Here is a 121,896-nt window from a genome sequence, read left to right as displayed (position 1 = left end):
ACAATAAACCAATGAATGTCTGAAATCTTGAAATGCCTCAAGGCAAAACTAGATGATTGGGGATGTTGTGTGACACACAATATACTACAGTGGTGTTGGCTAGTTTGCAAGTATATGCATATATGCAAATTCAGGCCCTGTGGTTAATTTGTCTTGGGCAAATCTGAGTAAATTTATGTACTCAATCATGATTTAGTTAAGCAATATTTGCATATTTTGGGAATGCAGTTCTTAGAAAGTTCATCTTCTCTATCAACCCTTTCAAACATCTCCTAAATTCTATTATGTTGTTGCTAAGCATAGCTTACGAAATACATGTAATTGAAAGAATACTAAATGCTTGTTTCCTGGCTCAAATTCCATTCTGAGGTCTCTTAAATTTATATTTAGATTATGGGTCTCTTGGGGCAAGGAACTCTGTCCCAATGCTCTCTGGATAAAATATTTGAGATGTCCATTTCTATTCGGGAACTGCTTTGCCTCTGAGGCAGACACAGCCTCACCCTAACCTGACTCATAAGAATTTTTGCTCATTTAGAATTGATGGGGAAAATAATCGTTTACAGTATCTTAAACCAGGGGTCTCCAACCTTGGTCCCTTTAAGACTTGTGGACTTCAATTCCCAGAGTTCCTCAGCCACATGGCTGAGGACTCTGGAGGATGGAGAGAGCACTAAACAACTTATTAACAGTTCTGAAAAATAGAAGTAGATGTGACTGGCGCACTGAAGCACTTAGCTGGCATCTCCACTGTTGCGCCTCCTGTTTATCTGGCCTCAAATGCAAATTTATTTTACACCAGTGTGCCTCCTGAATCTTCTTTCCACAAGGAATTGAAGAAATAAAAAGTTAAATCATGTGTGGGGCCATGTCAAACTTTACCCTGTGGGCAGGAATAAACCATTTTGGCAAGCTCACAAATTCAGATAAGTAATATTTAATGAAGAAACTTGAGAGCCATAAGCAAAGAATTTCACCAAGTGTTGTAATTTAAGAAGCTCTATATGTTGAAACAGTGTTCAAGCCCTCATGGGGTTCTTTCTTACTATGCTTGGTCCCTTCTTTTGAGTGAGTTGGCTTTTATTTTTGTAACTGTTAGCTTGGATACGAGGCTGTTCCTTGCTGGCTGTCAGAAATCTAATTTTCTCAGCCACTTGCCTGCCTTAAGTTAGTTTAGGTAGAAGAGAAGAACCAAATAGTTGGGCTGCTGGGCTAAAACATGCTATGGCAACACTGAACTGTAATAATAGATTGAAACAGTTCACTAGTAGCTAAAATAATGTTTACAACTAAATTGGAGAGCTCCCGGGCAGAAAAGTGAATAAGATGAAGAAACCATATTATCATGATATAAGGAAGATGTTTCTCTTTTATTTGGTTATAGCAGGCATTGCATTAGCAGTAGACTTTTTAGGTAATAGCTGGAGGCAGGGGTGGGTTCTACTTACCTTTACTACTGGTTCGCAATGGGAGTGCATGCACAGAAGTCCCTTGACGATGTCAGGGTGGGTGGGCGGAACCTCTCGCCAGTTTTACTACTGGTTCTGTAGAACCGGACAGAACTGGGAGCAACCCACCACTGGTTGGAGGCCAACCCTGTTGTTACAGGATCTGCTTTTTTTTTTGGAAAAAGTTTTTTATTTTTATTTTTCATCAACATATTTAAATGTACAGTCTCTTATCCATCATTAATCATTATTCATTCATCTTATCTTTTAACTTCCATTTGTTAGTTAGTTGTTCGGGCCTGCTCTTTTACCATTTCCTTCCTTTGTTTTAACACAACCTTTCATTTTCCTCTTCCCTTCTCTCCCTTCTTCTATCTCTTTCTACTTTCCTCATTCCTCCTCTCCTTCCCTTTTCTACTTCTTCTCCTCTTTCCCCTCTTCTCTCTTCTTCCTCCTTTCTTACCCTCTCGCCTACTCTTCTTTCCCCTTCCTTCTTCCTCTCCTTTTCCCTTCCTTCTTTCCTTCTTTCTCCTTGCTTCCCTACTGTGGATCTGTTTTCTTGTAGTACAATAAACCAATGAATGTCTGAAATCTTGAAATGCCTCAAGGCAAAACTAGATGATTGGGGATGTTGTGTGACACACAATATACTACAGTGGTGTTGGCTAGTTTGCAAGTATATGCATATATGCAAATTCAGGCCCTGTGGTTAATTTGTCTTGGGCAAATCTGAGTAAATTTATGTACTCAATCATGATTTAGTTAAGCAATATTTGCATATTTTGGGAATGCAGTTCTTAGAAAGTTCATCTTCTCTATCAACCCTTTCAAACATCTCCTAAATTCTATTATGTTGTTGCTAAGCATAGCTTACGAAATACATGTAATTGAAAGAATACTAAATGCTTGTTTCCTGGCTCAAATTCCATTCTGAGGTCTCTTAAATTTATATTTAGATTATGGGTCTCTTGGGGCAAGGAACTCTGTCCCAATGCTCTCTGGATAAAATATTTGAGATGTCCATTTCTATTCGGAACTGCTTTGCCTCTGAGGCAGACACAGCCTCACCCTAACCTGACTCATAAGAATTTTTGCTCATTTAGAATTGATGGGGAAAATAATCGTTTACAGTATCTTAAACCAGGGTCTCAACCTTGGTCCTTTAAGACTTGTGGACTTCAATTCCCAGAGTTCCTCAGCCACATGGCTGAGGGACTCTGGGAGTTGAATCCACAAGTCTTGAAGGACAAAGTTGAGACCCCTGTCTTAAACTACTTGGGGAAAGGAGAAATACAAACATAAAGCAAATCACATTAAAAAGGGAAGAAAAGTGCAAGTGGGAGGAATCAAATATATAATATCCTTTTTTCACGTTCACTTACAAACTGTGGCATATTATTGACAGCCTGAGATAAGCTCTAGGCATCAACTTACATAAAATAGTTCCAGTTAGAAGTCTGTTACCTATTATATCTTAACAAACATTCTTGCACAATTATATACGTCCTTGTAAGGATCAATTGATAATTATGTTAAGATTGAACAAGAGAAAATATTTAGATAGTAGTTTCAGTAAACAAAACAACATTGACTTAAGATTAAAGCTGTTGAATTCAGAAAAAGCCTAGAATATGTTATAGCTTCCAGTAACAACTGAACTTCCCTATGACTCATCTTCAGTGTTGATTTCTACTAAAAGGAGGAGTTCTTTTCAAAGGTAATGGGGGTGGGTGGGACTATTACACTATTTAAATGCCTTGTCAGAGTAAAACAGCTGTTTCTTTAGGACAGTCACCATAATAAAAACCAGAAAAGAAAGTAACTTTTTAAAAAAACTTAACAATCCCAAAGATGAAGTATATGTGGCAGATTTTTGCAATATTTTATGGAGCATATGGCTATCAGCTCATTCCCAGGATTAAAGAATGTGGAGTCACTTGTTCACAGGTATGTTACAATTTGATTTATATCTGCAGTCTCTAAACAGCATCATCCTTTCTCCATTATCTGATTCACTGAGGAACATGTGTATTTGCTACAGTCGTGTGGCCATAGAGAAATGGCTTTTCAATCTTTTATGGGCAATCTTTTTCTAAAGTACGGTATAAATCTGTGTAGTACTAGGATTCAGAAAAACCTCATGGTTACATTTGCAGAGAATTAATAGATTTGTTATGTTGCATATTAGGACTGGTAATTCTTGAAAATATATTGGCTATATTAGATGCTACATTATTATCATAAAATATCAGTGATATTTTTAGATTCTGCATATATATATATATGATACTATAAATCAGAAAAAATGCAGCACATTGTCATGTCATTACTTTGATTAGTATCAAATCATTAATACTTAGGTTTTAATTTCTAAATTGAATTAAAATATCTTGATTCAACTCAAAATATAAAGCTGTATATTAAAGTATGTTTACATACATGGTAATTTGAAAATGTAATACTTAGATTTGGTCTTTCTGGACGCCAATTGTGTGTGTTTTTTTTTAAAAAAATACATTATTTCTATTGCACTTTTAGCATGCAGTATCTCGAGAATGGTGGTTTTCTAAATTAACTCCACTTGAGGGCAGCCTTGCCAGATGGTCTGAGTTGTGAAATTGTGAAACGCTAATGGATGCTTGAAAAATTGAGTTATGAACCACAAAATGTTAGAATGTGTTTGCAAGCAGAATGTCTGAAGCATAACTGGAAGTCCAACATTGGTGAGGATTTTTTCCTGAGAGCAGAAATGCTTCAATTTACCCAGAAAGAAGGGAACAAGCCCACATAATTGTTTCCCAGGACAGGCAGAGTTAGTAGCTCTGTGGGCTAATTATTTGGTATTATTTTTAGAGAAGGAAGACTAACCTCCTTCGGTTATTTAAGTATTTGGCATAAATTAATTTCTGCCGAGTTGAAAAAAAACCCATGAGAATTATCATTGATGTATACTATAATACTTTTTGAAGAAATGATTTGTAAGGTACGATGCAGAGGTGCACCCACCCACTTTCTGACTTTGATATCTTGTTAACTGAGAAGTTTTCAGCTGAAGTTGACCAACACAATTCACTGATTTTGTGTTGAATGGGCCTTAGGGAAAGCAATGATGGATTGACCAGTTGGTGCTGATCCACATTTGCAATTTATGTACTGCTGTAGGTGATTCAGATTAATGTTGTGCCACCACCTTGGATTTAAAGAGTAAAAGGTGCTTTGGAGTGTTTCAAGGCACACACCCCGAAGTATCTATCACAGCTCCTTAAACTAAATGTATTTGGAATGTACAGCAGCTGTGAAAGGCAACTGTGTGATCGAAAGAATAGGCAGAGATGCTTTAAGGCAGGGGTCTCCAACCTTGGCAATTTGAAGACTTGTGGACTTCAACTCCCAGAATCCCTCAGCCAGCATAGCTGGCTGGAGAATTCTGGGAGTTGAAGCCCACAAGTATTAAAGCTGCCAAGTTTGAAGACCTCTGCTTTAAGGAGTAACAAGGAGGGTATGACTGCTCCAAAGGACCTTTTGCCTTTAAATCTAAAGTGCTGCCCAGTCCTCATGCAGGTGTTTGTTAATGAATTGTTTCACGTGGCTGAGCAAACCCAAATGCACTTGCCTGTACTCAGATCTTGGAACAGGACTTGGGGAAATATGTTTCTGAGTGTACCTCAGCCATGGAAGTTCCTTCTTTCCTGTGACCAACATATTTTTCAAATGTCATGGGCATGGAGGGCAAAAAGGGAAAAACTTCTGGAACTTAAGGAACTTCCCTCAAGTTCCAGGAAAAAATCTAGGATTATAAATCTAAACAAATCCAAGAAATCCCTGCCTGAAGAACATGCACCTGACAAATTGTCCTCTTGCCTTCAAGCATTCACAACAAAATAATGGTTTGATACCACAGGAATAGAATAGAATAACAGAGTTGGAAGGGATCTTTGGAGATCTTCTAGTCCAACCCCCTGCTTAGGCAGGAAACTTTACACCACTTCAGACAAATGGTTATCTAACATCTTCTTAAAAACTTCCAGCGTTGGAGCATTCACAACTTCTGGAGGCAAGTTGTTCCATTGATTAATCGTTCTAACTGTCAGGAAATTTCTCCTTAGTTCTAAGCCGCTTCTCTCCTTGATTAGTTTCCACCTATTGCTTCTTGTCCTGCCCTCAGGTGCTTTGGAGAATAGCTTGACTCCCTCTTCTTTGTGGCAGCCCCTGAGATATTGGAACACTGCTATATGTCACCCCTAGTCCTTCTTTTCATTAAACTAGACATACCCAGTTCCTGCAACCGGTCTTCATACGTTTTAGCCTCCAGTCCCCTAATCATCTTTGTTGCTCTTCTCTGCACTCTTTATAGAGTTGTGATCTTTCCTCAAACACTGCAGATATTTATTCAGATAGCCATAACAATGTTGGGATGTGAGAGAGAAAAGGGGGAGAATTGCAATGTCACCCCTGGTGAGTTCATGCTACTCTATTATGTCTGTTGAGCAATGAAAGGTACTATTGATTTAAATCTACCTGAAAGGGTCCTTATAAATCTTTTGCCAATCTGGTCTCCCTTAAATGTTTTGAGACTAACTCCCTAAATTGCCAATCACCTGGAAGATCCAAGTTGGGAAAGCTGCCTCTGCACAAGATTGCACTGTTAATGAGCTACATTACCTAATGTTCTTTTTAAAGCAGAACCTATAGGGAAATCCCCTGATTTGACTTGTATCCTGGTGCAGTTAATTTTGCAACTCGTGTCTGGCGGACTTCTATGTGTGAAGAATGGATATTTTGCTACATTCTGGTTCTTGAGAAGTGGGGACAGGTAGGTAGGTAACTGAAAATGATAAACGTCCACCATGTGGATTTCCTTTCCTTTATTTCCCTTGATTAAAATACATTTTCAAAGAAGGAAATAGCAATATTTTACATGGGATTTCCCTGCCGAAAGAAAGTTGATTAAAAAGCAGTTACTGAATCATGAGGGAGTTCTTTCCCAATCAGATGTGACTTCAGTTCTTCACCTTTGGTACAGTTCAGCTTAATGACCTGTGTGTTGTAACCTGCACAATTTGAGCAACTAGAAGAAAACAGTTTTAAAGTAAAACTAAAGCCAGACTCAAAGATTTGCCTATAAACCGGACTGCATTGATTCATGCTGCATCATCATTTTTGCTGATTTATTTTGAAAGAGGATTCAGATTAAGGCCTCTTGCCGATCAGAACAAAAGCAAGAACTCAGTTAGCACTGACTCATCAGAACTGAACAAATCGGCCAATTGTTTTCCCAAAGAGAGCTGGGCAGGGCAGAAAGGAAGCACTTGTAAATGTGTTTTACTCCATTATGCTTAATGGATACTCATATAATCCCTCCTGTAATACTACTACGTAATACCTCAGCAAAGTCTCCATGTTTCATTGTCAGTTCTTCAGAAAGTGCTGTGGTCTGTAGAGTTCAATTCAAGTATTAAAAAATCATACAAAAAGTCCCATTATGGCAACTAAGCCGCAATTGGGGCGGCACATGGGTTTATAGTGGATTGAAAGATTTTTTTTAACAAGTGCAATATAATGGGAATTTTGAAATCCTTCCAGGGTCTGAAATGATTTCTAAAAAGAAGAAAAATAAAGTAGTATCAATCATAAACCAAATGGTCCATTCATTTGAATAAAGCAGACTATTTCTTGATCCAATTGCAGGCCTCAATTTAAAAATACGAAGAATGCCATTGACTTCAATCAAATAAGTTCACACATTGCATTTTTCTATTAGGTGATTGATGTCTATATATATACTTATGCAGATAAGTTTGGGGAGTAGCCAGTGGTGAAATGTAAAATTTGTTACTACTGTTTCTGGGGTGTGGCTTGGTGGTGGTGGGGTAATGTGAGGCCACATTGGCTAAAGAGGTTGTAAAAAAATGCTTTTAAAAGGCTCTGATGATCCCAGCTGAGTTGCCTGATTGTCAGAGGCTTTTGCTTTTTTTTAAAGCATTTTTTTTGCCTTTAAAAGAAAAAAAAGCCTCTGATGATCAGGCAACTCAGTTGGAATTGACAGAGCTTTTTAAAAGCATTTTTTCTACAACTTTTTCAGCCGAAGAGGTTGTAAAAATGCTTTTAAAATGCTCTGACGATCCCAGCTGAGCCATGCGATCATCAGAGGCTTTTTTTTTTACTTTTAAAAGCATTTTTTCGGCTGAAAGTAAAAAATAAAACAAAAAACAAAAAACCCTCTAATGATCATGCGGCTGAGATGGGCATGGGGAGGGGGCGCAGGGATTTTTGCCACCGGTTCTCCGAACCACCCTTCTCCATCGCTACTGGATTGGGCAATCCAGTCCGAACCGGGAGCATTTCACCCCTGGGGTGTAGCTTGTCTCCATGATGGTGCAAGTATAAGCAGATTTCTAGTGTACAAGTTGCATTGTTTTTTTTCTGCCATGTTGTGTGCCCTTATAGACCTTCACAAGTACCCATTCTAAAGACTGCCAGTTCACCATCAAGGATACATATCTCTATATTCACCTTTTCTCATTTAAATAATAAACATAATTCAATGGAGAGCTATTCCAGTAATGTGCAAGGATATTACAAGGAAGGAATCATTGTACCCATTTCTTGGTTTGATGTGGGACCAAAGCTTTACTGAATTTGGCGAGTCCAGCCAGAGTGGGTGACTAGTCTAAATGAAAAAAAGATTATGCTATTGGTGTATAAACTCAGAAAACACGGGTAGAGTAGGGGCAATTCGTCCTGTGGCTCCAGCTTCTGCTACTTTGGATTACACATTCACTTCGTGCCCACAACCACGACTGTCATACAAATTACTTAGCAGAGTCACAGGAGCTTTGTGTAAGCCAGGCAAAGAATTTCTGAAAATATATACATTGGAAAAATGAACACATTTCAGATCCCATTTTTGCAGTTCTAAGATGGTCAAATTCTTTTCGGATAAAATATGAGATGAACCTCATTTTAGAAGATAATAGGAAAATAATAGACCTTTAAGGCATGGAATTAAACTGTTTAGTGTAGGCCTGGAATCTTCCCAGATCAGACAAGGGACAGCAAGTGGCCAAAATCCAATGGCAAGTTTTTGTTTTACAGAAAGGAGAAGCAAAATAGGAAAGGTTCCTGTATAAAAGAGAAGACATTTTAATATATATTATCCACTTCAAAGATTGAAAATGTCAGTCCTTGTCTTCTGGAGATGTCATTGTGTCCCTGTTGCAAATTCCATCCACATCTAGGTGAGATGGGAGTAAAAAACCCTTGGATAAGAATTGATTAAAATGTGTAAGAAAATTATCTTAGCGCAGGGGTGGGCTCCAAAATTTTTAGCAAGGGGTCCTCTGCCCGGTAACTGGGTAGGTATGGCCATGGTGGGCATGGCCTAGTTCGCCTTCTGCACCACGGTGGGGAGGGGTGCTTTTGCCCTCTCCGGGCTCCAGAAGTTTTTCTTGAGCCTCTGGGGCCCTGTGGAGGCCAGAAACGGGCTCATTTGTGGCCTTCCTGAACTTCCGGTAGGCCCGTTTTTCGCACTCCCCAAGCCTCCATGCACATCCTGCACTAACCTGCATCCAAAACGGGCTGCGTGGGGACTCCTGGAAGGGGAGGGGTGGGTGAGGCCAGCCAGGAGTGGGGTTTAGGGGTTCTCTGAACTGCACAGAATCTTAGCTAGAGGTTCTCCTGAACCCCTGTGAACTCCCAGCAGCCCACTCCTGCTTAGGGGCCTTTATCCCAGGGGTGAAATCTACTTACCTTCCTTACCTGTTCAGAAGTGCATGTGCCATGCGCGTCACATGCGTGCGCAGACCTGCACATGTGCAAAACCTGTGCATGCGCAGAAGGTAAAAAACACATTATTTCCTGGTTAAGACTAGGAAGTAATGACTCCCAGGTAGCTTTGCTCCGCCATTGCTACCGGATCGCCAAACCAGTGGCCGCGATCACTACCGGATTGCACGAGCAGTCCAAACTGGGAGCATTTCACCCCACTTTGTCCACTTCTCTTTTGAAAACGGGTTACAAGATAACTAGCAAAAACCTAGTTACGTATACTTTCTGACTTATCTAGAGATACAGAGAGAGAGAGGGAGGGAGAATTGCCTATTTGACTGGTACAGTCATACAGATATAAGAAAGGAAAGAAAACCTCCCTCCAGGCATTAATACATCTGCTTAGTGGGATAGAGTTGATGATGACTCTAACATGAAAGAGAAACTGTTTTGCTTTCTTGATCCTGTATATTGTTTCAGCTCCTACAAAAGATTAGTATTCTGTGCTGTCCTTACATGCCACATGCTCTTTGAATCATTATGTCAATTTGGATCAGGACAAGATGTCCTCATGTGTTCTTTGTTCTTTTCTTAGAACAAAGTTGAGGAAATAGGATTGAAATCCATTCCGGACTTGAGAATTTTGTTTCCTCCTTTTTGGTTTTACACACTGATGATTCCTTATTTTCTCACCAAGTTCCTTCTTGTTCCAGACTGCAGTTTAAGAGTTTATTCCATTTGTCTGGTCTCCCCACTTGTGAAACTAGTCTAGTGATTTTATTTTATTTTAATTTTTGTATATAATAAGGTATCCACTTCAACCATCAACACCCATAATGACTTATACCGATGTCAGCATTATTTTTAAGGTTCACTGAACAGTCAGCTAAGTGCTTAGACTGAATTTGGCATTTTTATAAATAATATTATTAGGTTTTTATCCTGGCTTTTTAAAAAAATAACATGTTGGAAGAAAACTTCCCAATCACCTAAAACACTGATCTTGGGTATCTGACAAATATAAAACAGTAAGAAAAAAATGAGTCTTTTTCTAAAGGCAAACTCTCTAATTTTTCCTAGAAAATTGTATGCTACAATGTTATTGCAGGTTTTATATTTATTTCTAATTATTTAATATAACTTGTTGCATTTTATATCATTTTTGGTTTGGTACAACCTTTTCATCCATCACAGTAGATTGGGATAATTATTTTTCTTACCTATTTCCTTGGTTATTTTTAGGAAATTCTCGATTCTTTCTGTACAATTAGAAAGGGGCTAAATCATTTTAATGATCAAAAGAAAGGGAAAGGATGAAAACTAGCTGCTAAAAGTTATGATTTATATAACACCAACTATGAAGAAATTGATAACTAAGAACATCATATACATCGATCTGCATAACATATTCCATATGTGGATGGTTTACACCAAGGGTGACAAACTCGCAGCCTGCGGGCTGGATACTTAATCTATGATTGGGTGGAATTTATGGGTATCTTCTATATTATTTGTCTTTTTAAAGAAAATTTGATTTTAGGTGGCACTGTTACATCTCCAGATTAAAAGCTGCTCAAGTACCTGATTGTGCTATCAGGAAAAGAAATGTTGCAGTTGAGATAACAATAAAATGTAACTCCCTGTCTGGTCTTGGGTCTTTGGTTTATAAAAACACTTGGATTTGACTTATTCTTGGTAGTTGTAGTTCTAACTTGCTTAGGCCTGAGGCTGATATATCCAAGTCTTTGTGTGCCAATGAATGCTCAAAATGCAGCATTGTTGATAGCACTTTCACATCTACAATGCCACATTGGACACAACATTGTGAAACAAAGATTGACGTATACAGATTGTGAAAGGATCCTAACTGACTATTGATTCTACTTGTTTTTATGAGTTGTACCTTGTAGCACATTCCTTTGCTTACTAGTTAAAGGCATGACATACTGTCTTTGGGGGAACTTATTCTCTTACGTAAATTATGGCATGCCAGCTTTCCATTCTCTTGGATAAAGGGAGAATGTCTTGGTCAGAAAGCTCTTACATGGCTAATCTATTTTGGGGGCCATACAATGAAATCATAGGCTGGAGATAGTACACCTTCAAATATGCTTCTGAGAACCATTGCTTTCTATTATACCATCTTTATAATATTGCATCTTCAAAGGTATTTGGTTGCTTTAAGTGAGTAAAGCACCTGGCAAAACAGGTGAGTTCCGTGGCTGCTCAGTCAACTAACCTAGTTGTCAAAGTGGAGATCTAGCATACTTGCTGAATTAGCTCATGAAGATAAACTACATTGAGTTAACATCTTTGAACTGCATGTCCTTCTAGAAATTGCATTGTTACCTCTTAACCTGTATTACTGTATGGCAGATGCTTTTCTTTGAAAAGGAAACTATTTTTCACATGCTATATTTTCAAGGCTTTACAGACACATTACTGTAAACATTTTTCTTCACAACTTCCTTATGTATTTTAGTTATCATTCATGAAGAAAGCTGTATTTCATCTTGTTTTCTTTTTAAGCTTCTTCCTGGTTTGCATGCTATATTTTTTTTCCCATTGCAGTTTCCCCAATACTGTTTAAATTTACTTCTGTTTGGCTTGACTTCATAATAAATTGAATTACGTGACTGTTCCAAGTACTAACTGAATCCGTTTTTCATTCTGCAAAGACTGCTGTGTAACCTACCTGGCCTGGTAATTTGTGGAAGAAATTTAGGATTAGCCCATGGCAGAGTTCCCACATCTCATGTTATAACCCTGATGAGAGTAAGCTACAATGGGTGGATTTACATCTCATGTTATCCATAAATCCCATCTGGGATTAAATCATGCTATGCTTAATCTTATACCTGAAGACAATCTGTAAAGCTCAGGTCAATTTAACTTTCTGAAGAACTGCCCAATATTTTTTTTTGAAAGTACAGGTGATGCTTAAAGCTCATACTTTAGCTTTCTAATGTTATATTTACAGAACTTACATCCTATTGGTTTGGTCTGCACATTGCATTAAATCAACAAGCAGTTGGTTTACCTTAGCTTTATTCAGTGTGTGAATCCAGTCAATTGTATCTTAGTCAACAATTTGTGGTTAAAATTGGGGCAGTGCATAATGAATAAGCCTAGTGAGTAAGTAAACTTATTATTTTTATGATCCTTAAGGGTGGGGTATGAGCATAGAATTGTTTGGTACTTCATCCTTTTAATATTTTTTTATTTATTTATTTATTAGTTTGTCAAACATAGACATGAACAAGGGAAATGAGTACAGATAAATGGGGACAGTAGGACAGGGATGGTAGGCACGCTGGTGCGCTTATGCCCGTCCCCTTTACAAATCTATTAGGAATGGGGTGAGATCCAGGATAGACAGTTTAAGGTTGAAGCTGTGTGGGTTTGAGGATGTAACAACAGAGTCAGGTAGAGCATTCCAGGCGTTGACCACTCTGTTGCTGAAGTCATATTTTCTGCAATTGAGTTTGGAGCGGTTTACCTTGAGTTTGTACCAATTGTTTGCCCGTGTATTATTGATGTTGAAGCTGAAGAAGTCGTTGACAGGTAAGACGTTGTAGCAGACAATTTTGTGTACTATGCTTAGATCAGACTGTAGGCAGCACAGTTCCAGATTGTCCAAGCCCAAAATTTCAAGTATGGTGGGATAAGGGATTCTATTGTGAGTAGAGGAGAATATATATTGGTGGTTTGTGTTTAGACACAAAAACTCAACTACCATGCCCAATTTGCCTGTGATAAACTTAAAAGAGACTATGAAATAGTCTTTTGTTAGTGACTATCTGAAGTTATGTGACTGCTGCAACTGACTTCCATATCACAATCTCTGGATACATTTATGTCACCAGCTCACATAAATCTGATTGAAGAATTTAAATAGTGGATCAAATATGAGCTAGCAATGTGCTGCAGCTGCCAAAAAAGCCAACACAGTCTTATGCTGCATTAACAGAAGGATAGAATCAAGATCATGTGAAGTGTTAAAACCACTATTGCATCTAGTTTTGGTTGCCACAATATAAAATGATGTTGGGACTCTAGAATGAGTGCAGAGAAGAGCAAAAAAGATGATTAGGGTATTGGAGGCTAAAACCTATGAAGAACAGCCACAGGAATTGGGTATGTCTAGTTTAATGAAAAGAAGGAATACGAGTGACATGATAGTAATTTTCCACTATCCAAGGGGCTGCCATAATGAAGAGGGGATCAATCTATTCTCTAAAGCACCTGAAGGCATGACAAGAAGCAATGGATGGAAACTAATCAAAGAGAGAACCAATTTAGAACTAAGAAGAAATTTTCTGACAATTAGAACAATTAATCAGTTGAATGATTTGCCTCCAGAAGTTGTGAGTGCTCCAACACTGGCCGTTTTTTAAGAAGAGATTGGAGAGCTATTTGTCTGAAATTGTGTAAGGCTTCCTACTTGAGCAGGGGATTGGATTAGAAGATTTCCAAGGTCCCTTTGAACTCTGTTATATACTTATATATAAAAGGCACATGAAATTGTTTGAAATTCACATTTAAAATACATCTATAATTTAAATGTCACTCAGTACACAAGCAAATAGTTATATTATTTAATTATATGTTAAACAATGATTAAGCAATCTTGCTTATTGTGGACAAGGTTAAAGATCTTAAATTTTCATATATATTCAGTGAAGCTCAGTTTCTTAATTGCTGATGTGAATTATTCATCGTGTATGTATATTGGTATGCAAATGCACCTAACAACTAGACACAAGAACAGTTTTTTCCAGAAGGCTATCACTCTGCTAAACAAATAATTCCCTCAACAATGTCAAACTATTTACTAAATCTACACTACTATTAATCTTCTCATCGTTTTCATCACCAATCTCTTTCCACTTATGACTGTATGACTATAACTTTTTGTTGCTAATCACTAAGGGTTAAATTGCAACCCATGACCATCATTTGTGTTGTAAATGTTGTACCTTTGATGAAGGTATTTTTTTTCTTTCTTTTTATTTTCTTTTATGTACACTGAGAGCGTATGCACCAAAACAAATTCCTTGTGTGTCCAATCACACTTGGTCAATTTATTTATTTATTATTTATTTATTTAATCATATTTGTATACCGCCCTATCTCCCGAGGGACTCAGGGCGGTTAACAGGCACTTAAAAACACATAAATACAGCATAAAAACAATATTAAAAAACTTATTCTAAAAGCCCAATAACTAAAAAATATATAAAAATAAAACCCAATTTAAAACCCGTAAATTTAAAATCTAACTCAGTCCTGCGCAAATAAATAAGTATGTTTTAAGCTCGCGGCGGAAGGTCCGAAGGTCTGGAAGTTGACGAAGTCCTGGGGGTAGCTCGTTCCAGAGGGTGGGAGCCCCCACAGAGAAGGCCCTTCCCCTGGGTGCCGCCAGACAACATTGCCTCGCTGACGGCACCCTGAGGAGTCCCTCTCTATGAGAGCGCACGGGTCAGTGAGAGGTATTCGGTAGCAGTAGGCGGTCCCGTAAGTAACCCGGCCCTATGCCATGGAGCGCTTTGAAGATGGTCACCAAAACCTTGAAGCGCACCCGGAAGGCCACAGGTAGCCAGTGCAGTCTGCGCAGGATAGGTGTCATGCGGGAGCCACGAGGGGCTCCCTCTATCACCCGCGCAGCCGCATTCTGGACTAACTGCAGCCTCCGGATGCCCTTCAAGGGGAGCCCCATGTAGAGAGCATTGCAGTAATCCAGGCGAGACGTCACGAGTGCATAGGGCATCCCGGTCCAGAAAGGGGCGCAACTGGCGCACCAGGCGAACCTGGTAGAATGCTCTCCTGGAGACGGCCGTCAAATGGTCTTCTAAAGACAGCCGTTCATCCAGGAGGACGCCTAAGTTGTGCACCCTCTCCATCGGGGCCAATGACTCGCCACCGACGGTCAGCCGCGGATTTAGCTGACTGTACCGGGATGCCGGCATCCACAGCCACTCTGTCTTGGAGGGATTGAGCTTGAGCCTGTTTCTCCCCATCCAGACCCGTACGGCCTCCAGACACCGGGACAGCACTTCGATAGCTTCGTTGGGGTAGTCCGGTGTGGAAAAGTACAGCTGGGTGTCATCCGCGTACAGCTGGTACCTCACACCGAAACCACTGATGATCTCACCCAGCGGCTTCATGTAGATGTTGAACAGAAGGGGCGAGAGGATCGACCCCTGCGGCACCCCACAAGTGAGGCGCCTCGGGGCCGACCTCTGCCCTCCCGTCAACACCGTCTGCGATCGGTCGGAGAGATAGGAGGAGAACCACCGATAAACGGTGCCTCACACTCCCAATCCCTCTAACCGGCGCAGCAGGATACCATGGTCGATGGTATCGAAAGCCGCTGAGAGGTCTAATAGGACCAGGGCAGAGGAGCAACCCCTATCCCTGGCCCTCCAGAGATCATCCACCAACGCGACCAAAGCCATCTCCGTGCTGTAGCCGGGCCGGAAACCGGACTGGAACGGGTCTAGATAGACAGTTTCATCCAGGTGTAAGGGAAACTGATATGCCACCATACTCTCTACAACCTTCGCCGCAAAGCGAAGGTTGGAGACCGGACGATAATTACCTAAAACAGCCGGGTCCAGGGAAGGCTTCTTGAGGAGGGGCCTCACCACCGCCTCTTTCAAGGCGGCCAGAAAGACACCCTCCACCAAAGAAGCAGTCGTAATCGCCTGGAGCCAGCCTCGTGTCACCTCCTGAGTGGCCAGCACCAGCCAGGAGGGGCACGGGTCCAGTAAACACGTGGTGGCATTCAACCTACCCAACAACCTGTCCATGTCCTCGGGAGCCACAGGGTCAAACTCATCCCAAACAACGTCACCAAGACCACCCTCGGACGTCTCACCTGAGTCACCGCAATTTTGGTCCAACCCGTCCCGAAGCTGAACGATTTTATCGTATAGATAACCGTTAAACTCCTCAGCACGTCCCTGCAGCGGGTCATCCCGCTCCCCCTGGTGAAGGAGGGAACGAGTCACCCGAAACAGGGCGGCTGGGCGGTTATCTGCCGACGCAATGAGGGAGGAGGCGTAGCAACGCCTCGCTTCCCTCAATGCCACTAGGTAAGCCCTAGTATAGGACTTCACTAGTGTCCGATCAGCCTCTGAACGGCTAGACCTCCAGGAGCTCTCTAGGCGTCTTCTCCGGCGTTTCATCCCCCTCAGCTCCTCGGAGAACCAGGGAGCCGGTTGGGACCTGCGCCGGGTCAGAGGCCGCAGAGGCACGACACGATCTAAGGCCCCCGCCGCGGCCCGTTCCCAGGCCGCAACAAGTTCCTCAGACGTGCCGTGAGCCAGACCCTCAGGAAGTGGCCCAAGCTCCGTCCGGAACCTCTCCGGGTCCATCAGGCGCCTGGGACGGAACCAACGCATCGGCTCCATCTCCCTGCAGTGTTGGATGGCAGTCAGAAAGTCCAGGCGAAGGAGAGAGTGATCTGACCATGACAGAGGTTCAATGACTATTTCCTTTAAGTCCAGATCTCTCAACCACTGACCAGAGACAAAAATCAGATCCAGTGTACCACCCCCAGTGTGAGTAGGGCCATCAACTACTTGAGTCAGGTCCAAGGCCGTCATGGAAGCCGTGAACTCCCGAGCTGCTGTCGATGACGAGCCGGAAGATGGCAAGTTAAAATCCCCCATGACTAAAAGTCTGGGGGTCTCAACTGCCACCCCAGCAAGCACCTCCAGGAGCTCGGGCAGGGCAGCTGTCACGCAGCAAGGAGCCAGGTACGCGACCAGCAAGCCCATCTGACATCTATGGCCCCACTTCACAAAGAGGGATTCACACCCGGCAATCTGAGGCACAGTGGTCTCCCTCGGCTCCAGACTCTCTCTAATCACAACCGCCACCCCCCCACCCCTACCCTGGGCTCTCGGCTGATGGAATGCACGGAAACCTGGCGGGCACATCTGTACCAGGGGCACGCCCCCTTCTGTGCCCAACCAGGTCTCCGTAATGCCTATGAAGTCCGCGGCACCCCCCTGAATAAGATCGTGAATTAGGGGGGCCTTATTGGCCACGGACCGTGCATTACACAACATCAGCCGAAGGCCCGGGCTCTGAGGGTCTTGACCATCCGGGGAATGGGAAAAGTCTGAGGGCTCGGGGCGCGCGATCGCCTGCAAGCATCGAGCGCGCACCCCCTTAACACGATCCGAGCCCCCACTTCCGCCAAATCTGCCCCTCCCCCATACCGTGCAAATGGCACCACCCTCCACCAGTGGAACACGAACTCCCCCCGTAACCCTCGGACCTATTAACTCACCGCCACGAGCATGCGCAGGAACTGATACCCCACCCGGCGGGTTTCCCCCAACACCCGCCCTACCCCTCCCACCCCTTAAAAATGCCCTATCTAAAAACCCCCAAAGGCTCTTCCTCTTCGCATGCCACCTCTGTGGATCCCAAGACCCGTCATTGAGGCCGGCCCTTGGTAATAAAACGGGCCATTCCTGCGAGGCGGGGGCACCTCGCAGGCGCAAGAGTTCCTGTACTGAATAGCGTAAACGAATCGTAAAAATAACACTTTGCTAGGGAATAGCAGTCGACGGGAGATGATAATTGTCCGGGATGGCAGGATATTAGTCAATAGTTCTTCACATGGATACCCATCGTCCGATGGTGGCTGACACATGATGACAGATAGGCTAAAGATGGAAAGGTGGAAAAAATAGCCCAGTCCTAAAATCCATGGGGAAACGAGGTGGGTGGGTCTTCTACCACCTTCAGCAATGACTACAATTCTATTCTATTCTATTCTGTTCTGTTCTGTTCTGTTCTGTTCTGTTCTGTTCTGTTCTATTCTATTCTATGACAAGGAGTCCATGTGCCTGGGTAGTATACCAATTACATTGCTAACTGTCTGTAGTTTAGCCTTAGTGATTCATAAGAACCTCATAATAATAACCTTGTTATCACAAATAGTGCTGCATACGTCTGTCTGTTAAGGTGAACAGTCTGGTTGTTAACTGAGATGATATAATATTAATCCTGAAACAACAGCATTGATTGCCTACACCTAAAGTAGTGTCACTAGTCAATTAGCCTTAATTGATTAGGGTCTAGGTACTGAAAAAGAATAAATATATAGTAATGCTACTTACTTTATGTTAAGACCAGCTGCTTATGCTCCACCAATGGGACTATGTCTCAGTGTGCTGGCCAGGTGTGGCAAATTCTTAGTTCAGTGCCACAATAAGTGCCCTCTTTCAAGAGATGCTTGGATGGCCTACATACTAACTTATTTCACAGAACAATTAAATATCCTTTTCTCTAGATACTGTATTTCTGGGCTAATGTTATGCCAGGACCAGCCAGTTAGTTTCCTTTTCTGTTTTTACAATTTATCATCATATGTCTATTATTTTTAAACATTGTTGGCTTTATCTGAACATTTACTATTCCTTTCAAATCATGCTGGGGTTCCTTGGGAAGAAAGCATAATATGAAATAACAACAAAGGCACTCTCATCTAAGAGTGAGATGGGCAGTATCTAAATCCAATAAATAATAATGCATTTTTATTTGACATTGTTTCTTCCAGTACAAAGAATTCCTCAGAATGATATACCGAAGATTTAAAATGGCGAAAGCATAAAAAAGAATAGTGCAACTGTGAAACGAACAGTAAAAAAGCAGAAAATTTTTCGAAATGACCATCAGATCATTAGTATTTCATGTATAGTATTATATTCACATGCTCTGATGCTAAGAAGTTAGATGTTCTACTCTCCCTCCTCACCTGAAAAGAACTCTGTTACAACTGCCAGTTGCCTCACATTCCGTTACCTCAGTTCAAACTTTCAGACGTTCCACTCCTTCACTCAGGAGTGGTCAATGTATCAAGCCTGATCACATAGTTTCATAGTGAAGCATGGGTATCCAGCTAGTAATAAAATAAACAACAACAAAAAAGTTTGTTGCAAAAGTGACTGCCTGCGAAGACTTCTGTATTGGGGCTGAAAAGCAAAAGTGGAAGCAGTATGCTCTGTCCCATATTTGGGTAGACCAAGTTGCCCTGATAAAAAACACTTTTAAGCTTTGAAGCAGGACTGTTTAAATCCACTCCACCTCTTAAGAGTCAACAACCAGTATGGGTTCTTTTAATTCTGGGTTCACTTGGGCTCCGCATACCCAACACCTCTAACCATTTTCATAGGACATGCTTTTCAGATGCCTCTCCATGAACAAATGCTTTCTATTCCAGATGTCTTCTGGCAGACAGAATAAAGGAAGACTACTAAAAATTATTTCCTCTTTATGCCTTTATTTATGATATTTTGATGAACCATACTATGAGGGACATGGTGACTCAGTGGCTAAGACATTGAGCTTGTTGATTGAAAGGTCGGGAGTTCAGCAGTTTGAATCCCTAGTGCCGCATAACAGGGTGAACTCCTGTTACTTGTCTCAGCTTCTGCCAACCTAGCAGTTTGAAAGCACGTAAAAAATGAAAGTAGAAAAATAGGGACTACCTTTGGTGGAAAGGTAACAGCGTTCCGTGCGCCTTTGGCATTTAGTCATGCTGGCCACATGACCAAGGAGACATCTTCGGACAGCGCTGGCTCTTCGGCTTTGAAATGGAGATGAGCACTGCCCCTTAGAGTTGGGAACGACTAGCACATATGTGTGAAGGGAACCTTTACCTTTACTATTCATTTCAGTTGTGGCATGTTTTATATAGATCTTTAGTTCTTTAGCTTTTTGCAACTACAATTTCCAAAATTTTGTTTATCCAGCATTCTTACTTATGACAAGTATTTTTGCTGGATGAGTTATCTCATACCAGAAGTAGTGATTCTGTTATAAGTGTGTGGGAAGTGCAGTTGTATGAATCTCACACCCTCTGCCTGATATATGATTTAAATCCAGTAAGAAAACAACTTTTCTTCTTAGATATTTAGGATTTGAATTAAGATTTAATTAATGGAATATCTAATTCCACAACTAACTCAAATAATGCTCATATTGTGGTGTTATTTAAACATTGCTAGCTCTATGTGAAAACACAATCCATACATCTGTTATAGGTGTATACAAAAATGGATTTATTCATCTGTCAAATCTGTATTCTTTCCATCTTGTAAATAAATGATAAATTGAGAGATAACAACCTGCTTTATCTTGTGTTACGATATTACGGATTTTCATTAAACAGAAAATAGGTAGAGACATGAAATATAAAAGGAACTATCTCTGCTGAGCCAATAAATTATCCCATTCTGTTGCCCTTCTTCCTCAACTTGATATCATCCAAGGGAGATTAACTTCAATATTTATCATTCAGCATGCTGAAGGAAACTGATAGAAACTGAAATTGGAAAGGGACTATGTTGGGGTTAAATGGTATGAAAAAATACAAAAGAAAGACCAAAAGTTACATGATAGTAGAAACTTTCCCCCAAAAGATATGACCTCTCCTTTGTTGAACTTTATTTTTTCCTTTGCCCTTTGATTCATGAAGAACTAAAACTTCTAACAATATAGTCATATGCTGGATAATACCTTGTTGAAGCCTGTTCCTAAGATTAGGTCTCAGTTATTCACCTATGGTTTAATATAGGTGATAATAATCCAATGTTTAAAGTTGCAGTTCTGTAACTGAGTTGCAATACTGTTACTGAGGTTCTTAATTGAGGTGGAATGTGGAGACTATTATTTCCAAACAAATTGTTGGCTTGAGGGGAAAAAAATGCCAACTTTGGAATGTTATGTCAATTCCATTGCAAATACTTTTATTTGCCAGAATTTTCAAAGTCATAGTACAGTTTGTTCTTCAATTAATAATTATTTTCTGATTTTTTTCCCCTCCCTCTGGTTATTTTGTTTGTACTTGAAATGTTTCTCTAATGTTTTTATTTGAGGGTGCATTTGCATATTATGCCATACTACTGTTGTGGGTTAAGAAATACACCTGCCACCATTTCCCTTTCATTTTTGCAGCTTATTTTCCAGAAGCAGAATTTTACTTGACGTGCATTGTATCATCTGAATCTATGGTGGCTGACATTTTTGTTTCTAGAAAACAAATGTTGAAATCAAAATTCCTTTTCTGCAGACCAACGATAACGGGAGTCAAATGCTTAAAAACTAGATGACATGAAAAACATATAAATCTCCAGGACATACTAGGTTAGAGGGCTAGTTTAATGAACAGTTTCTTTCTCAGACAAGCCTGTTTTTTTTGACATTCAGGTCACTGAGCTTTAGCCTAAAAAATTAATTTATTTTGAGAGAAGGCAAGAGTAAATTTAATCTGAAACAGATGTTCTTAATAGAAAAAAGGGAAATATTGTACAGGTCTACAAAATGTGGTAAAAAGTCAGAATGGGAATTATGCTGGCTTGATCAAAACTCCACCTGTTTTTTTTTTTTACAAATATTTTTTACCAGAACTTGATGGCACTCTGGGACCAAGGGTGGGCTGCTGGGGGTTTGCAGGGCTTCGGGAGAACCTCTAGCTAAGATTCTGTGCAGTTCGGAAAACCGTCAAATCCCACTCCAGGCTAGCCCTGCCCTGCCTGCCCTGCCCTGCTCTCCCCTCCCAGGAATCCACCCACGTTTTGGATGCAGGTAATTGCATGGCGCGCATGGAGGCTTGGGGCGGGTGAAAAATGGGCCTACTGGAAGTTCGGGAAGGCTGGAAATGGGCCCGTTTCTGGCCTCCAGAGGGCCTCCGGAGCCTGGGGAGGTCATTTTTGCCTCCTGGAGGCTCAAGGAAAGCCTCCGTAGCCTGAGGAGGGCAAAAATGGCCCCCCCCCGCTGTGGTGCAAGAGGCTGACTAGGCCACACCCACCATGGCCATGCCCACCCAGCAAGAGAACCCCTTGCTAAAATTTTTGAAGCCCACCCCTGCCTGGACTAACTGGATTAACTGTGTAATGTTATTTCATACGATATAGCCACAGTATGCCTTTCAAATATATTCATAATTTCGATTAGACTGGTACATGCTCTTTCTGTTGCATAAAAAGCAAATGTGATCCTGAAATAAAATGTTAAAATGCTGGCTAGAGTAAGTTAGGGTTGGGCCAATTCAAAGCTCACAACCTAAGTACGATCTTCTAAAATTGCTACATCTCTACCAAGAGCACGTTACAAAAAAAACAGATAGGAAGACTGATGATGCTCAAGTAATTAAATTAGTATGGGGAAAGGAAGGCGTGTCCTGTAGACATGCAAAATATTTTATTTATTTATTTATTTATTTATTTATTTATTTATTTATTTATTTATTTATTTATTTATTTATTTATTTATTTATTTATTTGATTTCTATACCGCCCTTCTCCTGAAGGACTCAGGGCGGTGTACAGGCAAAAATAAAACAAACAGTGCAATATATAATTTAAAATGCAATTAAAAAACTTATTTTAAAATTGGCCTGAAAATTAAAATATACAGTGAGCTAAAAACCCCATTTAAGATTAGTTAATAAGAATTTTAAAAATTTGATAAAATTCAATTTAAGCCAGCCCCGCGCGAATAAAAAGATGTGTCTTCAGTTCGCGACGGAATGTCTGAAGGTCAGGTATTTGGTGTAAACCCGGGGGAAGTTCGTTCCAGAGTGTGGGAGCCCCCACAGAGAAGGACCTTCCCCTGGGGGCCGCCAGCCGACATTGCTTGGCGGACGGCACCCTGAGAAGTCCCTCTCTGTGAGAGCGTACGGGTCGGTGGGAGGCATGTGGTAACAGCAGGCGGTCCCGTAAGTACCCAGGCCCTAAGCCATGGAGCGCTTTAAAGGTAGTAACCAGCAAATAGATATGTAGCTACAAATAGATATGTAGTTGGTGAAATTGGGTCTGTACAAAATAAAATACTTTCATTCTGCTGACAGTCATTAGAGCTATTTCCCATACTGATTTTTTGGAGTTTCTAAATCTTTCCTGTGTAAAATAACCACTGTGCAGAAAGGAACATGGTAGCATTTCATGGACTGTTTCAGGAAGACTATGTGTCCATGTGTATACAAGTAGTCTTCAACTACTATTAGGGCCAAAATTTCACTGCAAAGAAAGGTGATTAGAGAGGTGCGTCCGATTTTAGGGCCTTTTTTTGCCCACGGTTGTAAAGTGAGTCATTACAGTTGTTAACTGAATCACATAGTCATTAAGCAAGTCTGGCTTCCACAATTGGCATTGCTACTTGGAAGCCAGCTGGGAAGGTCACAAACGGTGATTACATGACTCCAGGTTACTGCAACTATCATAAATATACGGTGGTTGCCAAGCACCTGAATTTTGATCATGTGACCATGGGGATTCTTTTATGTTTGTAAGTGTGAGGACTGGTCATGAGTAACTTAGAGTCATAAATCACAATAATATAATATATTAATATAATATAAGCTATAACTAAGTTAGAAAATTGTGGGATAGACAGCATCACCACCAGATGAATTCATAACTGGCTGACAAACTCAGTATGTAGTCCTTAATGGAACTACTTCTACATAGAGGCAAGTAAGCAGCGAAGTACCTCAAGGTTCTGTCTTAGGCCCAGTATTCTTCAATATCTTCATAAACAATTTAGATGAGGGAATAGAAGGGGAACTCATTAAATTTGCAGACAACACCAAGCTGGTAGGAATGGTCAATACCCTAGAAGACAGGCTCAAGATCCAAAGATATCAGACTTGAACACAGGGTTCTATCTAACAAAATAAAATTCAATGGTGAGAAAAATGAGGTTTTACACTTAGGCAAGAAAAACCAAATGTACAGGTATAGAATAGGTGTCACCTCGCTCAACAGCAGTAATTCTGAGAGGGATCTTGGAGTCCTAGTAGACAATCACTTAAATATGAGCCAGCAGTATGCGGCAGCTACCAAAAAAGCCAATGCACTCCTAGGCTGCATTAACAGAGGAATAGAATTGACATCACGTGAAGTGTTAATAATGCTTTATAAGGCCTTAGTAAGATCACATTTGGTATAGTGCATCCAGTTTTTATTGCCACAATATAAAAACAGTATTTGAAACTCTGGAAAGAATGCAAAGAAAAGCCACAAAGATAATTAAGGGGCTGGAGGCCAAAATATATGAAGAACAGTTGCAGGAATTGGGTATGTCTAGTCTAGTGAAATTAAAGACTAGATGATAGCAGTGTTCCTCAATATTTGAGTAGCTGCTGCAAAAAAGAGGGGGTCAATCTATTTTCCAAAGTGCCTGAAGGCAAGACAAGACGGAATGGATGGAAACTAATCAAGGAAAAAGCAATCTAAAACTAGGGAGAAATTTCTTGATAATGAGGGCAATTACTCAGTGGAACAGCTTGCCTTCAGAAGCTGAGGGTGCTTCATCACTGAAAGTTTTTAAGAAGAGATTGGACAGCCATTTGTCTGAAATGGTATAGGGTCTCCTGCTTGAGCAGATAGTTGTAGTAGAAGACCTCCAAGGTTCTTTCCAACTTTGTTATTCTGAACTTCTTTTCACTACTGTTGTAATTTTGAAAGATCACTACATGAATGATTGTAAGTCAAGGACTACCTGTAAATAGATGTGGGAACAGGGTAAAAAAATATGGTGATGGATCACAGTCCATCACAAACAGTCTGCAGGTAGTGCCCGTATCAGATAAAATCATGGATTCAAGACAGTTCTTGAGCCATGCCAGAACAGAAGATCAATCTATGGGTGAAATCCACTTACCTTTGCTACCAGTTTGCAAATGGGAGCATGTGAACGTTCACTTCAATTGCGCATGACACCTCTGCACATGCGCAGGACCTTCTGTGCATGTACAGAGCATCATAAACAGGATGTTATGACATCCGAGTGGGTGGGTGGAGCCTCCCACCACCGGTGCTACCTGTTTGCCTGAGCCAGATAGAACCGGCTGCATTTTCACCACTGGATCAACCTGCAATAATCTGAGAGGATATCATTCTGCTTCCAGATCACCACAGAACGCACTGATGAAGGAGTTCAGCCTGCTCCATTCTTCATACATGTTGGCCTCCAGCCACTTGATCATCTTTGTTACTTTTCTCTGCACTCTTTCCAGAATCTCAACATCCTGTGTTGAGATAGGGTTTACTTTACTGAATGATGACTTAACATTTGCGTGCCTTATGACAGGTATTACAGATTTTAAACCCATGTTTATTCCTAGAATTGTAGTGTTGAAGAGAACTTGGAGATCATATACTCCAGGAGCTTCAGGGTAGAATTTGCAGTACAGGATCTGCTTTTACCACCCAAATAGTTTGTCTAGTCTTGGTATCAATACCACTTCAATGAAGAAGTGCCCATTATTTCCCAGGTGTACCCCTTCTACAGTTTTTTAGGAACCTTTCCCAAGATTTAACTGAAATAATTGCATTTTTCACTATTTCATTTAGGTCTTTCTGTCTGGAGTAAAATAGAGCAGATGTACTTCATTTCTGTGTGAAAATTCTTCACATATTTTAAGAAAGTGATTATAACTTCCTTTAATTTTCTTTTATCTAGACAATTTCTTTGGCATTTCTAACCAGGATTGAAATCTTATGTGCTACTATATTTTGGATTCCAGACACATAATTCAAGTGACCTCTAAGAATTAACTTGTATTTTTATATGAATATGAGTATTCCTTGTATTATTTTATTCCTTAGATATAATATTTAAATTAATATATCTTAATTTTCTCCTCCATAGGGATTTCATTGCAAAGATCAATTTTCTAGTAAGTATTATATTTTAATTCTTATTATATTTTATTCATTCTTAAGGTCAGGAAAGCAAAACTTTTGAATGACCAATCAGCCTGAAAGCTCATTACATTTTAAAAAACTTTCTTCCTACTTGAAGACCTTCCTGTTCGTCCTCAACTGTCTTGGATCATGTCAGGATGTAAGCTTTTCTGTGAATGACCTAAATATTATGTTTGCTTTTAACAAGAATTATTTAAAAAATGAGGCTTCGATTCTCAGAATACAAAATGTATTATCACTCCTTGTACACAAATATTTTGATCATATCACCCATTGTCCCTCAAAAAAAATATCAGTACCTACACAAGTACTGCAAATGAATAATCATGGGCATGCTCATTTGTCATACATCAATGGTGGTTTTTCTACACCAACTTTTCTGGATGTAAATTATTGTATAACTAGTTATCGAAATCTTTAAACAGTTTTTGAATGGGTGAAAATTGCACACTAACAATGTAGATTAGTTACTAAACTGTACATTCTGACATTGTATCAGCAGTCAAGCTATCAGATGTTATTGTATATTCCAAATCCATTTGCCTGTAACTTTTGTTAAAGGCCAAATATTCAGTTTGGATGCAATCTATAATTATTTGGCCCACCCTTCTCCCTGAAGAGTGTGATGTGATATGCTTTTGATTGTTTGCATGTGTGAGACTTCAATGGCTATCATCACTTAAAATCACGTAACATTTTTTATTTATTATTATTTCTTCATTTTATTTACCTTTATTATTTTTATAAATAATTCAATGTGACAAATATACATAATACTCCCTCCTGATATTTTCCCCACAACAACAACCCTGTGAAGTAGATTGGCTGCGAGAGAGGGACTGGTTCAAAATTACACAGCTGCCCAAGGCAGGAGTAGAACTCACAGTCTCCCAGTTTCTAGTCTGGTGCCTTAACCACTACTAGACCAAACTAAATTATCTACTGGTCTACCCCCAGTAGATTTGGTATATATATATGATATATACAAGAAAGTGAATATAATTTTCTTCATCCGTTGTGGCCTGTGGTGTACTAGGTATATTATTCAAGCATCTATCTATCTATCTAACTGTCTGTCTGTCTGTCTGTCTATCTGTCTATCTGTCTGTCCATCTCTGCTGGAGGTGACTCTATAATTAAGCTGGAGGCTTAAAAATAATTAAAAGCCACTAAAAGCTTTAAAAGATCAGAACAATAAAGGTATGGGGATTCAAGTAAATAAAGATACCTACATAAAAGGATTATAGAAATGATCAAATCTTGCAAAAGATTGTTTACAACCTGGGCTCCCTGTGTTTTTAGAAGAGTAAGTTGTTGTATTTCAGCTTTTATTGTACCCTTTGCTCTTATTTTCAAAAGTTTCTTTATTATCTCTCTGTTCGTGGCCACTTGAACGTGCATTCCCACACTCCTTGAGTCAGCAGAAAAGTACTCTGGCACAAGCTTCTTTATCTCAATTTCTAAGTCATTTTCTGCCTCAGTGATGAGGCCACCCAGTGGTACTGTCTACACATATTTGAATATTAAGGAAAGAGATTGGCGGACTCCCTGGTTTCATTTTCTCTTTAATGGGCATTGCCTGCTGATGAGAAAAAATATCCACCCATCACTCCTTCTACTATGAGTTGGGATTGGGGCTGGGATTGGGAATACAGAAAGATTTTATCAGAAGGTTAAACTTAGAGTACTGACCTATGAAATGGAAGGGGGTCCCACTAATTTATTGGGCAGCCCCCTTCTCTCACAAAATGATCCTCAGGGCGGCCGATGTTGCCTAATGCCTGTCACCTGAAAATTGGTTGAGAGGAAGTAGTGGGAAAGCAAGCAAGGTGGAATCGGGTGGGGGCTCTATTGATCACAAACCATCTCCTAGTGCAGTGATGGTGAACTTATGACACACATGTCAAAGGTGATATTTTGGGTGACACACCACTACCCACAACTCCTGATGAATATTCTTGAAAGCACGTTCCATTTTTTCAGAGACTTTGGAAGATGCAGAGGCTGCACGAGAATGGTGTATGCTTTTGTGTGGCCTCCGGGTCAAATGGGAGTCATGTGAGAAGTTTGTGTTCCTGTGTGGCCTCCTGAGTCTTTGAAAATTGTGCAAGGCTAGAGCCTGTTTTCGTGCAGTGTTCATAGTGTTCTCCGAAACTACTTCAAAAACAAAGACCTTGTGCAATCTGGAGCAGCCTTGGGTAGGCCACAGGTGCTTGTCAACAGAAAGAGAATGCTGCCTACTGATGCGCATCTTGCGAAATGATGCGAGGCAGCCATTTTGAGTGACTGTGGTGATTTCTACTTCAGATCCAACCTTAGTACTGCTGATGAGTGCCACTGTTCAGGGTGACCTAGATTGTGTGTGTGTGTGGGGGGGGGGGAAGAGAATTATTTCTGTTTTCTGAGAGAGAGGGAGAGAGGGAGGAGAGAGGGAGACAAAGAGAGATAGAGAGAGATAGAGACAGAGAGACAAACAGAGAAAGAATGAGAGAGGATAGCATTTCGTTAGGCATTTCCTGAATTTTTAACCCACCAAGTCTAAAACATTCACCATCGCTGTCCTTAGTTTTATTTTGGATGTATAACTAAGCAGGTGCAAGATCTGAACAGCGTCTCCATTGTTACAGAGATTGCGCAATGGCAATTTCAATGGAAAAAAAATATTGTTCATTTTATACATCACAGGGAATTGATATAAGATATTTTACAACTAATAGGGCTAAATGATGGCTAAAATGAGTCCTCCCCACCCCGCCCAATGCTGGAAATGAACAGATTAGATCTTTTTTCCAAATCCAATGTTAATGTAGCAAAACTCAACAGTATTGGAAATTATTTCTTTGCAGAATGGAATGAAGTTTCAACGTTGTAGTTTCATTTCAACTTGCCATATTTCTATTACATTTTACTAAAGCACATACTCCTTCAAATTATACTGACCTGGCATTGCTTAAGTTAATAGCTGCAAGAATTTTATCTGCTTTTATTGGAAAAGATTCTTCTTTTCCGCTATGGAAGAATGGTTAATTAAACTGTGGGAATATGTTTTGATGTCTAGAATAACTTCATTGTCTAAAAAAAAATCTTCTATACAATTCATATTTTATTTTAGTCATATTTTAAAATTATTTTTTGGACTAAAATTCTATGCATAGAATGGGAACATAACCCTAATTTTTTTTTTATTTGAATTTATATTCCGCCCTTCTCCGAAGACTCAGGGCGGCTTACACTGTGTTAAGCAATAGTCTTCATCCATTTGTATATTATATACAAAGTCAACTTTTATTGCCCCCAACAATCTGGGTCCTCATTTTACGTACCTTATAAAGGATGGAAGGCTGAGTCAACCTTGGGCCTGGTGGGACTTGAACTTGCAGTAATTGCAAGCAGCTGTGTTAATAACAGATAGACTTAGTCTGCTGAGCCACCAGAGGCCCTTTTTGGTTCTCTGGTTATTCATTTTGGGGGTGGTGATGAGGAAGTACTTAACCAAATAGGTCTTTTATTTCCAAGTCAATTGTACAATTTAAGAGTACATTAATTAAACAATTACGAGTTAGATTGGTGTAATGGTTAGAGGCACCAGACCAGAAACCAAGAGGCCATGTGCAGGGGTAAAATCTAGAAGGTTCTGACAAGTTCTGGAGAAATTTTGAGCAGTTTGGAGAACCGGTAGTGGAATTTTTTTTTTTTTATTGAAAGAGTTTTAAAAAACAAAAACATTTCCCCCCCTTTTTCACCCCTCCCTCCCAAAAAACCCCCTTCCCCCCTCCCTCCCCCCCCCCCGGCTTCCCGGGTCAATCACAAGGTATTGTTATACATAAACCAAACATAGAATAAAATTTTCCCTTCCAATCCAAATAACCACATCCACAGCTTTTCATCTCCCAACCCCCTCCCCATTACATAAAATAACTTTCTAATTATTCAAAGGCAATCTGATATTTCTTAATCTGATATCTGTTTTGTAGGTATTCAATCCATTTTTCCATTCAATTAAATATCTTTCCTGCGTATTGTCTTTTAAACAGCTGAGATTTTAGCCATCTCAGCCAAATTAATAACTTTCAGTATCCATTCTTCTATTGTAGGTATCTCTTCCTTCTTCCAGTATTGTCCAATCAACAGTCTTGCTGCTGTTATTAAATTCAGAATCAATTTAGTCTCAATCCCTGTACAATCCGTTATAATTCCCAAAAGGAAAAATTGTGGCAGGAACTTTATCTTCTTCTTCAGTACATTTTGAATAATCCACCAAATTCTTATCCAAAAGACCTTAATTTTCTTGCAAGTCCACCAAATATGAAAATATGTAGCATCATCACAATCACACCTCCAACATTTCGCTTGGATATTAGGATACATACATGATAATTTTTTGGGATCTAAGTGCCATCTATAAAACATCTTATAAAAATTTTCCCTTAAATTCTGTGCTTGTGTAAACTTAACATTTCTAACCCAAATTTTCTCCCATGTTTCCAACATTATTGGTTCCTGAATATTCTGTGCCCATTTTATCATACAATCCTTTACCAAATCCTTTTCCGAATCTATTTCAAGCAACACATTATACAATCTCTTTATATGCTCCTGGGTCTGATTTCTAATTTGCTTTATTAAATTTTCCTCCCTTTGCATTATACCAATTTTTTGATCTTCTTTCCATCTAGCACTTATTTGCCCATATTGAAACCAAGTATAATTCCTCCCTTCTTCATTTAATACCTGTAATGATTTTAATTGCAATCTACCTCCTTCAGCATACAAAAGTTCTTTATAAGTAATCATTTCCTGTTTCTGTTCTATATTTATATTCTCTATTGCATGTCTAGGGCTCGCCCATATAGGAATCTTATAATCTAATTTATAGGAATATTTTTTCCAGACCATAAAGAGCACTTCTCAACACATGATTCTTAAAAGCCCTATCCACTTTTTTTTCATAAAATAAGTACGCATGCCATCCATATAACAAGTCATAACCTTCTATATTCAAAATTCTTTCCTCTGTTAAGTTAAACCAGTCACTTATTACTGAAAGGGTTACTGCTTCATAATATAGTTTAAAGTTAGGCATTCTTTAACCACCTCTTTCCCGTGAGTCCTGTATTATTTTCATTTTAACCTCGCCTTTTTACCCTGCCATATAAATTTGTTAATCCCAATCTGCCAATCTTCCAAATTTTTATCCTTTTTAATTATTGGTATCATCTGGAACAGAAACAAAAATCTAGGTAACACATTCATTTTAATAGCCGCAATCCTTCCCAATAGCGATAACTGCAATTTTTCCAAACAATCTTCTATACAATTCATATTTTATTTTAGTCATATTTTAAAATTATTTTTGGACTAAAATTCTATGCATAGAATGGGAACATAACCCTAATTTTTTCTTTATTTGAATTTATATTCCGCCCTTCTCCGAAGACTCAGGGCGGCTTACACTGTGTTAAGCAATAGTCTTCATCCATTTGTATATTATATACAAAGTCAACTTTTATTGCCCCCAACAATCTGGGTCCTCATTTTACGTACCTTATAAAGGATGGAAGGCTGAGTCAACCTTGGGCCTGGTGGGACTTGAACTTGCAGTAATTGCAAGCAGCTGTGTTAATAACAGATAGACTTAGTCTGCTGAGCCACCAGAGGCCCTTTTTGGTTCTCTGGTTATTCATTTTGGGGGTGGTGATGAGGAAGTACTTAACCAAATAGGTCTTTTATTTCCAAGTCAATTGTACAATTTAAGAGTACATTAATTAAACAATTACGAGTTAGATTGGTGTAATGGTTAGAGGCACCAGACCAGAAACCAAGAGGCCATGTGCAGGGGTAAAATCTAGAAGGTTCTGACAAGTTCTGGAGAAATTTTGAGCAGTTTGGAGAACCGGTGGTGGAATTTTTTTTTATTGAAAGAGTTTTAAAAACAAAACATTTCCCCTTTTCCCCTCCCTCCCAAAACCCCTTCCCCTCCTCCCCGGCTTCCCGGGTCAATCACAAGGTATTGTTATACATAAACCAAACATAGAATAAAATTTTCCTTCAATCCAAATAACCACATCCAAAGCTTTTCATCTCCCAACCCCCTCCCCATTACATAAAATAACTTTCTAATTATTCAAAGGCAATCTGATATTTCTTAATCTGATATCTATTTTGTAGATAATCAATCCATTTTTTCCATTCAATTAAATATTTTTCCTGCGTATTGTCTTTCAAAAAGGTTGAGATTTTAGCCATCTCAGCCAAATTAATAACTTTCAATATCCATTCTTCTATTGTAGGTATCTCTTCTTTCTTCCAGTATTGTCCAATCAACAGTCTTGCTGCTGTTATTAAATTCAGAATCAATTTAGTCTCAATCCCTGTACAATCCGTTATAATTCCCAAAAGGAAAAATTGTGGCAGGAACTTTATCTTCTTCTTCAGTACATTTTGAATAATCCACCAAATTCTTATCCAAAAGACCTTAATTTTCTTGCAAGTCCACCAAATATGAAAATATGTAGCATCATCACAATCACACCTCCAACATTTCGCTTGGATATTAGGATACATACATGATAATTTTTTGGGATCTAAGTGCCATCTATAAAACATCTTATAAAAATTTTCCCTTAAATTCTGTGCTTGTGTAAACTTAACATTTCTAACCCAAATTTTCTCCCATGTTTCCAACATTATTGGTTCCTGAATATTCTGTGCCCATTTTATCATACAATCCTTTACCAAATCCTTTCCCGAATCTATTTCAAGCAACACATTATACAATCTCTTTATATGCTCCTGGGTCTGATTTCTAATTTGCTTTATTAAATTTTCCTCCCTTTGCATTATACCAATTTTTTGATCTTCTTTCCATCTAGCACTTATTTGCCCATATTGAAACCAAGTATAATTCCTCCCTTCTTCATTTTAATACCTGTAATGATTTTAATTGCAATCTACCTCCTTCAGCATACAAAAGTTCTTTATAAGTAATCATTTCCTGTTTTTGTTCTATATTTATATTCTCTATTGCATGTCTAGGGCTCGCCCATATAGGAATCTTATAATCTAATTTATAGGAATATTTTTTCCAGACCATAAAGAGCACTTCTCAACACATGATTCTTAAAAGCCCTATCCACTTTTTTTCATAAAATAAATGCATGCCATCCATATAACAAGTCATAACCTTCTATATTCAAAATTCTTTCCTCTGTTAAGTTAAACCAGTCACTTATTACTGAAAGGGTTACTGCTTCATAATATAGTTTAAAGTTAGGCATTCTTAAACCACCTCTTTCCCGTGAGTCCTGTATTATTTTCATTTTAACCTCGCCTTTTTAGCCTGCCATATAAATTTGCTAATCCCAATCTGCCAATCTTCCAAATTTTTATCCTTTTTAATTATTGGTATCATCTGGAACAGAAACAAAAATCTAGGTAACACATTCATTTTAATAGCCGCAATCCTTCCCAATAGCGATAACTGCAATTTTTTCCAAACACTCATATCATTCTGAACTTTTTGCCATAGCAAGTCATAATTATTCTTATAAAGTTTCTTGTTCGATGAGCTAATATAAACCCTAAGTATTTAACCTTTTTTACTACCTCAAATCCTGTCATTTCCTCTAGTTTTTGTTTCTGTTGTATAGACATATTTTTAATTATCACTTTTGTTTTATTCTGATTTATTTTAAATCCTGATACCTTTCCATATTTATCAATTACTTCCAACAAAAATCTACTTGAATTTATAGGATTTGTTAAAGTAACCACTACATCATCTGCAAAAGCTCTAACTTTGTACTCATATTGTCTAATCTTAATTCCCTCTATTTTCGTTAATTCTCGTATTTTATCTAATAATGGTTCCAGAGTCAAAACAAACAATAATGGTGATAAGGGACATCCCTGTCTCGTTCCTTTCGCAATCTTAATAACTTCTGTCAAGCTACCATTTACTATAATCTGTGCTGTTTGCTCTCCATAAATCGCTTTAATTATTCTAACAAAACAATCTCCAAATTGCATTTTCTCTATTAATTTAAATAAAAAATCCCAATGCAATCGATCAAAGGCTTTCTCTGCATCCAAAAAAATAAATGCTGCTGAGGTATTCTTCTTTTCCAAATATTCCAATATATTAATAATCTGTCTAACATTATTCCTCATCTGCCTCCCTTTTATAAAACCAGATTGATCAGTATGAATTCTTTGTTGTAAAACTAACATTAATCTATTTGCTATTATTTTTACAAAAATCTTATAATCATTATTTAAAAGTGAAATCGGCCTGTAGTTACCGGGTTTAGAGCAATCTTGCTCCTCTTTTGGTATCAGTGAAATAAAAGATGTTTTCCATGACGGGGGTATTCCCACTCCTAATTGTATCTGATTAAATAATTCTTTAAGTGGGCCTAATATTTCATCCTGTGTTTTTTTATAATAAGTTGCTGTAAGACCATCTGTACCAGGGTTTTCCCATTTTAATTGTTTAATTGCCTCCACTATTTCTCCAGTAGCTATCGGCCAATTCAGCTCCTCCCTCTGCTCTAATGTTAGAATATTAACCTTATAATCTTTCAAATAATCATAAATGTCCCTATTCAATATTTTGTCTTTTGCATATAGTGCAGTATAAAATTCTGAGAATGCCTTTTTAATTTTATCCTGTTGATATATCTCTTTACCTTTATATTCTATTTTTGTATGACACGTGCTTTCTGTTTTTCCTTAAGTTATATGCCAACCATCTCCCAGGTTTATTTGCATTACAAAAGGTATTATGTTTAGCATATTGTATATTCGTTGCCACCTGGTCTGCCATTAACATATTAAATTGACTCTGTAATATTTTTATAGCCTCTTTAAGTTTGTGATCTTGTGGGTTTTGAATTAATAACTGTTGCTTCCTTTGAATTTCTTCTTCCAAGTACCTCGCTGCCTTTGTTTTATTATTCCTTTGCCTATTGTCCAAGTAAATCAATATCCTCTAATAAATGCTTTGCTCACCTCCCACACAGTTCCTATAGGTGTCCCTTTGTACATATTAAAATCAAAAAATTCTTTCAACTGTTTCTTACAATAAGTTACATTATCCTCATATCTAAACAGATTTTCATTCAACCTCCATGTTCTACCACCTTTTTTCCCTTGTAATAATTCCATCCATACTGGGCTATGGTCAGTTAAACACCTCGGAAATATCTTCGTTTTCTTCACCCTAGAAAGCAAGTCATTAGAAATTAAAATAAAATCAATACGTGAAAAAGATTGATGCCTATCAGAAAAAAAAAGTAAAATCTCTCTCATCTGGATTCCGTAACCTCCATATATCTCTAAACTCAAAGTCTTCCATCATTTCAAAAAAGGATTTTGGTAATTTTGCATGTATAGGTATCTTCTTGGAGGAGGTTCTCTTATCCTTCTTGTATCAATTACTCCATTCCAGTCTCCTAATAAAATAAACGAACTATAATCCCAGAGGGTCAACCTCTCATGTAACATTTTGTAAAACTTTTCTTGTTGCTGATTAGGTGCATAAATACCTATCAGCAAAGTCTTTTTTGCATCTATCACCAGTTCAATAGCAATAAATCTTCCTTGAATATCTGCCTCAATTAACTTAGCTGGTATATCCTTCCTGATATATACAACAATTCCATGCTTCTTTTCCAAAGCTGATGCAACAAAATGGTTACCCAATTTTGAATTAATTAAATATTTTTGGTCTGATAATTTTATATGTGTCTCTTGCAAACAAATCACATCATTTTTAAATTGTTTCAAGTAGTGAAATATTTTCCTTCTTTTCTGAGCTGAATTCAAGCCATTAACATTCCATGACAAAATTCTATTTGCCATTACTGGCCTCCTGAAGCTTTGAAGCAGACAACGGAAGCTCCTCCTCTGGTATCTTCCGTCTAGCTCCTCCCACAGCTTCCATGCTGGGATCCTGGCTTTTACTTTGAGACTGTTGCTCTTCTTTACGCTTAAGAGCTCCTCTTGTCACCCTTTGCTCTTGTGGTTCCTCTAATACTGGCAGCAATGAAGGCTCTTGGATCACCACGCCTTCTTGAATCTCTTGAAGTTTTTCTATCACTTCTATTTCGACTTTCAAAACTGTAGAAAGAAAATCCTTTGCCTTTAAAACAGTATCAATTCTATATCTCCTTCCTTGATAGAATACTGTCAGTCCAATTGGCACCTCCCATCTGAATTGAATCTGATGTTTTTTAAGTTCTTGTGTAAAAAAAGCAAATTCCTTCCTGTCTCTTAACATCTTTGAAGGAATCTCTTTCAACACCTTCAACTCCTGTTCTCCAATTTTTAAAGTTGTCTGATATGAAACTTGCAGAATCTGATTTCTCATAGTCCTTTTCACAAAATAAACCACAATGTCCCGAGGAAGCTTTCTCTGTCTTGCAATCCAGGAATTAACTCTATATATTTTATCAATTTGGTAAGCTACCTCTTGGGGTTCCACTTCAATAAATTCAGCCAATGCTTCTGATATAATTTTCTTAAGTCTTCTCTCGCTCTTCTTGCATACCATGAATTCTAAGAGCTCCTTCCATAAGTTTATATTGTAATATCACAACCTGATCTTCATTTTGATCCACTTTTTTCTGAACACCTTTCATTTTGTCTTCTAAATGCTTATTTGACTGAGAGATCTGTTCCATTTCCACTTCCAATCCTCAATTTTTTACTCAGTCCTTGAACTGCCATAAGAATATCTTCTCTTATTTTTGCATTAAAATTCTCCATCATCTCTTTTGCCTATCTTCAGAAAGTTTTAATTGTTCTTTCAATATTTTCCTCAAGACTTGGTTCAGATCCCTTCTTCCAGAAGGCTTTAAAGGTTTAGCTGCCATTCTGTCTTCAAAAGAATCAGGAATTTAAACTTAACAACTTTCCTTCCCTCCTTTCAGTATAAAAAAAACTCCGTTTGTAACAATCCACAAATAACGCTACTTTATCGTACTAAAAAAATTTTACTTTCACTTTCAGACGCCATTTTAAAAGTCAATTAATCAAAGACAAAGAAAGGTTTCAGGTTTCAGAAAGGGAGTCGGTACTTGCCGTGCTGATTCTACATCAAAGATCGAACGCTTGTGAAATTCCCGTCTGCTTAGAAGATCAATCAATTTAATAAGTCCTTTTGAGCAGAAATGACCACCTACTCCTTTTTCCTGATAAAAACCAGGAGCGTGTTTGAAGTTGGAGGGAGTGGAATTCGGCGGGACCATAAATCCAGGAAAATTCGCTCTTAAGAGCAAACCCCCTGTCAGATCTTCCACTTTTCCACAACTCTGCATAACCCCCTTTTTCCCATAGGGTATGCTAAGCTCAGTGAACAGTGATTTTTTTTCTGTTTCACTGACTTTTACAATCTTCTAACACGGAGTGCTCTGTTAGAGCACCCAGCAGGAGCGGTGACGTCACTGGAGCCTCGTGGAAATTTTGAGTAGTTTGGAGAACCAGCAAATAACACCTCTGGCTGGCCCCAGAGTGGGATAGGAATGGGGATTTTGCAGTATCCTTCCCCTGGAGTGGGGTGGGAATGGAGATTTTGCAGTATCCTTCCCCTGCCATGCCCACCAAGCCACGCCTACCAAGCCATACCATGTCCACCAAGCCACGCCCACAGAACTGATAGTAAAAAAAATTGGATTTCACCACTGGCCATGTGATCTAGTCCTCACACAGGAATGAAGCCATCTGGATAATTTTAGGTTAGTCTCTTAGAAGAGAGGTAATGATAAACTGCTTCTGAAAATGTAACCAATAAAACTGCAAGGATTTGTCTAGGCAGTTGCCAAGAGTCAAGAATAATTTGAAGTAACATAAACACACATGGGCAGTAGGTTTTCTCCTTGGCAACCATTTTGCCCTGTGGGTGATGCATGCATTAGGCCTCTTCCTCATTTGGTCAGAACCTACATTGGCCCAAGATATTATGGGAAATGAATGTTTAATTCCTTCCTCCAAGGGAAGACTCTTGATTGATCCAAAATCCTCCTTTGTGTTAAAGTACCATATGTACTAATGGATTATACAACTAGCCCAGTGGTGGGTTGCTCCCGGTTCGCTCCGATTCTGTAGAGCCGGTAGTAAAAATCTGCTGGCGTTTGGAGAACCGGTGGTAATGGCTGGCTGGCCATTTTCTTCAGCCAAAAAAAGGCTTTTAAAAGTAAAAAAAAAAACACCTCTGATGATCGCGCAGCTGAACAGGGATCATCAGAACCCTTTAAAAGTTTTTTTTTTTTTAACAACCTCTTTGGTGAGCTGAAGAGCTTGTTAAAACAAAAGGTTTTAAAAGGCTCCTCTGCCGATCCCAGCTGAGTTAAGAGGTTCTGGGCTGCTATTAGGCAACTTCACCTGGGATCCTCAGAGGAGCCTTTTAAAATCTTTTTTCCTCTGGCCACCCAATTCCCCCTCCCCGCTTACCTATAATTGCTGCTCCTTTCGGGCTGGCAAAGCCATGCTTTACATCAATTGCATCAGCTAGCAAGTGAATCTGCCTGCTTGCAATCCATTTCCTTGGTCAGCAATTCAATCTGCCTGCTTTGCTGGCTGAGGAACTCTGGGAGTTGAAGTTCACAAACCTTAAAGTTACTAAGGTTGGAGACCCCTGATCTAAAAATATAAATAAAATAAAATAATAAAATATTTGTGCAGCTTTCTGAGATTTGGTGTTTCTGTAATGTTTCACTCTAACTACACAAACACACAGAATCTCACAAAGCTGTATGTGGCATTTTGTGTGTATGTCTGTCTATGTGTGTGAGTCAGTTGTGTTGTATTGTGTTGTATGTGTGTAAAGTGTGAAAGTTGGTTTTTGAGCTTTTTGTGGCTGTGTGAAGTTCCTGCTTGTTGCAGGGGCCATTTTGGGTGAAGTGCAGCTGCTTTTACATTGGTGTGAGTCTGTTGTGTTGTGTTGTGTTGTGTGTGTATGTGTGTGTGTGTGTCCCTTTGCAAGGACATGAAGGCAGCTCCTCTGAGGAAAAGAGGCGGCGGCAAAGCTCTGGCTGTCCCCCGGGAGAAATCGCCCTATCTCTGTAGCATTGGTCATGTGACTGAGTGGGCGTGGCCAACTTAATGTCATTCACAGCAAGGTACTTGCCCTGAGTGACTTCAAGTTGGCCACGCCCACTCAGTCACATGACCACCAAGCCACACTCACCAAATAAGCCACGCCCACAGAACCGGTAGTAAATTTTTTTGGAACCCACCCCTGAACTAGCCCCCTTGAGTCAGAATTGGGAAATCTTTACTATTGTTTTTTAGAAGATGTGACTGAAGTATATTTCTACAATGCATTGTTTGTCTAGTGAATGTCTTTCTACCTTATTAGTATATGAGGGATGAACATATCAACATCTGCTGAGTTTTTCTTCAATGAGTTAAGATATTATCTAGCTATTGCAAATTTGTTTTTACACAGAGGCACACATACACATATATTTGTTACCTTTACAGCCACGAACAGTTTCTGCCAACCTGCGCCTGCCTCCGTTTCTCCAGTCAATCTTAAAAACATGAAGCTTGGGACTACAATGAAGTGTGACGATCACAGGCATTGCTCTCTCCACTTAAGCGTCAAGGCAAACCTGCAACTTAATGGTAACTCAGAAGATTTCATAGGGAACGTGGATAATTACTGAGGGCTCTTGTTCTGTGGAAGAGCATTCTTTGGGTCCTGAGAAATCATTTCGGATAGGGCTCCCATCACAATATTGGTAAAAAAGATGGTGATTCCATCTGAGAGTGCATACTTGTTCTGGTACCCAGGGCTTGTACACACAAGCTGGTCTTGGTGTAGAATGTTCTCTTAGGGGAAGGGATAGCGCCAATAGGTTGCGTCATAATTAACGCTACCAAATTTGAATTGCAAGAATATGGGTGATCACTAGATATCACTAGATAGCATGGGAATTGTTGTATTGTTTGCTGCCATCCTGTGGTCACATCAGTATATACTAAGGCAATTTAAAACAATGTGAAGTTCAGCTGTGTGGGTTTCAGCTCAGTACAATGGGAGAATATTCCTTGGGTTCTTAAGATGCTTCCAAGTGGCATTAAGAAACTACAAATTAAAATTAGATGACTGCAACTGGAAAGAAATCAAGAAAGATAGCTGTATCAAAGAAAACAATAGGAGTTGTTTTTGTGCAGCAAACAAACTACTGTAAATCAACATTCCCAGTTGCATGAAGATAACATGATTCCATATAGAAATCTATGAAAATACTTTCTCTAGCAGAAAATTTAGTGGAGATAAATGAGATTTACAGAGGTTGGCTACTAATACACTTAAGCTCCATGAAAGTAGAATTTAAAAAATGTACCTATTGCTGTTTTCTCCTAAGTTTTATTTGGTAGAACTTTGATCGAGGAGCACTTCAGTGTTCAAAAATGAGGTGCTCATCTTTGATTAACCTATACTGGTTCTAAAAGTTATGCTATTTGTTTCAAAAGACTTTTTATTTCTATGGTTCATCCATAAAGGGTTCCCCCCTCACTCTTTCATAATATTCTATTGGAAGTGAGTAATAATTCCTTAGGTGGCTCAGGGGCTAGGACATTGAGCTTGTCGATCGAAAGGTCGGCAGCTCAGCTGTTCGAATCCCTAGTGCTGCCGTGTAATGGGGTGAGCTCCCATTACTTGTCCCAGCTTCTGCCAACCTAGCAGTTTCGGAAGCACGTAAAAATGCAAGTAGAAAAAATAGGGACCACCTTTGGTGGGAAGGTAACAGCGTTCCGTGCGCCTTTGGCATTGAGTCATGCCGGCCACATGACCACGGAGATGTCTTCGGACAGCGCTGGCTCTTCGGCTTTGAAACAGAGATGAGCACCGCCCCCTAGAATTGGCAACGACTAGCACGTATGTGTGAGGGGAACCTTTACCTTTACCTTAATAATTCTTTCCCCTCAAAGTTTGTTTTTTTGAATTCTGAATTTGCATTTATTTCTACATTATTTTCAGAAAATACTTCTGGTGTTCGAATTTGTTATTTCCTGATGGTTACTCAAAAAACAAAGTGTGTGGAGGTGAAGATTTCCAGGGGGCAAAATGCCCATCCTGAGGGAAATAAGGTAAAAGATTTCAGCCGTTTCTGTCATTTTATTAGAGCTAAATTTCAATAGTCTAGGAAGAAGGTGATATGGTGTCTTTCAATATAAGAAGTGATTTTTTTTTCTTTTAAGCTGACAGGGCAAAGTTATATGTTCAGACGTAAATATGGTGTTCCCATTTTCTCATTTTATAGTGCTATGAAGTTATTTACAGAACAGAGTTGGATAGAGTCAGCCTTTCAAACAAAAAATACCAACCATGAGTACTCAAACTATTTTTATTTGAAGGTTACACTAACAGAATCTTGCAGGTCTATAAGTACCTTTTATTTTTACTCTCCCAAATACTAAAGAGAGTCCCTTCTGATATGCTTTGTCTACCCCCACACCTCCTTTGGACTCAGATTTCTCTTATTTGACTATTGTCTAGGCTGTGAGTCATCCTTCTATCTTCCAAGGTCATTCCATTCCAAGACCATTACAAATAGGAAGGCTTGTGGATCTTCCCTTATATTTTTTGTCAGCTATCACTGAGACTTCAGAAAAATCAAGATGCATGTCAAGGTTCAATATGATACCTGCAAATTGTTATTTGAGGAACTTGCCTGCCTCTGCTTTCTATGGAGTTATTACTTGGAACCCTGACAATGTACTTATTTATTTAATAAATTGATATGGCAACTCATTTCAATCAGAATAGAGCTGGAAGGGACCTTGGAGGTCTTCTAGCCCAACCCCCTGCTCAAGCAGGAGACCCTATACCATTTGAGACAAACGGTGGTCCAATCTCTTCTTGAAAACCTCCAGTGATGGAGCACCTACAACTTCTGGAGGCAAGTTGTTCCACTGATGAATTGTTCAGTCAGGAAATTTTTCCTTAATTCCAGGTTGCTTCCCTCCTTGATTAGTTTCCATCCGTTGCTTCTTGACTTGCCTTCAGGTGCTCTGGAGAATAGCTTGACACCCGCCCCCCTTGTTTGTGGCAGCTCCTCAAATATTGGAAGACAGCTATCATATCACCCTCAGTCCTTCTTTTAATTAAACTGGACATACCCAATTCCTGCAATCTGTTCTTCAATCAATCAATCAATGTGGTTATATACAACCAACACTTAAAACAATGTTATAGCTATTTTAAAATATAAATAAAAGCAAGATTGCTGAGAACATGTACCTAAACGTAATATAATAATTATGCAGACTTTCCATGGGAAGTCCAAGGCTTCTGGAAAAGTTAGGTTTGGGGGATTTTCTGAAAGATTAACAGGGAGGGGATAATGTTCTAGAAGGCAGGAGGAACGTGCCATCTGGGTCCCATTGGATGAAAGCCAATGGGACCCTCAACACAACCCTCCTTTTGGACCTGATGGGGTGGGGAGATGTGATTGGGAAAAGGGTGTTCTCTTAAATAGCCTGGCCTCATGCCATGTTGGACTTTAAATATGAAAACCAGCTCCTTGAATCACATTCAGAAGCAAAGATCAGCCAGTTCAGCTCACAGAACAGATACAACTATCCATACAGCTGTATTCTGCATCAATTGAAACTCTCAAATACTTTTGAAGGGAACCCCATGCAAAATGCATTACAGTAATCTAATCTGGAAGTAACCAGAGCATGGGTTTCTGGGAGTAGTAGAGCCTTGCGATTCAGTAAAGGGTACAAAGGATACACAATATGAAGCTGTGCAAAGCCCCTCTAGTCACCACTGCCACTATGCTAGTGACTCATATATCACTGTGTAATAGGATCATGACATGTGTGTAGCATTATTTTGTCATCATCATCATAGCTTCCAATCTCCAATGTTGGCTCTGGAAGTTATTTTGGGATTGGAAGTTATATATTCATTCTACGCAGTTCTGGCATTTTAGTTTATTTTCCACACTATTATAGCAGCCAAATGGTTGGCTGGCCAAAGTGAGAAAGGAGATATTTAAACTATTTAAAACAGGATCCTCAAAACGCTAGTACAAAAGGAACAAGAATTGGTTCAAATTGTTTCCACATTCATTGACTGATTACTGTCTGTCTCAGAGAGTATTAGGTTTATGTCTGCCTTGAGCTATGAAAATTAGTATGATGACTATGTGTGGGCTAAGAATATTGCGTGCCATTGCTCCCATGTGGATTTATTTAAAAGAATATCCCTGAAAACACAAATCAAACAATTATTCCCCATAAACGTAATTATATCACATTTTCACAGAAAACAGAAACCTCTCTCTTACTTCAAAAGGGAAGTACTTCGAACTAATCTGCCAATTCCTGAAATCTAGATTTGGCAATATATTTTTATAGACTTCTTCTTTTTGAAAAAAGCAATGTATGCATTATGGATAGGAAATACTACAGAAAGGACATCTAGGGATTTTCCAGAAAAGCTTATACCTCATAAAAATACTTTTAAGTTTGATATTGATTCATGGGTAAAGTTTTGAACATTTCCTCAAACAAGGTAGATACTATTAGTATATACATCTATATCCATATACTCATCTGGGCCAGTGGTGAAATCCACTTACCTTTGCTACTGGTTCGGGAATGGGAGCACGCAGGAGTGCAGAGGGTCAAAAACGGGACGTAATGATGTCCCGGCCATGGGCGGAGCCTCCTGCCGCCGGCGCTACTAGTTCACATGAGCCACATCACTGATCACTGATCTGGGCCCAGTTGAATTGATTGGATACAGCATTTGATGCATGGGGGAACAAAAAATACAACCCCAGTTCCAAGGCCAACAGGGTTTACTTTTGGCTAGCTTCCTGCAAAGAAAGCTAAATCAGAGCCAATGTTGCAATGCAACAAAATCTTTTAGATATTTTGCTTTGAATTAAATCTTCCTCTATTCATTATGGTGTGTTTGTGGGTTGTAGAGATGAGTCCCATCTTAAAGTTATAGAAGTTATAAGGATATGCCTTTTTATGTTTGCTTTTGTTTTTTGTCTTTTTTCGGGTTTTCTTTTTTTTGATTTTTGTATTTTAACATTCTTTTGAATAAAATAGAATGGGGAAAAAAAGGATATGCCGCCACATGTCAATATTTCTGATCTTAACAATAATAATTTTTTTATATTAGAAACACTACTATTTTATCGTAATCCAAATCTCTGAGTTTAATATAAAATACTATCAGGATTCTTTCTCATGAGCCCAGTCATGTTTGCTTTAATGAAGGGGTTAGAGTTGTTTCCTGGATCTTCAGTGGATTGGCAAGTTCTAACCATAGGGCAGAACTCAGTTTCAAGTAGATTCCTGGATAGTCCCAACTGTCAAAACTCTGAGTGATAAGTTAAATTTGGAATTTTATCAATGCATTTCTTGAAACAGGATAGCCTTTGGAAACTGAGAACATAATTAAATGAAATCTAGGAAATTAATAAATACAGAATAAAAGAGCTGAAAGGGTCCTTAGAAATCTTCTAGTCCAATCCCCTTGCTTAGGCAGGAAACCCTATACTTCTAATGGTGAACCTATGCAGGGGTGAAATCTAAAAATTTTCCCTACCGGTTCTGTGGGCGTGGCTTAATTGGTGGGTGTGGCTTGATGGTCAGGTGACTGAATGGGCATGGTCAATAATAATAAATAATAAAAATAATAAAGTATACAAAACTTGGGAGGCACCGGTCTACCTTCTTTAAAAATAGAGACCCTGGTCTACCAATTGCCTTTTACTGAGAGGCCCCAGTCCACCTTCTTTAAAAATAGAGGCACTGGTCTACTAGCTGCCTACAGCTGTAGTGCGGCCCTTTGAAGTGCCGCGGCAGTTATTTAAGGCCGTTTGCAGCTATATCACCACCGAGCGCTTCAGGGACAGAGAAGAGGAACAGCGAGGCATGGGCAGTGGGGGGGGGGCAGGGATTTTTGCTACCGGTTCTCCGAATTACCTGCCCCCATCGCTGCCGGATCATGCGATCCGGTCCGAACCGGGAGCATTTCACCCCTGAACCTATGGCACGCATGCCACAGAACCTATGGCACTCAGAGCCCTCTCTGTGGGCACGTGAGTCATTGCCCTGCCAGTCAGCTGGGTTTCGGGTCTTTGATGCAGATGCACGGGGGGGGCGGGGCGGATGCATAGGCGGATGTGCATGCATGGCGGTGGGGTGCATGCAGGGTGATCATGCATGCATGCATAGGGGCAGTGCGCACAGGGATCTCACGTGCATTGCATTATCGGTGTGTGCGCTTGTGCAAGCGCTTTCGGCACTCAGTGCCAAAAAGGTTAGCCATCACTGGCCTATACCATTTCAGACAAATGGTGGTTCAATCTCTTCTTTAAAACCTCCAATGATGGAACACCCACAATTTCTGGAGGCAAGCCGTTCCACTGGTTAATTGTTCTCACTGTCAGGACATTTCTCTTTAGTTCTATCTGCCAGAATTATTCAGGGTAAGAGAATAAAATAAAAACGACACATAACATTTATACATTTGGAAAATAATCTTAGTGGAATGCCTGTTACCTCATGCTCCCATTTTGTGAAGTAGTGTCTAAACTAAAGATTCTTTTCATGCAAACAGGTGAAAATACAATTTAATTGCTTTGAAGTCAGTGTGGGACAACATCTCTACGTAACCATGACAGCAATTCCAAATTATTGTGGAGTTAAACAAACTCAAGAATATTATGTTGAAGGTAGGAAACATTTAAAAAATGTTGAACTTGTGTGTGTACATGCATGCAATTGTGTGCACTTGTATGTTTATGCTAATGCAAATAGTAAAATGAAGCTGATACAAATATCAGTTCAGGTGATTTACAACCATTTACCAACTGTTTGAAGTTATAACAACAGTGAAAAAAGTAACTGACAACTGGCCCTCACACTTACAAATGTTGCAGTATCTCCACAGTCAAATGGAGCTGCACACGCATTTGCCTGCATTGCAGTGGTGGGTTTCAAATTTTTTTACTACTGGTTCTGTGGATGTGGCTTGGTGGGCATGGCAGGGGAAGGATACTGTAAACTGTTCCATTCCGACCCTACTCCAGGGGAAGGATACTGTAAAATCTCTATTCCCTCCGCAATCCAGGGGAAGGTTATTGCAAAATCTCTATTTCCTCCCAATCAGCTGGGACTTGGGAGGCAGAGAATAGATGGGGGCAGGGCCAGTCAGAAGTATTTTTTTTTAGAATAGAATAGAATTTTTATTGGCCAAGTGTGATTGGACACACAAGGAATTTGTCTTGATGCTTATGCTCTCAGTGTACATAAAAGAAAAGATACCTTCATCAAGGTACAAAATTTACAACACAAATGATGGTCAATATAGCAAGATAAATCATAAGGATTACCAGCAACAAAGTTATAGTCATACAATCATAAGTGGAAAGAGATTGGTGATGGGAACGATCAGAAGATTAATAGTAGTGCAGATTTAGTAAATAGTTTGACAGTGTTGAGGGAATTATTTGTTTAGCAGAGTGATGGCCTTTGGGAAAAAACTGTTCTTGTGTCTAGTTGTTCTGATGTGCAGTGCTCTATAGCGTCGTTTTGAGGGTAGGAGTTGAAACAGTTTATGTCCAGGATGTGAGGGATCTGTAAATATTTTCACGGCCCTCTTCTTGATTCGTGCAGTATACAGGTCCTCAATGGAAGGCAGGTTGGTAGCAATTATTTTTTCTGCAGTTCTAATTATCCTCTGAAGTCTGTGTCTTTCTTGTTGGGTTGCAGAACCGAACCAGACAGTTATAGAGGTGCAAATGACAGACTCAATAATTTCTCTGTAGAACTGAATCAGCAGCTCCTTGGGCAGTTTGAGCTTACTGAGTTGGTGCAGAAAGAACATTCTTTTTTGTCCTTTTTTGATTATGTTTTTGATGTTAGCTGTCCATTTTAGATCTTGCGATATGATAGAACCTAGAAATTTAAAGGTTTCTGCTGTTGATACTGTGTTGTCTAGTATTGTGAGAGGTGGAAGTATGGAAGTATGGAAGGGTTTCTCCTAAAGTCTACCAACATTTCTACGGTTTTGAGTGTGTTCAGTTCCAGATTGTTTCAGTCGCACGACAAGGCTAGCCATTTGACCTCTCGTCTATATGCGGATTCGTCATTGTCTCGAATGAGACCAACCACTGTTGTGTCATCTGCAAACTTCAGATTTTACTGCCGGTTCTCCGAACTACTCAAAATTTCCGCTACCGGTTCTCCAGAACTGGTCAGAACCTGCTGAAACCCACCTCTGCTGCCATGCATGTAGAACCATCCTTTCTCCCCCTGACTCCTGTCTGTCCACAAAGCCAACAAAATTGGGGAACTCTGTTTTAGACTGTGCCTTTAGATCAAGATATTGAATTAAATGGCTCTTACTCAGGGGAGGGTTTCAAAAATTTTAGCAAGGGGTTCTCTGCCATGGGGTGGCGTGACCATGGTGGGTGTGGCCTAGTCTATCTCCTGCACCACAATGGGGGGGAGGGCATTTTTGCCTTCCCTGGACTCCGGAGGTTTTCCTCGAGCCTCCAGGAGGGCGAAAGCGGTCTTCCCAGACTCCAGAGGCCCTTTGGAGGCTGGAAATGGGCCTGGTTCTGGCTTCCCGAACTTCCGGGATCCCTGTTTTTCACCCTTCCTGAGCTTCCGTGTGTGCTCTGCACTTACCTGCATCCAAAACGGGCCGCATGGGGACTCCTGGGAGGGATGGGGTGGTCAGGGCCTGCCAGGAGTGGGATTTGGGGATTCTTTGAATTGCACAGAATCTTAGCTAGAGGTTCCCCCAACCCCCTGCAAACTCCCAGCGGCCCACTCCTGCTCTCACTTAATTAAAATGAGTACTTTGTGATCTAAAAGTTGGTGTGTATCAGTAATCCCCTGGGAACATGAAGAACAACTTGTAGTTTCCAGCTAAAATCCAGCTACCTCCATGTTCAGTTTAGGGTTTCCTATCAGTACAATAATAATAAGAAAAAAAATCTTTAATCAAGGAGATAGCTACTTCTAAATTTTAGGATCACCATCTTATTTTTATAGTAGTAGTAGTAGCAGCAGAGCAAATTATCTTGTGCTTAAGTAATATTACCACTACTTGTGACTTTTAAACTGTGGTACAGTTCCTCAAAAATTTATTCCTGTGACTATATAACAATAATAATATAATAATACATAATAATTTAAATTAAAAAAGATTAAAAACTTTAATAAAAATATAAATTTATAGTTTTCGCACAATGCCTAAAGTGGCCTAAAGTGATAAGATTAGTAAACCAAGGGGTTGCTGGAATGGAGTTAAGACCACAGTAAAACATTTGATAAACTTGACAATAGCCTTGTGACTGTTGTACTGGATGAAATGACCCGCTTCTTGAAGGTGGTTCTGCTCACTCAGGGTTCCAGGAGAACCGACACGTGTTAACTCAGAGAGATGGCTTGGCATGGAAGGGGAACAAATTATATGTCCCCCATACCCAACAGATGGCTGTGCTGCAGCGGTGCCATGATGCCCGGTCAGCTGGCTACTTCAAGTTCCTGAAAACCCAACAGACAGTTTTGGTGGCCAAAAATGAAACAGGACCTAGCACAGTCATGGGTAGCACTGACTTTGTTTGTTGTCGCTCTGTGCCGAGTGCCTAAGCTTTCCAGGGGTAATGAACTACGTTGCTTGCTATTTCCTGGTGGTAGGGACTCGGAACATGACAAGTAGTCTTAATGAAATGAAACAATGTGGGATAGGTAGTTGGTGGAATGACTGCATCCAATGCAGTGCCTATTGGATTTATATGTACATGGATAAAACATTTGGGAGAAATACCGAGGCCTGAAGGGGAAACAAGAGGATGTGAAAAATAAAGGCCAAAGAGGTCCCAGTGGTGGTAGAAGCACTCAGGGCTGTGACTCCTCAATTGGAGAAGTGGCTCCAACAGATCCCAGGAATGACATCAGAGCTCTCTATCCAGAAGAGTGTAGGGTTAGGAACAGCTAAGATACTGTGCAGAACCCTCAAACCTCCAGGCCTCCTTCAGGCAGAGCCATAATAGGAATCCCAAAGTCCTTTCATTACATCATCACCCAGCAAGAGTCAACCAAGCTTGGGACTCAGGACAGCCTACTGATTTGCCCCTGCATGGCCCCAAGGGAGTCTGACAACCAATCAGAATACAAGCTCAATCATACTGCGCATGTCCAAGATGGCGGCCGCACCGCTGAACAGCTGATGCGGCGACGGGCCTATTTCGGGCCAGACCGGGTGGGGGGGGTCCTTTTGACAGCTTGGACCCCCCGCCCGGGTAGGTGAGAGTTCGGGGAGTCAGAGGCTGGGCAAATTGAGGCGGGGCGCCCCCGGGTTCCCTTGGGAGGAGTCCCGGAGCGCCCCCCCCCCGGCGGCGCGGCCGACGATGGCGGCGGCGGTGACGGCGGCGGCGGCCCGGCCTTTTCCAGCGGCCGGGCCTTTTCCAACAGCGGCAGCGGCAGCGGCAGCGGTCCGGCCCTCTCCAGGCCGGGCGGCAGCGGCCTGGCTGGGCGGCAGTGGCCGGGCTTTTCCAGCGGCGGCGGCGGCGGCGGCCGGTTTTTCCGGCGGCGGTGGTCGGTGGCCTGGCTTGGCCCTGCTTTGGGAGGGGCCTAGAGCCTCTCTCCCCTTTGTCCCCCCTCGTCTGCGGTGCCGGTGTGGGAGCAGCCTGGCCCTTATCCAACGGTGGCGGCGGCGGCCGAGTCTTTCGGTGGCGGCGGCGGCCTGGCCTGGAGGCTCTTTCCCCCCGGCAGCGGAAGAGTCGGTGTCGGTGTCGGTGACGGCGGTGGCGGCGGCCTGGCTGGACCGGCTTGGCCAGGGCCTAGCCTGTTGGTGGTTGACTGGGTTCGGCGATTCGTGGCATGACCCAGCAAACCTGGCGGGTGAGTGGCCTATTCCAGCTGGAGGCCAGGCTTAGCGGCCACAAAGAGGCCCGATGGTCGCCTTCTTTGTCATCTTGAAGGCTGTCCACGGGTCCAGGGGACGCCCTCGCTACCACCTGGAGGACGTCTATAGACCGTCAGTGGGGGCTTTTTGAGTCCTTTGCCCCCCCCCGGACTTTTTGGAGAGAGATGCCTCGTCGGTGGAGCAGCTTGGCCCACTAGGCGCGTGTTTCGTCCTCTTTGTCAACTTGAAGGACGATCACGGGCCATGTAGGCACCTTTTTTACCATCTTTGAGGATGCCCATGGGCTGGCTGCAAGGGGATCGTTTGAAGACCTTTGGTCCCCAGTGGGGGAATTGAGGATGGTCCTGGACAATCCTAGCTTGACTATTGTAGGACTATATCCTCTCCCCCCCCCCTTTGTGCCCATAGACCACCCCTCGGGACTGGAGAAGAGGGGTTGGAGCTCTGACTTAATCATGGCGGTTTGTTCATCTACCGCCCAAGACCTATATCCCGTCTGTCTTCTACTCGGAACTCCTGGTGCGTCAACTTCCATCTTGACAGGTCCAGGATGGGTCCGTTGCGGACTTTATCATGCGGACATTTACAGCGGCTGACCTTCTTGCCCTGCGAGATTCCCTCTCTCATGGTCTGGCCTCCACATTATCGAGGGTCCATCTTGAGGACGGGTTTTGGAACCCCGAGAGATGGCATGCCAAAATAGGAGACACAGGGGATTTTTAATTAATTATTTTAATAGGGTTTTTAAAGGGAATTTTAATGGGAATTTTAAGGGGAGGGTAGGAACTGACGGGTCTGGGTTGGAGGGGGAGGGGAGGGTAGTGTTGGGTGGGGTGGAGGGTTAGGTGGGTGAGGGGGTAGCCCGTCGAGGGAAACCAGTTCCAGCGCATGCTCGTGGCGACTATCAAATGGGTTCGGAGGTTATGGGGGAGTGTGTTCCTTTGTGTGAGGGTGAGTCTATTTGCACGGTAAGTGGGAGGCAGATATGGCGGAAGGGGGATCGATCAACATAGGGGTCACGCGTTCGATGTTTACAGGCGATCGCGTGCCCCGATCCCCCTGACTTTTCCCGTTCCCCGGATGGTCAAGACCCTCAGAGCCTGGGCCTGGGGCTGGTGTTATGCAACGCACGGTCCGTGGCCAAAAAGGGCCCCCTAATACATGATCTGATTCAGGGGTGCCGGATATTATAGGCGCACGGAGACCTGGTTGGGCACTGAAGGGGGTGTGCCCCTGGTCGAGATGTGCCCACCGGGTTTCCGTGCATTCCATCAGCCGAGGGCCCAGGGTAGGGGTGGAGGGGTGGCGGTTGCTATTAAAGAGAGTCTAGAGCCGAGGGAGACCACTGTACCTCAGATCGCCGGTGTGAATCCTCTTGTGAGGTGGGGTCATAGATGTCAGATGGGCTTGCTGGTCGCGTACCTGGCTCCTTGCTGCGTGACAGCTGCCCTGCCCGAGCTCCTGGAGGTGCTTGCCGGGGTGGCAGTGGAGACCCCCAGACTGTTAGTCATGGGGGACTTTAACTTGCCATCTGCCGGCTCGTCATCGACGGTAGCTCGGGAGTTCTTGGCCTCCATGACGGCCTTGGACCTGACTCAAGTAGTGGATGGCCCCACTCACATCGGGGGGGGCACACTGGACCTGATTTTGTCTCTGGTCAGTGGTCGAGAGATCTGGACTTAAAGGAAATAGTCATTGAACCTTTGCCATGGCCAGATCACCCTCTCCTTCGCCTGGACTTTCTGACCGCTACCCAACACCGCAGGGAGACGGAACCATTACGATGGTACCGCCCCAGGCGCCTGATGGACCCAGAGAGGTTTCGGACGGAGCTTGGGCCACTTCCTGAGGGTCTGGCTCACGGCACGGCAGAGGAACTAGCTGCAGCCTGGGAGCGGGCTGCGGCTGGGGCTTAGACCGTGTCGTGCCTTTGCGACCTCTGACCCGGCGCAGATCCCAACCGCCCTTGGTTCTCCGAGGAGCTGAGGGGATGAAACGCCGGAGAAGACGCCTAGAGAGTTCCTGGAGGTCCAGCCGCTCAGAGGTTGATCGGACACTAGTTAGATCCTATACCAGGACCTACCTAGTGGCACTGAGGGAAGCGAGGCGTTCCTACGCCTCCTCCCTCATTGCGTCGGCAGATAACCGCCCAGCTGCCCTGTTTCGGGTGACCCGCTCCCTCCTTCACCAGGGGGAGCGGGATGACCCGTTGCGGGGACGTGCTGAGGAGTTTAACGGTTATCTATACGATAAAATCGTTCAGCTTAGGGACGGTCTGGACCAAAATTGTGGCGATTCAGACGGGGTATCTGAGGGCGGTCTTGGTGATGTTGTTTGGGATGAGTTTGACCCTGTGACTCCCGAGGACATGGACAGGTTGCTGGGTAGATTGAATGCCACCACGTGTTTACTGGACCCGTGCCCCTCCTGGCTGGTGCTGGCCACTCAGGAGGTGACACGAGGCTGGCTCCAGGGGCTTACGAGTGCTTCCTTGTTGGAGGAGTCTTTCCGGCCGCCTTGAAAGAGGCGGTGGTGAGGCCCTCCTCAAGAAGCCTTCCTGACCCGCTGTTTTGGGTAATTATCGTCGTCTCCAACCCGCTCGCGAAGGTTGTAGAGAGTATGGTGGCATATCAGTTTCCCCTGCACCTGGAGGAAACTGTCTATCTGGACCTGTTCCAGTCCGGCTTCCGACCCGGTTACAGCACTGAGACGGCTTTGGTCGCGTTGGTGGATGATCTCTGGAGGGCCAGGGATAGGGGTTATTCCTCTGCCCTGGTCCTATTAGACCTCTCAGCGGCTTTCGATACCATCGACCATGGTATCCTGCTGCGCCGGTTGGAGGGATTGGGAGTGGGAGGCACCGTTTATCGGTGGTTCTCCTCCTATCTCTCCGACCGGTCGCAGACGGTGTTGACGGGGGGGCAGAGGTCGACCCCGCGGCACCTCACTTGTGGGGTGCCGCAGGGGTCGATTCTCTCGCCCCTTCTGTTCAACATCTATATGAAGCCGCTGGGTGAGATCATCAGTGGCTTCGGTGTGAGGTACCAGCTGTACGCTGATGACACCCAGCTGTACTTTTCCACACCGGCCACCCCAATGAAGCTATCAAGTGCTGTCCCGGTGTTTGGAAGCCGACGGGTCTGGAGGGGGAGAAACAGCCCCAAGCTAAATCCTCCCAAGCCGGAGTGGCTGTGGATGCCGGCATCCCGGTACAGTCAGCTGAGTCCGCGGCTGACTGTCGGGAGCGAGTCATTGGCCCCGATGGAGAGGGTGCGCAATTTGGGCGTTCTCCTGGATGCACGGCTGTCTTTTGAAGATCATTTGACGGCCGCTCCAGGAGAGCTTTCCACCAGGTTCGCCTGGTGCGCCAGTTGCGCCTTTCTAGACCGGGATGCCTTGTGCACAGTCACTCACGCCCTTGTGACGCCTCGCCTGACTACTGCAATGCTCTCTACATGGGGCTCCCCTTGAAGGGCATCCGGAGGCTGCAGTTGGTCCAGAATGCAGCTGCGCGGGTGATAGAGGGAGCCCCTCGTGGCTCCCGAGTGACACCTATCCTGCGCAGGCTGCACTGGCTACCTGTGGCCTTCCGGGTGCGCTTCAAGGTGTTGGTGAACGTCTTTAAAGCGCCCCATGGCATAGGGCCGGGTTACTTACGGGACCGCCTGCTGCTACCGAATACCTCTCACCGACCCGTGCGCTCTCACAGAGAGGGACTCCTCAGGGTGCCGTCGGCGCGACAGTGTCGTCTGGCGACACCCAGGGGAAGGGCCTTCTCTGTGGGGGCTCCCGCCCTCTGGAACGAACTCCCCCCAGGACTTCGTCAACTTCCGGACCTCCGAACCTTTCGCCGCGAGCTCAAAACTCACTTATTTATTTGCGCTGGACTGGGTTAGCTTTTTATGGGTTTTTAATTGGGTTTTATCGATGGGTTTTTAATGGGTTTTTAATGGGTTTTATTATTTGCTAAATTTTAATTGTGGCCAAATTGAATAAGTTTTTTAGTGGTATTTTAATAGTATTTATTTTGTAATAGGAATGTTTATTTTATCTGGCTGTAAACCGCCCTGAGTCCTTCGGGAGAAGGGCGGTATAAAAATTTAAATAATAAATAATAAATAAATAATAAATAAATAAATAAAAGCCCCTAGAGGGCATAAAACCGGGGCACTCTCAGCATCTCTTCCCTTCTTTCCCCCAGGACCTCAAACCATGTGGTCCTGTCCACCATTAAAAACCATCTCTCCAAGCTGTCTCCATGTTTCTAGTGTCTTTCTCCCCCACTTGGAACTGAACTCAGATGGACATTTCTTCCAACAATAATTAAGCAAATCCATTACTCCTTCCTTCCTTTCATTCCTCCCTCCAGGAAGGCTTATAATCACATTAAGTTGTGTTTCTATAATGGCTTATAGAATTGGCTTATTCTTTAAATAAGCCACTTCATTAGGTTCACAAAAGGCATTTCTCCAAAATCAAAGCAATTACATATAGACCCAGAAGCAGAAAGAACATAACTGTATTTGAGAAAATTTTCCCCTCCCCAGATTGTAAGTCCAATTAAATCTGTTATTTAACCATCATAGCTGAATCAATGAAATATTTGTAATCTCTATGCTATAAAGGGATTTCTACTGATTTCCGACCTTCCCTCATGAAAATAAAACAGATGTCTTAAGAAAATAAACAAGTTGAAAATCTGCTGTTGTTTTTTTAATTTTGCAGACTGCAGAAACAATGATGTGGGGAAAAACATTCCAGATTGTTTTGGTAAGTTGACGTCTCTGCGATCTAAAATAGTAGCATATTTAGTAGTCTACTAAATATTTCATCAACAAGGACACATGGGTATTATCTATCAAATTCAACTTGATTCCTAAAAAACAATTCTTAAATTCTTCTTTTTCTTCTGAAACTGGCCATCTTGAGTTGAATCAAGGGGTTCAGAAATAGGACACAAAGAGGACTGAAATGCAATTTACTAAGAAAATCACGGTTCCAAAGAGAAAAACTGTGTATCAAGGTTGGGTCCTATTCCTCTAAAAATAATGAAAAGTGAGATTTTTCTAGTACAAGCCCTCTCATCTCATTTCTCCTGCAAAAATTCTCCTTGAGTTGATGAATTCCAGAGGTAATTTTTTTGCAGAGGTTCTACCTTCCATATAGTCCTGTCATCATCTAAATAAATTCTTGTTTTCACAACTAACTATTCTAGCACCCACATTCCCCATTTTAAGATTCAAAGAGAAGAGTTATAGACAAATTGTTGCCTAATTTAGATAATATCTTGGCTGAAAAATGTTGTTCAAATTCCATTAATCAAATAGTTTACTACAGTATGTGCTTATTTAGAAGTGATTTGGTCAATTAGAACCTGTGATAACTAAATGCAAAGAGTGGAAAGATTGCACAGAGGAGAAAAACAACCAACCAACCAACCAAACAAACAAAAAAACCACACACAACAAAAAGCGATTAGGGGGTTGGAAGCTAAAATATACAAAGAACAGTTACAGGAATTGGCTATGTCTAGGCTAAAGAATTGAGGCCTTTGAACTATGGTGCTGGAGAAGACTCCTGCAAGTCCCTTGGACTGCAAGGCAATCAAACCAGTCAGTTCTAAAGAAGATCAACCCTGACTGCTCTTTAGAAGGCCAGATCCTGAAGAGGAAACTCAATTACTTTGGCTACCTAATGAGAAGGAAGGACTCACTGGAGAAGTTCCTAATGCTGGGAAAGATTGAGGGCAAAAGAAGAAAGGGACGACAGAGAACAAGGTGGCAGGATGGAGTCACTGAAGCAGTAGGTGTGAGTTTAAATGTACTCCAAAGGATGGTAGAGGATAGGAAGGCCTGGAGGAATGTTATCCATGGGGTCGTGATGGGTTGGACATGACTTCGCAACTAACAACAACAACAATAGTCTAATGAAAAGAAAGTCTGGGGTGACATAATAGCGTTGCTCTAATATTTGAGAGGCTCCTACAAAGATGAGGGGGTCAAACTATTTTCCAAAGCATTGAAAGGCAAAACAAGAAATAATCTTGGAAACTAACCAAGGAGAGAAGCAACTTGGAATTAAGGAGAAATGGGGAAAGCAGTAAACTAATTGAATAGCTTGCCTTCAGAACTTGTGGGTGTTCCATCACTGGAGGCTTTCAAAAAGAGACTGGACAACCATTTGTCTGAAATAGTATAGAATTGGACTAGAAGACCTCTGAGGTCCCTTCCAACTCTATTATTCTATATTCTAAATAAGAGCTGAAGGTAATGATTAGTGTGTGTGTGTATATGTGTGTGTGTGTATCTTAGAAATGCATAGAAACTGTTGGTATCTGGTTATAGTTTCTTTCTAACCAGTAACTGGAGAACAATGGAACAATCTGGCCAGTTTGAATATGGAAGTCGTAGACTAGCTACTGGCTTTTTAAAAATTTGAACTTGTACTTTTCACCTAATTTTAGCTGATTTCCCGATCTGATGTGTGTTTTCTTTTATCAGACCAGGAACAGAGCAATTTATTTATTTTATTTATTTATTTAGTATGTCAGACATGTACAAGATAACAGGTATAAGTATAAACATGGACAGGTAATGAGTACAAATAAATGGGACAATGGGACAGGGACGGTAGGCACCTGGTGCGCTTATACATGCCCCCTTGCGGACTTCTTAGGAATGGGGTGAGGTCCACGGTAGACAGTTTAAGGTTGAAGCAATGGCTGAATGCCTGGTAGTTCAAAAAGACAGTTCCACATATATCACTTGAGACTAAAGATCTTGAATTTCATAGCTTCCTTGTCAAAACTAAATGTGATTAAAAACCTGTATATAATAATTGGAGAACCAGTTTAGTGCAGTGGTTAAAGGCATCAGGCTAGAAAGCCAGTAATTAAGAGTTCTAGTCCCACCTTAGGCATGAAGGCAACTGGTTGATCTTGGACCAGTGTCTCTCAGCCCTAAGAAGAAAAAGGCAATGGTGAATCACTTCTGCAAAGAAAAATTGCAGAGACTTGTTCTGGCAATTGCCAGGAGTAACACTGACTTGAAGGAACTCACTCACATTCACACACACTCTCTCTCTTTCACACAAAGTAATTATTAAAAAATTCATATGATTTCTAGTACTATGCTTGATTTGACCACTAAAGGACTTACTTCCAATTGGATATCTGCAGTTGGAGACATTTCATTTTAGGATTCTTTAAGAGTTGACACTTGGTACTACAATTGTATTTATATTTACTCCAGATAAACTTGTATAAGATTGCACACTAACATTTAATAATTGTTGAAATCAATTTTCCTACACAAATAACACAAATATTCCAAATGAAGTTTTGAACTCCTCAATTATCTTGTCTTGTATGGACACACAATAATTATTGGCTACTGAAAATACAAACATAAAACAGTACCATTAAAGTTTTTTCTTCGTTGTAAATTTCAGTGAGCAAAATGGCTTATAATGTGGACAGAACCAGAAAAACCATTTCGGTGAATATTTCAGATGTCCAAAACACAGACTGTTATGTCCGTTTATGTCATCAAAGATTTGTTTGTGAAGATGTGGGGCCTGTCACTTTGGTAAGTACTTGAAAGAAGCAGAAAATGTTTTATGAAATTAATTCAGCTAGCAAAACAGTACTGAAGGTGTTTAAAGGGTAACATAATTCCATGGGAATTCCAAGAATAATAGAAATATGTTTTTAAAAATTATTATTTTCTCCCTTTTCCTAACATCTGCACCTTTTTTTCTTCTACCCTTTTCTCTTGCTGTTTTCTTTCCCTATTCCCTGTAGTATTTGTGAGAAGTTAAATGAACAGAAATTCTAAGGATTTCTAAATGCAAATGATAGATTTGAACTCATTGCACTATAAAGGAAGAGAATATCAATTTATGAAAAAAATATATGGGATAGGATATAATAGGAGCTGTTGGGAGTTGAGTGCGATGCAAATTTGACAAATTAGGTATGAAGGAAAAAAACAAGGCTTCATAGGCATAATTTCTAATGTGATTTGGATCTTGTTGCTATGTTGGAAATCGTCTTTGCTGAGTATTATGAATACAAAAATATAAGAAGCTGTATTCAGTTTTATGTGACCAATGGTTAATGACTAAAGCTTATTGTGGAAATAGGATGCTTTATTTGAGAAAAAGATAGAATAATAAATGACAGGAAAAGAGGTGTATAGAGTTATTCACGATAGTGGCATATTATAGAGCAGTGATGGCTAACCTTTTCTGGACCAAGTGCCCAAAGCAAATCTGCATGCACATGCCCGAACCTCCCAAGTGCAATGGGTGTGTGGCGCCCTGTCCCTGCGCATGACTGTGTGGTCTCCCTGCAGGCGCCCCGGCCCCCATGCATGCGCAGCAGAGACTTGAAGACCAGCTGGCCGGTGGAAGGTGTATGCGCATGTGGAGCAGAGCTGAACTGGGTCGCATGCCATCAGAGAGGGCACTGCATTCCACGTCTGGCACATGTGCCATAGGTTCGCCATCTCGGTTATAGAAGAAAATGTGTCTGCCTTTCAGAATATCAGAATGGAATCATGAATAAAACTTAACCCAGGGCAAAACAGGACAAATGAAAGAAAATATTTCTTCACTTAACCCAGAGTAAACTATACAACTTTGTAGCTATTAATATATACTGGTGACTGCCAAGCTGGGCAGCTTTAAAAAGGCTTAGATTAGTTCATTATAGTTAAGCCCACTTGTAGTTATTAATTATGAGAGCTATGGATTAAGGTCAATATTAGAGAATTAAAAATTCTGGCTTTCATTCTTCCTTTCAATTGTCAAGACAACAAGATAGATAGTAAGAAATGTTGCTACTTGGTGCTGGAAATATAAATAGGATGGGAGACTGGACTGGAATGAGATGACAATGGGCGCCTGATCTTCTCAGGGTGTTAACATTACTTACTTAATTTCTAATAAGTAAGGAAGAGAATTTAGAATACTAGGCCTCTTGACCAGGGAAAATGTTAGCAAACAACCAATGCAACAGACACAGAAGGAAAACAACCACAATACACCTAACTGATCTTTTTCCTTACAATGGAAATTCTTCCCAAGAAGAATTAGTAATTAGCCAGTAACAGAGTCTTTTTCCACTACTCTCTCTCAAATTTCCTTCCTTCCTACTGACTTCCTCAGGATTCCTACATACATACATATTTCTACCACTCTTCTGTCTGTGCAAAAAAGTTTGACCTGTCACCTCCTGTTTTATAATTTCAGATTCAGGGAAAGGATGTGATGAAATCTGCTTCTTTGCAATACACTCAACTGCTGCCTTGTCTGTGTATTGAGGTAAATGTTTCCATGGATGAATTAGCTCAATATATAGGAATCCTTCAAATACCCATTCACAGCTATCTATAGCAGAGGTGGGTTTCAGCAGGTTCTGACCAGTTCTGGAGAACCGGTAGCGGAAATTTTGAGTAGTACAGAGAACCGGTAGTAAAAATTCTGACTGGCCCCGCCCCATCTATTCTCTTCCTCCCAAAAGTCCTAGCTGATCAGGAGGAAATGGGGATTTTGCAGCATTCTTCCCCTGCCACGCCCACCAAGCTACGCCCACAGAACCGGTGGTAAAAGTTTTTGAAACCCACCACTGATCTATAGGATTGGGTCAACATAAAAAAAAATCAGCTGGCACTTTGATTATGCCATTGTGGCCACCATCATGAGATTTTTGCGCACAACCTGCAGACAGCTCTGAGATCATGACTTAGGGGAGAGGGCTAATCCCAGTGGTGAAATGCAGCCGGTTCTATCCGGCTTGGGTGAACCAATAGCGCCGGTGGCAGGAGGCTCCGCCCACCCACCCGGACATCATCACGTCCTGTTTTTGATGCTCTGCAAAAGTGTGGAGGTGTTGTGCATGAGCAAAGCGAGTGCACATGCACGAGCTCCCATTTGCAAACCGGTAGCAAAGGTAAGTAGATTTCACCCCTGGCTAATCCTAAATGGAAACTTCCCACCCATGACACACAGATAACAAAAATCTCAAAATAGTTTGCATTAGTGTTACATCCAGTTTTCAATATTTAATCATTACAAAAAAAACTTAGTAAAATTCATTTTACTTAGATCTTTTCTAGAGAACAACTGAGAAGTTTATTTTAGGTGTATTGTTTCCTATTATATACATTTATGTTATTTCGATTACTCCATAAGACACCTTAGGAGAAAGGCCATCTAGAAAGTGTCAATACTTAAATTGGGCAATACTTAAATTGAAAAGCAATTTAAAACTTGTGGTGCTTTGAACTAATGGATGCATATTTGGATTACAGGTGTGGCCGGCGATTTTAGATGCACGAAGAATGCAGCTGTGCCCATTCAAAAATGGCAAGTGAAATATGCTTCTTGCTTTTTCTGAGTGGTGATTATGCAATTTCAGAAACATAACGGGTGGGAAGAATAATGTCACATGTAGTCCCCCACCCCAATAATCTGTCACTTGAGTCATTTGAGTGGGTAGCAAACACAAATTGTAAAGTCAACAAACCAATACATAAATCTGACTTCTTTTCTTACAGATGTGTTCCTACATTTGCTTGTTTATAACAATTTTGGAGTAAGCCCTATAACAACAAACAAAACGTGACTGTCTTTCTTATTTTTCTAATAATGGGAATAATTGCAAAAATCTCAGCATTTATGTTGCTATTACAAGACAGGCACATAACATTCACTCATCATTCTGATCTAATTGTAGGACGACCATTGATTCAGGTCAAAGGCAGAATAGGCCATATTAGTTTGATACCATATATATATTAATATCCTGTGGTTCTGTTCCATGGTAGAGAAGAAAAGGATAAACTTCAGAATGTGTTGTTACACTGAGCTCTCTCTCTCTCTCTCTCTCTCTCTCTCTCTCCCTCCCTCCCCATCTTTCTCTCTCTCACACATATGTGTGTGTGTGTGTGTGTGTGAGAGAGAGAGAGGAATAGCTGCATATAAGTCCTGCATAAATCTTAATGACCACAAGAAGGCAGTAGAGTCCTTCCTCTTTCCACTTCTGTTCCGCTTAAATTCTGCGGTGCTTATTTAGTAGTGGAATAACCAATAGTTTCATTGTTTTTCAATGAACACACACGTGTGTGTGTGTGTGTGTGTGTATTCAGAGAGAGAGGGAGGGAGGGAGTGGGGCGAGAGAGAGAAATAGCTCAGCGTAACAACACGTTCTGAATTTTATCCTTTTGTCCTGTACCACTGAACAGAACCACAGAATATTAACTTGAAAAACAATGAAACTATTGGTTATTCCACTACTAAATAAGCACTGGAGAATTTAAGCAGAGCAGAAGGGGAAACAGGAAGGACTGATTAGTCTCTCTGTTCTATGGTTTGTCCTTTCAGACTAGCTGTCCTACATTTGGGCTGTGAAAATCCTGATGACTACCAGATGGGAGCGAAGAATTACAAAATGATGTCTCTTTACTGCCTTCTTGTGGTCATTAAAATTTATGTAGCGTTTATATGATATACCCACTTCAAGCAGTGGTGAGATTCAGCCGGTTCAGGACGGTTCGGATGAACCGGTAGTTAAATTGCTGACTGGCTCCTCCCCTCCCCTCTCTCACCCCTTCTAGGAGTCCCCATGCACCTTATTTTGGCTCCCAGGTAGGGAGCAGGGAAGTAGGGAAACCTACTAGGCCCAAAACAGGACGCGGGTGTGTGTTGGTTTTCGCTCCCAGGAGGCTAAGTAAGAAATAGCAGCAAGTGCTGAAATATTCCACGCCAGGGGTCTCCAACCTTGGTCCCTTTAAGGCTTGTGGACTTCAACTTGCAGAGTTCCTCAGCCAGCTTTGCTGGCTGGGGGACTCTGGGAGTTGAAGTCCACAAGCCTTAAAGGGACCAAGGTTGGAGACCCCTGCTCCACACAGAACAGGAAACTGGCTCCTCTCTAGGAACAATTCCTGCATCTTCAGCTGGGACTTGCAATATCTGCAGGCTTCTTCCAACTCTCAGAAATGCTAGATGAGGCTGTGGAACAATGTGAAATGCTTTGTTGACATGAATCAAAGCTACCGTGCACATGATTGCTAACTATTGTTTGCATGTTAGACTGTTGAACATATGCTTAAGAAAACATTTAGAGCATAATGAAATTTATGGAGTCTCATCAAAGCCAGTGAAATGGTATCATCTGAACATCTTTATGATGCAGTTTCTCTATTTGCCAGAGCAACCCCACTTGCGCTGGTGATTAAAATGCTGGTTATTATAGTTAAAGCCTTACATGGGTCAAGTGCTGAACATTTGCAGGACCTTCTAGTCTGAGTGGTTTATGCCCATCCAATAAGATCTAGCAGGGACCTCTGAATCCCATATTTGAGGGATTCCCATCATCAGGAGTCGCAAGACAAGAGTGTGGCTTTTCTTAGCTAACCTGCTCCTCTCCTTTGTAAGATTGCAATATGTGAAGGCAGGCTAGCACTAATCCTGTTGACATTCTGAAAGCTATCATGACCTGGCTCTTCAGGAAAACATCTGGCGACTGGGCATAAGATGGTTCTCCACCATGCAGTAGTCAATACATCTAGGAAAATGTTTATAGAATGGCGAGCTGATGTTTTTTTATTTGTTCGATTTTATTTCTGTTTCATTTAGACTTAGACTATTTTTGAAACTGGGTGGCCCATAAATTCCTGAAAATAAATGAATGTCCAAAAATGAATGCACGCTATTTATATCCCCTTTCTACTGTCATTCAGAGTTGCCATGATAAATTAAAAGCTCATTTGATATATATTTAGCCAGAACAATAGCATTCCAATGATTCACAAACCATATTTTCATATGGACTGATTTTTTTTTTAGTTACAAGAACTGTCAGAAACAACTTTAGCATATGATAGGAACATTTTTATCTCTTATGCTGTAATTTGTATAAGCTTATAAAGAGGAGACAAAATGTATAATTTGAAGTCAGCAACATCAAATGTGATGTTTAAGGGTGAACGTGATAATAAATATGATGGCTTCATGTCTATTTTTTGCAACAGATAATAAAGTTTGCTAAATCATGCTAGACTTACTCATTTTCTGTACCAAATAGTACAGAAATATAAGCTGTCATAGTGTTGGCATAACAAAGCATGTAACAATAGTAGTAGATAGTGACTCTACTACATGACTCTACTACTAACAGTAGTAGATTTTTCAGTAACTCTGAAAAAAAACCCATTTATTAGAATAGAATAAAATTTTTGTCACTTTAAATGTACGCTAATCAGCATACCTTCCCACCTTGGTGGGAAGGTAACAGCGTTCCGTGCGCCTTTGGCATTGAATCATGCCGGCCACATGACCACGGAAATGTCTTCAGACAGCGCTGGCTCTTCGGCTTTGAAATGAAGATGAGCATCGCCCCCTAGAGTCGGCAATGACTAGCACGTATATGCGAGGGGAACCTTTACCTTTACCTTTAATCAGCATACATTAAAATGAAATTTCATTGCATTCAGCTCTCAAAAGATAACCATTATGCATATACCCACATACACACTCATATATGACACAGAGAAACATCACATTCTAATTAGAATGTATACATATTTTGTTATTGTTAGTTGTGAAGTCATGTCTGACCCATTGCAACCTCATGGACAATGTTCCTCCAGGCCTTCCTGTCCTCTACCATCCTCTGGAGTCCATTTAAGCTCATGTCTACTGCTCCAGAGTCTCCATCCAGCCACCTCTTTCCCTGCCACCCCCTTCTTCTTTTGCCCTCAATCTTTCCCAGCATTAGGCTCTTCTCCAGTGAGTCCTTCCTTCTCATTAGGTGGCCAAAGTATTTGAGTTGCATCTTCAGGATCTGGCCTTCTAAAGAGCAGTCAGGGTTCATCTCCTCTAGGACTGACCAGTTTGATCGTCTTGCAATCCAAGGGTCTCGCAGGAATTCTGGGAGTTGAAGTCCACAAGTCTTAAAGTGGCCAAGGTTGGAGACCCCTGATCTATAGTATATAGATAATAAAGTTGAAAAAAGGTGAACAACATTTTTTATTTTTATTTATTTATTTATTTTGTCACAATAGTGCATATATAAGCATAAGCATGAAATAACTATACGATATATAAGCATATATATAAGCATAAGTATGTAAACTATATGAATTGGATACAATTAAAGGGAACATTTGGACAGGAATGGTAGGCACGCTTGTGCTCTTATGCATGCCCCTTACAGACCTCTTAGGAATGGGATGAGGTCAATAGTAGATAGTTTTTGGTTAAAGCTTTCGGGATTTTGGGAAGAGACCACAGAGTCTGGTAGTGCATTCCAGGCCTTAAAAACTCTGTTACTGAAGTCATATTTTCTGCAATCAAGATTGGAGCGGTTCACATTAAGCTTAAATCTATTATGGGCTTGTGTATTGTTGCGATTGAAGCTGAAGTAGTCTTCAACAGGAAGGACATTGTAACAAATGATTCTATGAGTTAAACTCAGGTCATGTCGAAGGCGGCAGAGTTCTAAATTTTCTAAACAATTGCAGAACAATAGATACGTTGAGGCTGGGTGTGACAAGGAATGACTGGGAGGGGAGGGGAGGGGCAGGCGAGGCACCCCTTGATGTGGGTGACAGTGAGTTGGCCATGCCTACCCAGTCACATGATCATCAAGCCATACCCACTGTCACATGACCATCAAGCCACACCCACAAAATAAGCCACACCCACAGAACCGGCAGTAAAAAAAAATTAGAACCCACCCCTGCCTACCTCCACTATTGAACAAGGTCTGACAAGCAAAGTTTCTGGGTTTGTGGATGTTTCTATTCACTGTATGTTCAAGCAAACATGAATTGAAGTCTTGTTTGGATATCATTCCACTAGCAGAGAGGAGTGGAAATTAAGCAGGCAAGGAAACAGGTATGCAGAGGGGTGGGGATTACCTTAACATCCATCTCCCCTTTTAACCTTCAGGAACCTGGGCTAAGTGCTTGCATAAGACTGATAATGATAAGCATCAAATCAAATAATGATGAGCAGCATCATTCTAGTGTTATACTGTATCACAAATACTTCCTTATTAATTTTCTGTGGTTGCTTACTGATTTTCTGTGGTTGATCCTCCTACTTGGCATCCTAGTACTGTACTTCAGCTCCCATGAACCTTGACCATTGGACAGAAATGCATTCATAGCATGAAGTGTGAGATTTAAAGAGTGGGAAGGAATGTCAATTACATGAATTCAAACTACCACACAGAAGAAAACTCTGATCTATGTTTTTGTAGCACAAATGATGAGTCCTAGGAGTAACAAGTACAGTTCTTCATTAAAGGTAAAGGTAAAGCTTCCTCTCGCACATATGTGCTAGTCGTTCCCGATTCTAGGGGGTGGTACTCATTTCCATTTCAAAGCCAAAGAGCCAGCGCTGTCCAAAGACGTCTTTATGGTCATGTGGCCAGCATGACTAAACATCAAAGGCACATGGAACACTGTTACCTTCCCAACAAAGGTGGTCCCTATTTTTCTACTTGCATTTTTTATGTGCTTCCAAACCACTAGGTAGGCAGAAGCTGGGACAAGTAACAGGAGCTCACCCCGTTATGTGGCACTAGGGATTTGAACCGCTGAACTGCTGACCTTTCGATCAACAAGCTCAGCGTTTTAGCCACTGAGCCACTACGTCCCTTTACAGTTCTTTACAGTTCAATAATTAACTAGGTTCATGCTTCACACATGTCAGATCACGGTTCTCACCCACCTTTCCTGGAAAAATCTAAAAGGTTACTAGATAGCAACAAAGATACAGAAAACTCTTGATTGTTTGATGCCTTCCTGAGGGCATTAGGATTTTAAAAAAACCTCAGATATGGTAACCCAATGAAACCACTACTCTCTCCATCCTATGTTAGCCCATACAATAGGCATTTAGTGTAGCCGCATTTGGGGAAAACGCTTCAGATCAGCATTCTAAATGTTGGAGGAACTCATATTTATATGTCTTTGTTTTCTTCATTTTTTTGTCTTAGATACTAGGTCCCTGTGGGATAATATTGTTTATCAACCTGCCACACAAACACTGACTTGGGAAGCTGCCTGTCCTGTTCATGTTACTGTCAGCCTTTGTCAACTGATGAAGATTAATGATCAGTGTGTTGATCTAGAGGGCACTGTCAACATTGCTACAGAGAAAGTAAGCAATAATAAAGAAAGAAAATGTTCACTGCACTACACTACATAAATGGCAGGCTTATTGCCTAGATCTTTTCACACTACTGGCTGTCATGAATGTTTCTCAGATGCATGAAACTTCATTCAGTTCAACAGAATCATTTTAGTCAGATTTACTAGACAATATTTTAGACTTGTCAGGTTCCTATAATGAAGCCTTATAGAATGCTCAGCAGTCCATGCAAATAAAACCAGAAGACCACTTATGCCTATCTTTCTGATATCTGACTCACTTATAAGGTCAAAAATGCACACTCCAATCCAACTTTTTCTAAGCTGAAAGGGGAGGAAAAAATGGAAAACCTAACCTGGATTGCTCTAGGTTGTAAATACAGTACATTTCCTTCGACTTATCTCCCACTTCTCTAAAATTTGAAACACACAGATGTCCTGTTGTAAACATAGAAGATACTGCTTTATATTCTTTGACATGCACATGGGGCAACATCTGAATCAAGGCACACCTGTAGCCAATGCTAATCCTCTTTCACAAAACTGGCACTAATGAAAGCATTGCCAAAGATTTTGAATTAGCGTGATCTGCATGCAGACATAGATTTATAATGTAGAAGCTTATCTGCAAACATCAATAATAGAGAAGATTTTCACAACTGTGTATTACACTCTCTGTACAGTTCACTAACCATGTGTATTATGAGCTTTGGAGTGGGTGAATCAAGATAGAGGTTATATAGATCTTTGGAATCCATTGATTTTCATTCAGTTGATTTTTAAAAATGAAAAACTACATGGTAATTGAAGAATTACCACACTCTATTAAGAACACAAAGTAGCCTAAAACATTTTTCTCCTTCACTTTTAAAAAATGTACCAGATGTTCACAAGAATTCTGAGCTCTCCACAAATACTCCTATTTAGAATAGAATAGAATAGAATAGAATAGAATAGAATAGAATAGAATAGAATAGAATAGAATTCTTTATTGGCCAAGTGTGATTGGACACACAAGGAATCTGTCTTTGGTGCATATGTTCTCAGTGTACATACATAAAAGAAAAGATACATTCATCAATAATCATAAGGTACAACATTTAATGATAGTCATAGGGTACAAATAAGCAATCAAATCATATTAGGAAACAATCAATATAAACTGTAAGGATACAAGCAATAAAGTTACAGTCATACAGTCATAAGTGGGAGGAGATGGGTGATAGGAACGATGAGAAGATTAATAGTAGTGCAGACTTAGTGAATAGTTTGACAGTGTTGAGGGAATTATTTCTTTAGCAGAGTGATGGCGTTCAGGAAAAAAACTGTTCTTGTGTATAGTTGTTCTGGTGTGCATTTTTTTTGACTTGTGCAGTATACATGTCCTCAATGGAAGGCAGGTTGATAGTATTCAATGTTTGTTCAATGTTTCATAAAGATCTGCATGACTATATGAAAAGATGTATTTCTTGAATTTGAAGAGGAAGTTCATTTTGGCTTGCCTCATCATGTTGCAGAAATAAAAAGGCTATTTTTCGCAGCAATTCTGAGCTCTCCAACTCATGCTTCCTCTTTATATATTGCTTTCTGAAATGCCAGAAACAGGATAATATACAAGGGCTTTCAAGGAAGTGATGAGACAGAAAAGTCCATTCTATTCATGAATGCGCATCATTTTAAAAAGGAATAACTCCCCCTCCCCACTACGTGGATACTTAACAAAGTAAATAAAACACTTCTCCCTTACATCCAGTAACTTTTAAAATATCTTACAGAGAAATCAAGAGTAGTAGAGTTCCATTTTTGACTAATATTTATTTCATTATGGGCTCCATTGGGAAACTCATTGTAAAGTTTGTACCTAATGGCATCCATACTGCAATAATTATGCATTCCTAGTCAATGAAAGATTTTGCATACTACCTTTGTGCAATAAATGATATAACAAATGTCTCTTATTTCAAATTTCAACCACTTATTAAAAAAAGTTCCAGATGGGCAAAGGGACTAATTAATGGTGATATGGTCTACTTTGGGGGTGCTTACTCATTTGGGTTTTTATTTTATTTATTAAACAGATTTATATGAGCAGCAAAATCACATATAGTGATTCTAGGTGGTGTACAACAATAAACAGTGACTTTTATTTAATTTAATTTAATCCAATCCACAGTCCCTTCTCCCTCACAGCAGCAACAAACACAGTCAAACAAGTCACTTGATCAGCTCCATACCAACCCGGGGTCCCCAAAACTATTGACAGAACCATGTCTTTGGAGTCTTACTGAAAAGTAACAAGGTGGGGGTGAATCTTATTGCTGGGAGAGGAGCCACTACAGAGAAGGCCTTTTCTCTTAGCTCCACCAGATTTATAGTTGAGACGTTCAACAGGCTCTGCCTTCCCACTCGGGTGATGGTAGAGGTAACTGGACAGAAGTGGTTCTTCAACTAATCTGGCTGCAAGAGCTTTAAAAAGCTTTAAAGTTTTGGTTTGAGCCAACTAAAGTTTCTGGATACTCTTTAAGGGCATCCCCATGTAGAGCATGTTACAACAGTTCAAATAGAAATTGACTATGGCACGGGCGACTGTTACTCAAACAATCCATGAAATGGTCTTCTGTTAAGGATGCCATAGTTAAAATCCTCTGTCAGCAAAGCATTGTCAGAAACTGAATCATGATGACAAGCTTATTGTCAGTATGGTATGGGGGATATTATATAGATTTTTCAAAACCAATTAAGAACCAAAACAAAAATTTATTTAATAGTGAATTCAACAAGGTTGAGAACTTCCTTTTTCTAGAGGTAAGTCTAAAGGGCTAACCACCCCCTTTTCTAGATGAAACTGACTCTAATATAAAAGCATCTCTCTGCTCATGGTTAATACTCTTTTGAGATACTCCCATCCCTTTCTTAGCCCCAGAGATTTCTTTTACAAGTCCTGCTCTTAGCAGAGATCAGATCAGACAGCCTTCATTACAAATCTAACATTCTTGTCCAAGTAGAGAATAGTTTCAATCTACCGGGAGGAATTATGGAGACAAATACAGGGTCAGTAGAGATTAATTTCCCCCTTTACTCCAATTGCGTTCATTGTACATGATATATCATTAAAATTTCATAGAATGTTCTTGTTTGGATGCTTGCCTTTTCAGGGTTGGCTAACAATCTAATAATCTTTTCTCAATCAGGTGAAATATTCCCGAGTTGATACGCATCCAAGTCTTTGCATCAAGGTAAATCAAGGTCCAATCGTCATGTCTAAGTGCGAGGCTATGACCCTGATTCTGGTTTATGGCCTCAATACAGGTTTGATTAGATTTGACAGTAATGACCTTTTCTAGTGTGCAAGTCTCTTGTTTCTCTTGGTGGAGCTTGAAACTGGTAGTTTAGTAGATACGGGGGAAACTTTATCCCACCAGGAGTTCTGTTGAGAGTCTTTTTTCGGAACCTGGCATTTGATTTGTGTGTCCATATGGTGTGGGGTAATTTCCCACTGAAATTGGGTGATATGTCTTTTTGAAGCAAATGTCAGTTTCAGAGGAAGAATTTGTCTTAGCTGGGTAGTAGTAATACAGTATAGTAGTACTATAGTAGGGTGGAAAATAATTTTACAGCTCCTTCCCATCCTTTGCCAGCACATTTCAATAACTAATGCCACTTGAACTGTACAAAAGCACATGATAAGAGTAAAATGTACCATGTATATGTTGTAATTATAATCACCTTGCAGAGATAATTTGGAAGAAAGAAGCAGGACTAATAATGTAAACACTTTCGTTGACCCAGATTTCTAATTGTACATAAAAAGTTATGGTACAAAGAGGTATCCAAATTATGGTCTGGATCACCTATTGTTGCAAAGGATGATTGGTTTAACACAGTTTATTGAATAAATCACAATTGGTTCACACAATGCACAAATCCATAAACCATGGTTTTTAAAGGGAAATGGCTAATTTATATCAAATTCATACTATTCAAATAATTTTGAATAGTTTTGGCATACCATGATTGATAAATCCAGTTCATGTTTGTCAAAAAGCTATACAGTAGTGGCCAAAATTGTGGAAACCTTTTGGGAAAGGTTTTGAGGTTTGATGGCTAATAACACCACTTTTTTTTGGAGTTTCAAGATTATCATATTTCACTGCTGGAATGGCCTGGGAATAGCTCAGACCTTAACCCGACTAAAGAAACTTGTTAGTCAGAAGTGACCCAGCAATAAAACCTAGTTAATAGAAGCAATCATTCAATCTTGGTTTCATATTATAACAGCTGCAGAACTAAAAGACTTGGTTCACTCCATGGGAAGACATTGTAAGGCTAAAGGTTACCCAACTAAGTATTAAGTGACATGATGATAATTTTTGTATATCTCATTTTTTCTATGGTGATAATTTTCGTCTATCTCGTTTTTTCTACGTGTTTCACTTTTCTTCTTTATATTGTAACTGCTATTCTAATAGCAAATCCTTCATAAAAGTTATTGCATTACATTCTTGATTAAATTACCTTCAGTAGTTATAATTTTATAACTACTAAAAAAAGTGGTGTTATTAGCTAGTTTTAGAAAATACACTTTTCTGAAAAGGTTTCCACAATTTTGGCCACTACTGTAGATGCGGTAATGAATTGACATGCATAATAAATTATATAATAAATTAGAATATGATGCATATTATACATTATTGTTATAAGTCCGTTATTCCCACTACCCTTCATTAAAATATCAAGGAAGAGTTTCATAGTTTAATTCTATGGAACATTTGTTTAAAAGTTTATCTGATTGGTTTTAGTGGGCTTACTCTTTAGGATGCAGCTATAATTGCTCTGTTATTTGTTTGGTCTTATTAACCCTAAAAGCGACATTGTCATTCTGCCTGATAGGAGAATTTGTTCAGAGCTAGAGATGCAATCCATTCAATATATTGCTTCAGTGTATTGCAATAGAAAATTCAGCCTGGATAGCACAAATTAAATGTTAATTTCTTTTAAACCCTTTTTAGTTTGCAACTGAGCACAACATCTGGGTTAAATGCCCATTCAGTCATGGACAATTTCAAGGTAAAATAGTAATTGTAATGTAATTCTTTTCTTACATTCACAATGGATTAAATGATTAACAATAATCAAAGCATATAGAAATAGTTTGGTCAATACATAACATGTAATTGATTTCATTATTATTATTATCACTTAAATGTGAAGGGTTTTAAATAGTGGGAATGTATCTTCTGATTTGTGATATTTTTGTGATAGAATGTTGTCTTGATTCTCAGGAGGGTGGGAGTACATTTCAGAGGAACAAGAGACACAACAGTTTAGTGTGGGAGAGAGTGAGTGAAGACAGCTCCTCCTAATAGTTCCCACAGTATATGTTTTATGGTACAAATGTCTTTCTTGGCTTTGGAACATGGCAATTTTTCATCGTATGTCGCGTGTATGGTGTTTATTTCTTTAGAATAAATCAAACATTTACTAAGCTATAGGGATGCTCATTAAAGCACAACATTTGATTTGAATGTCATCACTTATACCAGCTGCTGGTTTTCATCATGTTCCAATAAAATTTCCGTACAGAATTTCCATCACTAAAACTGCAGTGAAATATTAAGTATATTTCGGCCAATCCAGTAAAGTCCTTTTCATTTCGATGAAAAAGAAGTTTAGTATGTGTTTATGAATCCCTTGATCCTGTCTGTCTTTTTTTTAGATAGCATGTCCTTATAAGGAAATCAGACAGGGCTCATCCATTACCCACATAAGAAAGCAGAACAAGCAGTTAATTTAATTGATTGGTTTTCAATAGATTGTTCCTCATATAAGGAATACTTTAATACAAATGGCTTTTTATGATTAAAATTACAAACACAGATTCACTGAAAGATAGAAATCACTTAATAGATACTTAAACCCCTATCTACTTATCCGTTAATTCCAGTAGTGGATTTCACTTACCTTCGCTACTGGTTCGGAACTGTGAGCACGCTCGCTCACTCCATTTGTGCATGGTGCTTCTGTGCATGTGCAGAACCTTCTGCGCATGTGCAGAGCATCTGTGATGATGTCCGAGCGGGTGGGCGGAGCCTCCCGCCGCTACTGATTTGTCTGAACTGGGGCGAACCAGTAGAAACCCACCACTGTATATTAAATAGTTGAAGGAGATATCCAGAACCTGCAGGTGAGTGTCATTCCCCAAAGATCATCTGATTTTCATGACATCAGAGTTATTTGTAAAAGGTTGATTCACATACATCTCTGTTCCATAATCTCCCTCCAAAAACCAATTACGATTCAGTTTTTCATTCTAATGGAAATCATCTGTACATTGACTATTTCAGACTGATGCTGATTATCTATTAGTCATTCAGGTCAAGCTGGAATCTGCAATTTAGGCAGGCTTAGATTAATATTTTCCAGGAACTCCTTATTCCTTTCACATGTTCAGTATATTCAAATATGAGTATAAATTACTTATTAAGAAGTGTGAGTTTAATTTAATCTGGGGTGGCATTTTAAAGTGCATGAAAGCATGACATCCCCGCTACAATCTTTGTAGGTATCCAGCCCGGGGCTAGTATTTGTTGGGAACATTGTTAAAAACTGGAGATTTTCCGGTTTTATTCAGATTGTTTGTTTAGTATGCTCCAGAAGGAATGAACTTTGATATATTTTTTCTAATAGTTTTCTTAGGATCACATGGCCATTTTACAGAAGTTAGGCATTTTACAGAATAACAAAGTTGGAAGGTACTTTGAAGGTCTTCTAGTCCAACCCCCTATTTAAGCAGGAGATCCTATACCATTTCAAACAAGTAGCTGTCCAATCTTTTCTTAAAAGCCTCTAGTGATGGAGCACCCACAGCTTCTGAATGAAAGCTGTTCTAATTGTTCTCACCATTAGGAAGTTTCTCCTTAATTCTAGGTTGCTTCTCTCCTTGATTAGAATAGAATAGAATAATAGAATAATTTTTTTTATTGGCCAAGTGTGATTGGACACACAAGGAATTTGTCTTGGTGCATATGCTCTCAGTGTACATAAAAGAAAAGATACCTTCATCAAGGTACTCCTAATCTCCTTGATTAGATACTAATCTCCTTGATTAATTTCCATCTATTTTTTGTTGTCTTGCCTTCTGGTGCTTTGGAGAATAGCTTGACTCCCCCTTCTTTATAGCATCCCTTTAAATATTGGAACATTGCTACCATGTCTCCCCGAGGCCTTATTTTCTCTAGGATAGCCATACCCAGTTCCTGCAAACCAACAGGTCTGAATTAAACTGAATTGATGAATATGGAAGGTTTCAAATGCAGATTTTAGAAGTAGAAATAAGATTCATGGAATGGAGGATGCGTTTGGAGCTCAGTTCAAAATCCCTTCATGGAATATGCTTCCACCATAACATTATAAAAATGTAAAAATATTATGAATGTATGAAACATTTTTTGAAAAGAATGTTTACCGTAATGTTATGAGAATGCATTTTACTATCATTTGTAAGCATCAGAATGGAATAAACATCCAGTGTGGTATAGAGGTTGGTGACTTAAACTAGGTCAGGGGTCGGCAACCTTAAACACTCAAAAAGCCACAATGGTCCTAATCGGAAGTCCCCGTTCAATTCTGGAGCTGACTGGAAGTCCAGTTCCTCCACCATAGAGTCTCCTCCTAGCACGGCATCCTTTTCCCTCTACCTGTCCTAACTAAAAACCCTATCAATTGTGGAGCCAACCGGTGATAGGGAACCGCAGCAGAGGGATGAAAGAGCCACATGCAGCTCCAGAGCTGCCGGTTGCTGACCCCTGGACTAGGTCAAGGAGGCTCAGGTTCAACTTGAAATTCAGTGAATGATCTGGGCCAATCACTCTTTCTAAGCTCAATGAATCATTATAATAATAAGGTTCATGATAAGGTTAATTATGTTAACTGAAATATTATTAATCCAATTAGCATTACATACCAGTTTGATGGGTTTCTTTCTGTTTTTAGCTTGGAAAATGCGACTTGCTGTGATGGGACAACAAATAGAAGTTTCTTTCACATCACATTTTGAAGCAGAGTTTTCAGTACTTGTATGTAACAGGACCAACATGCATTCATGCAACTCTACTGGAAGTCCCAAACCCCTTTCATTGGTTAGTGCAACTTTTTTATCTTTCAAAGGTTCTTAAGCAAATCCAGCATGAAGGAGATAGGCCTGCCAAATTCATTTCATCTAAAAACACTAAGAAGTATACATGTGTCAGTTTTGGAAGGCAATTTTCTTTCTTGCTTCTTAACTGCCACATATTTTAGCTGGGGAAATTGGGAGGGGGTTGTTGTTGGAGCGGTAGAAAGTTAGTCATAACAACATTCCATTTTCAAGGACATCCTGTGTCTGATGGAGACTGCCTGAAAATTGTATCCAATTGAGTGTGAAGAGTTGATTGGACAATGTGATGAACTTGTGGGTATGGGGCAGGGCTGTGAACTGTCAAATGGGTGTGGAAAACCTGGAAGCTTTCAGTTTCGGGTTTTCCCAGCTGTGCCAACATGACATCTCTAATAAATTGGAACTTTGAGGAACCTCAAGCCTCAGAGCTTTATTTTGTTGGGGGTGTTCCTTGGAACCCCGACATTATGAGAAACATCTAAATTAGAAAGAACTATATATCTATATATATACTTACCATGGTCACAATTATTCACACTTATGGACATAAGCAGGGGTGGGCTGCTGGGGATTCGCAGGGGTTCAGGAGAACCTCTAGTTAAGATTCTGCACAGTTTGGAGAACCCCCAAATCTCACTTCTGGCTGACCCCACCCACCCCGCCCTGTCCCACCCAGGAGTCCCCATGCGGCCTGTTTTGGATGCAGGTAAGTGCAGCCGCACACGGAGACTCAGGGAGGGCAAAAAACGGGCATACCAGAATTTCAGGAAATGGGCCGGTTTCCAGCCTCCAGAGGGCCTCTGGAGCCTGGAGAGGTCATTTTCGCCCTCCCAGAGGCTCAAGGAAAGCCACCAGAGCCCAGGAAGGGCAAAAATGCCCTCCCTGCTGAGGTGCAGGAGGCTGACTAGGCCACGCCCACCACGCAACTGGGCAGAGAACCCCTTGCTAAAATTTTTGAAGCCCACCCCGGACATAAGTTCTTAATACTGTAATATTTTTAAATCATAAGTGAACAACTACATGCAGCTGGACTGTAGCTATGATGGAATGTAGTGAGGAAGTGGATTCCCAGGAGGAAGGGGATGTACTACATAAGTGTAAGAGGCAGCACAGCCCCTCCCTAATGGTTCACAGAATACATTGTGGATGCAGATAGTAGAGTTGTCAGTCTGGCAAGATTGTGTGTCATTATGTGTGAAACAATAAACACTCAGCTCAGAAGAATCATCACATGTCATGGTCTGGGGACTGTCAGTAGGCAAAGGATTTACTCTTTAGACTTATATTTCATCCTGAATCCTGAAATGTTCTTTAAAGCTATGCTGGGAAATAATGATTTGAAGACAAAGTTCCCATACTGACTTTTACATGCCCCCTCCTTCCAAGTTTTCTCATAGTAATTTCACAGTCAGCAATTGCAGCTGTCCTAAACACTTATTTCTTCTTCACAGAGTTGAGGGGATTTAAAAAACAACATCACACCCCTATTTTTCTTTCAGCGCTTCCAGATATTACTACACCTGGATTTTCAGTATTACAAAACAATATGCAATATTGTATAGTGTTTAAAATGAAATATTTATTTAAGGATTGGCTGCCAAAGTCCAGACTGATTTGAATAAATTGGAAATCCCCTTCTAGTTTTTATAACAGAGAGCCAGCAGAGATAGAGTATTATTTTTAGGGGTGGGTGGGTGGAGGGGTCACCAAATACTCTGTGTCTCTCTGTCTCTGTCCCTCCCTCTCTTTCCTTATTTCACATTTTGGAAATCAATGTGTCTACTGACTGGCATCTATGTTCCCTATGATATCAAGAAATGGCAATTTCAGAAATTCCAAGGTGATTTCCAGAGTTTGAGAAAATAAGACATATTCCCATGTATTCCCAAATGTTAAACCAATTAACAAGCATGTTCAGATGACTAGCATAGCAAGCCACTTGATGAACATGTCAGGAACAGTGAAATCTGCATTAGTGTAAAGCTACTATGTTTGTGAAACCGCAGAATGAGTGACAGGCAACAGATCAAAAAGATTACGCGGCTTTATTTTCTTGAAGTTAACTTGGTTTTGACTTGTTTTTTCCAGGGTGGATTAAGTTTACCATCTGTCAACATTTCAGGGAAACCATGTGGCTCAAACATCTGCATTAAGGTATACATATTTTTATATTAAGCTCTCTTATGGATCTGCTTGCAATTAATAATTAAAAGTGTGTGTGTGTGAAACACATAAAAGATAAAAATCGCAACATCTCACCTTAAAATACAATGACATTAACAATCTGGGAAACGATTCAACATTTTAAATTATGCAAAGCAACTATTTCTGGCTGACAGAGATAATGTTTTCAAAGCTTTCTCAGGGAATGATTTGGATTCAGTCCCTGCTTTGTTTGGAAGTGAATTTCCCAAGATGTGGAAAAATCAGAGCCCAAGTGGTGGCCAAATGCATCGGCTGCCATTAAAGATGGGCAGTAGGAGCAGGGTCATAGCTGGGCAGGATGGGAAAAGCCTTCGTACCCTGTGGAGCATGAACTGAGGGCAATCCCAGCAGAAGTCACAGCAAACCCAGCAGCAAACCAGTTTCTTGCATTTTTAATAGCCAACTGAGGCCAAGAACATGCACATAAAGCAGTAACAGTAAACACACCTCTATAAATCAACCAGCTAAATGCAAACATTAGGAGCAGTAATTTACTTTGCAGGCAGGGAATGGCATAAAGAATTGGAAAGTTCCCTTTCTGCCTCCTCTTAGGTTTGGGGTATATAATCTGCTGGCCAAAGCATCCATATGATCAGTGTGTATTTTTCTGCCTCAGAGCATAGCTCATCCTGCACAATCTAACACCATTATCCTTGGGTGTGTGTAGATAGGGATCTTGAAAGTGGAGTTCTAAGTGGAGTCAATGCTTTTTAATTTGTTAAGCTTTGCTGTTTCTAATTTTCTGGCAAACTTCTGTTCAACTAGGAGCACCAACAAGCCTTTCAAGTGATCTTCTGATATGGTATTTTGCTTCACAGTATTTTTTCTATAAGTTCAGATTTATTATTTCTCTGCAGCTATCATTGTCACAAGTAAAAAAAAAAGCAGAGAGGTATTTATTTTTATTTTATTATTTTTATTATTTTAACTTCTATACCGCCCTTCTCCCGAAGGTGGTTTACAGCAAGATAAAAAACAAGAATACAAAAATTAAAACATTATTTAAAAACTGATTCAAATTTAGCTTAGAATAATTAAAACTCTAATAAAACTCTGATAAAAACCCCATTTAAAATTAATTAGGCCAGCCCTGCGCGGTGGAACAGAAATGTCTTGAGCTCGCATCGAAAGGTCCGGAGGTCAGGGAGTCGACGAATCCCTGGAGGCAGCTCGTTCCAGAGGGCGGGAGCTCCCACAGAGAAGGCCCTCCCCCTGGGGGTCACCAGTTGACATTGTCTGACCGACGGTACCCTGAGGAGACCCTCCCTGTGTGAGCGCACAGGTTGGTGGGAGGCTATCGGTGGCAGCAGGTGGTCCCGTAAATAACCCGGTCCTATGCCATGGAGCGCTTTAAAGGTAGTGACCAACACCTTGAATTGCACCTTAAAGACCACCGGCAACCAGTGCAGCTTGCACAGGAGAGGTGTTACATGGGAGCCTCGAGTTGCTCCCTCTACTACCCACGCAGCCGCATTCTGGACCAGTTGGAGCCTCCGGATGCTCTTCAAGGGGAGCCCCATGTAGACAGCATTGCAGTAAGTCCAGGCGGGAAGTGACGAGGGCATGAGTGACCGTGCATAAGGAATCCCGGTCTAGAAAAGGGCGCAACTGGCGTATCAGGCGTACCTGATAAAAAGCTCCCCTGGCGACGGCCGTCATATGATCTTCTGAAGACAGCCGTACATCCAGGAGGACGCCTAGATTGCAAACCCTTTCCATGGGGGCCAATGTCTCGCCCCCTACAGTCAGCGATGGAGTCAGCATCCACAGCCACTCAGTCTTGGAGGGGTTGAGTCGAAGCCTGTTTTTCCCCATCCAATACTGCACTCAGTATTGCTGAGTGCAGCGAACTTGAGGGAGCACTTTTCTCTCTAAAGAATTTTTGCAGCTTCTATATGGTTGATTATCTTTCTTTCTTTTTTTTAAATGACAGATTTCAGCAGATATCTGAATGAGTATAGTTGCCCTGGAAGTGGGTTTGATAAGCTTCTTGTTTGAACAGGCATTCCTCATCAATTGCCAACATAAGGCTTCATGAAAACTTTGCTGCCAGCTAGTGTGATCACCTGGATTGTTGGTGATAGAGTAGCCTTTGAGCCAGTCACGCTTTCTTAGCCCTTGAGAAGGAGGCAAGGGCAAGATACTCTTGAAAATGCTGCCAAGAAAGCTTCAGGGACAGTCCCCAGCAGTCAGGAATGACATGAAGACCCACATATACTGTACATACCCAATGAGAAGATATCTTTTTCCATGCAGTCTCTGAACTTCTTTCAAAGTTGGTAAATCCTACTTTGAGAACAGCATTCTCAACCATGGTAGTTTGAAAATGTGTGGGCTTCAACTCCAGAAATTGGGGATTGGCTGAGGGAATCTGAGAATTGAAATCCACATATCTTTAAGCTGCCAAGGTTGAGACAGGAGAATATTTGTTAATCAGAGTTGAAATGCGGGCTCCTTGGTGCTCCCTGAGCTTGGTTGTTTTGTTGCAAATGTTTCATTACCCGGACTAAAAAACTTTTTAAAAAAAAATGTTTCCCCATTTTGTACTTCATCTATAAGCTAAAAAAAACTCCTGAGAACATATGTACTTGGATTGTATTGCATGTTGTCTCTCATGATTATTCAGGAAAATATTTTCTTTTCTTTTCTAAACAAGGGATGGAGGACGGATGTGGATTATTCTGTTTCTTCATACATCTGTGATTTACCCTGCAGTAAGTTTCAATAGAAAAAAAAGGCTACTGCATATGAAATAAGGCAAAACATCTGAGGGTCACATAAGTGATTTGGGAAGCTAGCACACTATTATGTGCTTCCTATCATTGGCAATTTTAAGATTTGTGGACATCTACTCTCAGAATTCTCTGGCCCCATGACTGGTTGAAGAATTCTAGGAATTAAAGTCCACACATCTTAAAGTGACTAAGTCTGGAGTGTCAGAGTTCTCAACATGTTGTGGTGGGCAGCTGATGCATTTTGGCCTTTGTCAAGACTATTTGCCTCTTGAATATGAAGGGTTGTTCTGAGGACCCCATGAAGATGTCCCAATGAAGTGAAAATACATATGGACTACTGAGATTGCCATCACGGTGGTAACTGCAAGAAGATAATATGCAACTACCAAGATTAAAGTCATGATGGCCATATGAGCAGGGGTGGGATTCAGCCAGTTTGGACCGATTCGGGCGAACCGGTAGTTATGGCCAGCAGCTGGGCCTGCCCACCTGCCCCGGCATTATCCAGTCCTGTACAATCACCATGTTTTTGATGTAGCGTACATGTGTGCAAGGCACATGCGCGGGAAGCGAGCTTGCACGCACATGCTCTCACATATTCGATTCTGGGCGAGCCAGTTGTTAAATTATGTGAAGCCCACCTCTGCATATGAGGACAATATAAGAAAAGATATTGACAACAACAACAACAAAACACTTCCAGACATATAGATAAAATCTGTCTATGAATGTGATAGCAGGCTAAAGATGAGAACCAGTTTGGTGTAGTGGTTAAGGCATCAGGCTAGGATACCCTGAGTTGTAATCATACTTTAGGCATAAAGCCAAATGTATGACTTAGAGCCGGTCACTCTCTCAGCCCTAAGAAGGAAGCAATGGCAAGCCAATTCTGAAATCTTGCCAGGAAATATATAGGGTAGTCAAGGCAGTCCTCAGTAGTCAATGCTGACTCAAAGGTACAAAGAAAGAAAAGAAAGGCTAATCTTGAGATTCAGATTCAGATTGAGATTCAGAGATGTACAGTGTCTGCCTTGAAAATAGCCTGTGGTGATAAGAAATACCAAAGTATAGAATTCCTTGTGTGTATCTTATGTATTTCACCTTTCTCCCACTCCCAACAATTGAAAATTGGGGCGTTTCATTACTTGAATTTCCAGCATCTGTTCACTGGGAGGCTTTATAGTGGGGTTCATGTGCTGATGACAGCAACACTCCTCTGCTATTTGGAGTATGTCAACATCCATTTTAACTTCCGTTGGATCTTCCACTTTGCTGTCTCAGCATAGTGGTTAATAGTAAATGGCCATGAATCCCTGTTAATTCATTTACATGGTGCTTTTGTTATGAAGTTTGTTGGTCTGTTTTTTCATCTCATCTATTTGGCTTTGACTAGAAGGACTACCAAAATTTAATAAAAGAAAATAATAAGGGTCTACTTATTCTTAGATGAACATCTAAGATACTATTTTGTTTAATTCCAGACTCTTCTACTGGGACTCAAGAATATTATGAATATTCCTTAAGCATCCTCTCTCTCATAGCATTTCTTGCCATATTTCTAATCATGTTGGCTCTCCTTGGACACAAACTTTTGTCAGGTACTGATTTATGCAGCGGAAAAGTCAACAATTTGGTTGTAACAATAGAACATTAGTTTTAATTCATAGATTTTAATTAACCAACACTGGCTTAGAAGTTTATTAGAAGTACTAACACATAATCAGCCAATGGCTTGTTATCTTAGCTTTGTAGTTTCACAATAATATTCAAGGAAAATTTGCATAGGGAAAATATACAAGTGCTTTTTTAAAAAAAATGATAGCTTTTACAATTCCATCATGTAAATTTTCCTTTGACTATTATACTGAATGCTCAGGGCAATTTAAATACCCATTTGCAGAATCTTATTACAACTGGAATTATTCCCTTTTCAAAGCACCCTCTGTTCTTATTGTTTTGCATGTATTATGATTTCTGTGTGAAATCTATTTGTATATGAAATTTAATTGAGATCCAGTGACAGTAATAGTAAAATATTGCCTAGGAAGAGGAAATAGAAGGCAAGGATTTTGGGTATCAAATCTTCCAGTAATAAATTCATAATTAATTTAATTAACTTTTAATGTTGAATTTTAATTTTCTTTGCATCATATAAATTTTATCTATAGCTTATGTTTTAATATTTTACTTATACACTTCCCGGAGTCCCTTTGTGATGAAGATGAGCAGTTTCTACATTTTTATAACTAAAGAAACAATCAGAGACAGTGTCTAAAACAGGGCTGTCAAACTGGTGGCCTTATAGGCTGGGTGTATCATGCACAGGCCACGCCCAACACAGCACAATGAAGGGAAAAAACGTCACAATACATCACGTGACGACAACATGATGTGTCAAGTTTGACATCTGTGATCTAAAGCATCCTTTATCAAGCATCATTTTGAGCTTTGCAGTCAAATAGTTCATGTCCAGCCAATGCTATCAATGCAAAAAAAAGCAAATAAATACAGCTCCCACCCCCTTTTTTCCCAAATCCTTTTAGAAAATCTGTTCTAGAAGTGAGATAGCTTTGCCATTAAGAGAATCCATCAGGGCAGGATCCCTCCCAAAATATCCATTTTGGATCCATCCCAAAATATCCATTTCTTATAAATGGATATGGTTGCTTTCCATTGCCATGTTTAGCACCCTGGTATGCTACTTACACGCTTTATTTCCTTTTTCCAGGAGGTACTGCATTCCCAAGCCAAATGCTTTCTATGAACACTTTTGGGTATTATATGAGAGCCAGAGACAAGAACTGCTAAGACATTTTTAAATAGAATAGAATAGAATAGAATTTTTTATTGGCCAAGTGTGATTGGACACACAAGGAATTTGTCTTGGTGCTTATGCTCTCAGTGTACATAAAAGAAAAGATACGTTCATCAAGAATCATAAAGTACAACACTTAATGATATCATAGGGTACAAATAAGCTAGTTATATACGCAGTTTATGTCATAGATATAATAAATGTGCAGTTCATGTCGTAGTTGGCACTGCGTTTTAAAAATCTGACGACTACCCACAAAAATAAATGATTTTTTTTAAAAAAAACTAAAAGCAAATTGTCTGGGGTGTGCCACGTATCGAAAATGTCCATAAGAAATTCTATATGTACTTATTGACTTTTAGATTACAAATTGAGTCCACCACATGACTGCAATTACCTCTACATCTCTGTCAAGGATCGATCTTTTCTTGCTTCAGCAATAAAAGTTAATATTTCCATGAGATCTCCAGTTTCGTTTACATAATAGATTTGGATTTTATACTTGACACTTACAGAAGGCCAATATTCTGTAACTCAATCTTCCCCAGTTTGGTACTTTCCAACTAGTTTGAACTTCCCCTAATCAAGTCCTACTGAAGTTGCCACATTCATTAGAAAATATAATGTTGGCTCTATAATTCCAATGATAAAGATTGATAGTATTTTACTTCCCCTTCACACTTGAATGCATCCATAGATACGTACATATGCCCTGCTGTAATTCCATTGACTGATATTTCTCCTAAAAAGCTAGATTTCTCTATGTGGCTTTCCTGTACATGCTTTCCATTTCTGAGTAAAGAAATGTATGAACAAAATCAATATGTGAGACATTTTTTTGTCCTCTTCAGGACACAATAAATTTTGTGATACAGCTCTCAAATTGTCCAAGTAAGACTGTTCATTCAAAATATCCAACCGTAAAAAGCATTCCAATTATAGTATCCTGGTGGATTTCTATGTATGATGGTTATTTGGGAAATTAAAAAGTCGTAATTATTGGCTGATTCACACATACATGTCATATTGTCATGCTTCCCTTAAGTTATTTGGGATTGATTGATCATGTAACCTGTACTGAATTGCAATGTTCATACTTTTGTTTTAAAAAAAATGTTTTTGAAACTACTGTGTGAGCAGTAGTATATAATCTTGTTTATATAATTTGATCTTAATACTGATGTTACAGTAATTGTATGGTCAAAATGGAATAATGAAACCCCTTTAATTTTGTTATATAAAGGATCTTTTCACACACTACTATAATCGAAATAAAATGTATTTGGGGACTCTAGTATGAGTGCAGAGAATAAAATGAGGGCACAGAGACCTCCTTTGGTAGTGATCAATCTCTCAGTCCAGCTGATTTTTTTAATACTGATTTTCTTAATTAAAAACTGTGGAATCCCAATGCTTCAATGCACACAAGCAGCCTTTTGCTGTATTTGGAGTTCTATGGAATTTCCCAGGTGTGCCTCAAATAGATAACATAAAACAATAAACACTTGCAAATGAGGTGTGTCCATCTACTCAGAAAAAGGACAATGGCAGGCAGTAGTAGTAGCAGCAGAGAGCTTTCTGTGGAATGGCAAGCTAGAGTGGAATAGGAGGTAACCTCCATGCTTTGGGAATGGTATGGTTTCCCACAGTCATTTTAGAATTTTAACACTCATAACATGTTCTCATTTAATACGTTCAACATGTTTCAGATGGTCCACCAGTTTCCCAATGGTCAGAGATCCTAGTTCTAACTTAATCCACTGCCATCACCATACACGATCAGAGAAGCTTTCCATAGTTGAATGGTTGGTGGGCATGTGAATCAAGGACAACATGAACTCACTAGGGTGCTGAGATTAAGGGAAAAACTCAACTACAGGTACTTGCCACCACACAGCCCTAAAACCAGTGGTGGGATTCAGCCAGTTCGCACCACTTCGGGAGAACCGGTTGTTAACTTTCTGAGCAGTTTGGTGAACTGGCTGTTGGAAGAAATCATTAGGGCAGAGAACCGGTTGTTAAATTACTTGAATCCCACCACTGCCTAAAACTCATTGGAATAGAGCCATATACACTACCAAGAATTCACAGAGGAAAAACTATCATAGTGACATAAAAAGCCTCATCAGTGAAGAACAGTATTAACCGATTACATTTTTTCTCAGTTAATTCTAGGAAGACTCATGAAGAGAAAAGTGTATTACACATGATAACACACAGGTAAGCATGAGTTTTTCTATAGTTCTTTGACATTCTGAAGAATGTTTGCTCTAAAATGCAAATAATTATTTTACAGTCAGTCTGTCCTGAATTCTTAAAATTGGGGATGAATCTTAGGTTTTTTAAAAAATATCAATAAAAATAAAAGGTACTGAATTATGGCTAATATATGACTATAACTAAAAAAATGACACTCCATAGCTATGAGGCATATTTTTACAAATACATTTATAAAGTTCTAATATTGATAGAAGAAATGTTGTTCTGTTAGAATTTCTGATTCCAGTAAAATTGCAATTATCCATATGTGAAATAATTTAAAGTTTCTATTTACTTTTAGGTAACACGGTTCTGGAGAAAGATATGAAGTATATACCTCATGCTTCTGCCTTGGTAAAATATCATGTAAAGAAACTGTGTACTTGGGTTGAGGCCATTAAAGTTGGTTTAGGACATAAATAATTGATAATTTAAATAAATTCAAAGTTTGTCATTTATTATTTAAATTCAGAAGGTCTAGGCTAATTTTAGTGATTTTTGGGAATGAGATGTAAATCCTCTCACTCTCCGAATTGATTGTTAAATCATCACTTATTACTCTAGATAATTGCTTGAACCTTTTACCTAGAAATGTCAACTAGAACTCACAGTCTCCTGGTTTCTACCCTGATGCCTTAAACCATTAGATCAAACTAGCTATCTAGATTCAAAGATTTAGATCATGACCCTTAATCTTCACATGACTTTTATGCATAATTGGTTGCTTACAATAATTTCAGCAAACTTTTGTTTTTGACAAAAATCTAAGTAGTCACTAGGAGCCAAAAATGACTTGACACAGAATTCGGTTTTGCATTTATACTTATCTGCGTAACCTAAAATTTGCTTGTTAGCAGATCTCAGCACACAAAAATAATAACTGAGTCCAGAATGCTTAATAGTTCATATGATCTGACCATTTATTTCAGAGTATTTCCATATCAGAGATTTTATCATGTTTTATCATGTCATCCAGTCATCCCTGTAGTGCTTCTTTCACTAATAGAGATGGGTTTTATATGACCGCAGTGGTGGCTGGTGTATAAAGTGCTATAAATTATTTTGTCTTGAAACATTTTCATCTGTATTTAATTGGTTTGAAATGGCAAGCAGCTGGAGAGCTCTTAAAGCAGCATAAAATATATTATAGAGAGGTCCAATTTGTTCAGGTAAAAGGAATTAAAATCATCCTACGGTAGTTATATATGTTTAGCATTAACTACAATTATGTACATTATTATTCATCATTCTCAGTTTCCCATTAAGAGAATTGGTCTTTCCATGGTTTCATCAGATGCATTCACAATCTTGTTTGCCAATTTAGAAACATTTTATATACTGTATTTAGAAATTCAGTAACTGCAGGGAGAATGCATTAATGCCTTTCCTATTTCTTTTTGTATGCTCTGTTTTCATATAAATTGAATGGAGAGATAGATCTGACACATTTTGACAAAGAGTGTTTCCCATTTGGCAAATTCATAGAAAATGAATGCCCTTTTCATCAATACTCTCAGGATCAGTAGCTTTTACTCTTTTTGTGATAGAATATATTCAAACTGTTTTCTACTTATATATTTTTATCTACATATTGCAATGAAAAACGATACATTGTTTTTTATTATTACCCATTGCATAATGATATAAATTACAGCTACTCCAGCCTGCCAATATTTGCAGAACAAGCTCTTTATAGGAATATATGAGCCAGTAAAGACAGATTGGCAGCCTTAGTGACTGATAGAAGTGGAAATGCATAATTGCACTTTTCAAATTGCAGATATTTCAAGAGTCTTGTGTCTCATTTTCTTTTTTCCTCAGGATGAAATAGCACCATTTGTTTTATGTATGAAGAAAAGCAGTCAACTTAGCAGAATGTTGTCACTTCCTGCATCTTAACAAGTAATTGAAAGATTTCTCTACTGTAAACAATTACATGTGGAAATAATCCTCATGTGTGCAGAGGTCTTTGACTTCAGTAACATAGGAATAATTTTTTGTGAGGCAAATTCCTTACCTTGTGCCCTATTGTCTCCCTTCCTGAAGTAATTTGATAACAAAACATCTTTCTGTAGACAATTTGACTTTCTCCTGAGTCAGTGATGATGCCCTTTATATTTGTGGAACAAAGCCATGCTCCTACCAACACAAGAGCAGGAATTGGAACCTGAACATTTCATACATAATTAACAGTTTTGTTCTCACCCTGTTGATGACCAATTCCATGAAAATCATGACAACAACACTATCAGTGTAGTTCATGGCATTTTTAAAGCATATAGGATGAATCCATGATAAAATATGCCCTGTAATGTAAAAAAAAATCACTGATCTCTATGGTTCTTTCTTGTTTTATGTACTTTTCCCTTTGAAGATCATTCCATTCAGAATATTACTTCCTATCAAGATAAATAAATCTGTCAGAAAAATATGTAAGGAAAAATTATGTATATATATTTTAAATTAATAGCCTTGTTTATAATATTTTCCAGTTGTTTGTTTTAAAAAACAAGTTTTTAAAAAGTACTGCTATGGATAGAAACCTAGCACTTAGACATGAACTGGATTTATATAACTGGCCGTGACACAATGTTTTCAGTGTTTAAAGTTCTGGGCACACTTTAGACAGAATTGAATTCTATTGAATTCTGTGGGACAAGTGTCTGATTGTAGCTGTTATATACAGGTTCTGAATTGTTACTAATTAATGGGATGCTCCTATGAACTGTCCATCATCTGCTTCCTAGGATCTAAAGTAGCTTTGTCAGACCATTTCAATGTTCAGTGGCATTATGGTAGCATTTTTTGAGACTAACAAATATTCTTGAAAAACATTAATGTCTGTGACAACAGCTCACTTAATCAGATTACCTGAAGTTTATGCCTCTTAACGTTTTGTTAGTAGGAAAAGGTGCTACCAAACTTCCAATTTTTGACTACCATAGACCAGTGTTTCCCAACCTTGGATGCATGGATTTCAACTCCCCAAATTCCCCAATGACAATCCAGGTTGGGGAATTCTGGGAGTTGAAGTTCATGTACATCTTAAAGTTGCTGACGTTGAGAAACACTGCCATAGATTAACATGGATCTTCTCTTAAAAGATCCACAGGAATGCTCCAATTCCTATGTGTCCTCTTTTTCCTCCAGCAGTCCTCTTAAAATCTTTTCACCCTAGTCTCCATCAAACTCTGAACTAGGGGAGGGCAGTGGCTTATTGAGTACCTTAAAAAGATGGAGTTTGGTTATATGGTACCATCTCCAGCTGAGCTACCCTGGCCTAAACTAAGCTTATGAATGGGCTATGTGACCTATTCATGTGTGTTTTTTCTTTACATCCAAATTAAACCTTGGACTAGGATTTGACTTTTAGGATTTTAAATTATTGCAGTAATACGCAAAAATGTGTTTATCTTTCTGACAAAACTGTATTATTGGTATTGGCCACAAGGAGATATTTGGACCATGTTTAAATAACTTTGTAAAGTATTTAATATTTAACAGAAATCCAAAGGACATGTGGAACATTATTTTATGTTCCCAAATGGGTAGCTGTATAAGTGTTTTGCAGCAAAAGAGACAGCAAGAACATGTGTTCTTTCGCGTCAATGTTTTATAGATTACTGTCAATATTTATACTTGCAAAGGAAAATAATAAAATACTCTGAACTCTACAAATGTCAAAAGTTTGTCATTTATTTCTCCTACTGTCATCTAAATTTTTGCCATACAGACTTAATTTCTTAGGAAAAAGGAGTAAAGTTAACAGGCATGAAAATTATGCTGTCTAGACTCTAAACCATGCGGGATTACTTGATTTACACAAGCAATGGTTTCTACAGTCCCCCATATTCCCAAATGGGAGAAATAGTGAAGACTATAAAAAGCCTGGAGATGCTTTTTTCATCTGTTGATCATTTTGTCTTTGGTTTTCAGAAAGCACATTTTGTAGAAATGTGAAAATACAACCCATATTGAAACTGGGGAAAGTCCCTTCTGAGACATTTGCAACCCCCACATTCTTTCTGTGGAGTCAGCTGCTGCTTTTTTGACCATTGTCTAGTTTGCTGGGGTATAATAATAGTTTCATAACACTTTCAGACTTGGTTGCCCCTTTGCCACTTTCGGAAAAAAATTAGAGACATATGAACCACATATTGAACATTTCCTTGGTACATGTGGTGCTTCCGGTTTCATTCTGATTAGGTTACTAATTTGTATGGCTTTTACTCATAATTGCATGAATAAGCCTAAGATTTTGGTCTGGGGAAAAAAAAACTTTCTAAAACTGAAGTGGGGAATTACATAATTATTGTTTATCAGAAAGCTTCATACCGTAAAGCTTTATTTTGTCTTGTTACATCAAACATGGAACGGATGTATGTTAAAAAGCTGAAAAACGAGATTTGTTTTTGTTGAGAATTTGTAACAAAACTAAATGGCTATAATCACTTTTCAATTTTCTAACAACAACAACAGAGTTGGAAGGGACCTTGGAGGTCTTCTAGTCCAACCCCCTGCCTAGGCAGGAAACCCTACACCACTTCAGACAAATGGTTATCCAACATCTTCTTAAAAATTTCCAGTGTTGGAGCATTCACAACTTCTGCAGGCAAGTTGTTCCACTCATTAATTGTTCTGTCAGGAAATTTCTCCTTAGTTCTAAGTTGCTTCTTTCCTTGATCAGTTTCCACCCATTGCTTCTTGTTCTACCCTCAGGTGCTTTGGAGAACAGCCTGACTCCCTCTTCTTTGTGGCAACCCCTGAGATACTGGAACACTGCTATCATGTCTCCCCTAATCCTTCTTTTCATTAAACTAGACATACCCAGTTCCTGCAACTGTTCTTCATATGTTTTAGCCTCCAGTCCCTTAATTATTTTATTTTATTTATTTATTTATTTATTTTATTTTATTTATTTACATTTATATTTAATTATCTTTGTTGCTCTTCTCTGCACTCTTTCTAGAGTCTCAACGTCTTTTTTACATCGTGGCAACCAAAACTGAATGCAATATTCCTCTCTGAATACAACAAAATACCTTATGCCACCAGACTTGAAATCCTGGGCTTTAGAACTACGCCGCCTTCAAAATGATCTGAGTTTAACTCATAAAATCATCTATTGCAATGTCCTTCCTGTCGAAGACTACTTCAGCTTCAATTGCAACAATACACGAGCACACAATAGATTTAAGCTTAATGTTAACCGCTCCAATCTTGATTGCAGAAAATATGACTTCAGTAACAGAGTTGTTAATGCTTGGAATAAACTACCTGACTCTGTGGTCTCTTCCCAAAATCCCCAAAGTTTCAACCAAAAACTGTCTACTATTGACCTCACCCCATTTCTAAGAGGTCTGTAAGGGGCGTGCATAAGAGCACAAGCGTGCCTATCATTCCTACCTTTTGTTTCCTTTTGTTATATCCAATTAATATAGTTATTACCTACTAATACTTATATATATGCTTATATATTGTATAGTAATTGCATGCTTATGCTTATATATACTGTGTGACAAAATAAATAAATAAAAATAAAATAAGTATTCCGAGTGTGGCCTTACGAAGGCATTATAAAGTGCAGTTTAGAGAACCCCCAAATCCCGCTCCTGGCTGGCTATGCCCACTCTGCCCCTCCCCCCCAGGAGTCCCCATGCAGCCTGTTTGGATGCAGGTAAATGCAGGGTGCTCCTGAAGGCTTGGGGAAAGTGAAAAACTGGCCTACTGGAAGTTCAGGAAGTTTCAGAGGGCCTCCGGAGCCTGGGGAGGCCATTTTTGCCCTCCCAGAGGCTTGAGGAAAGCCTCCAGAGCCCAGGGAGGGGAAAAACGCCATCCCCTGACATGGTACAGGACGACAGCTAGGCCACACCCACCATGGCCACGCCCACCCAGCAATGGGCAGAGAACCCCTTGCTAAAATTTTTGAAGCCCACTCCTGTCTTGATTCTATTCCTCTATGGATAAAATCTAGGGTTGCACTGGGTGTTTTGGTAGCTGTGGCACACTGTTGCCTCATGTTTAGATGGTTGTCTGCTAGGACTCCTAGGTTTTTTACTAGGTTGCTTAGATATTTAGATTATCTATTACAATGTTTAGGTGTTTCTTTACTAGGACTAGCAAAGAAAAGGGCACATCTTATAGCCCTCTTCCTCACTCCCTCACCTTTTGGAATCATTAATGGGTTCTGGGACAGTTAGCAAAGCGGAAATTACTGTTTGTATTTATGTTCATTGGAGAGGAAGAGATTGCAAGAGAATAAGCAAGCACACCATGGGGAATAATACACATTGAAAGGCATGCTTCGCAGTATCCTTCCCTACTTAGGATACAAAAAGATGACTTGGCAGCACAAGGCAGCAAAGGTGCTAATCCAGGTTGCCGAGCTGAGCTAACTTGCTGCTAGTACCTTTCGGGGAAGTGCAGCTATCTGTCAAAGAAAAGCAATTTAGGAAGAAATAGCTTGTCCAGTCAAACTCTTCCTTCTGGCAAGGAAGGAAATCCTGGGAAGGGGAAAGGAAGAAGAAAATACAAAAAATGCAAGTTAGACAATCAAGCACAGAACAGGGGGTTACTTCACATATTGTAAAAAAAAAAAAATCACCAGAAACCAGCAGAACAACCAATTTGCATAGCTATAAATCAGTGGTGAAATCTAATTTTTTTTACTACCAGTTCTGTGGGCGTGGCTTGGTGGGTGTGGTGTAGCTTGGTGGGTGTGGCAGGGGAAGGATACTGCAAAATCTCCATTCCCACCCCACTCCAGGTGGAGGATACTGCAAAATCCCCATTCCCTCCCCACTCTGGGGCCAGCCAGAGGTGGTATTTGCTGGTTCTCCAAGCTGCTCAAAATTTCTGCTGGATTTCCCCCCTGCTATAAATATAGGTTTCAGTACTGTAGATACACAATGCAGCTCCCCATATGAGGTAACCTGGAACCAGGTGACCAGTTAACTTGATTTTGCTAAGGTTTAACTATGGAGTACCAAACATACTTGTTTCCCATCTGGGGCCTCTAAGCATAATTCGTTACCTTTTGAATGACTTGCATTCATGTCTGCATATAAGATTTTATATGGCTTTGTACACCCCAAACAATCCCTCAAGCACAAAGCCAAACAGTCATTCCATTTCTAACCAACATGTTTAGATTCAACCTCTTCTAATCTGCTACCCTCTAGAGCAGGGTCCTCAAAATATAGCCCAGGGGCCGGATATCACCCGCCAAAGCCATTAATCTGGCCCACGCAGGACCATGAGGCTGCCCCGCCCACATTGCCCAGGCTACCCGCCAGCCCCATCTGCCTTCTGTAGGCCGGGGAGGGCAAAAATGGGACACACGGAGGTCTCTGGAGGCCCAAAATGGGCCAGTTGTTTGCCTCCCCAGCCTCCAAAGAGAGAGAGAGAGAGAGAGAGAGGGACACACACACACACACACACACACACAAACACACATACACAAATACAAACAAACACACAAACAGAAGTCCCTCATACACAGCCGAAGGCAGCCACCTCCCTTCACTAACCTGCTTTCCACCCTCAGGAGCATAACAAATTATTATTATTATATAATAATAATAATAATAATAATAATAATAATAATAATAATAATAATAATAATAATTTATTAGATTTCTATACCGCCCTTCTCCCGAAGGACTCAGGGCGGTGTACAGCCAAAATAAAAACACAAGCAATATACAATTAAGAACAAAATTAAAAAACTTATTATACAGTTGGCCGAAACTTTAAAACATTTAAAATCTAAAAACCCGTTTAAAATTTAATAAATTAAAATTAAAGTTTAATTTATGTGTATTGTTTGAACTGCTAATTGGCCACACCCACCCAGTCACATGCTCACCTAGCCATGCCCACTCAGCTGGTCTGGCCCCCCCGAACAGTCTGAGGGACTGTGAATTGGCCCCCTGTTTAAAAAGTTTGAGGACCCCTGCTCTAGAGATCCTAACTATAACTTTCAAAAATTCCAGTTTCCAGATATTCCATGGGTGAAATGCTCCCGGTTTGGACTGGATCAGCTGATCCGATAGCAATGGCAGTGGGTGATTTGGAGAACCGGTAGCAAAAATCCCTACCCCCCTGCCCATGCCCATCCAATCGCTTCTTTCTGGCTCGCTCGCTTTTCCCGCCTGAATGGTAGGAACAGGTTGTAAAAAATGCTTTTAAAAGGTAAAAAAAAAAGGCTCTGACAATCACAGATGAGCCATGCGACCTTTTAAATGCAGTTTTTTTACAAGCTATTCGGGCGAATAGGTAGTAAAAAATACTTTAAAAAAGTAAAAAAAGGCTCCGACGGTCTCGCACCACAGCTGTGATTGTTGGAGTCTCTTTTTTTTACTTTTTAATGCATTTTTTATTACCTATTCACCCAAATAGGTAGTAAAAAAATGCCTTAAGAAAAGTAAAAAAAAAAAGCTCCAACGATCGAGCGCCACAGCTGATCACCCCCCCATGTGCTGTTCTACTTACCTTCCTTCCCATGCCTCCTCTTGGCACACTGCCATGACACACACACGCACCTTGCATTTGGTGTGTGGTGTGCACTGTGCATGCATGCTTGCAGTGCGCATTTGTTACGCAGAGCACATGTGCAGCCACCGCACCGATAGTAAACCGGTTCAGATTTCACCATTGAGATATTCCTTAGCTGGACTAACTCTCAGCTCTTCGGAATAAGAAAATTTAAAACATCAGCACACATCTGCTTCAATCCTTTTCTACTAGATTGTGTGTTTATTCTTTTGTTCTTAGCAAAAGGAAGCTGGAAATAATTTTCTAAAGATATATTAGCTTTTTTTTGGGGGGGGGGAAACCAATGCTTCATTTGTCTTTTTGCTTCATGCACAGCTCCTGCTTAAATTATTTTTGCCAGGTGTGTCTTGGTGTATGTGTTTAAGAATACAATGGCATTTTATAAGCTTATAATGTATGGCATTTTACAAAAATTGAGAGGTAGAATATCTTGTCAACTATTGCATGGCATTTATTCTGTGTTATTCACTTATGGGAGATACGCAACACTTAGATTAGTGTATCACTGAATAATTATTTCCTTAATTTATGCAAATTTCTGTTAGGTTTGGAATGGATGACTGTGCTACCTTTCTATTAATTGCATAATCTAGTTTATTTTTAACAGCCAAAGGTCAGGGGACATAGCATTTCTTTAATTCAAATTTAAACATTTAACCACAAAGTAAATTATATAAATTCTAGTAAATAACTACATATCTGGCAACAATCCAACCTAAACTAACTAGTTCAGAAGTAATATCAGGAACCAAATACCTTGACAAGAGCTAACATCAGAAACTCTCTCTCTGTGTGAGGATTTAATCTGAGCATGTTTGATCCATCCATATTACTATAGGCTATAGACTCCAAATTAAGCTTTTGTCAGCTATTCTTGACTCAGCCTTGGATAGGCAATGTACAACTAGATTGGGTATCATCAACATAAAACTATTAGGGATCCTTGGTGATCTCTGAGCTTGCTTGTCTTCAATAAGCTCAGAGAGCACCAAGGACCACTCATTTCAACCCTGAGCTATAAATAATCTCCTTTATTGATATACAATCATTAGATGGCAAGCTTTATAGAGGTGGTATTCTGCCGGTTCGTACCGGTTCAGACGAACTGCTAGTGGTGACTATGGGTGGACCCGCCCGCCCCCCAGACGTAATGCCATCCTATTTAGCCACATTTTTGAGGCCAGGCAGATGTGCAGAAGGTGCACACGAGCAAAGCATATTGTTATTTGTGGCATACCATTGCCTTCGCCAGGGTTAGAAGTAATATAAGCCACTATATCCTATTTTCACATATTATATCTTTGACTAGTTCAATGCTATTCCCCATGTGCGGAAGGCCAGGCGCATGTGTGGAAGGTGCAGGGCGAACCGGTGGTAAGTATTTCTGAAACCCACCGCTGAAGCTTTACCAGTGGCAGACCATATTATAGTTAGGTCTCATCTGCCCAAACATGCAAGATTGAAGGGCACATTCAAGAATCAGCAAAGGAGAATAGTGGATAATGGATAATGAAGCATTGTATTCCTTGTGAAGTAGATGCATAGTAGGGCTCAAAAAACTCCTTTTCAGTAATTATTTAGATTTTTCTGTTATTTGTGGCATACCATTGTCTTTGCCAGGGTTAGAAGTAATATAAGCCACCATATCCTATTTTCACATATTATATCTTGGACTAGTTCAATGCTATTCCCCTGCACAATCATCAGCCCTTGTCACTTCCCGCTTGGACTATTGCAATGCTCTCTACATGGGGCTGCCCTTGAAGTGCACCCAGAGGCTGCAGCTAGTTCAGAATGCAGCTGCGCGGGTAATAGTGGGAGCGACTCGTTGCTCCCATGTAACACCAATCCTGTGCAGCTTGCACTGGCTTCCTGTGGTCTTTCGGGTGCGCTTCAAGATTTTGGTTACCACCTTTAAAGCGCTCCATGGCTTAGGACCCGGGTACTTACGGGACCGCCTGCTGTTACCTTTTGCCTCCCACCGACCCGTACGCTCACACAGAGAGGGCCTTCTCAGGGTGCCGTCCGCCAAGCAATGCCGGCTGGCGGCCCCCAGGGGAAGGGCCTTCTCTGTTGGAGCTCCTACGCTCTGGAATGAACTTTCCCCTGGTTTACGTCAAGTGCCTGATCTTCGGACCTTCCGCCGTGAGCTGAAAACGCACTTATTTATTCAAGCGGGACTGGATTGATATTTTATTGGGGTATTTATGTCTTATGATTTTAAATGGTTTTAAAAATTTTGGCCATGTTATAATATTTCTTTTTAATTTCTTTTTAATGTTTATACATTGTATTTTTACTAGGCTGTACACCGTCCTGAGTCCTTCGGGAGAAGGGCGGTATAAAAATTGAAATAAATAAATAAATAAATAAATAAATCAAAAATACACCTTGTATTATCAGATTTTTCTGCTACCATTCTGTAACCAACTTGTTAGATCCATGATGGCGAACCTATGGCACGCGTGCCACAGATGGCATGCAGAGCCATATCGGTGGGCACACGAGCTCTAAAGCAGGCTTTCTGGTTCCACTGGAAGTCAGCAAACTGGCAGTTTCCGGCTTCCGGAAGCGGGTAGGGAAGGCTGTTTTTGCCCTCCCTGGGCTCCTAGAAAGGCTCTAGAGCCTGGGGAGAGCGAAAAACGGGCCTACTGGGCCCACTGTGCCATAAGTGTGGGGGAGCGTGGGGGGCAGGGCACATAGAATTATTGGTGTGGGCACGCACATGTGTGATTTCCTCCGCTTTTGGCACGTGATGGCAAAAAAGTTAGCCATCACTGTGTTAGATCATGTTGGTTTTACTATCTTCTATCTAAAAAAAAATCCCAATCTTACTACTATGCTTCCTGAAATAAACAAAATAGGAAAACTGTTTAAGTCTAGTCATTTACAAAGAACAATGTTCAGTTTTGTATTTTGTTACTCAAAGAGAATGACATATTCTGAAAGATACTGACCTCTTCAGATCATAAATATATGATCTGAAGATCTAAGACAACCAGATACGAGAAATATATTTAATACCCTTTAAGAAGGAATAGTGTAACAGCAAACAAAGAATGTATCATCATACTAGCCTTTATTTAAATATGTTAAATCAAATGAAATTGTCATAATGGTGAAATGTTAGCATTCATTTTATGTTATTTTGTTATTCAACCCAAGTCAACAAATATAACAGTCTCTACCCTTGAAAATTCATCTGTGTTCCCTTTGTTCAAATGTAATTCTTAGGAAAAACATTGTGCATGAACAATTGGCACACTAGCAGTCAAAGAATTTCATCTTCACAGTAGGTTTGCGTCATATACCCAGTTGAGTGCTATTGAAGCATTGATGAAATATGCCAAGAGCTACTGTTCTTGCTATTTTAAATCATTCCCATTTGACTCAGTGCCCTCCTGGTGTGTTAAGACTGTAATATCCAGAATTTCCAACCAGCACACCCAAATATATTGCTTGGGAATTTTGGCCATTGTAGCTCGAAATACATCTGGAACACATCAGATAAGATGACCTACCTGTGTGTGATGTTCCTGGGTAATTCCAAGCTGACCTAAGTCAGATTTCATTCTTCATTGCTGATGAGGAATCTACAATAAGGCAACCAGAGAAACAATTTTCTGCATTAGATCATCACAAGTCATTGACCTTCACACATGGAGAACTGATATACATGTATATCAGTTGTCACACATTTGCATTATGACAAGAGTTCATCCATTTATTATTTATCTCCATAAAAATTCTACCATTTATCTCCATAAAAATTCTACCATTGGCACAATGCATTTACATTTACAAAAAATTGTGCAGGGACTGGTGGAAAATGGTTTTCATTCCATCACCTAGAAAGTGAAACTCTTCAGCTTATACTTCTCACAGATACAGTGAGTTAAAACCATGGTCTGCCAAGTGCCAGGTTAATGAAATGCAGATGCCTTTCTGCAATTGTTGTTTAATTGCAATTCTGCAATTAAATCTGCTTTTATAGGAAATCTAGGGAGACCTAGGACTACACTCACTATGTAGAGCTCAGAGGCGTGATAACTTCAAGTTATGTATTTAAAGCAGGTTGCTAGACGAATTTTGTTATCAGTCTGCCAGATAATTACCGTAGGTATCTGCCTACCAAGTTATTCAAATTACTATGGAGGGTGGAGGTGGGATTTTAATACTGTTAAACTCTATGTAGCAAGACAAATAAAAACACTTAGGATATGACTTTAAAGTTTATGTTAATATTGGACGAGGGGATAGATGGGGAACTCATCAAATTTGCAGAGGACACCAAGCTGGCAGCAATAGCTAACACTCCAGAAGACAGGTTTAAGATACAGAAGGATCTTGACAGACTTGAACATTGGGTGCTATCTAAAAATGGTGAAAAAGTAAGGTTCTATATTTAGGCAAGAAAAACAAAATGTACAGGTACCGTATATGTGGTGCCTTGCTCAATAGTAGTACCTGTGAGAGGGATCTCGGAGTCCTAGTGGATAACCATTTAGATATGAGCCAGCAGTGTGCAGTAGCTGCTAAAAAAGCCAACACAGTTCTGGGCTGCATAAACAGAGGGATAGAATGAAGATCACGTGAAGTGTTAATGCCACTTTATAATGCCTTGGTAAGGCCACATTTGGAATACTGCATTCAGTTTTGGTCGCCACAATGTAAAAAAAAAAGATATGGAGACTGTAGAAAGAGTGCAGAGAAGAGCAACAAAGATGATTAGAGGACCGGAGGCTAAAACATATGAAGAATGGTTGAAGGAACTGGGTATGTCTAGTCTTATGAAAAGAAGGACTAGGGGAAACATGATAGCAGTGTTCCAGTATCTCAGGGGTTGCCACAAAGAAGAGGGAGTCAAGCTATTCTCCAAAGCACCTGAGGGTAGAACAAGAAGCAATGGGTGGAAACTAATCAAGGAGAGAAGCAATTTAGAATTAAGGAGAAGTTTCATGACAGAACAATTAATCAGTGGAACAACTTGCCTCCAGAAGTTGTGAATGCTCCAATGCTGGAAGTTTTTAAGAAGATGTTGGATTTGTCTGAAGTGGTGTAGGGTTTCTTGCCTAGGCAGGGGGTTGGACTAGAAGACCTCCAAGGTCCCTTCCAACTCTGTTATTCTATTTCTATTTATTTCTATTTCTATTTCTCTGGCTTAGATCTCTTCCTTGTGATAATTATTTCAAAACATCAAACAAAAGCTGTGGGTATTTTTGAAAAAAAAAGTTATTCCTTTATTGCATAAAAAGCAACTATTTTTAAAGTGTCTGGTGGGACATGAAGGGAAATGCTTTCTCACTCCTCCGATGGGTGAACCATGGTCAGTGGTTCCCTTTGAGGTTCTTTTTAATGCTGTTCCTTTCCTGGTTTTGTGTACTTCAAAAATAGTCTTCAGGGAACCTCTTCACTTATTTCCTTTCTCCCCACTGAAGAAATAATCCTGAATTTTAAAAACAGGACAGTCCCTTGTATGTTACTGAACTCAGTCAAAAGCATGAATGTCTCACAGGGCCCAGTGTGTGACATGTGTCTATATGATACAAAATCCCCACTGAAACAAGGCAAGAGATCTCTGAACCAACAACTGCTTGAACTCAGTGTAGAGATTTCTTCCATTCCATCTTGCAAGAAACTCATGTGTGCAATCAATATGCAATAAGCCATCCAATTTAATTTCAAGGACATCTTATTATTTATTTGTTTATTTACTTATTTACTCACTCCTCTAGATATTGGTCCATCGTTACAAATCTAATTCCTGGCCAGGGATTTTATGATGATGCTTAGGCTACCTAAGCAAAATAATTAGTCTGCATTGGAATGTGGAATGCTTTTAATTATTTAGTCTTAGGTCATTTTCAGATGCACGTAGTCAAAATCAGGTTCAAGCACACGTAGTCCTGTCAGTGAAACAATGAACTCCTTAAATTCAACTCTGTAACAATTGGCCAGGCTCTGCAACCTTGCTTTATGTGTTGGTGAAATGCATGTTACGATAGCATCTGGATTGTGGCAAGCTCTAAAAGTAGAGGAGCATTTAAGGACATTGGTGAATAGACATTACTCTGTCTGCTGAGTCTTGTGAAAACTGAGCTGCATATGATAAAGTGTAACTAGATTTTTATTAGTACCTGGGATTTCCACATGCAGGATTATTCCAGAAATTAAAACAGTATCTAATGGTAATGTCAAAGTTCTCATCAGGCCAGGTATTTTAAAATCCCAAATTAGTTTAATTCTGGTTGAAAACTATTATTGTAGAAGATCTGTTTGAAATCTTTTAGGTCAGCCCAGCTGATTTCCTGTATAGTTGATGGTGGTCCTAGCTAATATTTTCAAGGGCAGAGAAAGGCATATTCTGGGGATTTAGGAATGATTACATAATCTCACAGCATTGTCAAATCACCGAGGTTTTATATGTCTCACCTGAAATCTCATAAAATGACATATACATATATGGCACAGTACTTGGTTAATTATACCAGACAGTGCCTTGCAACAATTGAATCTGTCCATTCAGTCAGAACATTTTGAGATGTTATGAGATTATGTGAGTGTTAAGTCAGGCGATTGAGGAGGCAGGAGACAGGTCGTAGTTAACAACAGCTCTTTATTCTATAGTGTGAACCCAGCAACTCAAGCATAGGTGAACCTCTCTTTATATACTATTCTGGCTGAGGCACCAGCCAATCATCAACAAGTTTTTCCCTCCAAAAATTCCCTCCAAAAGTCAGATACATTACAGTGGGCATAGATGGAACTGAGTCGATTGCTTTGTGATGCCTTTGTATCACTATTTTACTTGGTAATATACTGCTGAGAGTCTATGGCAGTGATGGCAAACCTTTTCGGCACCAAGTGCCCAAACTGGAATGTGTGTGCACGTGGGTGCGCCAGAAACCCAAAGACCAAGCTGGCTGGTGCACATGCCTGTTTTTTGGCCACTTTCTGGGTTGTTTTCTGGGCCATTTTCCAGGCCACTTTCCGGGCTATTTTTGCCCTGGACAACAGCCTGGAAAACGGCCCGGGTTTTGGCCATTTTCAGGTTGTTTTCTGGTGCTCCGGTGCCAGCGAAGACCAGCTGGCCGGCATGCATGTGTGCACCGGAAACCAGAAGAGCAGCTGGCGAAGGCGCTTGTGCCCACAGAGAGGGCTCTTCGTGGTACCTCTGGGACCCATGCCATAGGTTCACCATCACAGGTCTATGGATTGTGGAGATACAAAAAAGTATCACACTGTAAATGATAGCTATCCAATAAATATAAAATTGCACAAAATTTGATGACCTTAGGAGGTTTAGCCCCTTTTTAGTATGTTTAATAATATTTTCAAGATTTTACTGATCCCATGTTGGATTTTTGGCTAACCATGTTTCTACAGTATTCTACACAGATGTCTCCAACCTTGGCAACTTTAAGACTTGTGGACTTCAGCTCCCAGAATTCCTCAGCCAGGAAGTCCACAAGTCTTAAAGTTGCCAAGGTTGGAGACCCCTGTTCTACAGAATAGCATCAAAACATCTACTGAACTGAGTCAACACCCATGCCAGATTTCCATATCAGAGGTGGAAAAGCATAGAAGATATCTTAAATTTACTTGCATATTTCTCTGCAGGTAAGTGACAAGGTGGGATTCTATACTGCGGAAAGCAAACATAAAACTCTACCATACTACTATCTATCTCAGTATTTCTTGACAACTTGAAAATCTGTGTATTTCCACTCCCAGAATTCCCCAGCGGCTGGGGAATTGTAGGAGTTGAAGTCAACACATCTTCAAGCTGTCAAGATTAAGAAACACTGACCTATGTCAAGCCATCTTTATTTATTTATTTTGTTTAGTTTGTCAAACATGTACGAAATAACAGGTATAAGTATAAACATGGACATGAGCACATGAAATGAGGACAAATAAATGGGAACAATAGGACAGGGATGGTAGGCACGCTGGTGCATTTATGCACGCCCCTTTGCAGACCTCTTAGGAATGGTGTGAGGTCCACGATAGATAATTTAAGGATAAAGCTATGGGGGTTTGAGGAAATAACAGTGGAGTCAGGTAGAGCATTCCAGGCATTGACCACTCTGTTGCTGAAGTGTATTTTCAAGTGTATTGCTGTATTTTCTGCAATCGAGTTTGGAGCGGTTTACCTTGAGTTTGTATCTATTGTTTGCCCATGTTATTATTGCGGTTGAAGCTGAAGTAGTCATTCACAGACAGGACATTGTAGCAAACAATTTTATGTACTACGCTTAGCTCAGACCGTAGTTGGCGTAGTTCAAGGTTGTCCAAGCCTAAAATTTTAAGAGTGGTGGCATAAGGTATTCTAATGTGAGCAGAGGAGTGGAGGACTCTTCCCGTGAAATACCTCTGGACCCGCTTGATTGTATTAATGTCTGATATACAGTGTGGATTCCAGGCAGACGAGCTGTATTCGAGAATTGGTCTGGCAAAGGTTTTGTATGCCCTAGTTAGAACCTTAAACCTAATGTACCTTCCCTGACATGTCTTCATCACCATCTGGATGTCTCATACATACCTAGAATAGTGTTGAACTTGCAGTCAGTCCTTTTTTTTTTCTTCCTGCGTGAGTTACCTAATAATGGAATCCTGAAACCCAGACAATCAGTGTTACAGTTACTGAATTTATCTGAGCACTCTGTGAATCATCCATAGTCCTTTTCTCTTCCTTTATAGGAAGGGAAGCAAAGCCACCCCCACCCCCCCAAATGAAAAACAAAAATGTACTCATACATTTCTGGCAAACTTTGTGAAATATGAAAAGCGGATTGCACGTCAGAAAATCGACTTGGTGCCAAGTTTTTTTGTTTTTATGCCTTTGGATTTAATAGTTTTAATATGGTTTTTATGTTATTTTAGTTTTAGATTGGGAACCGCCCAGAGCTTGTTATAAGATGGGTGACTATATCAATGTTTCAAATAAAAAAAATACACCAATCAGTCAATCAATCAGTCAGTCAATCGATCAATCAATCAATCAGGACATATGAGTGAATGCAAGGAGGAGGGTCTGATAGTTTGAGCAGCTTCTGTATGAATACTGTATTCACATACTTCTGAATATTTACAGATTTACAGATTTACAGATTAACAGAGTTGGAAGGGACCTTGTAGGTCATCTAGTCCAATCCCACCCAAGTAGGAGACCTTCCACCATTTCTGACAGATGACAGTCCTGGCTCTTCTTGAAAGCTTCCAGTGATGAAGCTTCCTCAACTTCTGAAGCCAGGCTGTTCCATTGGTTGATGGTTCTCACTGTCAGAAAATTTCTCCTTATTTCTAGGTTGAATCTCTCCTTGACTAGTTTCCATCCATTATTCCTTGTCTGGCCTTCAGGTGCCTTGGAAAATAGCTTGACCCCCCTCCTCTCTGTGGCAGCCACTCAAATATTGGAACACTGCTATCATCTCTCCCTTGGTCCTTCTCTTCACTAGACTAGCCATGCCCAGTTTCTGCAACTGTTCATCGGCTGTAAAGTCCCACCCCCCCTTTTTTTTTTACTTTTCTTCCTGCAAGTGCAGGATCCACTATTGTTTTCTTTTTGGCTCAACTGACTGTCGATCCATTTGACTGTGACTGTAAATTGATTGTATTGCTTGAACCTGATTGTATTGCTTGTGGACTCTGAGTGAACGGCTGACCTAAAGTCACCCAGGTGGCTTTTGTGGCTAGAACTCAATCTCTTGATTTTTACTCTGGTGTCTTAAGCAGGAGAAGGGTGGGGAAAAAAAAGGATGATTTTAAATTGGCGGCAAGTACTGTAAGTGGGTTTGGGAGGGTTGTCTAACGCATGAATACTACTTTGCTGCTGGCAATGTTTAAGCTCTGGGTGTGTGTTGAACAGCAAAGGTGGGGTAAGACTGTTGTGTGTTAGGGCTCATAAAAGTTGATGTGTTAGGGCTCATAAAAATTCCATGCAAAAGGCAATTTCCAAGGGATTTCCCGATCTGATAACAGACAGCATGATCATTTGCATGTTTAGGGTAAGAAACCTAAGTAGTATAGGTGAGACTCCGGCATCACGCCCCTGTTTTCATCAAGTCGCAATCATTGCTTCAGGTGTTATCTAATCAAGTCACATTCAGTGATAAGGTCCAAGGAACTGGAACCTCACCAAAATAAAGCTAAGAAAATTAATCCCCAAGCTGTACTTATTACCCAGTGAAAACAAAGAAAACCATAGACTTCTCTTTAAACCTTTCAATGTTTAACTATTTGTTTTATTTAATTATTTATTCTGCCGGCAAGATTAAAAAAAGGAAAACCAGAAGCAATTGCTGAAGGCAGCTAAGACTGTATAAGGATTATGAAAAGCCTAAAAGACTTAGACTTAAAAGACTTAGAATTAAATACATCAAAACCTTATTAAATATAATTTTCCAAAGGATAAAAAAGAACTAAAATAAAAGAGCAAAGAAACTTTATAACGCCAACACTCAAAATTGGGCATATACTAACTGACCACAATGGTGAACAAACGGATGAGAGGGAGACACACACACACACACTGTGAAGATCATAAACATTGTTATACAGGTTTGGTTTTTTTCATCACCATCTTAACAGTGAATGGTCACTGAGGCAATTGCTGAACCTGAATAGCATAGGTTGATGTTTACTCGGTTTCTTAGAATAAATTGGGATTTATTCAAAGGCAATTGGGCCTATATATATAATTGTAGAAAGGACTTTGTGATAGGCTGAATCCCAGTAGCAAGGGATTCTAGACTCCAAAAGAAGAGAATATCTGTAGATCAGGATCAGAGGTGGTATTCAGCAGGTTCTGACCAGTTCTTGAGAACCGGTAGCGGAAATTTTGAGTAGTTTGGAGAACCGGTAAATACCACCTATGACTGGCCCCGCCCCCATCTATTCTTTGCCTCCCCAGTCCCAGCTGATAGGGAGGAAATGGGGATTTTTCAGTAACCTTCCCCTGGAGTGGGGAGGGAATGGAGATTTTACAGGATCCTTCCACTGCCATACCCAAGCCACACCCACCAAGTCACACCCACAGAACCAGTAGTAAAGATTTTTGAATCCCACCACTGCAGTCAGGATTCAACTATGGAGTTTTTGGTGCTCTCAGAGCTTGGTTGTTTGCTTGATGTTATCTAGTTGGGTAATAAAATGTCTGTAGCAAATTGTCTGGCTGATAAGTACCATTCTGTGCCATTGCTTTATCACTGAAAAAGGCCTCTAAATGACTATATTCAGTGGACCTGAGGTTCTAGGAAAGGAAAATGTATTTTCATTTTTTAAAATCTCTCAGAGAACATGATAGGTGAATTGATAATGTCATTACAGTGAATGGGAGTGACTGTCAGACTGCCTACGGCTGGAATCGCTAGATAAAAATGATCCTTGGCTCCATTTGTTGAGAAAGATATAGTTTTACTAGCTATCAAGTGTATTGCACCATTGCAAAGCCAGAACTGAAAATCTCATGCCCAAATCCCTAAATTCTACTTTCCTAGCTGTCTCTCATTGCCCAATCAGTGCAACCAATCAGGTTCAGGCAAGATGTTGTCCTAATGGCAATTCAAGCTATGTTTGGTATGCAGACTCCTCGTCCTCTTTGAGGCAGTGTCTTGAGGAGAAACAGCACTTACTTTCATTCCCTCCTTCTTTCCGCCTCCCCACAGTTCACGGGAGTCTGTCACCGCATAGCAGCAAAGCACAAGCAAGTGTGAGGTGGCAGCTGACACTGACATTTTAGTCTTTTTCATTTTCTGTGTGTGCATACTGTAAGTTAGATAAGATGTAAGCATCTGTAAGATTTGAGGCACTGGATTTGCTCCTAGTTCTAAATATCTAGCATTAACAAAATAAAAAAGTCTTAATAAGAAAAAGATGCTTAAAAAGATTTTAAAAAAAACATTATTACTTGGTTTTGCTGCAGCATCATGTGAGATGCAGCTTTATGTACCATAACACATGTTCTGCAGGCATCCTTTCTCCTATAGAACCTCTAGAACTTCTGAAATTTTTTTGGTGTGTGTGTGTGTGTAATCCAATAAGATACTCAGCGCAAGCCTGTAGAGCTATTCTTATTTTTTCAGAATGCAACCCAACAATGCAAGACCAAGTTTGATAGTAGTGATGTTTATTCCGAATAGAATAGAATAGAATAGAATAGAAGAGAAGAGAAGAGAAGAGAAGCTTGGAGGACTTTTAGTCCAGCCCCCTGCTCAAGCAGGAAAACCTATACTATTTCAGATAAGTGGCTTTTTAGTTTCTTCTTAAAAAGCTCCAGTGATGGAACACCCATGATTTCTGAAGGCAAACTATTCCACTGGTTAATTGTCCTCACTGTTAGGAAGTTTCTCCTTAATTCCAGGTTGCTGCTGTCTTTGGTTAGTTTCTAACCATTGTTTCTTGCCCTGCCCTCTGGTGCTTTGGAAAATGATTTGACCCCCTCTTCTTTGTGGCAGTCCCTCAAATACTGGGAAACTGCTATCATGTCACATTTAATTCTTCTTTTCTTTAGACTTGCCAAACCCAAATCCTGCAGCTGTTCTTCATATGCTTTAGTCTCCAGGCCTTTGATCAATTTAGTTATTCTTCTCTGAACTTTTTCCAAGGTCTCAACATCTTTTTTGTAATATAGTGACCAAAATTGGTGGCAATTCCAGGTGAAGTCTTACTAGGATTTTATAATGTGGTACTAGTACTTCATGTGATCTTGATTCTATGCATCTATTTATACAACCCAGGATTGTATTAGCTTTTTTGGCTGCTGCTGCACACTGCTGGCTCATATTCAAGTTTTCGTCCACTAGGATTAAATATTAGACAGTCCGAAGTCCTTCACTCAAACACTTCCTGTTTAAATCAGCTTGCCCTGCTGGGTCTACAATTCCCAGGGTTTTTAAGTTGACATTTAAGTCATCTGGCTGTGCAATTAAACCAGGAGTTGTAGTCTGGACACATTGAGAGGCATCAGGATAGGAAAGACTTATTTATATTCTACAGTACGTGACTTTGTATAGAAGTGACTTCACCTGATGCACTTAGATGCAGCTTTCCTCTATTACATACTACTTTAAGTACAAGCGACACTACTGTACAGGTAGTCCTTGACTTATGACTACAATTGGCACCAGAATTTTGGTCATTAAGTGACACAGTCATTAAGTAAGCATCATGTGACTGGAAGTGATTTTGTGATCATTTTTATCGTGGTCATTAAGTGGTCATAAGTGGAGGATTACCTGTATGCTTAGCTCTTTTAGGAGCATTCAGTTTTCCATTCCCATGTCCTGTTTTCTCTCCTCCACTTGCCATACTACAATTCCCAGGAAGCCCTAATTGTAGCTCTAACCCATGATTGTGTATAGATAACCCAAGGACTTATATTGCTAGATTCCTGAAGACCACCAAGTGGAGCCAAACAGAAAATAATTGATAGGAGTAAAGCAAATGTAAAGCTGCATCAAGTTCAGACGTTTAATTACTCTTTCTCCCCAACATTGGTCCGAATACTAAAACATTCAAGTCTATGTCTTTCATTCTGTTGACTCAGATCTCTAAACTGGCCTACAGAGCTGCAATAAATCACACCTCATACTTCATCATCGAGGAACAGTAATGATGAAGGGCAAATAATTAGCACAGACAAGAAACAGTAGTTTTCAATTTGCTTTTAAATGAATGTGCATTGCTAAAAAGACTTCTTGATCTATGAATGGAACTCATTTACTTTTTTGCCTAACACATAGCCCAAGGTGCTTCTTGCTAGCACTTGCTAGCCTTGTGTAGGTGGGGAATTCCTTCATCCTGGGAGATGTAGCTTATCCCTTAAGTCAGGCATTTTTTAGCTCTGATAGAGAATAAGTCAGAAAATCACAGGTCCCATGTAATTTCTTGTTTCCTAGCAAAGAGCCTGATTTGAACTCTTAAGTGTTTACATGCACTATTCTCATCCCAAAGGTGCTTTTCCAAAAGGCAACTAAACTGTCTTGGTTTTTGCATTGAACATGTTTTGCTTCTCAGTGAAGAAGCTTCTTCAGTTCTGTCTGAATGGTGGGGAATAGAAAGATTTATAATCTTTGGAGTCATCTGGTCCTTAGCTTTCTGAGAGCCATTGAGGCCACTTGGAGGTTTATCTGTATCCTCAGAGTTACCTGAATCAGAGTCCAAACAGGTCTAGAACCTCCTTGAGGCTGCTGAAAGAACTGTGATGTAAATAGGAGATAGATAGTGTTGTATCCCCCCCCCCTTCACAACACAGTCCTTTTGGCAATCCCAAGAAAGTTCCACACCTGTTTGCACTCTGATTCAGGTGATTCTCAGGATACAGATAAACTAAGGTGACCAGACGTCCCGCTTTTGGCGGGACAGTCCCGCTTTTTAATAATTTGTCCTGTGTCCCGCGGCATTTCAAAAAAGTCCCGATTTTTTTCAAATTTTTTTTTTTTAAAAAGTCCCACCTTCAGATGCAGACTCCATTCACTCCCATTCTGAAAATGGGAGGCGGCAATGCAAGAGCAGGAGGCGGAGGCGGAGGCAGGGCAGTGGGTGTTACAGATGTCAAGTGGTGTCTCTCCTCCGCCCGCTCTCGCGAGAGAGCGGGTGGAGGAGAGACGCCGCTTGACTTCGCCCACCGGAGGCTGCCTGGAAGAGCCGAGAAGGTGCCTGGAAGAGCCGAGAGCCGAGAGCCGAGAGGAGAGCCGAGCCTGCCTGGAAGAGCCGAGAAGCAGTGCAGCAGCCGCTCCTCCTCCTTCAGCTACGTGGCGAGACCCAGCGCGCATGCGCAGGCCCCCCCCATCGTCAATGGTGTCCCACTTTGCTATCGCTGAAATCTGGTCACTTTAAGGTAAACCCCCAATGGCTTCAAAGACTCTCAGAGAGCTAACACTCAGATGACCTCAAAGCAGTGGTGAATAGCTACCGGTTCACCCCAGTTCGGATGAACCAGTAGTAGCAGTGTTGGGAGGCTCCGCCCACCCACCTGGACATCATCAAATACACTCTGCACATGTGCAGAAGCTTCCGAAGCTCTGCGCATAATAATAATAATAATAATAATAATAATAATAATAATAATAATAATAATAATAATAATAATAATAATAATAATAATAATAATAATGTTTTAATTTGTATACCGCCCTTCTCCCGAAGGACTCAGGGCGGTGAACAGGCCAATAAAATACAAACAGAAACATACACCATAATTAAAACAACCCTTAAAAAACTGATTCGATATGCCAGAGAATTTAAAATACCATTACACCCCATAAAAATGACAGGAATTTAAAACCCACAATTAAAATATTTAAAATTTAAAATCAGGCCAGTCCAGCCATATGAAATAAATTAGTTTTAAGTTCGCAGCGAAAGGTCCTAAGGTCAGGTAGTTGTCGAAGCCCGGGGGGAAGCTCGTTCCACAGGGTAGGAGCCCCCACAGAGAAGGCCCTCCCCCTGGGGGCCGCCAGTCGACATTGTTTGGCTGACGGCACCCTGAGGAGTCCCTCTCTGTGGGAACGCACCGGACGCTGGGAGATAGAGGCCGGCAGTAGGCGGTCCCGTAAGTAGCCCGGTCCTAAGCCATGGAGCGCTTTAAAGGTGGTAACCAATACCTTGAAGCGCACCCGGAAAACAACAGGTAGCCAGTGCAGTCTGCGCAGGATAGGTGTTACGTGGGAGCTCTGAACCGCTCCCTCAATAACCTGCGCAACCGCATTCTGGACTAGCTGAAGTCTCCGGGTGCTCTTCAAGGGGAGCCCCATGTAGAGAGCATTGCAGTAGTCCAGACGAGAGGTAACGAGAGCATGAGTGACCGTGCATAGGGCATCCCGGTCCAGGAAGGGACGCAGCTGGCGGATCAGGCGAACCTGATAAAAAGCTCTCCTGGAGACTGTTGCCAAATGATCTTCAAAGGACAACCGACCATCCAGGAGCACGCCCAAGTTGCGTACCTTCTCCATCGGGGCCAACAACTCACCCCCGATAGACAGCCGCATCTGCAGCTGACTGTACCGAGATGCCGGCATCCACAGCCACTCCGTCTTGGAGGGATTAAGTTTGAGCCTGTTCCTCCCCATCCAGACTCGTACGGCTTCCAAACACCGGGACAGTACTTCGACAGCTTATAAGTGAGTGAACCGGTAGCAAAGGTAAGTGAAACCCACCACTGCTGCAAAGAATATAAATCCTTCCATTCCCCATCAGCCACTTAGAACTGAAAAAACTTCTTGAGTGAGAAGCGAACTGTTTTCAAGGAAAAAAAACAAAACCCAAGAAAGTTCACTTGCCTTTTTGAAAAGCACCTTTGGGATATCCATGACCTGGGTGACTGAGAATCTCCATAGACATGCACGATTCTTTTGAAACGTTGCAACTTTATTGGATATATTGGACTTTAAGCCAGAGAATAAAACACATATTAATCATCTGACTGATATCTTCCAATACTGATGTTTTAGAAAGGAAGCCAACTTCCTGATCAGGATTGTGAGGGATGTCGTCTAAGCAAAAAGAATTTCTTCAGCCATGAAGGAAAAAGTAAGCAGCAATGGACTTCCTTCCTTTCAGAGATAACTTCTCACTGCCTCTTCACTGATCCCATGGATAGTATCTGATACAGAAATAGTATTTTCCTGATTAATTATTTCCATATCCAAAAAATAAAATCAGCATCTGTATTTCATGCTGCTTTTTAAATCAAGAGGGTAAAACAATAGCAATACTTTAAACAGGGGTCTCCAACCTTGGTCCCTTTAAGACTTGTGGACTTCAACACCCAGAGTCCCTCAGCCAGCAAAGCTGGCTGAGGAACTCTGGGAATTGAAGTCCACAAGTCTTAAAGGGACCAAGATTGGAGACCCCTGCTTTAAAAACAATTTAAGGAAGTGTTTCTCATTGTCAGCAACATTAACACGTGTGGATTTTAACTCCCAGGATACCCACAGCATACCATAGCCCTTTCCCTTCTCTTCAAAGAATATTGCACTTTGTCATCCACAAGGATAACAAGGATAAATACCTGAGGTCCATGATTTAGCCAAAATCCAAACCTGAACCAGGCTTTACTCATTAGCGCAACATTTCTTTTCCTGAATTATAACACATAGCTGTGTTTCCAGAATACTAGGCTGAATTATGTTCATCATGTACGCTATAGTGACCAGCTAATAGAGCTGCTGAAAATGTTCTGACTTAAACTTGTGACTTGTTCACTACATATATTTTTTTGTACTTAACTGTGTTACCTATCTTGATCTCCATCAGTTCAGCACCTCAATTACACTTATATCCTTATGCCTTGTAAATCATCCTTGATTCTATCTTATCCACTCGTAGCATGATATTTACTTTTTGTACGTTAAGCTTCTCTCCCTCTCCTTCTCTGTTTGCTCCTCTCTCTCCCTCCCCTCTCTCCCTCCCCTCACTCATTAACAATATTGAACTATGACATTACAGTAACTGGGCATGGCTAGTTTAGTGAAGAAAAGGGCCAGTGGAGACATGATAGCAGTGTTCCAATATTTGAGGGGCTGCCACAGTCGGGGTCAAGCTATTTTCCAAGGCACTTAAAGGCCAGATAAGGAATAATGGATGGAAACTGACGAAGGAAAGATTCAACCTAGAAATAAGGAGAAATGTTCTGACAGCGAGAACAATCAACCAATGGAACAGCTTTTTTTTTTTTTTATTGAAAGAGTTTTAAAAAACAAAAACATTTCCCTTTTTCCCCTCCTCCCAAAAAACAAAACATTTCCCTTTTTCCCCTCCTCCCAAAAAACAAAACCCTTCCCCTCCTCCCCGGCTTCCCGGGTCAATCACAAGGTATTGTTATACATAAACCAAACATAGAATAAAATTTTCCTTCAATCCAAATAACCACATCCAAAGCTTTTCATCTCCCAACCCCTCCCATTACATAAAATAACTTTCTAATTATTCAAAGGCAATCTGATATTTCTTAATCTGATATCTGTTTTGTAGATAATCAATCCATTTTTCCATTCAATTAAATATCTTTCCTGCGTATTGTCTTTAAAAAAGCTGAGATTTTAGCCATCTCAGCCAAATTAATAACTTTCAATATCCATTCTTCTATTGTAGGTATCTCTTCTTTCTTCCAGTATTGTCCAATCAACAGTCTTGCTGCTGTTATTAAATTCAGAATCAATTTAGTCTCAATCCCTGTACAATCCATTATAATTCCCAAAAGGAAAAATTGTGGCAGGAACTTTATCTTCTTCTTCAGTACATTTTGAATAATCCACCAAATTCTTATCCAAAAGACCTTAATTTTCTTGCAAGTCCACCAAATATGAAAATATGTAGCATCATCACAATCACACCTCCAACATTTCGCTTGGATATTAGGATACATACATGATAATTTTTTGGGATCTAAATGCCATCTATAAAACATCTTATAAAAATTTTCCCTTAAATTCTGTGCTTGTGTAAACTTAACATTTCTAACCCAAATTTTCTCCCATGTTTCCAACATTATTGGTTCCTGAATATTCTGTGCCCATTTTATCATACAATCCTTTACCAAATCCTTTCCGAATCTATTTCAAGCAACACATTATACAATCTCTTTATATGCTCCTGGGTCTGATTTCTAATTTGCTTTATTAAATTTTCCTCCTTTGCATTATACCAATTTTTGATCTTCTTTTCCATCTAGCACTTATTTGCCCATATTGAAACCAAGTATAATTCCTCCCTTCTTCATTTAATACCTGTAATGATTTTAATTGCAATCTACCTCCTTCAGCATACAAAAGTTCTTTATAAGTAATCATTTCCTGTTTCTGTTCTATATTTATATTCTCTATTGCATGTCTAGGGCTCGCCCATATAGGAATCTTGTAATCTAATTTATAGGAATATTTTTCCAGACCATAAAGAGCACTTCTCAACACATGATTCTTAAAAGCCCTATCCACTTTTTTTTCATAAAATAAGTACGCATGCCATCCATATAACAAGTCATAACCTTCTATATTCAAAATTCTTTCCTCTGTTAAGTTAAACCAGTCACTTATTACTGAAAGGGTTACTGCTTCATAATATAGTTTAAAGTTAGGCATTCTTAAACCACCTCTTTCCCGTGAGTCCTGTATTATTTTCATTTTAACCCTCGCCTTTTACCCTGCCATATAAATTTATTAATCCCAATCTGCCAATCTTCCAAATTTTTATCCTTTTTAATTATTGGTATCATCTGGAACAGAAACAAAATCTAGGTAACACATTCATTTTAATAGCCGCAATCCTTCCCAATAGGGATAACTGCAATTTCTTCCAGCCACTCATATCATTCTGAACTTTTTGCCATAGCAAGTCATAATTATTCTTATAAAGTTTCTTGTTCGATGAGCTAATAGAGCTGCTGAAAATGTTCTGACTTAAACTTGTGACTTGTTCACTACATATATTTTTTTGTACTTAACTGTGTTACCTATCTTGATCTCCATCAGTTCAGCACCTCAATTACACTTATATCCTTATGCCTTGTAAATCATTCTTGATTCTATCTTATCCACTCGTAGCATGATATTTACTTTTTGTACTTTAAGCTTCTCTCCCTCTCCTTCTCTGTTTCCTCCTCTCTCTCCCTCCCCTCTCTCCCTCCCCTCACTCATTAACAATATTGAACTATGACATTACAGTAACTGGGCATGGCTAGTTTAGTGAAGAAAAGGGCCAGTGTAGACATGATAGCAGTGTTCCAATATTTGAGGGGCTGCCACAGAGTAGTCGGGGTCAAGCTATTTTCCAAGGCACTTAAAGGCCAGATAAGGAATAATGGATGGAAACTGACCAAGGAAAGATTCAACCTAGAAATAAGGAGAAATGTTCTGACAGCGAGAACAATCAACCAATGGAACAGCTTTTTTTTTTTTGGAATTTATATCCCGCCCTTCTCTGAAGACTCAGGGCGGCTTACAATGTGTTAAGCAATAGTCTTCATCTATTTGTATATTATATACAAAGTCAACTTAATTGCCCCCAACAATCTGGGTCCTCATTTTACCTACCTTATAAAGGATGGAAGGCTGAGTCAACCTTGGGCCTGGTGGGACTTGAACTTGCAGTAATTGCAAGCAGCTGTGTTAATAACAGACAGACTTAGTCCGTTGAGCCACCAGAGGCCCCTAGCCTTCAGAAGTTGTGTGAGCTTTATCAGTAGAAGCTTTCAAGAAGAGACTGGACTGCCATCTGTCAGAAATGGTGTAGGGTCTCCTGCTTGGACTATACACCTACAAGGTCCCTTCCAACTCTGTTAATCTAATCTAATCTAATCTAAACTATTCTTGGTTTTTCCCACTGGTTTTAGGTTGGCTTTATCAGGATGAAGTGAACCCAAACATCTAGGAGTTAAAGCCATGCAGAGGTTGATTATGAAAAACCTACCCTTTGAATTATACCTGGAAACTTACTGGAAAGAAATTTTGTAGTGCTGTCAACCCTTCCAGGTAAACCAAACAGGAAAAATAACTAGGTGAGTAATTCTACTTTATTAGACTGTAAGGGTACATGAACATTATCTTGCAAGCCTGAGAGAATAAATCTTCTGCTGCCTCTTTGAACTACCAGATCCACTGGGATAGGTCATTCTTTAATTTCATCCTCTAAAAGGGGCTCCTTTCTCTCTTGTCTGATTGTTTCTTATACAGCATCTCTTCTCGTTCCTCAAGTTCATTTCCTCACCGCATTACAGCTACCCACAATAGTTGATGTAGCCCTCACTCGCTAACACTGAAGCTGTACTAACTGATATGACCTCCTTCAAAAGCTTCCCCACACAAAAAGCATTCCAGTAATTTAATCAAGCAATAAAGTTGTACTGTATACACCCAGGTATAAGCCCATCCACAAATAAGCGAACCAGTAAAATCACACCCAAAATATCAGTATAATCAGAAACTTGTTTTTTCCAATTTTATTTCTGCTCATCCTCCTGTGGCACACCTTGCGAAGCATGCAACTGTGAATCAAATAGGGATAGCAAACAGCCAAACTACTACTCTGCATTAGCATTGTAGTCTTCTAGCTAATTTAACATCACCATGTGCTAAATAAGTAAATAAATAATCCTGCAGTTAGGAAAAATAATGCAGTGAACAGATACATAATTGGGATGCCCAGTCTGTGTCAATAAAAGGAATCTTTTAAAACCTTTCTTCTGTGAGTGACGTATTTAACAAGCCAAATTCCTCCTTAAAAAGAAAATTAACAAAGCAAGGGGTAAGTAAGGAAGCATTACTTTGAACTAATGTCACTTCTTGATAAAATTTCCCATCCTGCAGGTGTTTGTAAAGGGGCCAGGAAAACCATGAAGTCAAATGGCAAGGCCTTCATCAAAACTGAACTTGAATTCTGGAGAGGTGGTATCTTTCTTGGAAACAGAAAGAGCCAGGGGGAATACAAATAGCAATTCTGTAGTTTGGAATCAGTACAGGAACATATTTCTTTGAAAATTTGGGCATTGGCCACACCCACCAGTATGGGCCTGTTCAGACATTTGACTGAGCAGTTCAAGGTGGACTCTGTTGCAGCAAGAGATGCAAATAACCTAGACTTTCAGGGACAATTCAAGGTGTTGATTATCACCTTTAAATCCCTATATGATTGACATGCAGGACCACTCTTCTCCTGTAGTTTTTGTGCAACCCACTCAATTCAAAAGGGTGGGCATGCTCTGGGTTTCTTTTGTGAACCAGTGCCATCTTGTAGAATCAGGAAATGTTCTCTGTTGCAGGGACTTTCCCTATAGAACAACCTCCTAAGATCCAGTCATCTCCAACTCTGCTGGCCTCCAGAAGTCTATGAAAACCTGGCATTTCCTTCTGAATCAGGTTGCTTTGGGAGTATAGTAGCTTCCAAGGTACTTTGGAGGTTCTTTTTATTATGGTTGCTTTTTGGTTGTACAGTATTTTCTCTGGCCTCATTTTATACTGGTTTTTCTGTATTAGCAATGTATTATTTACTTAAAGTGAGTGGCCTTATCAATAAAGAATTTTTTTTTTTAAAAAAAAATCTCCTTCCTTTCTGATCCCCTAAGGTAGTAAATGAGTTTTTCTGTCGCCACACAGAATTTTTCCATGTATGTGTATTCTCAGATATAAATCTCTGATCCTGACTTATAGGTAGCTTCAGGCGAACAAGCTTAAGATTTGCCATTCCTAGATAACATTCCGCCAGAGAATAACAATCTGATTCACTAGCTCTTCCTTTTTATTCCATTATTTTTGTTATATTACTTTACTTCAGATGCCTGTGCAACTCTTCAGGCTTATTTTTCACCAACAAATGATTGGTGAACATTTTCTCAACAAGTTAGTAGTTTAGCATGTCACTCTGAGTGCCTATATTGGTTAAGAATAGTGGACTGGAAATCAGAAAACTGGGTTTTGGGCACAAAGCCAGTTGGGTGACCTTGGAGCAGTCACTCTCTCTCAACCCTAGGAAGAGAGCAGTGGCAAACTATTTTGCCAAGAAAACTGCAGGGACGTGTGCAGGTATTTGTCAGGAACCAAGATTACCATGATGATTAGAAGAAGGTTTCTCTACCATGTAATCTTCTTAGATAATCCAGCTACTCATTCATGGGGGGGAGGGGGAGGGATAAGGGACCCAGATTGAGGAATACACAGGGTTGTTTGCAGAGTGCAGAGGTCTCCAACCTTGGCAACTTTAAGGCTTGTGGACTTCAACTCCCAGAATTCCTCAGCCAGCTTTGCTGGCTGAGGAACTCTGGGAGTTGAAATCCACAAGCCTTAAAGTTGCCAAGGTTGGAGACCTCTGGCATAGTGCATATGCAACTTGATCACTTGCAGGTATCAGTGGATTGCTTTTGATGTGTATTCCCTATCATGTACCTGCTTACTCTTTTGTGATCCCTTTCTCGCTACTTTTTTTTTTTGCAGGGAGGGAGGAACCAAGGAGAAGGCACAGGGCAAAGTTTGCTGATTATAAAGGTGTTTGGGATTGGTTATAGCTATTTTTTCAGTACCATCATAATATCAAACAGTTGCTGAATGAGGTAGTCAGTAAGCAAGAACTAGCTGTATAACCTGTAAAGTTAAATGAGAGAACTGGCAATGTTGGTGTTGGAAGAAATATCCATCTGGGTTCAGTTCCAAGTGGGGACAAAGACACTGGAAACATGGAGGCTGCTTGGAAAGATGGTTTAATGGTGGCCAGGATCACATGGCTTGAGATCCTGAACAGAAAAGAGTGGCCTGAGATCCTGTGTGCTCCCTGGTTTTATGCTTTTTCTGAGCTTTGAACTTTCTGGGGCACAGGAAGAGTATCCTGATTGGTTGTCAGACTCCCAGGGGGTGGGAGTCTTAGCTAACATTGTAGGTTGTCCCTCAAGCTTGCCTGAGCCTTGCTGGCTGATGTAATCTTCCCAGGTGCCATGTGGTGAGATGGGTAGAGGCTAATCCTATCATGTCCTGAGGACCATGTCTTAATCCCATCACCCTGGAGCTGAAGGTCTTCTGTGTTGTAGATAAGATGTCTTTTGTCTTTCTGGGGCTATTAACAAAGGTGGGGGCCGCTTTCCAAGAGCATGTTTCTCCTTTTCTCATCCAGGAAGGTATAATATTCTGCTTTTTTAAATATTTCCTAGAATATTTCATTCTTCTAGGAGGGGGGTGGGCACTAAATTCCTACATTGGGAAATACGTTCCTTGAAACTGAAGTGTTGATTTTTTAAAATACCTTGATTGATTTGCTTTACACAGAATTAGGTTTTTTTTTGTTTTTTTTTTGCAAAAATTTTTTATTTTTCCATAATAATTCCCACAATTTGACCAGTGTACAATACAATCACTTATCCAACAATCAGTCCTATACTCAAATTATACTCAGTCAGGGCTCACAGAATTAGGTTTTGAGGATTAACTAAATGAAGCAGTTTGTGGTTTTGCTAGCAGGTGTCAAAATAAAACCTGAGCACAGTTATCTCTAATTTATTCAACACAGCTTCATTTTATAATTGCAAGAGGATCTGATTACTATAGCATCCAAATTGATTTTAAAGTCGAGATACAGCATCAAAAGCATGACACAGGAACCTTCTCAAGGGCTGGTTAATTTCTTCTATTTATAAAGACAAAATATTTCTTTGTTGTGAGGAGGAAAAACCCAAGAAAGAATAGATGGATCCCGTGTCTGTGATGCCACCAGGAGTCAAGCATCCCTTAAGAAGACTTTACCACAATTGAAAACAGAGTAAGAAAGTTGGTATTATATCTCCCTCATGTGTTCATTATGAACATTACAAACATATATATTCTATTAGAATGGTATCTACCAGTATTTTTTTTTTTAACTTGAGAGCTTTCAACTCCCAGAATTCCTAACCAACATAGAGTTGCTGAGTTGGAAAACACTACTTTACACTATGCCATTTTGTAAACATAGAATTGGAAGGAAGTTACCTCATAGCTCTTCAAATCTAACTCCTTGGTCAGTGCAGGAATCCATTTGAAGATGTCTTTGACCAATTGCTGTCCAATTTTTGCTGGAACAGATCTGGCGGAAAGAAGCACACATCAAAACCTTTGGTAATTGGGTCCAATGTAAAAAAGCACCTTTTTATTGTATGAATGGCATACTGGTTTGAAAAACATGGGTATGGACAGTCTACTTTCCCTTAAGCCCTCAGAGGAGAAAGTTACAGGTGTTACGTTAATTATGGAGGATGGAGTTTTGCATGACTTAAAGCCCCCTTTCTTTCTTTTTATATCTATATATCCTGTGTTGTATTTTGTTGTTAAATTTGTATACTTCCAGACTTCCAAGCACTCTTTCAGTTACATAGACTAGAAGCAAATCAGGCATTGTCGTTGGTTCACACTGAACCATCAGACCTAGCTTGTCCGATATTATTCAGGGGTGGGATTCAGATCCTTTAGCAACACGTTCTCTGCCCCATTGCTGGGTGAGCGTGGCCATGGTGGGTGTAGCCTAGTCAGCCAGCTGCACCACGGTGGGGGAGGTTTTTGCCCTCCCCATTCTCTGGAGGCTTTCCTCGAGCCTCTGGGATGGCAAAAACAGCTTCCCCCGGGCTCCGGAGGACTTCCGGAGGCCCATGGCAAGCCAGGGGTGGCATTTGGGGGTTCGCTGAACCCCAGCGATCCTTGGCTAGAGGATTGCTGAACCCTGCCGAATCCTCAGGTGCCCGCCCCTGATTTTATTCTATGGTTCAAACCATCTATTGGGAATTGAGCTCATAGATCTTCAATGATTATAGGCAGTACATTAGCTTTTGATATTATCCAACTCTTAGTGCTCAATAGTTACAGGAAGGGATATGTAGAATCTATTCAAGTTGTATCTACAGTTCACCTCCCCTTAAAGTCCGAGATAAATATGTTACACTATGTCATGCCCCCTTGTACAAAAGTTTATAGGTTTAATAGCTTGAACTAAAGTTATTTAATTTAGCACTTGCAAGGCAAAACAAATTTCAGACGTAAATATTTCCCTTTTCCCCTTAATTTGTTGTATTCTTTGTTTTATTTACTTACTACTTTTCTATCCTGTCTTCCTTCCTCACTGGGGGAAGAAGAGTGAGAAGCTTAAAAACCAAATGGCAGTGTTTGAAGCAGGGGTGCTATTTAGCAGGTTCTGTCAGGTTCTGGAGAACCGGTAGTGGAAATTTTGAATAGTTTGGGGAACCAGCAAATACCACCTCTGGCTGGCCCCAGAGTGGGGCGGGAATGGAGATTTTGCAATATCCTTCCCCCAGGAATTGGGAGGGAATGGGGATTTTGCAGTAGCCTTCCCCTGCCATGCCCACCAAGCCACGCCCCCCAAGTCACACCACACCCACCAAGCCACGCCCATAGAACCGGTAGTAAAAAAATTGGAATTCCACCACTGGTTTGAAGCAATATATATGCATTGTAGATGAAAGGATAGTTTTCAAGGGTAGAAAGACACAGAGAGATAAATTGATTGCTTTTGGCCTAAACTAGACTTAGCTATATTTCCTTTTTAAATCTTCGATTACTTTCATTACTGTAGTTCGTCATTTGTTCCTCCCTTCCTCCACTTTGCATATCACTCCTTAAGGGAATACATTAAAACCTCAGTTTAATGGGCCATTTGGGAGAAAGAGCTGCCCATTAACACAGAATATTCATTAAATCCTAAATTGCATGGTTTGTGTCAATGTATATCATTTGTCTAATGATATGATTGACATTTAACATCATTTGTATAACTGCATAATTACACAAATGACATAAATGAAAAAAAAATTAATTATGTCATTATGCAAAGAACATAAATTCCATGAATTGTATAACCTCCTCATCCGGAGGATTGATGCCTGTGGTCTGGAGGCGAAGATTGAACAAAAATGTCCACTGCATCTGAAATCTGCTAAGTAGAAGTTCAGAGAATCAACTTTTTACTCTAATATCCCTTTGTGGATTGAACACAGGACTGCACTGGTTTTTATTTTTATTTTTTGGCAGCTGCAGCACACTGCTGATTCATTCTTAAGTGGTGGTCCAGGGGGAAATCTAGATCCTTATCATACTCAATAGATCAAACCCTGAGAGAGATTAGTGTTACATACTACAAATAGCACTCACATTTCATTCACCTTTGGGAGCAGCACAGAGACATTTTATGCTCCCAGTAGGTTAACATTGTAATAACATAACAACAGAGTTGGAAGGGACCTTGGAGGCCATCTAGTCCAACCTCCTGCCCAGGCAGGAAACCCTACACCATCTCAGTCAGATGGTTATCCAACATTTTCTTAAAAATTTCCAGTGTTGCAGCATTCACAACTTCTGAAGGCAAGTCGTTCCACTTATTAATTGTTCTAACTGTCAGGAAATTTCTCCTTAGTTAATGTTATATAATAACCCATATCTATAAAGAACTTTATTGGCCGGCCTTCCCAACAATTAGAATACAGAACATAGATAATAGGGTTGGTAGGAACCTTGAAGGGATGCAGTGGCTCAGTGGTTAAGACACTGAGCTTGTCGATCGAAAGGTTGGCAGTTCAGCGGGTTGAATCCCTAGTGCTGTGTAATGGGGTGAGCTCCCATTATTGTCCCAGCTTCTGCCAACCTAGCAGTTCAAAAGCACGTCAAAAATGCAAGTAGAAAAATAGGGACCACCTTTGGTGGGAAGGTAACAGCGTTCCGTGCGCCTTTGGCATTTAGTCATGACCACATGACCACATGACCATGGAGACTTCTTTGGACTGCGCTGGCTCTTCGGCTTTGAAACGGAGGTGAGCACCGCCCCCTAGAGTCGGGAACGACTAGCACATATGTGCAAGGGGAACCTTTACCTTTAACTAGGAACCTTGGAGGACTTCTAGTCCAAGCCCCAGCCCATGGAAAAAAATCCTGTACCATTTCCAACAAATGGCTGCCCAGTCCCTTCTTAAAAACCTCCCGTGAAGGAGCATCCACAACATCCAGAGGCAACCTGTTCCACTGACTATTTTCACTGTCAGCAAATATCATCTTAGTTCTAAATTGGATCTCTTTAATGATCTTCTGCCTTCTTATTTCTTGTCCTGCCCTCAGATGCTTTGAAGAACAAGCTGAGCCTCTCTTCTCTGTGACTGCCCCTCAATTACTGGAAGACTGCTATCATATCACCCCTAGTCTTTCCCTCCATTATGCTAGACATACCTAGTTTCCTCAATTGTTCATCATATGGTTTAGCCTCCCAACCCCCTTATCATCTTTGGTATTCTTCTCTGAACTTTTTCTAGGGTCTCAACATCTTTTTTTAATATCACGGTGCCCAGAATTGGACAAAATATTCCAAATGTGGTCTCACTGGTGTAGTATAAAGCTGTACTATCACTTCACATGATCTTGAAACAATCCCTCTGTTGATGCAACCTAGGATTGCACTGGCTTTTTTAGCAGCTGAAGAACATTGCTGGCTCATATTTAAAGTGGTGGTCTATTAGGACAGCTTGCTCTCTTTCACAGTAGATACTATTGAGCCAAGTTCCACCTATTCTGTATTTGTGCATTTGGGATTTTTTGCCCATGTGTAAGACCTTACTTTTCCCACCACTGAATTGCCTAGTGTTCAAATCTGTCCTGGCCCTCTGAATCTTTAGTCTACCATCTAAAGCAGTGATGGTTAACCTTTTCCAGACTAAGTGCCCAAAGCACACCCAAACCCCCCAAATGCAATGCGTGCATGCCTCCCATGTATGCGCCCTGCCCCCCCACATACCTGTGCGGCCCCCACATGCGCCCCCCCGCATGTGCGCCACTGCAGACACCTGAAGACCAACTGGCCGCTGTGTGCACATGCACAGCAGAGCTAAACTGGGGCAACGGCTCACATGCCATCAGAGAGGGTGTTGTGTGCCACCTCTGGTACATGTGCCATAGGTTTGCTATCACAGATCTAAAGTGTTAACTATTCCCTCCAGCTTGGTGTCATCTGCCAATTTGATTTCTCCTTGTGTCAACTCATCTAGATCATTTATGAAGCTGTTAAAGATTCCTGGGCCTGAGCCAGAACCTTAAGGTAGTGAAGGTACCTCACTACCTGCTTCTTCCATGCAGATGCAATTCCATTGAGAACTACCCTCTGAATGTGGTTTGTCAGCCAGTTGTGAATTCATCTGGTGGTGATATTGTCTATCTCACCTTGCTCTATCTTACCAAGAAGTAGGCCGTGGTTTGATTTGCCAAATGTCTTACTGAATTCTAAGTAAGCTATACCCACAACGTTTCCCTTCTCCACTGATTTAGTCCGTGGTCTACTTTTCAAAGAAGGCAATAAAGCTTGTCTAGCATGATCTGTTTTTGACAGGTTTATGCAGTCTTCTATTGGTTGCCTTTTTTTGTTTCTTAGTGCTCTCAAATGCGTTGCTTGATTATCTTTTGCAGAATCTTCTCAGGTGTTGATGTCAGGCTGATTGGTCTGTTGTATCTTGGATCCACTCCCTCCCCCACTCTTTTTGCCTATTGGAACCACATCAGCTCTTTTCCAGTCCTCTAGTATAGGGGTCTCTAACCTTGGTAACTTTAAGACATGTGGAATTCAACTCCCAGAGTTCCTCAGCCAGCTTTGCTGGGAGTTGAAGTCCACATGTCTTAAAGTTGCCAAGATTGGAGAC

At 40.3% G+C, this 121,896-nt stretch overlaps 1 protein-coding gene across 7 annotated transcripts; it reads left to right on the top strand.

Moving 5' to 3' along the window:
• Nucleotides 1–3,195: 3,195 nt before the first annotated feature.
• Nucleotides 3,196–89,615, top strand: IL17REL (interleukin 17 receptor E like). Of its 7 annotated transcripts, XR_009156034.1 has the most exons (20): nt 3,196–3,395; nt 25,893–25,920; nt 39,431–39,574; nt 40,938–41,047; nt 45,552–45,666; nt 54,600–54,644; nt 57,324–57,460; nt 59,127–59,198; nt 60,188–60,242; nt 65,884–66,047; nt 69,229–69,273; nt 71,047–71,104; nt 74,030–74,175; nt 76,281–76,346; nt 79,054–79,111; nt 80,614–80,730; nt 84,113–84,167; nt 84,508–84,560; nt 86,028–86,108; nt 89,176–89,614. XR_009156034.1 is itself a non-coding variant. In XM_058190281.1 (19 exons), the coding sequence occupies exons 1-18, from the start codon at nt 3,300–3,302 to the stop codon at nt 84,509–84,511; spliced, it is 1,515 nt and encodes a 504-aa protein (XP_058046264.1). In that variant the 5' UTR covers nt 3,196–3,299; the 3' UTR covers nt 84,512–84,560; nt 86,028–87,884. The 7 variants fall into 7 exon arrangements, 5 of the variants coding, with proteins under 5 accessions (XP_058046264.1, XP_058046263.1, XP_058046268.1 ...); XR_009156033.1 differs by lacking the exon at nt 84,508–84,560 and having other exon boundaries at nt 89,176–89,615; XM_058190281.1 differs by lacking the exon at nt 89,176–89,614 and having other exon boundaries at nt 86,028–87,884.
• The last annotated feature ends 32,281 nt before the right edge of the window (nt 89,616–121,896 follow it).

Source organism: Ahaetulla prasina, chromosome 7 (genome assembly GCF_028640845.1).
Source record: "Ahaetulla prasina isolate Xishuangbanna chromosome 7, ASM2864084v1, whole genome shotgun sequence".
NCBI lineage: Eukaryota > Metazoa > Chordata > Lepidosauria > Squamata > Colubridae > Ahaetulla > Ahaetulla prasina.
The sequence above is the reverse complement of the archived record's forward strand: the minus strand, read 5'-3'. Positions and strand labels throughout refer to the sequence as shown.

Excerpts from the sequence above, each read along its gene's own strand:
- IL17REL (XM_058190280.1), top strand. The coding sequence starts at position 3,300 with ATGAAGTATATGTGGCAGATTTTTGCAATATTTTATGGAGCATATGGC. Across the intron at positions 66,048-69,228 it reads TCAACATTGCTACAGAGAAA|GTGAAATATTCCCGAGTTGA; the intron begins GTAAGCAATAAT and ends TTTCTCAATCAG. Across the intron at positions 76,347-79,053 it reads GCTCAAACATCTGCATTAAG|GGATGGAGGACGGATGTGGA; the intron begins GTATACATATTT and ends TTTCTAAACAAG.